At 37.2% G+C, this 144,179-nt stretch overlaps 1 pseudogene; it reads right to left on the reverse strand.

Moving 5' to 3' along the window:
• Positions 1-5,653: 5,653 nt before the first annotated feature.
• On the reverse strand, positions 5,654-118,629 carry LOC129244321 (uncharacterized; annotated as a pseudogene).
• Between the last annotated feature and the right edge of the window lie 25,550 nt (positions 118,630-144,179).

The raw sequence follows: 144,179 nt of genomic DNA on the forward strand, positions 1-144,179 counted from the left end.
TTATTTATTTCTTTATACCTTATTCAAGCGCTTTGGCATAAACAATATTTTTTGTTTTTCTATTTGTTTTTGAGTAAATATAAAATATAAATTGAAAATCAGGAAAAAAGAAGATTGTTTTTAAATTTCAAATCAACGCATATGAATAAACAATCGTCTGTTTTCCTGATCATCCATGATTTTTTCGTTTCAATTTATATGTTTTATTAAGCATTGGAGCTTTTTTAATAGGGGTGTGCGAATCCCATTCGATTCGATATTCGAGTCGAATATCGAATAGTCCGAAATATTCGAATAGTTCGAAATACTCGAATAATTCGAAATATTCGAATAGTTCGGAATTTCCGAATAGTTTGAAATATTCGAATAATTCGAGCGATTTGAATTATCCGAAGAAATAAAATCCTAAACAGGTTATTCTATTATAGTAATTCTACATTGATAAGAGAGGATATTTAACTGATTCTTTTTTCCACCAATGAATAGGAAAAATCGATATCATTTAAAAACCTATATCAAGTTATTTAAAACTACTAATTCTATAAAAATAATGATATCCTAACCGAAGATTAAACAATGAACTTTAAGCCATGTTAATTTTGCTTTTATTAGACCTGAAATCTTCAGAAAAATCGTTTAAAAAAATAAAAAAAAGCATGCACTCAGTTAAATATTCGAATTATCTGAATTATTTAAACTATTCGAATTATTCGAATAGTTCGAACTATTTTAACCATTCGAATAATTCGAATAGTTCGAACTATTCGAATAGTTCAAACCATTCGAATATTTGAGTCGAATCTCGGATCGAATAATTCGGTTCGATTCGCTTCGAATAGTTCGAAATTTCGAATATTCGCACACCCCTATTTTTTAACCATTATCTATTTATATTTTTCAAAAAAAAAACGAAAAAAATTTTTTTTTTCCACGAACACATAATTTCATTCGGATTTCACATTAAATTCTCAAATTTCGTAAGAAATTATTCACTGTTCCAAAATCACCTCCAAAAAAATTCACAAACAATTTTTACATGTTGCACTTACGTTTTTTCCGTATGGCATCCAAATCAGAAAGAAATATTGACACATTGTAACTCACACTGTCAATTTGACAGTTCAGTTCCGCCCCAAGCGTTAAAAAAGTAAGCAACATTATGGCTGGCTGAAAAGAACGCTGTACCCGTTGCCACTGCTCCGAATTACAACCAAACTTTACGAAACCCATTTTAAATACTTACTTAACAATGTGCATAAGTTTGGTTTAATTCGGTGCAAAGACACGGCGGGTCCACGTTTTGGCATATATTTCGAGAACCTAGTCATCAATAGGTATGAAAATTACCCCGTATTAAAGCACTTATCAACAGCTTTCATTTTATACCCATATTGTACATACACAACCAAAGGTTACCCGGGTCCACGTTTTGACCTATATTTCGAGACCCCAGTCACGGAGCGGCATGAAAAATACTCTGTACTAAAGCATGCACCAACAGCTTCAATTTGATATCCATATTGTACAAACACATTCTGGGGTCCACGTTTTGGTCTCTATCTCGAGACCCTAGTCGCGGAGCGTATGGAAATACTCGAACTAAAGCATTCACCAACAGCTTCCATTTGATACCCATATTGTACATACACATCCGAAGGTTACCCGGGTCCACGTTTTGACCTATATCTTGAGACCCTATCTACCAATAGGTATCCAAACTATACGGAAACCATCTTCAATACCTCCTTAACAATGTGTGTAAGTTTGGTTTAATTCGGTGCAAAGACACGGCGGGTCCACGTTTTGGCATATATTTCCAGACCCTAGTCATCAATAGGCATGAAAATTACCCCGTATTAAAGCACTTATCAACAGCTTTCATTTTATACCCATATTGTACATACACAACCAAAGGTTACCCGGGTCCACGTTTTGACCTATATCTCGAGACCCCAGTCACGGAGCGGCATGAAAAATACTCTGTACTAAAGCATGCACCAACAGCTTCAATTTGATATCCATATTGTACAAACACATTCTAGGGTCCACGTTTTGGTCTCTATCTCGAGACCCTAGTCACGGAGCGGCATGAAAGATACTCTGGACTAAAGCATTCACCAACAGCTTCCATTTGATACGCATATTGTACATACACATCCGAAGGTTACCCGGGTCCACGTTTTGACCTATATCTCGAGCCCTATTTCCAAAATAAAATATGATCCATGTTACTCGTAGATGATGTAGCTTTCGAATGGTGAAAGAATTTTTAAAATCGGTCTAGTAGTTTTTGAGCCTATTCATTACAAACAAACAAACAAAGTTTTCCTCTTTATAATATTAGTATAGATAAGGAAAATGTTACTGAATTAAAATAAAAGTTTATTACAACAAAACTTTCTGACAACAATTTCAAATTTACTTGTAATCAGTGATTTGACATACAGCTCAATTTTTATAAACCATCGCAGCCTTCCATTTGACGGTAGTCACCATCAGCCTTCCCGAACTCAAACGAACTCGCTGCCGTTTCCTATTTTTGCTAATCTGCCTCGCTTTGCCGATTAGTCCACTATTTATATTTTTACTTCTCTTACCTACATTCTACTCTTCACCCTCACTTAGCCCTTAGTAGCAGAGGTTCTTGGCTTAGCTCTCAACGCGCTTACCTCGATGACCCGTCTTTTTCTCCCTGCCTGTCTATTCTTCGGCATTGATTTAGCGTTTATAGTCTATAGATTTATGAACAGCTTGCTTCCCTAACTCTGGCTCTAGCCACTCAGTCAGTCAGCTAGATAGCTTGCCCAGTCAATTGGAAACACTGCAATCGCTTTGACAGTAAACCAAATAGATTTGCGCCAGACAGCGCCTTGTCGCCTTGCGTACGGCATTGCGACGACTCCTATGCGTGGTAGAGTTGCATAGATATATTCGTCCAGCATAAGCTTAGCTGGATCAAATTGAAATGGCTCGCGTGCGGTGTTTGAGTTTTGCAGATGATTTTCGTTTGCGTGCTGTTTCACATTGCATTCGGAAAACAAAAGATGCGCAAAATATGAAATGCTTGCAAGCCATTGCATAGCACATAAAATTGAAACAATTGTTGAAACAACAGTAATAACGAGCTGAAGGAGTGGAGTGCGGATAAAATATTAATGCGAGCTGGAGTATGAGGTTGCCAAGCTTCATAAATAGTGACGTTGGTGCCGCGAAAAACAAAATGATAACCAGTTCAGTGGTACTCAATAACCCTGTATAAGTAAAGCCATACCTGTTACCGGCTGTAATCCTAAGCGTCTCATCAAGCGAAACTAACTGCGGGTTACAATCGAGCGCTGAAAGTTGCTGGACATTGCCGGAGAACCTTTAGTAAGGCATGTCGTCTGAGGCCAACTATGATGTTCTGGATATACAAATCGTTAGTCAGACCGATCGGTACGTATTTTGGTGCGGTGTGTTGGCGTATAACATTGGCCAAAATGAGGATTTCTGTGTTAAACGGGCTACAAAGGACAGTGTGCAAAGGCTTTACGAGCTCCATGAGTACAGCGTCTGGATCGGCTCTTAATGCTTTTGTTGTTCTTGCAGCTTTTGAACTTAGTAATCTAAAAGGTGACAATGAAAGCGATTTGTCGATTGCTTTCTTATAGATTATGGCGCGATGATCAGAGTTCCGGACAGAGCGAGTTGTTCAAAAAGTTGTTAGAGTAATACCATTTGTTTTTAGCATCAAATGACAAACTGATACCTGTAATTTCTTTTGGAAAAAAATATGATAGTAGTTTTCCAACAAGAAGACAATGGAGGTATCCAGATGCTCTGTTGGTGAACTCGGTAAAAACTTTCTACACTGACGGCGTCAAGTCTGAAAATGTTAATCCGATAGATTGGCATTTGTATAGTAACTTCGCATTATTTGCAATACTTAGACAAGTTGACTGAATAATTGACGGGTTGTGATGAGGACTTAAAACTAGGATGTAACGGTGGCAGACAAACTACTCTAACTGCTTTAAAGTATTTTAGATAAAATAGTTCTGGAATGTTTTTTGTTTTCTTTATTTTCCATATTAATCATACATCTGTAAGGCCTTTTTGCAGTTCCCAACAGTGAAGTCCGTAAGTGCAAATTGGTTTAATGACCGCCTTGTATAGTAATAGTTTGTGGGATATGCTGAGCTTCAAATTTCTGCCTACTAGCGAATGAAATTGTTGATAATTTTCCTTTATTGTTTTATTTTCCGTTTGATGTAATATTTCCAAGTAAATTTGGATTGCAAATGGATTCCAAGATATTTTGCAGATGCTTCAATTATTCTATTTTTATTGTTGAGCTTAACCGGCACATCAGCAACCTTTGTTCTTGTCGTAAATATTACTTGCACAGATTTGTTCTCATTTATTTTTAAATTCCATTTGTCAGACCACTTCTGTACATTGTTGGTGTAGATTTGCATTGAAGAGGGTCTAGAACGCTGTCTTGAAGAACTCCTGCTGTTGGTGGATGTATATGTGAATATTTATCATTGCATTTAATGTATTGTAGAAGCAACGATCAGTAGGGTAGCTCTTGATAATTAAATAATTTTCCAGCGATAATATTCCCCTGAGTCTATGTAAGATTCTTTTGTGGCAAACTTTGTGAAATGCTTTTGTGACGTCCAAAAATACAACAACGCAGTAGCGTATTTTTCATATCTGAAATTAATTTTTGTGTAAGGCTAAGCTTCGTTCCAAGGGCGAATGAGCTTGAACTTATGTGGACAACGAACTGGCGAACTGTGGTTATTTGGAGCATCAAATTAGACCGGCGCCAATTTTAGGGCAAAGCATAATGGGAACAGTATAACAAAATTTATAAAAAATCGGCATACGTTCGTCAACATTTCGGAAAAAAATTGGTACGCAGTTGTATTGCCCATTTAGTTAAATTATAATAAAATGCAAGTTCGAAGTTGCTTAAAATTATCGTTGATTGTTGATACTTTTTTCCACTGGTGGTGTTGCGCATTTATTTCAAAATGTCAGGCATTCATTATGTGCAGAAAATGCATAACAATGTCAGGCGAAAAATTATGAAAAATTAACGAAATGAAAAAATTAATTAAATTATCAAAAATTAAATATATTAAATGGGCTATAAAGTTGCTTCCCTAAAATTTTTCGATTCTGGATTTTTGTGGTTTTGGTTATAAAATGAAACCTATTTTTATTAAAAATAATTAAAGTTAATTGAAAAAATATATTTAGTCAAAACTGATCTGATCGTGGCAGCCTTATTATTATGTCACTCACTTTGTATGCCTTATGACGTTTTCAGTGGCAACGAATTTTGTGCATTTGATCGGGTAATCGGTGTTGATTTTTATGATTAACCGTTTCACACAACACTCGCTGGACGCTTCTAGCGTTCCTCTCAATTTACCACTATCTTCATCCTCCCTTCTCGCCACCAAGTCCTTCCGCCTCATGCATTGCCATCGGCTACACCACAGCCGCGGGAGACATATGAAATCGCAATGTAATTCCTTGATTCAATCATACTGAGCGCACTCGAATGATTTTCGTTCGTTTCCGTATTGTTTTGTCGTGCAATTGGATTGTTGCTTGCAATGATGCTGCTGCTGTTGCTGTTGCTGCTGTTGAATTGTTTTCAACATTTTTGTTGCTTTAGCTGATGTGCATCATTGTTGCTGGTGTTGTTGTTGTTAGCACATATTTGCCAAGCTTTTATGGTTGTCGCCGGTGATTTCGTTTGTTGACTCTTGCCGTTGTTGCTGTAATGTTCATTGTAGTTATCGTTGTCGCTGTTGTTGCTGTGGTTGTTGTTGAACAGCATTCGATGTTGTCCAAATTCACTTATCATTCGACGCCTCTGCAATTTTCTTTGCGAAGAATTTCATTTCATTCCATTTCGTTTAGCGAATGCGATTCGAATTCGATTTCACATTTTCAATGTTCAATGCAAAAACAATAAAAACAAATGGACGAAGGAGCTGAACAGCAGTAGCTATAGGACAACACAAATACAAACAAACACAAATAGTAAACAGCAAGCGAAAACTGGAAACAAATCGAATGGAAAGTAGTGCACTGGGCTGGGAACTGGTGCTGGAGTGGTGGGCGTGGCAGCATCGGTAAATGCACCAGGGTATATTATTACAAATGTGCCAACTGCCAACTGCCAAGTGTCGAGTGTTTCCATGCTTTTTCCTTTCTGCGTATGTGTCTGTGTGAGTGCCTATGCGCTAAAGTGCGCTGCATGTTTGTGCAGCAGGCTGTTTGTTTGGCAGGCAGCCGTGTATGTGTGTATATGTTTTGCTTGCGGTGTTCGAATATATCCCTTGGGTCCGTTGCTATACCGGCGCTATACTCTCTGTTGCGATATATCACATTTTCAATACGATTAGAAAACGGGCTATGGTGCGGCAGGAGCTGTTCGTTAGCGGTGGCAGATATACACACTTATACACATACATGCATACATGCATGCATGCATAATCAAATACTTTTACGTTTGCCGGGTGTCGGTGTTTATTTTCTGCTGCTATGCAGCTCCGTTTTGTTGCTTCTTGTTTTTATTTTGGGGGTTCGCAGCCAATATAAAAAAAAAAAAAATACTAAAATCGGTGATGATTGGCAAACATGTGTAATAATATCCAGGATTAGAGCAAAAAATTGAGAAATCGAAATAGAAACGAACTATACTTTCAGAAGCTAGACGAAGCATAGAAGGCAGCAACAAAATTCTTTTGTTGGTCAGACAGAAATATATTCGCTTTCCATGTGTGGCACTGATGAAAATATTAGGGCTAAGATATGGGTTATTGCATACGAAGTTACGTGAAAGACTTCACTACGACGAAACCCACTGAGACCATGAATTAACAAATAATAGAAAACGTTTTTTCTAGTAGTGGTCGCCTCTTGTCAGTCAAAGGAAAACCTCCGAGTTTCTGAAAAATTATGGGCTTTCAAGTGTATTTCATTATAAAAACGAGGTTAGTGGGAAAAAGACTTAATAAAAACAAACAAAAAAACCTTTTATTTAAAAACTGCAAAATTTTCTGAAAATATTATTATTTTCTGGGTTTTTTTCCAAAATAACTAACTCAGCGGTGAAAAATTTATAGGTGCAAATTTGTAAAAAAATATGTCTCAATTAAAAAAAATTTTAACAAAAAAAAAACCTTGGAAAAAAATTAAATAAATATTTCTTAGGTGCTATTCGAAAAATAAATTTGCCGCAGAAAATGTGTCACGAAAGAAATTTAAAAATGAAACCGCCAACATTTTTGGGCGCTTTTTTGCAAGTTAAAATTACCTTAAAAATGATTTTTTAAAAACTAGTCTAGTTTTACGAAAAAACTCCAAATTTGTCAAAACGATGATATTCGAAAGGAAACAAAATTATTATCTTTAGGAAAATGGCAAAGCTGATGAAAGCAGAGAACTTTTTCAAGAAAAAAAAAACAAGATACAATCCAATTATTATTTTGAGGAAAGTGGTAAAGCTGAAGTGAAAACGAAAAAAAAAAATTTAGAAAAAGAAAAACCAAAACACAAATTATTATTTTTGGTAAAATGATAAAACTGAAGTGACAATTTAAAAAAAAAAGTAAGAAAACCAATTATTATTTTGAGGAAAATGGTAAAACTGAAGTGATAATAAAAAAAAAAAAAAAATTAGAAAAAGAAAAACCAAAACATAAATTATTATTTTTGGTAAAAATCGGCAAAGCTAAGTGATAATGAAAAACAAAAAAAAAAAAAACAGGGAAACCAAACTAAAATATCAGAGTTTTTCAAGCGTTTTTTATATAAACAACATAAAAAAATCTTAGTTTTAATAAAAGATCAAATTTTATATACATTTATTATACAAAAGAACACTCACGCGTACATTTTTCAATAAGAAATTTACTTTGTTAAATATATTAAATTATATAATTAAAATAATTATATAATTAAAATAATTATATAATTAAAATAAAATAAAAATAAATGTTTAATGTTAACCCTTTTGCATCATACGACGGAAGAGCCCGCGAATAAAAATTCTCTCTTAGCATCAGGAACGGAATAATCCACAATAAACTATTTTTTCTTAAAGTCTGATTAAATAGTAAAAGTGTTGGTAACGCGCATTTGGAACGTTGATGAAAAAGGGTTAAAAAATTATCGAAAAATTATTTTTTTTTGGTACTCAATATGAGGGTACAAACATTTTCTTTACTTAATAGAATATACAAAATTGTCAACTAAAAAATAAAAAAAAAGGAAATTATGCAAAATGTTTCACTTTTGAAATAATTACGCATTGGGGCCATTTACTTCGATTACGCATTTTTAAGGAAAAATACAAAATAAAAGTTAAAAAAAAATAAAAATTTATAACTTTACATATTTTATATTTTATTTATAAATCTATATTTTAAGGACGTATTTACATACGTCCAGTAGCGTAATTTTTCTTTACAAAATTTAGTGTACAAAAAATAACGTGACGCAAAGTAGAATGAAAAAAGTTGCTCCGCGATCTGCATCATTTCTCCTTGAAATGTTGATGGATCTGTAAAAAGTAAAAAAATCCTTGTAAAATAAAGTTGTGGTTATAGTTGTTGAGGCGGATTGTTGGATTTCGAAAATTTTTGCAATTTACGGTGTTTTAAAAAAAGTATGCGTTTTACGTCATAAATGTCACACTTTAATCATGTTTATAAAATTGTTTAATAAAAATATCAAAAATCAAATCTATAGAGAAAACACTTTCGAATATTTAAAAAAAAGCCGCATCAAACTATGATATATAAGGTATCATGCAGACCGTGCCGCAAAAAGGAGTTAAGAGAAAAACGAGTTTAAAGTTTGAGGCACAGGAGCGCGCGGACAGTTCTCTACCCAGTTAATGGGCTGCAGAAGCTATAATATTGAAAATTTTCGCATGAAAATTTCACAGCATATTTTTAAGATACTACATAAACTTTCAAAATATCGAAAAAGTCGATTTTTTGAAAATTCTGGACGTATATAACCTGGACGTAGGTCCCTCCATCTGTGGAACAACATCGAGACGCACACCACAAATAGGAGGAGGAGCTCGGCCAAACACCTAACAGAAGTGTACGCGCCAATTATTTATTTATTTTTTTATAACCACTTACATACAGTTAGAATTAAAATAAAATCGATTTTGTTTGTATTTTATTTTCTTAACGTACATATATTTAAGAATGCGCCACATGCATGAATTCTTACCCTATGTAAAGTGCTTTTCAAACTTTAAACGCGTTTTTCTCAAGACCGTGTTTTCGAAGTCGGTGGACATGATTCTTCAAAAACGGCTAAACCCATCGTCTTGAAATTTCAACAGAACTTTCTCAGATATATTCTCCAGGTATTAATCGAAGAAATAAGAGTTCTGATGATTTTTTCTAGCTTTTTAGGCAATTTTTCGCGAAAATTTGTAGATAATTCGACTTTTTTCCTATGGCCTCTTTTTTATCAAAAATTAAAATTTGGACTATTCCTTCGACTAAACCTAGATTTATCTATCCAGAAAAATAATCTAATTGGTTTTTCGATTTCAGATAATCCAAACCGGAGATATTTTGTCCCCAGCCGAACGCTTTTTTTGGAGGACGCTTGGGAGATCATCTGCAGGAGCCGTGCACTTCAATATTTTCACTAGCTTGACGTGCTATAATTAACTTTAAAGTAGACATTATTTGAATTATTAAAAATTTTTTTTGTTTAATAAAATCGTTCTTTGTAAAAAATTCTCAAAAAATGTGATTTTTCAGCCTTACAAGTGTATATAACCCTTTAACTTCATTGTCTACTAACAAATTAAAAAATATTTGATAAGTAAAGTTATGCGCTTTAGAATATGAAATATGGAATATTTTTACGATAATAGTATCTAATTTAAGCTAATTTTTATTAAATCTTTTTTTTTTTAATTTTTTACGTACATTTTTGGGAATACCAATTTTAATTAAGGAAAACTAAAAATTTTCTAAATATAAATTGCACACACATATTTAACCAATTTCTTATTTACTCTTGTACTTGTTGTTGTATCTTTTCAAAGTATTTGATAATTCCCAAGCCTGTCCGTGGAATTCCCAAAACTACCTCGCCTTCACCTTTGTGCCACAATCTACTTCACCAAACAAGCCAGCCAGCCAAGAAGTCGCCCGCATTCTCAATAGATTTCTGGCTTTTTTTGTCAACTGACGCCGCTGTCATGCCACATTCGTTGTAACTATAACTACAGCATTACTGGTATCGTATTTTGTTGCTGTGGTCGCTCAACATGTTGTTATCGTTTTAAATTTTGCTTTGCTGGCGACTTTGTTATTTCTGTTGCCCGAGCTGCCCATTTCAATACCTAAGAACCGAAGGCGTCCACTTGGCGCTGCACAAGTGAAATGCCTGTCAGCTGTCCTCCGTTTAAATTAAAGTTCGATTTCACCCACTATTCGCTAGCGGCCAACCAGCCGTTGGCATCGATATTTTGGCTGATTTATGTGCCTTGGATACGTCGAGATATGAACGAGTGTGAAACGAGTTGTTTTATATGGAGTTATTGTTGCCAGTGAAATTTACACATTTTTCATTGGGTTTGTAGTTAGGATTTTCAGTCGCATTGCGCATAAATTCATATGCGATGCTTCAATCAAGTTTGTTGTAATATATAACCGGTGAAGAAGAGTAAAGAAATTTGTACGTTAGTTTTAGTGGCAATGAAAGAAGGTTTTAATATTCCAGAATCCTATCTTAGTCCTCATATGATAGCCAAAGGTCGTCAACAACGGGTTTGATTTTTGTATACGAGACAGTGAATTTGACGATTCGATAGCATGAAAAATTTTAGACAAGTTGGTTCTAGCCCGCCAGGGCGGCTTAGTGATAGAAATACTACCTACACCTCCAAGCAGGTGTTTGCTCTTGGTTCGCGGGTGGTATTTTATTTCCCAACTACCCTGTATATCTACCGAACTTAGCCCTATCCTTCACCTGGGGACGCGTTCGATGGGAGATTAGAAACTCTTCTGCAAATAAAGAGTTTAACTATTTTTTAGGGAAATGAAGGGCCTCACTCACTAATCATTTTAGGTCAAACCGAACTCAAGTACAGCTCGCAAGAAAACTATAGTACCACAACATTTTGACCAGTTTAGGCTCTTTTTCATTTGATTTTCTTTTCAAGTTCTTAATTTTTTTTAAATAGAGTCTCATATAAATCAGCGTTTCAAACTTTTGAAAGTATTTATAAAAATTCGAAAAATTTTGTTAAAAATTTTGAACTTTTCAACCAGAATTTCAAAAAAAAGGAGGTACGCAGTTTTATTGCCCATATAATTTTAGTGCAAGTTTGAAGTAGCTCAAAAATTTCGTTGATGTTTGACAATTTTTTGATAATTTTTCTCCATATAACAAAAGTTCGATATTTTTTCAATTCAATTTCAATTGTTTTCAACTAAAGTTCCATATCGCTCGACAAACTCTATTCACTCTATTCACAACATTATCGCCATGAGACTTCAACTGATTCACCTGAAGTACGCAGCAACAACAACATTTCACGAACTATAGTATGTCCCATGGATTTCGAACTCGCACACACACTGCAGTGTTGAAGTGCTGAGCAATCAAACAGTGAAGCTGCCAAAAATTGCCAAATAAGCAACTGTCCTCTTGATAGCTCCACGTTGTCCAATAATGCACTGCCGAGCTTAACAACAGGGGTGTATTGCAGATGACAAGCTATGCGAGAAAACTTAACTGTTTCGGTTGTAGGGGAAAGTGTTGAGTTTGGTGTGTGGTAGCTTCCATAGAAAGTAGGAAATTGCAAGTATGTAGAATTCCCACACCTTATCAAAAAGTAGGGAACCTGCTGTCACGTCAAGCGAATTGTTTACGCAGCAAGCGGCAACAACAAAAGCAACAAGTGGTACTAAGTAGTAATTTGGGAGAGCGGTGGTTACTAGTGTGAGGAGAAGATAGTTTGCGTGAGTGCCTTGAAAATCAGATAATTTGGAGAGCTCTACGTGTGGTTTGTTTGGGCGAGTGGCATTGCAAATACAGCAATAACAAATGATAAGTTAACAGACGAGAAACGCCGCTTTTGTTGGTTTGGAATTTGTGTTGCAAGGGAGCCAAGAAAGGACAGGTGTGAATGCTGCAACATGACGAGTACACAAAGTGAGTGTGAAAAATGTAAGAGGACAGGAGGGCAATGCTGTTGCAACATTAGCTGATTTGTGGCATCAAAGAGCAGATCATGTGCGAGTCTAGGTAGCTTTGTTGTTGTTACATATGAAAGTTGGTTAGATTATGAGGAGAGAGAAAAAAACGTAAATCACTAAACACATTTCACATACACCTTCAAATATTTGCACAGCCACTGCATGCTGTATGCACTCACGAATGCGGCATGCAACATGCACCATTTAAATGGAAAAGCCGCTAAAGCGCTTCAATCATGTTTAACAGCGTATGAATACTTGAGTTGCATGCAACTGAAATGAATTAAGTAGAAGGAGAAGAAAAAATTGAGGCAGAATATCAAAAAGTAGAAGCGGTGTCAGTGGCAGCTTGGAAGCAGTGGGAAGCAGAAGCAATCAGCAGCAAGTTAACGGCTTATAGTGTTGTTGCAGCAGCAGTCGTTGACGTGCTGTCAACATTTGTGTCATCAGCAAGCGGCTGAATGCCACAAACACATCCATACACATACACCAAAGCGTGCAACTTGATGCCACTACTCTTTGTGGCACTGTGTACTTGCACCACTCTTCCGTGTCGCTGCACTCTCTTACTGGCTGGCTGACTGACAGTCAGTGCTTGTGGCACTTTTAATGCAACAAAAATAACTACATTTGTCCTAACTACAGTATGCACATCCCCAACTACATTGCAACATGCCACATGCCACATGCAACGCCAAGCAGTAATGCAATGCGATTTACGCTCATTAAAGTAGCAAAGCTGAATCGCTGGGGGCGGCAGTGTGGTGCAGCAATGAAGTGGGAAGACATATGGCGAGATGGTAGAGATTTTAGAACGCCACGAACAGGTGCAACAAATGATGTTGCCACATAACTTACTTTCAACTTGCCCATTACGAATCCTTAAACCTCCTCAGTGCGCTACTTATTATGCAGCTTTCTCTTGATGGAATTTTTCTTGCTCTCCTCCTCGCATTCTCTGACCCAACCCTCGCCACCGCATACAAATAGTTTTCCTTTTTTATTATTTATTCCATTTTAGTTTGCCTTCTCTCGTCTCCTGCATCATCAGCTCTGCCATGCTGGGATTGCACTAGTAATGCATGCAACAACAAAATCACCAACAAGAAAAAAAGAACTAATGGTATGCGGTATTCTGGCTGCTGCCACCACCAATGCAACCACATTACATCAAATCGCATGGAATGTGTTGATATTATTAAATTCTTATGCAGCTTAGCTGCAGCGGCAGTAGCAAGAAAAAAAGAAAAAAAAAATAAATTGGATATGGGTAAATAAGAAGAAGAGGCATGCAACACAAAACTGTTGAAAATAGTGGAATGTAAATAATATAAATGAGCACGAGGACGGGAGGCTGCAGAGGAGTGAAGTAAGTAAGCAGTGCACATGAATAGGGGAGAGAGGGGAGGGCCAAGAATAGTGGGAGGCCCTTTAAGAAGATGCAGAATCGGCAGTTATGCCAGTGAATATAGAAGTATGCTGTGTTGTTGTTGGAAACACTTCTTTTTCCGAAACTATAATATTTTTTTTATTTTTTGAAAACTTTTATCGCATATCTCACACTGCAAAAACGGAAAAACTTAAAGCATCAGCTGTTAGTTTTTGATTTCCCATAAAATGCACAAAAATGTTTACATCGATCTCGCATTATTCAAAATTTTGACGCGGTGAGCAATACCACCTTTATCAAAAAGTTCCCAGATTAAATTCAGAAAATTCAAAACTCAAGTTAATTCTTCAAAGTACTCCCAATCAACTAGAACGCACTAATGCCAGCGTTGGATTCAGCTCCACAAGTCGCCGGAATGTGGTGAACGAGGAGGTATAAATCGCCAGTGAGACCCATTGTTGAACGTGAACGTGAACCTTGCCGCGGTGCTCTTCGCTTAGGAGTAGGCGTTTTAGGTCACTCAACTCGTTCTTAGCGCCTACGAAATTGATTGTGTTGTCTGACCAAATACAGCTCGGCACGCCTCGTGTGACCTTAAACCACTTGAGGGCTTCTAAGAAATCACCAGTTGAAAGGTCCCTCACCAGACGGACTTATTGCGGTTTTCGGGCTTGAAATAAAATGGACCGCAGTAGTCCACTCCTGTGACGATGAAAGCTCGTGAGGCCTGAATGCGCTCCTTAGGCAAGTCTACCTATGATGTGCTCAAAAAGTTTGGGTTTTTGTATGCTCAAACTGAAAAAGGAAAGTTGAAAAAATCGAAGGAAAACATATCAGATGAATTCGATGGCTGTTGGATGATATGCGTTTCATTTGTGGTTAAAAATTAACGGATAATGATGGGGCTGTGCGACGCTGCGCTTTCATGTTGAACAAATTCACGATTTGTTTTCCCCCAAATCCTTTGTGTTTTGGCGAATCGCTTTATGCCAACGTCTCATAAAACCAAAATAATATACCATATCAAGTGTGTAACCTTCTGGCGAGAATTACCATTGTAATCCATAAAAATCGGGAGCATCGCATTCTTTTTTTACTGAAAACGAGGTGGTGTCTTGGTTTTTGGAGCTCTCCACTCACTCAGCACACTACGTCTCGTCTCCCGTAATTATGTGTTTGATGAAAGTTGGGTCGGACTCAGCCTTGGAAATCATGTCTTTGGCGATATCAATGCGGCCCCTTCTTTGTATGAAATTCAGTTCTTTTGTTCAAATCATTAACTTCAATGTCCCGAACAGATCCATAAGCAGCTCTCCCAGCTCTTTGGTTGTTAATTAGCGGTTATGGATCACTCACTTTGAATATCACTTCATTGTTGTTTTTTGTCAGTTTTCGATTTTGACGGTCTGTCACTACGTTTCCCATCCTCGATGGAGGATTTTAGCGTATTGTTACTGAAATACCCACCGTTTCGAAGGTTTTCCCATCATTGAATCCATTTTTAACGCAAAATTTAATACAAATTCGTTGTTGCTAATTCAAATCAATTTTTAAAATTGTAAAAAATGGGCAACACGCGTACAAGTAGGCTTACTCAACAAGGCGTAAGCTTTACAAATGTCAAGCACTGGAGAATTGGTAGAAATATTAATCACAGGTGTGGCAACCTAGTACGAAAAGGAAACAAAAACAACGAGCTCAAATTAGTGGAGGTGACGCTCTACACCTGGCGCTTGTTTTGTTCCGAGAACTCTTTGTTCAAGGTGGTATTAGATGCCAGATTTGTACTCTGCCTGAAAATATACTGAAAAATCCATCTCGAGTGTTCTTGTACACGAAAGCATTGAAAACTTCTGTGGCCTTTGTAATTTGCACCCATGTTAAAGAATTAATCGCTTCTCTTGGAAAGCCTTTCGTGGAAGTAGGAAAGATGTGTAGGAGGATAAGACTAAACAACATCTTTTCTTTCACGACCTGTCATTATCCAGTCGAAGAACTTGAACTTGCAGATACTTCCTTAATGAGCTTGAGGATGTCAGATCACTGGATATTAGAAAGTTGCCGATATTCACTTCGAGCATTAGTCGGTTTCAGGAGACTGTGGCAATATCAACCCCCCTGAAACATGGCAAGGCTCCCTGAGCCGAAGTGCGTTTCTTTAGCCCAACCCAAACTCATGGTGAAAAGATTTTTAGAGGTGTACTACCTAGCAGACCGATATACGGCTCTGAGCGAGTTTGACAGATATGCCGACGTTGTGTTTTACTAAGCTAAAGCTAAATTTTATGATACACAAAACGAATAACGTAGAATCCAAAGTTCCCCTCAAACATTTTGTTTCACCATACCTATCGAGCAAACCTGGTATCTATCATCCCTGATCCAAAGAAACATCCAGTGTTGCGACCTCTCATCGTTTATTGGCAACTTCTTCGGCTACGGCGGTCGCTCATTTACTCGTAATGAAATGAGAAGAAATATTTCTCAACTTAATTTTATTATTATTATATTATTTTATTTTCGGAACACTTCCTGTTACCATTATGCTTACACTCACTTAATTACACACTCCGCTTGCTCTTCCTCTCCTCAGCTGTCGCCTCGCCATATAATGCTCCTCAAATTCTCTCTCTGCTGCCTCGCGCTGCGCTCGAATAGCATGCAACTAATTCACTGCTGGTGTAGCTTCGAACATTTTTACGAATTCTCTACACTACTCTCCGATTGTCGGCAGCTCACTGTCATTTTTCATTATACTTGATTCCTCATGCGTCGCATGCGTTCAAATTTGTAAATATGGGTAGTTATAAATAACTCTGTGCCCGCTCATACATACATAATTTTGAATTTATTTCATGCCACGATCACCCAAGGATTTTGAGGATTTCATTCAAAGCTTTTGCGCATGATTTACACAAGACGCTGACTGATAGCAATTTCAGTGGCTGGCACTGGCGGGAAGTCTTTTCTACTCACATTTATTTATATACATTACTAAGTAACATGTGCATATATACATGCACATACGTATGTGTATTTGTATTCTCAAGCACACAAGTAGAAATACAAAAACTTTACTTGAAAGTTTTTCGCTTCCACAAATACAGCTTTGCATTGTGCATTATTTTTTAATATGTAATTCACTTTTGTGTATGAGAAGCTTTCTCGCGTGCGTATGTGTGTGTCTGTAAATTATTGTAATATATTTTATCGTATTTTTGGGTAAATCCTATTTATACTTATAATGCGCTTAAAGTTGATGCTAAAAGTAGCATAAATCATAATGCAAGTTGATAAAAAATGTTTCGTATTAGTTTTGTTGCCATTGCTGCTTTTGTTGCTGTGCTATTATGCACCGCTGGGGTGCTATTCAGTCGCGTGAACATCACGCATTTACTCAAACTTATACTAGATATTAAAAAAATTACTAAAATGCAGAGGGTGGAGGAAGGCAGTCACTCCTTTTATTTCTCCTGCGCGATGTATGCTCAAGATACTCTTATGAAATCTTTATTGTCGAGCGTTCTCAGCTTTCTTCCGCTAAGTGCCGAGCCGTGACACATAAGGTGCCTGTATATTGCCTTCTCCTTTGTCACACCGGCCACTTCGGCAATCGTCGCGTAGCGTTCATAGATCTAAATCAGGGTGATCGTCATGATCTTTTGACACTTTAGCGCTTTGTGAGCATTGGCCATGGGAGCTTCATACATCTCCATACAATTCCTTATCACAAGTTTATTGATGTCCTTCTCTAGTTCGGCAGCTCATCTTGTTCTCGGTCTTCCTCTTGCTCTAGTGTTGAACGCCCTGGCTTCTACATTTTTCTTCTACGTATTTTCTGAATATTTTTCATTCAAAATTTTGCAGTTTTGCCTTATCTGTTTCAATTAGGGTCCAGGACTCAGCTCCATTGCATAAAACTGGTCTAATGATGGTTTTGTACAGAGCCAATTTGCTTTGTCTGTTTAGTAGTTCCGATTTGAAGAGGTATGTTAGTGACGCGTACGATCTGTTGGCTGCTTGAATTCTCTCATCGATGGTGAGGCTACTTGAATTGTCTCTACTCAGTTTGAAGCCTAAATAGGCAAAGGATTCAACGATTTCAAAAAAAAGCTCGCCAAATTTTAGTTTGTCTGATTTTGACTTATTTTCTCTGGACATCCTCATATATTTTGTCTTATCTTCGTTGATTTTAAGGCCAATTCTACCAGCTGCAATTTCAATATCCACGAAGGTTTTGGATAGGGCGTGGACGTTTTTTCTGACCATTGGTATGTCGGGCAAAAGAATAATCGCGTATGTGAATAATTGGGTAGGCCTGTTTCAGGTCTTTTAGGTAGGTTCGTTTTGTGTCACTTACTTCATCGATGGCCCAGCATGGCATAAGATTCAAAATCGTTAATGAAAGTGTATTCCCTTGTCTTACACCAGTTTTAATTCTGAAGTATTCAAGTTTATTGTCTTGTATGATAACTCTTGTTACAGTTTATTGCGAAGTCACCATCACTACTCTGATTACTTTGCTTGGGATGTAGAAAAATGAAACATTGTGCTACTGAAAGCTTGCTCAAAATCAATAAACAGCATACGTAGGCTCAATGTGGTGCCCAAAACATTTCTCCATGGACTATTTGAGAGAAAAAATTTGGTATATTCTTGACCTTCCAGGTCGATATCCGCATTAAATCAGGGTTAGATTACTAAAAATAAGGGTTATTTACAAGCAGCTGACAGTCACTGATTTCATTCGGATGCTATCTTTATACTCCCTCTTCTGATGTCCTTTGAAACCAGTTAATTTAAGGCTACTCTCCCTTTGGCCGGACTCTATTGAAGCTGCATGTTTCCAGAGCCTACCGTTGAAGGATCTCGATGACAAAACTTAGTGGCACAATAACCCATGTGACGCTTTGTAAGAGACTTGTAAGTGGCAAGTGACTTAGTTCTCGTCAAGCCCGGGAGAAAATACTCATTCGTTTTCATTCAAAGAATGTGCTATTAGAGTCTACCAATTCTACTACAGAATCTCCTACTTTAGAGATACTCAAGTTGCATGATTTCAAGCATTTAGTTTCGAGGTGGCCGCTGTTCCACATCACAGCTGTCTGATAAGCAAAACAATGCTTCGATTCCTGGTCTGAAAGAGTACACAGTATTGAGTGTAAGGTCTGTCCATAAAAGTTATAAACGTTGTAACAAAGTTAGGGACTTCCAGAAACTAACGAGTATGCAGTTGGATCAATTGTTAATATATCCACATTCGATGATTTTAGAACGCATGCCAAGATCACTAAAAACTACAACTCGGTGATCGGCTCGATTGCCCTTCCTATTTACAGCAACAGTAGATTGATGTTTTAGCACCTTTAACAACTCAAATCCGGTAGCACGCTTTTACGGATATCCCCACTTTTCACGATGTTGGAGCGAATGCCAAAATCTCAAAAAACTTCCATACTTCGGCTATGAACTCGATTAGTTTTTTTTTTCCATTGACGCTGCTGTAAGGTTCGGAGTCTCAGGCTCAGAAAATCTCCACATTAGACAATATTTTAGCGAATGTCGGGATCTTAGAAAGCTCTTATTTCGATCCTCGGGTCGGTTCGGCCTTCTGGCTAAAGTTTTGCATCTCCAAAAGCTCAGACTCGGTAGAGCTTGATTATATGTAGCCACACATTAGTTGAGGCTAGTGCAAATCTGGGTATCTCAAAATTCCTCACACCTTCCATGCCTCGGCTATCAACGCGTTTGGGCTGCCCTTTTCCGTTGCCATTACAGTGAGCTTTTACACCTCCAGGAACTCAGTTTCGGCGAATCTTGGGATCTTAACTCGATTGATTTTTCTGTTTAGGAGTTGGATTAAAGTTAAGAACCCTTAAAAACTCATACTATATCGACTTTAGATGGAGGGCATCTAAAAGCGTCTACTTCGGTTGTCGATTAGATTGAGCTTCCGTTTTACGTAGGAACTGGCGTGAATTTTGGAGCTCCTAGAAACCCTTACTCGGCAGTCGGTCCGGCTATATCTGACTTTTATCAGCGCTAAACTCAAATGTGAGACTTCCATGTTGGGCAACACATTTTTGTTTGCTTGTTTTTTTTTTATTTCTATATAAAATGCCTTTAGTTCAGAGAGAATTCTTCCTGCATTTCGCCAGCAATTCCAGGTAATCTACGAAAGAAACATTTTTTAAATGCTAATGGTTCCATTTTTACAAGCAGGCGCAAAATTGATCACCCTATTGGAATATGTATAATTTTTGGAAATGGCATCCTTTGTTAATCATATTTGACACTTGTGAATTAGACAGAGAAGAAGGGGCCGCCCGCCAATCTATCTAAACGGATTGACGGTATAGAAGAAGATGTGAGCTTATAGGGATCTCGAGTATGGAGGACACAGAGACGAGAACACGAGACAATTGGATTCATATGCTACAGCAGGCGAAGACCCGACCAGGGTTGACCAGCCAACAATGATGATGATGAAGTAGACAGCTGCAGTAGACAAGCAGATAAGCAGTGGAGCGGGTAAATGTCTAAATAAAGATTTTTATAATTTAAAACATTTTTTTTATTTAGTAAAAAAAGTATGCAAAAAAATGGATGATTAATTTTGTGCCACCTTGTATTATAAATTAAATCATGAAAAAAGTTGATGATTAATTTTGCGCCACCTTGTATTATATTTATCTCATTTATATTCTCATGCATTTATATTCTAGGACTCTCTTCTTCCCTTTTTACTAGCTGAAGTGTTCTAAAAGTTTAAAAAAGTACACAACTACGTTTGTAGCCAGTTTGTATACAAAATGCTTGGCAGCAAAATTCATAGCTCACTGTAGTTTATTATTTACTACTTCGCCCTGCAAAACTCGAAAGTGAAAATTTTCATTTCTCTCATCTCCTGCTTCACTCATTTGTGCGCCTGACGGGAGTAAAATATTTTTGTGGCATCCTAAATAAAATATATTTCAATTTTTAAAGTGTAAACTATTTAAGAGCTTATTCCCTAAAGATGTTAACATATGTCAGAGTCGCTCTTCTCCCCTTCAATTTACTTTAGCAAGCGAACTCTCTTCACTCTTTCGCACTCTCACTTACTCCAATTGTCACTAGCGCTTCCCCTCCTTTTTGGCTGCACTGTCTTATAGCGCTTGCTCGTAATCATCATTCATTCGCCTGTTGTTGTTTGGAAAAGTTTTGCCTTAAGCGGCAGCTAGCATTTTGGTGCTGCCCCCTCTTTGCGCTCAGCTTGGTTAGCTTGTTGGTAACTGCATCTATAAATTCTGACTCCCTTACATCATTGCTATACTCTAATGTTCGGCCATATGTTCCTTAGTAGCAAACTCATTCTTTTCACTGCTTCACTTCCCCTGCGCTGCTACTGTTGAGGTCCTTACTTGTTTTACTCGTAAGTTTGTCTGGAATTTGTTATTAAGAAAAATGATGATAATTTTGCTTGCTTCCGTTCGCTCCGCTTTGCTCTGCTCCAAATGGCTAGCAGAGTGTTGGGTTGGTTGGTTGTTTGGCGCTCTGGTGGCCGGCTATAATAGTATTAATAGTTTTTTATTTCACTGCAAGTTCCGACCAGCCTTTTGTTGTTGTTTCTATTATATTAGCGTAACTGTTGTTTGTTTATGTATCAATAATAACTTTTAATTTTGGTTTTATTTATGAATTTTGTTGTTTTGCGCACGTTGCCAGGATAGCGCGTCTTCCTGCCGACTTTGCCTTCCATACTCGCTCACATTTGAATAAGTCTCCTTCCGGGTCTTCCATTCTTAGTTCCTTGCTTGGCAAACAAAGTTTGTGTTGCAAAAGTCAAGTCAATCGTCAACGGAATTCGGATGTGACACATTAACTTAGTCTCCACCGAAGCGACGCCTCCAAGTGGGCAAATGCCTCCAAGTAGATCTGTACGCAGTGTTCATGCCTCAGGCAGCTGCTTAAGGAAGTCGCACGTAGTAGCTGTTGTGTGACATTTTCGATGACAAATGAGCGCATCAGTTCCCCACTACTGAACACTTTTCTGCCTGCCGCTCAGTTACGTCTGCAGCCCTCTTTTTGCATATTGCCAGTGTTCCGTACAGTCCGAAACTCTCTTTAACAAAGTGTTATGCGTTGCTTTTTTCGCCTAGCTTTACCACGCCAAAACTTCTCCAAACATCCACATTTTCAGCCAATATATACAAGCTTACGAGAATATGAGAAATTTTTTGGTAAAAATAATTGAAATTCAGTATGGACTTGATGAAATTCTTCGCATAGCAAAACATAGTACGACAGTACTCGTGCATAGTTGAACACGAAACCCAAACAACAAAAGTAAGAAATCACAAACCAAATATAACAACAAAAATTCCAACCAGTGTACAACATTTCAGTTTACTCATTTTTGTTTGCATTGCGTTTGGGAATTTTATCGCTCGAAATTGTCACTTTGATGTTTTATAAGTGGTTGTTTGCTTAGTGTTGCCGTTTCACTAGTTCAGCTATATATTTCACTTGTTCAGTTGTATCAAAGCACGTATTTCCACTATTCGAGAATATTTAGCTGTATGTTGTGTTGTTTTACTTGCGCAATAAGTTTGTGTTGCCATTGGAGGCCATAAATAAATATTTGCTGGTGATATTTAATTACGAAAACTGAGTAGAGAATTTTTAGAAATTTGATCAGATTTGTTTTTAAAATTAAAATAAATATATTTTTTCAAACAGTTTAATCACTCAAAGTGGTAGTTGGGTTGTTGAGGAAATAGACGTGGAACAGGTTTAAACCTATTGGGTCGTTCAAACAGTTTTGTGGTTCGATAAGGGAGGGCGTTGCTACTAGCCGATTTGAAGTTGTGAAGTTTCATTTCAATCTGTCAATTCATTCTTTACAATCCAGTTAGTATCGACGTCTCGCAGTATTTTCTACAATGGAAAAAATCCAGTTTTGTAGAGTGCTTGAATTTGGATTTTTGGAAGGTATAGGTAGGTGAAAGGGTTAAAGTGCCGGTCTGGCACTCCTCAAGTAGCACTAAAACGCCGTTTTGATACCATTAAGGGAGTTCAAATAGGCAGTTATCCACAGCCTGCCAGAGCTGTTGATATAATGGAGAAGATTGCTGGGATTTAGGTTGGCGCACTGCCTCGGACGGTCGAAGAAAGGAGCACCCAGTGATCTTAATCGTCTAGCTGTCAAGCCCCGACATTCACAGCGAAAGCGCTCAACAGTCTCCTTCTCTGAAAGGTTCCCACAGCTTCTGCAATGGGGGTCAATTGGTAACCCTAGCCGGTAAACACAACTACGAGTTTGGAAATTGAATGGCGAGGAGTCGAAAGTACTATCTGAGTCCTCCGTATATTCTACTGGGGCCAAGTGGGTTTCGAAATAGCACATGAAGAAATGTTTCATCTTTTCGGCGCTTTCCTATGAAATAATTTGTGCAGTCAGGGGGATGCCAATGACCGGGTAAGAGGTCTCTGAGACCTATTCAGTCCCCTTCCTGGCAAGCTCATCAGCAATTTCATTTCCCTCTATGTATCTGTTTCCAGACCTAAAAAATGCATCAAATGATGAGGCCATAACAGTTGAGGGGCATATTTTGAAGCCTTTTCAGATTCAGGGATGGAATTCATAAATTAGAATTTCGTTATAATGAAGTGTATTCATAATCTCAAAACGGAGTGGAAAGAGGAATTGAAAGGTAAAAATGTGAAAGATGAAAGATGATGATCGGGGGCCAGTCGATGTCGCCTCTTTTTGACACTAGACGTCCCGAGAATTTTCGTTGCAGAAATTCAATTTTTGCATTCGCAGTGTGGCATGGCGCATCGTCTTGTTGAAACCAGTAACCATCTAAACCTTTCTCACGTATTTGCGGGCAGACATAACAAGCCAACATCCATCGATATCGGTTTCCATCGACCGTTTCGTTTTCTCGGTAAAAATATGTCCCAATGATGGTTTTGGCACAAATGCCGGCTCAAACAGTTACTTTCCCGTCATGCAATGGCGTTTCATGGATCTCGTGTGGATTCTCAGTTCCCCAAATGCGGCAATTTTGTTTATTCACGCTGCCAGAGAGGTTAAAATGTGTCTCGTCAGTCATTAAAATTTGCTTCCAAAAATTGGGACCGCGTTCCAAGCGACGTGAATGGTCTGTCGGCAATATTCTTTATGTCAATTGCACTTTATACGGAAAGAAATTTAAATCATCCTTTAAAATGCGCCGCACTGTGGTTTCACTGACGCCAAAATTCTGAGCGCGACGACGATACGACACTGTTGCCTTCTGGGCAACGCTCTCCCTCATTGCTTCAACAAGTTCATTGCAACGTCTTGGTCGTTGATGAACGGCATGTTGACGACCCCCTACTCTCCCGTGCTCAAAAAAATACGACACCAAACTACAAATAGTATTGTCAGACGGTGCCTGTTTGCCGCGATACTGTTTGCGATATGCGCGTTGAGTTAGAACAAAAGAATGACTATTTTCGATGTAAAGCGTGTTGTTTCGGTGTAAAGCGATACTGAATTGACGTATCGAAAACATGTATGTTGAAGGTGATCGGTTGGTAAATGAAAAAGTTATTCACCGTTTACAAACCGACATAAAAGATGGCGCACCATGTACATTTCTGTTAGATCCCCAGAAGTGTTAATGAAATGCGCTGAATTAAATAATATTCTTAATCTGAAATTATCTTTGTCTTCTAGAACAGTCCACTGTTTATTATGTAATTATTTTAACCTAATCTTACTTTACTGGCTTTCTTAATTAACAGGAGTTCTGTCCGACGAATTACATATGATTCATATTACCAATTTTGTACCATATCTGATACGCTCATGTATGGGTCGTGACATCCTATACTATTCAAATTATAAACGTAAAAACAATACTTCGAATACTTATGCCTCAATAAAGCTGAGTAATAAACCACGGAAACCTAAATCATTAGAAACAAAATATTCGTAAATTCTTATGACACTAATATCATTTGCTTCATCCGAAATTGACTGAATATCCTAGACGCCTGATTTTTCTCCAAATATTTTTAGTTCAATACGCAAAATATCTTCTAGCCACAGCGGTTCTACTTCATTTTCTGCAATAGCTTCTAAACTGACCGCTGAATTTGTGTCTTTTGTCCTCCTAAATTTGCCATCAAATCATCCTGCGAAATCTGTACTTCATTTGCTATAAAAGTGATGTCTTCTGCTTTGCTTTCTGAGGTATTTGAGTCATATGCCTGACTTTCATGTGGTAAATGTTCATCACTCTCATTAAAAACCTCACTCACTATCGCTATCTTCCGCCATTTTCCGAATTACTTTCGCCATATATTAACAGCCTATTCCCATTTCTACTGAATAGCAAAACTGAACTTAAACGCTAGTAAATTGAGATTGATGTTTCAACTTTTGGTGGCAAAGATTTCTAACGGACACTCTTACTGAACTGTGTTTTGCTATGTTGCCACACGGATTATTATTAGTAGTAAACAGAGAACTCAACACAATCCCGACTCAACCGAGGAGATTTCCCACATAGAAATCCAACTGACCTGGAATACAATATCTACAATAAGAATATTGTAGTTGCTTTTATTATCACAAAACTTTTGATTCATAAAATGTACAGCGTGGAATTCGCTCGAGTACGTTCATAAATCACATATAAACACATTTTTGTTGTTGTTTTTGTACAAATTTGTTTGGAAAATTTTAGAAAATCTTGCATCTGCAATCTGAATCTGGTTGGTTGGTAGAAGTGGTGATTCATCTAGAAACCAACTAAGGCTTCCGCACCATTTGGTGCCACATCCTCTTTACCAACTTGTGTAACTGTTATTTGCAGCATGACCATATCAAGTATGTGCGGTTTAAGGGGGTGGTAGGGTTTAGCGCTAAAAAAAAACACTTTTTTTTGAATTTTTTACAGAAATATGGCTTAAGATACTTTAATAAAATCTGTTGCATGTTATTGTACATCTTTTCAATAAGTTTTTAAAAAATATTAATAATAAAATATTGACAAATAAGCCCATGACAGTTTTTTTGGAGATATGTTTTTCGAGAGGTGCTCTGCGGTGCCAATCGGCATTCGTCGTAGAATCATCTGAAACTAAAAAAGTCGAATTTTTCAGTTAAAGTATGACGTAATGCCCCCCCCCCCCCCATTAATAAAAATTTTTTTTTTTTCATTTTTGTAGTTTTGGTGGCAAAAAAAAACGTAAAACGAGCATTTTTGGCGAAAAATTTCGCCATATTTGTAAGTGAAAAACAACCTTAAAAAAAAAAAAATAAAAAAAAAACAGTGGGGGGGAGGTATTTTTGATTTAGAAAACGTGTGCGAAATTTGAAAAGAATCGGTTGAATAGTTTCGGAGTTGTGATTGGCACCGACTTTTAAGAAGTCGTTTCGGGAAAAACACGTTTGAAAAAATGACTCTGAAAAATTATCAATGCTCCGCATTCGAGGTAGAGTGCTTAAAAAGGCTATAACTTTGAGAGTTCTGCTCCGATCCACTTAAAATTTTGACACAACATTCTTGAAATGATTTACTATAAGATGAGTGAAGAAAAAAAATTTCGATTTTGTGACCCCACGCATGGCGCCCGATCTTTCCATCTACAATCCTCAATTCGAAGGTTTTTTGAGGAGATTGCATTCGGGATTACACTTAGTGATGTGAATACCGATTCTGCAACGGATTATGTAACCTGTTAAGCTTTCATTTAACTGCAGTTAATGAGAAATAGACGCGCAAAGTCAAAGTGTATCTTCAGCTGCCGATAACATTTCAGAGGAGATTTGCAATTTTCACGATGCTCTGCTACTGAAGTAGCAGTAGAAACTTGCAGCCAGCTCGAGGAACCTCCATAGGTTTTTATATACAGGGAAGCCGCCTGACGGGTATTTTGTGGAGTTTGGTACAAAATATAGCAAAGGAGCGTGATAATGGCATATAAACGATAGTTTAATAGGAACCCTTCAGAGTTTGCGATACTGTTTGAGTTTTAATAAATTTGTACAAATTTTTTTTTTAGGTTTTCCGGGACATCAAATAACTTCTAAATTAGTTTGACGAATAAAGTTCTATTTTCTACTTTTTCAAGATACTCCCCCAGTGGAGGTTACTAATATTAGATTTTATTGTTGCCGGTTGATCCTTAAGATTTGTTGCTAAGTTTTTCCTGTGTGCGACCACACACGCCAACAAAGGAAGACGAAATTACTTTACTTTCTCATTCATTGGTGTAGGTACATCCCAATACAAGTATACTCTTGCACAAGTATTTCATACATTTGTGTGTATTTGTGCGCCTAAGTATGTGAATATCAATGTATTTATGCATAAAACTATTACCAACAAACACACACTTAACTGTGCGTATATTAATACTCGTATAAGTTCCCTTTTATAAGATTTAACACTCATACACACATAAATGCATACATATGTACATACATTCCAATATGTGTATATATCCATCCAAGTGTTGGTGTGTACGTGAGTTCATAGCATAAAAAGTTGAGCTTAAATTGAATTTCCCCACCCATGCATGCACCCACACACGCACACACATAACATAAAGTAACGAGCTATAAATGATATTATAACAGCATTTAAAAGTTGTTAAGACGATGCAAGCAAGATTAAGAGCGATGAACTAACAATAAATGAGTAGGTGAAGGAACTTTAATGGGCAGCACGAAAGTGAGGGAAAATAAAAAGAAGACAAACGACAAAAAGTAGTGTAAGTGTAAGCAAACATTAAGCGAGTCAAATGTAAAAAGAAAATACAAAAATACCGAGAAAAGTAGAAGTGGAGGGTACAAGCCATGCAGTGAACGCTGAAGAAAATCAAATAAGAAATGTGGTTGGTTGCAGAAAAGCCGGTTGAGACTGACTTAAAAGCGATACGAGTAACTAAGAAAGTGAAAATAAGCTACGATAAATTGGCAAAGTTGAAACTGAAAACCCAACATTTTAACCGACAACTAAATTATGGTTAGCAGTAGTAAGTAACTAAATATGACATCGAAGGGTGTTTCTGTAGGGTAAGTCGAATTATATTGTATATTAAAATAATGAGAAAAAGGCTAAGGGTTTTTGGTAGTCGGTAGATAGTTTCATTATTTAGCTAAAGAAAAATTATAACGGTCATCTGATCGTAACAGGCATATCTGAGATTCGTGTTTCTGGAGCACTACAGCTTTTGTGAACACTCGAGGTATTCGAGCATTTGAGCTGCAGTCAAAGTTGTATCGTCGATTTAGGTAAATCACTTATTAGTCCGGGGCATTTATAAGTATTAAATTGCCTTGCGATGCAAAATCACTTTCGGCTAGTTCAGGTTTCAGCTCACAAAAGCATTAATGGAAACTAGTGGGATTTCGATAGCTGCACCAGAAAAATACTTCTTCTTGGCGGTGGCAAGGCATGTCATTAAAGGAGAGATTAGGAAAGAATAGAAACGCTCTAGAAAACCTGTATTAGCAAAACAGGGTATAACGCCAAAAATTTTAAATACCTTGCTCTCATTATAGACTTCCTTATACACCCATGTAGGCTGTGCTTTCCATTTCTATCACGATATATTTGCTTATAATGGCTAAGTGCGTGGACCGAATTTAAAAATTATAACACGCAAATGTAGTCTCTATATCAGCTTTTTGATTTATATTACTTTTTATAAATTAAAATTAAGAATTAATAGCAATATTTAACGTTAAAAATTCATCTTTTTGCATAAGCTTGAAAAAATTCCCTATTACAGACGCTTATTTCACTTAAATACAAACACAGAAAAGTAAGAAAATCACTTATAAACATTCTTTATTACATTAAGATTTGATGTAAAGCTATTTTTACTAAATAATACTCCAAATTCTATTAAAATTCTATTATTACAAATGTTCTTCTAATCCTTTGTAATACCGGGCAGAATAAATTTGAGGAGCGAACTGTCAAACGAACGATGAAAGAGAGAAGAACAAAGCGAAATAAGAAAAACCCAGTCAACCAAAGGGGAACAATTCTTTTATTATTATTTTTATTATTTATAGGGGCGGTTTTTTCATTTCAAATATACATATATATTACAAAAACAAATATTTTTACAAATACTGAAAATTTGGAATAAAAATCGCGCGATTTTTAGTCCAAATTTTCGCCTGCGGCGCTTTTTTGGTTTGAAATATACATATATATTACAAAAACAAATCTTTTGACAAAAAAAAATTTTATAATTAGTGAAATAATGCAAAATCGGACAATTTTTGGCCTAAATTTTCGGCATCGGCACTCATAACTTTTACGATAAAACAACGTTTTCATAAGTGCTATGAATTATAAAACCTAAGTTAAATGCTTGCTGGGTTGACGACTGCTGTATACTCTTCTCTTCAACTGTATTTCAGTACAAATTGCTAATGCGGTCGGAAAAAACCTAATTTTGAAACTTCTCCTGGGGGTTCTATAGGTTCTATCGCTTTTCTGACTCGGCTCTAGTGGCAGCCATATATACCTAAGGCACGAATCCGATGCCAATTCTAGAAGACGAAAAGTCATCTTGGCTCTGTATGGCCGTCGATAGTTACATCCACAATAACTAATTGTGCAAGTACCATTGGATTGGGATGCAGAATTATGAATTCAAGAAGGTGCAATAGAGTTTCGAAGCGAAGTATATATCTCAAAATATGTTTCCTATATAAAGGGTGGATACGATATGTGAGGACATACCCAAAACCATTACTTTTCTTTCTGCTCTTTTTCACATACCGCGACTGGTGCGCTCGAGGCTAAAATAGTTCTTAGTTTGGTCGTTTAGTGTAATGATTTTGAATATTCCCTTGATGTACAAATGCAGCTCAGGAGAAAATCTTTTCATCAAACACTTCCCAGAATATATCAATACTTTAGTGGGCAATATTACGTGTCATCTGCTAAAAGCAAAATACTTTCAGACCATCCTTGTCTAATTTCACATAACACAAACCATTCAGCTGTCTTCATATTTCGCAGTGATAAGCTAGTTTTCTTAGTTCTGTAGGATTAGATTTGGTCACGGCAACATACAGGACATAAACGGAAAGTCAGAATATGTTATTCCACAAGTAAACTTTGGCCTGGTCTTGTAACAGAACGGAATGGTTGGCAGATGGGTTTAGAATTCGATTACCATGCAAGCAATTTCTTTACAGATGGAGTAAGGAAGAAGTAGGAGTGGCTGTCTTCTGCCCGCAGTTTGATCTCCAAAGGTCTTTCAGGCTTCCTAATCACTGTAGCATGTTTCAAGCTGAGATCTATGCCGGCCAAAGCAGCTGAATTAGCGTATGAATATAGTATACTCCGCTCCACACTCGTCGACAAGCTGCTATTAGACGAGGAAGTAACTCTGGAAGCACAGTCTATATGGGACTTTTCGACCTCCCACAGGATTACCAAAATAATGACACAACACAAAAACAACCAACTTTATTTTATCACTCGCAAGGAAGGAAAGTAAAATATTGGTTGGAGTATTGACGGGAGATTTTCTCACTTCATATCACGAAGTTAAAATGGGATTAATTCAGAACGACGCTTGTAACTTATGCGAAGGGAAAGGGGTTTTAAACCCTCGTTTGTCACTGTTCTGCTCTAAGCAGAACTTGTTACAATTGCCTGAGATCGGTTTACTTTTCATCTCTGAAAGGTATTGCTGATACAAATTTAAATACTTATGTCGCCAAGACATGTATCACGAACTATGTTTAACACAACCCCAACAGCACTGGTGGTCTATGTGAGATCCATTCAGATCAGTCAGATATACCTAACTTAACCTAAACTCGTAGATTAGTGATGTTTGAAATGTCAGAGCTTTGATCACTTATAAACCTGCTAAGGCCAAAGGGAACTTCGTTACGGTTGACGATTTAGATCCTTGCTAACAGAGTCGGTGTGACTTAGCGAAACAATCCGAAATGCTATTCTGCCAAGGGGCTGTAGCTATAGAGTGCCTATTATTCATCTCTCAAAAGTTGAAATTGAAATTGATTAGGTTGAGCCAAGGAGCACCAACAGATTTGGTGGCTCCTAAAACACTCAGGCTAAAAAGCCCATTGTATTTAGAGCTCTGGAAAGAGGGTAGATAGTCAAGTAGGGAAGGAGAAAAGTTAGTATGGTATTTGTATATTATTACAAAAACAAAAAATTAAAAAAAAATTCATAGGAAATTATCATAAAAATTTAAGATAGCAACTGTAGACCAAATAATTTCCCGTAGCTGAATAGACTTATGCGTAACTGCCTTTCACTAGAACAAAGTAGACATGAAACGCCAAATGATAGGAGAGCTTTTTCTCGCCAGGCAATGGCAAATCTTCGAGAGTCTGCCATGAATTATTTTTTTATTTAAAAAATGACGCTAAAGTTGACTCTCCCGAAAAATTGGACCTGCGCGGTGTTGTCTATTTTGGCTCTTCTATTTATCTGAAACACAAAAACCAAAAATATTATTAATCAGTACGACTGTAGCTAGCTATGTCCCGTACTGGAATAAAAAAAGTTGACAAAATGCCGTGGTTTTGAATTTGGCACCCTAAAGTCGTTTTTTTGTTTTAGTTTTTTAATCAAGAAAAGTATGAAATAATTGAAATAATAATATGATTCTAGTACGATGGTGATAGCCATTATTAAAGCGTTTGGCGTTTCGATTGAATATTTGTTTTTTTTTTGGCAACACCAGGCGAAAAAAGTAATTTTGAGTTTAAAGTTTTAAGAATGGCCGCGTAAGGAATCTGACTCCACCTGCTAAAATGGCTGTAAAACCGAAAATATTGGGAAGATCATTCGAAAAATTGGCTATACTTTCAAAATATCAAAAAAAAAATCGATTTTTTGAAAATTCTAGACCACCGGTGCCCCTTAAACTGAAACTTTGAAAGTTTGATGAAAGTTTGTCGAATTTTTACAAATTTTCTACACAGTTCGAAACTAGTTGTTGTTGTACGATTTATATTTTTATAAAAAAATAATTTAAATTACAAAATAAATAAAAGCATAGTATAAACTTGTGAAAATGTGGTGTATACTTTATTTTGGCACTGACGGCATATTTTGTCCAAAATTTCTGGCTAAAAAATATTTAAATTTAATTTTTTTTTAGTTCGAAAGACGTTTTGAAATTGGAAAAGCATTTATAAATATTTGATGAAACTATAATTAATTTAAATTATATTGCAACAACAACAGCATGCTTGTCTTGAATTGAGAGCTACTTGAACTCTTCTTTATAATTTGTCCATAAAATTTTTCCTTAATTTGTAAATTTACTCCGAGTTTTTGCATTATGAAATGCCCCGCAACACGAGTATTGTAGTAAAAGGCAATTTGACATTTCAAATTAACGGTTTCGAGACAGATTTTTTTCCATTGATAAATATGCCTCCTAAAAAGTCTTCAAAAACTTTAAGTGAACCTTATTTTTGCTCAGCCCTTAATTGTTTGAGTTGCTGTTATTTTAAAATTTTTTTTTAGGAGTTAGGGGTAGTCAGAACTAAAAAAAATGTTTGTTTTCTATTTTATTAAAGTATAATACCTTAAAAATATTGTGTGAAAATTTGAAGTGAATCGGACAAATACTTTTCGAGTTATTCAACAATTAACAATGGGCGCTCGGGCGCTCCGGTTCGATAGCAAAACTTGAAATGCGTTTTTTTCAGAACTATGATTTTTTGAACTGGTAATCACTGTAACTTAAAAACCGCTTGGTAGATTTCAAAAAAATGTATACTGCTTTTGAAAAACATAAAAAACTCGTGCCTGATCGAAGAAGTTTTATTTTTCAGAAATTTCGATTTTTTTTAGATTTAATTGTCGGTTTTTCTCGAAAATCTGAAAAATATTTCCTGAGGCCACCGTATTGTTAATTTTGAAAACAAAAAGCTTCGATCAGGCATAAGATTATCTATTAATAAAACTAATTTCTCTTGCCCGATTTATTTTAGATGAATCTCCAAGGACTTATGATGATCACCGCAAGGGACTTCTGGAGAAACGGACTCCACACAAACAGCGATAACTTTTACGATTATTAATTTTTTTGGTTTTGAAATTTTGCTAAACTCAAGTCGAAACATGAGGTATTAATGCCATGTTTTTATTTTTGTAAACAAAGCTATTGACTAGCTTAAAAAAAAGTTATTGAAAATCATCATTTTTCGGCCTCGGACTACCCCTAACCCTTAACTATTTTTTTTAATATAATATTTTAAATATTGTATTTATTTATATTTATCCATATTTACCAAATATTTAAATATATATAATATAAAAAAATCAATATATTGCCAGGCATATTTTAAATGAAATGTTTATAGTTAATTTCTTTTACTATAAAAGCACACAGCTGCGTAAGTAGATTCGCATTCACCTTTCTTCATTTCTTCATTAGACCATAGAAATTTGTGTGCCTATTCATCTCCATATTGCATTTTATTTGCTTGCTTTATTGTGCATGAAATTGAAATTCAAAATATCTATCTTTCTTAAAACCCATAGAAATCACTTATGTATTGTGTTATGCTATGCCATGTGCTAGCTGGCCAGTTAATAAAAGTAATTGCTTGGAAATGGCTTTACTATACTTGAACTACATTCAATTACATAAATGTATTAAAACCTGGGAATAGATAAATTTTCAAAGTGGATACATACTCGTGCGCATTCAAAAGTAGTCTTATTTTGCAATACAGCAGATCTCGCACAAAGCAGATACAAATATACTCCAAGGGGAATAAATATAATTAAAGCAGTCATAGTTGCTTTTGTGTTAAAATTCTTAAATCATTTGTTATGGTTTATTCAAATGGAAGTCAGAATGTTTTGCAAGTAGAAGTCAGGCAAAAAGCTCGTCGTGAGTAGGTAAAGTTGAGCCATCTGGATCCAACTACACAGTGATTTGCTTAGAATGAATGCCGCTAAAGCAAGGCAATTCTGTGTCTGCAATATAAATGCGTGACTTATGCCACTCACCGCCTTAAACTTTAAATGACCTTAATGCCATTATTTCGAAGCTAGGAGCCTGTTTTGCTACCTGGTTGCCAGAAAAAATCGCAAGATACCAAAAACCTTCGAGAAAGGCGCTAACAGGATAATTACATAAACTTATTCCGAAACTTCTCGGTATAGAGGTTTACTGAATAAGCACAGTATTTAAGAAGTATTTTGTGTTAGAAGAAATACAAAAAAACCAAAATACAATTTTTAGAAAATAAATCCACAAAACTCGTTTAAAGTCTCCTATGTCTCAAGTTTACCCAACTAGCCCCATACTGTGAATAGGCTTTCCATAGATGATATTGCCTTTAAAAATTTTATCAACAGAATCAAAGCAATGATATATACGTTTTCCTAAAACTTATCTTCCAGAAAAAGTCAAAAGTAGCAACAAAAATCTCACAATTTTTATTTCATTGATACAATTTTGAAACATTTTTATGCATAACTTTTAAGCTTAAACTTTTCTATTACATCGTGCGACAGTAAAAATTATCCAGGAAAAATTTCATATGCCGCATACTTGGCTTTTTTATTGTGCATATTATTTCAAATTTTTAAAAGACATTAAGGTTTCAGGGACTAAATTAAAAAAAACAAAAAAACTTTAAAAACTTTAATTCACTCTATGAAACGCGTAGAGGATATAACCAGCCATTAAAGAAACTTTTTTTATTTTTAATATAAGTTTTCTTCTTTTTGCTGTTTTGTAGGAACTTGAACCTTTAAATTAGTTAAACTTTCCTAGTATGAAATAAATTATAAGCAATAAATACAATTACATTTTTTTATTTCTTAAAGCAAAAAGTTAACAAAAATTTTTTTTAAAGCTAGATAAGAGATAAAAAGTTGGTTATAAGACTTTGCTTTGAATAATTCATATGGGGATTAGATGCCTGAACGTGCGTCATTGCATTTAACAAAGAATCTCCTGTCTTAAATGTAATTCTTAATCCTTTATTGCACAAATTGATAAAGCGTTGAAAAAAAAAAATGTTTCACGATGAAAATAGCTTCACTGAATTATCAATAAGACATAGTAAAAGAAAAATAATGAAAAAGTTTTGTATTTGATTCACATGACATTTATTTCTTCAATCTGATATCCGACATACTATAAATAATAATAATGGTTAATAAATCTATTATTTTATTACTATTGATTGGCTGTTTGTGTACTGCGACCTGAATAGATCTATTGTGCAGCCATGTAGCCTACGCGAACAGTTTTAGGATAATAATAAATCTGCTAGGCTTAATTTCTGACAGGAGGTTTGGATCTATAGCCACATTTCCCAGGTAATTTAGACTGCGTCGTGCCACTGCTGGGCAGTCGCATAGAACGTGTTCTGCTGTTTCTTGTGTCTCTTTGCAGAGCCTACAGGAATCGTTTTCTAACACACCTATATTTTTCATGTGAGAATTAAGTTTACAGTGTTTTGTTAGTAGTTCAGTGTAAAGTTGTATATCCTTTCTGCTTAGGTTAAGGATTGTTTCTGCCTTTAGCCGTTCTGGATCTATGAGTCTTTTCGATTTGCCGCATGCCCGATTGGTCTCTCTAGTAATCAATTAGGCCTCGTTGTTCCTGCTCAGGCAGAAATGCACTTTTGAAGCTGTTATTTATCCCGCAGAAAGGTTCAGGACCTATGAAGAGAGTGTTTGCCCCCCTTTTCGCTAAAGAGTCCGCAATTTCATTCCCTTCACGCCCCTCATGTCCCGGAACCCACATCAAGGTTACAAAGTTCCTTGATACTAGGGTGTTGAGGATTTTAAAATATTCCCACACCAACCTTGATTGGAATGAGAAGCTATCTAGCGATTTTAGAGTCAGAGACATTCTCTGGCATACAGCTCTAAAAAGCCTGGAAAATGGAAGTGGTTTTCCCATTGCAAGTGCATTTTTGAAATGTGGTCCAACAATTCCAGCCCCAGTACTACCGTCTTCCATTTTGGACACATCACACATGGACCACACCTGTGCGCCCTGTTTTAAGAATATTTCATTGTTCCTTCACGCTGAGCGGTCACTAATGACCACTTTGAATTTCTTCGAGAGTTCTAGTTTCCCTGCCATCTTGTCGTGAACTGTCAGGCACGGAGAGTTCATGATTGAACCCAGAATCCTTACATGTCCTGCAAGATTGCCTTCTTTGAGATGGAATAGATTAGGAAGCTTTAGAGCTGCACTGAATGCCATCTCTTTGGCTACAATATATAGTCGAGTGAGTCCAGTGACCATTCTTAAAGCCGCTGTGAGGCATGTTTGCATTGCTCCCGTAATGCTCAGACAGGCTATTCTGCATACCTTGTTAAGTGTTATCTGAGTCTTGGTTTGGTCTACTTTTGGCCACCATACCAGAGAGGCTTAGGTGATCATTCACACTATTATTGCCTTATAAGACCATACCATCATCTTTGGCCGCAGACCCCATGTTTTACCGTAAAGCCTTTGACATACGTATATTGCTCTCAAGGCTTTGTTTGTGATGTACGATAAGTGATTTTGCCAGGTCAAGGTTTTATCAACGACTACTCTCAGATATTTCATAGTCGGCATTCCGTAGTTTAAGGATCCTTATACTTAATTTCCTTTACCACACAAGTTTTGTTCGGATTTAACGAAAGTCCTTTCTCCCGACACCAGTTTTGTGTAATTTCGAGAGCTAGTTGCTTGCGATCAGTTATAGTAGAGTCAAATTTGCCTCTAACCATGATGACTAAATCGGCAGCAAAGCCCTGAACTTCTTATCCGAGGTCGTCGAAAGTCTGTAGGAGCTCGTCAGTGATCAATAGCCAAGGGAGCGGCGATGTATAATAAAGTAATAATAAATCTAAATGAACGCAATCAGGAAAAACGCGACGCCAAACAATGGTCATTTGACTTCAACTCTTGCACGAGCTGTAGTTTACACGCACGAAAGCCAAGATCCTTCGGTAAAATTTTTCATGTAGTCGAAGCACAAAGGCCAACAAGTAGAGATTGACGACGAATCGACATTTCGTTGTCTTCTTCAACACTTCGCTCTGTGAACTTCGCGAACAGATTTTTTTTTCACAGTAAATTTCTACAATATCAAAGCGCTGTTCTGGCGTTAAATGATTCATGTTGACTTGTTAAACCTTACTGAACAGAAAGGTCAACACAGCTTGGCATTTTCAGCTGTGAAACCATAGTTATCGATATCGATAGTTCTCATGCTGCTAAAAAAACACCCAGCACATATAATATACATATATGACTGGCTCAGCTGCTCCTCCTATTTGTGGTGTGCGTCTTGATGTATTTTCACAAAGTGGAGTGACCTATAGTTTTATGCCGCTTCCGAGCGCTCAGGGGACCCTTTTTCCATGGCAGAAATACACTCGGAGTATTGCCATTGTCGGTCAAGGGACGCCCTAGTTTATACGTATACTTATATTGACATTGATTGCATTGATTGCAAAGCCTACTACTTGTAGTTGCTAGTTTGATATTAAAAATTTGGGTTTCATAGGTATACACTTACTTACTTACTTACTTCTGTGGCGCTACAACTGTGTGTCGGTTTTGGCCGAACCCTGACAGCTCCTACAGCACGAAGATGTGGTCTTCCTCGTCTTCTTTTTTGGGTACCGTGTCATAGATTTGCTTTGATGGAGCGTCTTCGTGAATACGGGAGATAAGGCCAAGCCAGCATAGCCGCTGTATTTTTACACGCTTAACTATGTCCATGCCCCTATACGTTGGTCTAACGTATACGATACTCCTCACCAACGAAGAGGCAATCAAAGGAAATCTTACGGAGATTTTTTCTTTCTTTCCCATCTTCATCTTTATCTTTTCTTCGAAAACTTTCTCATCTCATCTTATCTTTACCTTAAAATCGACGAAGAGATGATGTCTGTCGAATGATTTTTCGCCAAGATTTGGTGTATTGTGAAGATCTAATCAATGGTCTAGTCCATTTCGGAAGCCGCACTGTTAAGGCCCAATCAGTTTGTTGACAATGGCCTTCATTACCTAGGCATACACTGGGTATAGTTAAATTTACCAGCAAAACAACTTATTTTTTAAAGTGGAAATCAACAAATTTAGTTTTACATACAAATAGGTGCACCTGTATATGAGTGTGAAGGCGGCCCTTTGGTATAAGAAGTGCTAAAACAGCTGCCGCTGTGAACTATAAACGCTGCCCAACTAAATGTGCCGCCCAGCTGTTGTCCGGCCAGCTAACAGATCACTGGCATACATACTCAATGTATTTAATTCCACGGCTCAGCCAATTTAAGTTGCAAAAACAGTCTGCACTATAAAAATGTCAGTGTAGCAGGTCGAGATTTATGTCGTCGTCGTCGTCGTCGACACCGTGCACACAAACACACACACCTACTATCACTTACATATAAATGAAAATGGTCATATATAAGCTTGTTCTCTTACTTTTAAGAACAATTTATTACCAAGGCTTTAGTATATCTGTAGTAAGCCATATCACACTGCTTGGAGTCAAGCAAGCCCATAAAAGTATGCTTCTAAATATGGTCGTACTATGATTATATTCACTTTTCGCGCCACGCCGCGCCGGCAATAAAACTGGCTCTGAGTAAGCGCGCATATTGCAACGAAATAATGAAGAAATTTAATTACTACAATAGCAACAACTGAAATTACGTGTATATGTATGTATTTTTATGTATGCATGGAGTGGTGACAAAGTAGCTTTTAAGCAGTAGTCGACAGACACTGTGGTCCTTAAGCCAAAGCGCAACTGTTTGCTACAACTTCGCCGCCTGCGATTTTTATTAGCACTTCTTTCGTACTAATTAATTTTTTTTTGCCAACAACACTAATTACATATATTAATTTAAAAGCATGTGAAGTGTAACAATTTGTGTATGTGTGTGCGTTGAGCAATAGCGGTATGAGCCGACATAAAATGACGCTCACAACATAGTAGTTGTCTGCTGCCTGTGTCAGTGTCTTATTCTGCCATTTGGTGCCTTTATTTTAACATTTAGCTGCCCGCGCCTGCTACTCCGCCTTATCTTAAGCCAGTTTACTCCTTTTTTTGTTGCATTTTTTTACTTATGTCGCTCTGACTGCTTTTTTATTTATAGTCTTACTGCTTACTTCCCTCATTACTCTTCTATTTCTGCGCGCTGGCACAATTAAAATTATCGCTGTGTTAAAGTGACAGCCATGAAATTAAATACGATGTAGTGCCACTTTCACATAAATAAATTTACTCAACATTATAAAAGAGGGAGTGGCGAAATTTTATTGCGAAAGAGATAAAGTTCAGGCGGCATTTGGAAATACTCTAGTCAGCGGCCGTATTTAATTATTAATCCAGTAGCGTTAAGTACTTTTTACAGTATATTTTTTTATGTGTAGGGATAAAATATTATAATTAAATTGCTTGGTTATAAATTACAATGGAGTACATCTTAAAAGTAGGTTATAGAAATTTTAATATTTCAGTATTAACTGCACTTGCAGTAGTTGTACGGTGTGCCGGTAAAGAAGCTTTATTATTTTATGTATTAAGTGCTTCATTTAAGATTTAGCTTAGTCTTGCTTTGAGTGCTGTACACAAAATGTTAAGTATTGCATAAAAGTCACTTACGAAAATCTTCAAAAATCCAAAAACAACAACAACTACATATGCCTATGAAAGATATGCTTCGGCCTAAGACCCTCAAGTCCTTTCCGGACATTGCCCATCCACGCGGTGAAGCTCTGTATTTTTTGCAGCAACTGTCTGAAGTGTGTGGTGGAATCATCTCAGCACCTTCTCCTCAGCGGTCAAGCTTTCGCTGGGCCAGGATTTAGGGATCTTGGCTCTCACTCATCAGTAATATGAAGCGGTTAGCACAACCATACATTCAGTAATGGTTCGGTCGTCCCTCTAATCAGCAATCATGACACACTCCTCCCTATTCTTTCTTTCCTGTATTCCTCCCTCTTATCCTCACATTATTATCACAAGTAACGAAATTTTTATTTCTTGTTCAAGTGGTCCTACGCTTGGGCAACCATATAACCTAATCTATGGACCCAATACAGCATTCGGTGTATCTACATACCCACAAATGTATGTATATAAAACTTTACAAATTTGCAACAATCAAGTCGACTTACTTTGTATCTGCTCCATGTAGTTATTTGATACTTCAAAACAAAGTAAAAATAATAAAAACTTTTAATTCCTTAACGCCATCAAATATTTACTTCTGAGAATTAACTGTTCTCTCTGCCCCCTCGAGAAACCATTTCTAAATTGAAATTTATTGGACACTTACCGCAAAAGTAATCATTTAATTGTCGCAAATTAGTGTAAAATGTTCCACTTGACAATTGCGCCATGACAACTCAGATGGGGGAAGAGAGGGCAACCAATTAAATCGATTTGCCTGTCACTCGTTTTAATGTAACGACACTTTGAACTTTGACCTCTCAATGCACTTCACTCCAATCGTCAATCTCCATCCCACAGAGGGGAGGGAGCGGCACTTAGCATTCAAGTAAATGAGTTTTTTCCTCAGCATCCCATTACTGTTGCCATACAATATGCTGCTGATAATGATATCTTAGTGCGCCAAGGAATGAGGCGGATGTGTAAACATGTGCATGTGAATATGGAGTGTACTTAGGAGTAGCTGTTGGTGTTAATGCTGAGCATACTCGATTACAATAATTACGATAATGATATCCCAACATACCCAAACACACTTGCGTGAAGGTTGAATGCAAAGGCATATGGATATATATGTATGTATAAGGAAGTGTGCATGAGGAGAGGACCGAAATGAGAAATTGAGAAACCTTAAAGCCATCATTGAACGTCTTTATTATATTAAAAAATTTAAGTATTGTAGTTTCGAGACGATTTTTATGGCAACCACTTATGAAATACATTAAAGAAAACTAGTTCAGAACTAGTCCTCAATGTACTAGTTGTGAATTGGTTTATGATAAAGTAACGAAAATTAATTAGTTATGAACTGCATAAAAGAAAGAGTACTTTTCATACTACTTTTCAGGAAACTAGTTGTGAACTAGTTAGTTATAGCCATACTAAATTCAATCTGTTTTGAATTGTATTAAATAAAACTAGCTCAGAACTAGTTCTCAAGGTACTAGTTGTGATTTGGCTTATGATAAAGTAAAAATAAATAAATAATTTATGAACTGCATTAAAGAAAAAGTACTTTTCATACAACTTTCCAAGAGACAGAAACTAGTTGTTAAGTAGCTAATTATAGCCAACTGCATTAAAGGACACTAGTTCAGAACTAGTCCGAGTGAATTGTTTTATTGTGAACTGGATAAGACCAAAATAATTTTTCAGTATTACTTTTCAGGGGACTAGTTCCGAATTGGTTAAATATGTGAACTGTGCCTAAGATAAATATCATAGTTAGCAATTGTTTGAAAGTCGATACTTCCAGATAGAATTCGGAATACAATTCGCAAAGAGAAGCGTCGCTGTCTTCCCCAGACGTGAACAGATTCCCATACTTCAATCTTGGTACTGATCGTGGTCAGCTCGTTCAGGCCCTTCCTACATTCAATTGCTACTTTCAAGAGGATACTGTAGAGACTTAATGCAAGTTTGACTGTTAGAGTAAATTTCAAACCATGGAAGAATATTTGAGCCAAGGAGCGGTTGTTGTTGTTGTAGCAGCATAAGCATTCCCCATACATGCACACGGAATGCCGCTGGAGTGACAGTCCTTGGCCGGATATAAATCTGAGTCGTTCCGGTAACGTAGAAACGAATGTCATGGGAACGTCTTTACCGCTGTTAGTCAGGACTGAAAAATGGTGGTTAGGTAGTTGTAATTTTAGTGAAGGTCTAGTGAGATGACAGAGTACCATCTGGAGAGTTCTGATATGTTTTTTCTATTTGTGCGTCTCAGAGAGTTTTGTGAAAGACTTGCAGGGGAAATTAAAGGTGGGCCTAGTGCAGTCAAAAATTTTGTAAGTTTTCATGTCCAAATCCGAGGTCCTTATACTCCAGAGTCTCCTTTGATTTGACTTTGTCGCGTTGCAAATTAATCAGAGTTTCCCATAGAGGTTCACTGGCAAAATGTTTGACAAAAGCACAAGAATTTTTGTGGTATTAAAAGGAAACCCCTCGATAACCTTGTGGAAACTTTTTGCTTCTGTGAAGGTCAGTGGTTTTCTTAGTAGCCGTCGAATTATTTCCATTTTTTCTTAACAGATTGTCTTAGGGGGTATGACAATGGATCTATATTCAATGCAAACTTAAGCGTGCTTCTTCCTGGAGTGTACACATCTGCCTAAACCTACCTAAACTCACTAATGTGCTCCTTTATTTATCTGCGATGTTTTTTCACAAAAACACTTCACATTCTGCAACCGTCAGATACGAACGATTGACACTTTGGCACGCTTGCACTTGAATAATAGTTTACGCTGCTTGATCCACTGTTGATGAGTAAATATATTTATGAGCGCAAATATGCCCGAGTGTAGGTGCGACCGCGCCGTTTCGGGAAGTGCGTGTTAGTTGCAGATGGCTGCGTGTTTTTGCACGAGTCTTCAAGTGCTCATACTCGTATGCACACTCGTGTGCTGCTTGAGGCGTTCAAGTGAATTGAGTGATGAGTATGAGGTGAGAAATGGAGTTGTTAAGAGTGAAGGCAAGTGACTAGGGAACAAGAGAAGTGGCCCAAGCTGTGAACGATAACTAACAAGTGCCGAGTGCAGTGTGTGTCAAAAGCTCGTTTGCGTGTGTGTTTGTGTGTACACATGTGTATGTTACGATGCATGTTTGTGTGCGAATTTTTTTCTGTTGCCACACATAAGTGTTTTGCTGTGCATCCTTGTTGCACTTCTCATTATATTCATGCGCCACACAAACACTCGAGTGTCACTTGCAACAACATCGGCAACAAATACACACAAGTTGCACTCCAGTAGTGGAAGTGTGAGGCATGGCGGTGGTACAATTGAAGCTGTCAACAGCAGGTTGTCGTGCTATGTGACTCATTTCACTCACTACACTCGCTGTACTCAACCTGAACAACATCATCGACGAGCAGGCTTCGGCGGTGAAGAAGTGTATGCCGGTGAAGCTCTGCGGGGAAATGAAATCGAATGGATTGATGAGTGTATGTTCAACAACAATGAAAAGATGCAGCGTAGGGAATGTTGAAGACAAGTTAAAGAAAGTCTGGTTATGAAAAAAAGCCTGAGGGGGCTTAAAGAGGAGCGTAAAGGGCAGGCGGATGCAGACGATGATGCATCTTTACTGCTATGCATTAGTAGTGGTGAAGGTGGAAGAGGGTGAACTACCAGAAAAGGGGCACATGTGCACTAAGCTATAGATTCATGCCTCCCATTCGATTTCTTGTTCATTCTTGCCAGCTGCTGCATTTTCGCTTACAATTCATCATTCAATCACGCACGTTTTTTGTTTGCTCGCTGTTTTGTTCGTGCCGCAAAGTATACCTACTGCGCGTGGCTTGCCACGGAGCAAGTAAGGCATAGGGTAAAGTAATACCGTGAAAAGTAGAACCGGGGTACCACAATATCAGCCATCGATATAAAAGTACAGTTGATTGACTCCCAACTAGCCATAAATTGCCTATAAGCCGCTATATAAAGCTAAACTTAGTGAAAAGGAAAGGTAGAAATTCCGTTGGCTACCTGTAGTATGTTCTTTTATAGACGTGGCTCTAGTTAGCTCAGTGAACGCTAGGCGATAATATGGCATGCAATGTTATAATGCCGCCATTCGGGAGTGGGTAGGTAGGAAACAGTTTTCTCAAATAGAGGTTGCCCTTCGGCAGGCCACAAAAAAGCTGCTCATAAAAACTATTGTATTTGCCCTCCGGAGTCGGCTTAAAACTGAAGGTCCCTCTATTTGTGCAACAACACCAAGCTCGGTCAAACACCTAACAGAAAAGTACGCGCCAATTATTTACTTATTTTAATATTATAGCAACGAGTAGATCAAAAACACTCGATGGAGCTTCTAAAGTTAAGAAAGTTCAAAGCGAGAAACTTTTTCAAATTGAGTAATTCGTAAACTCCCAAAACGATAGAGTTTATTTGACCGGCCGTTCATACGAGACTTTGAACCATCGATTGGCCACCAGCAGGCAGCACTCGCCGCAGTTAATGGTTTGGACCACTGTAACCGCAGATGGGCGGCTCCAACGGTTTTCATCGAGCCTGGCGTGATAGATGAAGATAAAAGCGAAATATTATAGGGGAAAGTATTCTGGAGGTTGCTTTGTGGGCAGGCAAACATTTCGGTGGCAGACTGTGGACGTTTCAACAGAACTCGGCACCATCTCACAAAGCTCGAGTAAACCAAGAATGGATAAAAAATAACGTTCCGAACTTCATAACGTCCCCACAATGGTTCTCAAGTTCACCAGACGTGACGATGGACTATTCTCTTTGGGTCCGAAATAAAAGATTCACCAGTCTCGTGGCGTTAAAAAAAGCCATTGCCCGCGAGTGGGTCAAAATACCTGCGGGTCACATTCTGTCTCAAGGCCGTAGTCAGGCAGTAGTAAAATGATTCTTAATTTTGTATTATTTTCACACAGTTTTTGCTTCCAATTGAATTTTCCAAACTAAATTTATGGCCTTTTAATTGGTTACACTTCGAGTGCCGTACCCTGTATAGCAACGGTTATGGATTTTGCGAGGTATATTGATGTTGCTTTTGTCGCTATGACTTGGGTTTTGAATGGTTCTGGTTGGGAAGTTGCAGAACTTTTTGTTCCTTGCTCATTTTGTCCACTTCGTGTGAAGAGCTTTTGGTTTAACATCAACGAACTCATTTTATCTCGTTCTACTGCGACTCTCGTAGCTTTAGCTTGGAGGCCAGATTGAATTCCACCGAATCGTCCACTTGATATGGAACGAGCGGCTACTCAAGGCTTCACGAGCATTTTCAGCTCCTTGAGTATTTACTAAAGTAAATGAAATACCAAAATGCCGACTGATGAGTTCTCAGAAGGCCATTGCGTCATTGATTACTCGAAGTAAACGTTTTGATTCTGAGCTTATTTGGTTATGGCCCTAATCTGACTTGAACTTATTTCATTCCATTTGATGGCCACAACATTCCACTGCTTATCACGACAACGGTCATCGCATGATTTTAATTAATCCTTCCTCTTAGTTTTTTTCTACCCATCACCGCACACTTTTTTCTCTTACCACTTTATTTACTTTATCAGTCCAGCCGCTTGCTCTTTCATTATTTTCTTCGTAACTGTGCAACGAGCTGCCTACTTCCGCTAACATCATTTCCTTTGCCTTGCACCTCAACTCGCACTCAATCAACTCCTTTAGTATTCCTCTTTTTCAGGTACTCATAGCTGTGCGTCTTTTCTTCCCTTTTGCATGCCTTTTTTGCATCGCTTTCTTCCTTCCGTTTACCTTTCCCTGCTGTCCCTCGTTTTTGCCTTTGGCAATTAGATTTTCATTAAACTGACCTCTGCCGTCTCTACTTCTTCTCCTTCCTACATACCTACTTTGTATTCTCCTCCACATTCTGGTCTTTACCCACTGCTCCTCTGTGCTTTTTTCCTGCTTTTTATCTTGTTTTTTTTCCTTATTCTTATGCATTCTCGCCCTTTATTGATTTCATCATCACCATCATTGCACTGCATCAATGCATTGGTATTTATGAATTCATGCAGCGCGTGTTGCATGCTGCGTGCCATGGCATGTGGCAGCTAGCTGTTCTTCGTAGTCGGTGTGCATTCATTTATCGCTTTGATGAATTGCCTTTTTCGTAATGAATTAATTAGCGCATGAGCTATTGGAAATTCTCAGTCCAATCATCTTCGTTTTCTCGCTTGCTGTGATTTTTTTCTCCCTGAGTTCAATGATTTCTCAATTAAAGTTTATTTTTAATAGCAAACTTTTTAATTATTTTGGAGCACAAACTTAGTTCAGTATTCGATTCTGGTTATGCTTTCGTTTATTTCAGAAATTGCATTTAGCAGACGAAGAGCAGCACGCGCGTGGATGGTTGCATTGTCTGAAGCAAAAGCTACTTTTCGAAATATTAACTAGATCCGAAAGAAATGGAGTATGCCTGGAGGAGAAATTGCATGACCGATGAGCTAGTCAGAAAGGGTATTAATTTTCTATTTCTTGAGAACAGAGGCAACATTGGAGTCCCTATGACGACTTGCAATTTAAGGATAAAAAATATCACTCTCTAGGAGGCCAATAGATCATGGAGAGAAGAATATGCGTGTGTTACAAGAGATGCTAATTTGCCGACAAATAAATAAGAAAAGTTTAAGAGAGTTGCTTAATCTCTTAAGAGAGAACATCTCGAAGTTCGTGGCTTGTGTCACCGGTCATTGGCTGTTAGGTAGGCACTCGTCTAGGCTAGGAATATTTTCGCATGAATACTGCAGAAGTTGTAGAGGAGGAAGAAACAGTAGAACACTTCCTTTGTAATTGTCCCGCCTTAGCTAGGAGTAGAGCAAAGTTGATGGGAAAATATCATTTTCCCTCTCATACGGAACTATCCGGTGTTGGAATAAAACCTATCCTACGCTTCATAAGATAGTCCCACTGGCTCCATGAAAACTAACAGTAAGGTTGCCGTGCTACACAGTGGTGCCATAACGGACGTTCTTGGTCTAAGTGAGTTTGGCTACACTAAGCCGACTGCCACAAAAATCTAACCTAACCTTGTTTGGACGAGAGGCTCAGTAAGTCAGTAATGTGGTTCGATAGTTCAGGTATATGGTGAGTAGAGCTATAAGTAGTTTTTGGTTAACTTTGCTGAAGACTAGGTAAGATTTCCCATCTACGATCAATCATTAGTAGTGTAGAGTTAAACATAGGGCTACAAATCATCCAATTATTAAAAATGGACTTCATGAAAGACTGTATAGGCTGGACCTGTAAGTATGTTTCCCTAATAAAAGATAACGAATGCGAGCTCAACTTTCCGACTAAGAGACCAACTTTTTCACCATCAGGAAAGTGGCAATGCTCAATCATCACGGCTGAAAAAACAAGGGAGTATATTCTAAGTATGTATAATTAGTAGTAATAAGTACATATTACTAGCCACACTAGATATTAGAAATGCTTTCAACAGTGTAAGCTGGGACGACGCACAGTGCGGCCGATTCCCAAAAAGCTGGCCAAAAGTCGAAAAAAAAGTTTAAGATCAAATTCGTAATCAGCGACCCCGAAAACATATAAATTAACATGTATCTTGATTATGTTCTAGAATATATGGTACGCTATTTCACGTGAGGGGGTGGCCAATAGGGGTGGAAGGGGGTGGATTTTGAAAATTTTAAGATCAAATTCGTAATCAGCGACCCCGACAACCCCCGAGTAAGAAATTTTGAATCAATTACTTAATTTTTTGAGTTTTGGCCAGCTTTTCGGGAATCGGCCGCACTGTGCGACGTAATTGAAGCCTTAAAGGTAACATTCAAGATCCCAAATAAACTATTGAAGATTATTTGTAGTTATCTCAGCAATCGCGTGCTCTTATACGAAACGCGAGAAGGGTGTAAGACTAAACAAATAACAGCAGGTGCGGCCCAAGGATCAAAACTCGGACCTGAACTCTGGAATATAAGCTACGATGAAATCCTTCGAATAGAGATGCCTGAAGATGTGCATTTAGTGGGATACGCCGATGGCATTGCAGCTGTAATAATCGCCCGAAACACCGACGAAGCCAGAAAGAAGTTAAATCAGATGATGATCCGAGTTCAGACATGGCTAGAAGACCATGGATTAAAGCTGGGCACAGAGAAAACAGAGCTAATCCTTCTAACGAACAGACGTATCCCATTGGAAGTAGACATAAAAGTACTTGATGCCATTTTATAGACAAAAAGAGTGGTCAAGTACCTAAGAGTGCAATTAGACACAAGGCTAACCTACTGGGCGCATATAAACCATGCTGCCACAAGAGCTGCCAAGGTAAGCGGCATGTTAAGTAAGCTCATGGCAAACCTTGGAGGTCGAACGCAGAACAAGCGAAAACTTTTGATGGACACGACGAACTCGATTCTCTTATACGGATGCGAAATATGGGCAGATTCGCTAAGGGTGCAATGCCGGCGGAAAATTCTGCAATCTGTGCAACGTACCTGTGCTCTCAGAGTGGCTTCGTCATACAGCGGAACCATCCCTATAGATATTCTGGCACAAGAGCGTAAAGGGAGATGGGAAGCAAAAAACACAGGAATCCCAGTACCACGCTTCTCCGATATTAGAGTTCAAACACTTTGGCAGGCAAGATGAAACTCTGAACGGTATGGTAGATGGACAGCGAGACTAATACCCGATCTAAAAAAGTGGGTAGAAAGAAAGCACGGTGAGGTTAACTATTACCTCACACAATTTTTGTCCGGACACGGGTCCTTTCGCAAGTATTTGTGGCGAATGGGAAAAGTGAGTCAACCAAACTGCATATATGGAGATACTGAGTATGATGATGCGGAGCACACCTTCTTTACATGCGAGAGGTGGAACGTAGAGAGAACAGGTCTGCAGCGAGCTATTGGTGTATTTACACCTGAAGAAATTATCGCGAAAATGATGATAGACGAAGAAAAATGGAACGCCGTCGCAAATTTTGTGGAGGATATTAGCAAGGAAAGAAGCGCGAAATGGAAAGCTATGCTGAGGAGCATTGAGCATAAGTTTCTCAAAACAGGCGACCCTGGACGCAGGGTGAGTAAGTAAGTGCCCTTCTTAGGACGCCGTCTTGGCCCTCTACCTCGAAGCAATGTGGAAGCAGTCCCGGGGTGGAGGGAAAAATCTAAGAGAAGAGCAGGGATATTTTTAGTGGAATTACCACACACGTAGTAGCGACGGTTACTATATGGTGCGAAGGCATTTGTAACCCAACCTCACAACCAAAAAAAAAAGTATGTATAATATATGTGTATGGAGCTCTGAGTGTATATATACTGACTGCCAAATTGGTCTCTCTGTAGATAAAATGAAGCTACATTTACTTAAATATAATTGGCGCTTACATATTTTCTACAAGGCTCCCCGTCTAGGGAAGAGTGGAACACCAGCGCAAATGCCTACATGCCGACTCGCAAAAATGGTGTACAGATGGATCCGAAGCACTCTAGGCGCAGAAGGAGCAGAAATAGTGGGGCCAAGGCACACAAATCTTTAACACTGAGTACAGATACTAAAGATACTACTACAGAGCTTTTCACCATAATGAAATCAGTTGAGATCGTATCCAAAAGAGGGTTCGAAAAAGTAAAGATTAAAATACTTTCGGATAGTTAATCAGATTTCAAAGACTTAAATAGCTTTACGTTTAATTCAAAAGCCCTTATAGAAGGTAATAATGCACTCCAAGAACTGGCGATTCTCAATCAGATTTTCCTGACTTGGGTACCAGAAGATGAGGAGCACGAAGGAAACGAGAAGGCAGACTGGTATGCCAAAACGGCCATTGAATAAAAACAACCTAAAACAGGAAACCAAAAAATTTATCGAAATAAAAACTAAGGAATACTTACTGGAATGGCTCAAAAGGCTTGAACTACTCCACAAAGTTCCTGAACTTTATTACCAACAGAGCAAAACCCACTCTAACCCCAGACATAAAGAGCCTCAGATTACTCTGTGAATCATTTATCATACCGGCCACTTTACCTGAAATAAACATTTTGAACTATCTAGTTTATGCAGATTTTGCTGTAATGAAGAGGAGTCCATGTGAAGTATTAGCTCATAGGAGACACAGAATCCTGAGCTAGTGCCTGCTAGAAGTTGCTGACTCACATATGCTCCCTTCTAAGCAGCTGGTTCGACTCCTCGCAATACTAAATAATTAAAATGGAACATTTTGGGGCACACAACATATGTTGTTGTTGTTGTAGCAGTATACTGAAGTGTTGTGTAAATTATCGGTTGTCTTCGTCTAGCTCATTTAATGTAGGAAACTTGCTGTTTCGCAGGTTGGGTCCAGAGGGAGAGGAGTGTTAGATGAGTGGGTTTGATGAGGTATGTGAAAAGGTGGTTTCGTGCGGGGTGCCTTCACATGCTGGACATATCGCACCCTAAATACAAAACGGTCACAACTCAAAATTTTCCACACTCGAGCTGGGCTTGTTTACAGTAGCACAGAAAACAAACTATGTGACATATCACGCTGAAATTTGCCATGTAAGCTTATAACTGTCCTACCAAAAAACAAAAAAATTTATTTTTGCCATATGTTATCCGCGGACCGTTTTATTGATAAGGTCTTGATATGTTTAGTATGTCGGGGTCTATTGTGAGAAAATATATCAATCTGGTCGCAGTGCATAAACGCCTTAACCAGAACCATTGCCATTACCATTTTACCCTTTCCAGGTGCTTGGTCAAGCTCTTCCTCTTATTAGTGGTGGACGTCTTGATGTTTATGTGATACAGTTTCACGCCAACTCTGAACTGCAGATGGTATTTTATGGGAAGATTTTTCATAACAGGCTTTTCTGCCGAGAAGCGATCGCCAACGAAGAAAACTTTTTCTATCAATTGGTGTTTCGAGGCCGAGATTTTAAACCTGTGCACTTTCGAATGGCAGTCAAATATCAAACCACTTGGCTAGTAGATAGCCCGGGGTATTGAGTGCCAGGAAAGTGAGCCACAAAAATTTATCTTATATATCTACATGGCCAATAAATGGAGAAGCCCTGCATGATACCAACAATCTCTTCTTTCTCGAAACAACAAAAGCCCACAGTAATAAAAATAAGCCTTACCTACTGCACGCCATTTCGCAGTTGTTGCCTGAGCGAAAGCGTGTGAGATGCCCTGCATTCGCTGTGCAAAATCAGATATCCAAGCAGTGACAGATTCCCACCTTCACACGAATAAAATAGTGGCGACGATATCTTCTCAGCATCTCACCGGTCCAGTAGCAGAGGTAAGACTAGTCTCGCTACTGCTCTCGATGCTGCTCTTGGAGGTGATCAATGTAATAATTCAGTGCAAACCTTAGCACATATTTTTAAAGTCCACTCCCTACATATCCTTTAAGGGGGGAGCATGGATCAATTTTTTTTTTCGTTTTAAGCGATTCCTAATATATTTCAGAATATTCACACAAAGTTACAGAGCCTAATTCTCAATATTTCCGTAGATACAAAGCCAAAGGTAGGCGAGCGTTAGGTAGTTACGCTGTGACCGGACAGCTATAGTACAAACTTTATCTTCTTTTTTCGACTTTTCATTTTTATGATTTCTTTGAATTGGCGTACATGAAAGAAAAAAAAACTAATGAACCCTTTGAAATGAATCATAGCTTGTTCCCTTCAGTATTAAATTCTCTTCTATTTGAACTAACAAAATAGATTAAAAAAATTTTTCAAGATTTTTATACCAAGTTGAAGTGAATTTTTTTTTATAGAAAGGCATTTTTTTCTTTAAAACCTCCAAAAAGTTGAAATTTTGGAATTTCGCTCAGTTTGCTTAGTTCATCTAGCAATTTTTGCTTTAGATAATAATTACGAGCTGTATCTTGTACGCCAGTTGGAAACACCAGCGTTGTAGCGCTCTACTAATTTCTATGTTAAACATTTTTTTCAACTTATTTTAACCAGTATAAAAATTTTTTAGACTTTTTAAATGTTCATTAAAAGATAGAAAAAACTTTGCAGTGCTAAACTAATTTTTTTCTTTAAAAAAAATCGCAAAGAGATGCGATTTTTAGACCTCATAAACCAGGCTCCCCCCTTAAGCATCTCGAACTTTAAGTGAATTCAAACATCTTTCCAGCGAAACAATGCTTGAATATGGAAATCCATTTAGTAAAATATTTGCCCCACAAACTCCTATTTTTTCTATACTCTTTTTGATTGTCTTACCTAAAAAAATTTGCAAAAAAATATAAATCTACTTAAACGGCAATTTAATTTGAGTAAAATCTAGTAACCCGGACGATTTTCAGAGTATTTACAATATTGCATATTTTACTGCATATTTTACAGACGCTTAATGCGCAAAAAATGCGCACATTTTACATACAAATTTCATCATTTCAGCATTTTTGGCAAATTTAATCATTTTCCACACGCCTGCGCGCAGCTAAAACGCAGCGTTGCTTACAAAATAAATCCAGCCAACGTGTCTATGGCACACATCATCTCACACAGCTGACAGACATGCTTACTTATACACTGAAACACCAACTCGTGTGTTTGGCAACATCAGCGGCATGCCACTTACCAATCCGCTCATAGTTAATATGTTTGTGGCACGCTTGAGTTGCGCTGCGTTTCGTTGCAACAATTTGTGGCTGTTGCATTTCGTTGTAATTAAATATTAAATGTAATGTAATTCGGTGCGTGTGTGTAAACAAAATTACGTGGCATTCAATATGATGGCGCGAACAAAATGAATGAGTTTGCATGGGTGGGTTGATTGTGGAGTTTGCTATAAGCCCTTTAATGTATGCTACGATTTTTGTGCAACAACTGAGCTGGATGGTTTTTCTAGCGGATTTGGAATAATTTATTTCGTTTTCGAATGCACTAATAATCATGTAGTTTATAATTTTTGGTAAAAAAATTTAGTTGAACAGTTGGCGAGGACACTAAAATGAAATAAAATTATTTTTAATAAATAGTTGTGAGCTATGTGAAATTTTTTTTATTTATTGACATAATTGGCACTTATGCGCTCGTATACAAATGTGAGTAAAACTATTTCTTATAAAAAAATGTATAATATATTACTAAATATGTTAAAACACATTACGATCTTAAAAGATTACTAAAAATGCTGGTGTTAATTCACTAATCCTATTTATAAGATTTCTTTTAAAACATCTGAAAATTTCGAAGTATCCAAAACCCAGTAGGAGACCATATTTTTAACTAGAGAGCAAAACCAGCTGAATATAAAATGCAAAGTGCTTACATGATAAATAATTTATTTTGAAAATATGTGTTTGATAAAAATTTAAATATTAAAATTTAATGTTAACTATTTACCGCATATGGGCCTATATATGGTATTACGATTCGATTCAATTTAATTTCCAAATTATGTGTTATAAAATAATTCAAACTATTTTAATCCATTAAATATATATTTAGGAATAATAAAATGCAAAAGAATTGCCAATGATTTTATGATATTGCGAAATAACTTCACTTTTCTGCAAATGGGTGATAAAGCAGAATTAAAAGTGCGAGTTATACATTTCCAATGGTAATGGTAATGTTTATATGGGTCAGGCTAAGGCCCTTATGCACTGCGACCATCTATGATCTATTGTGCGCCCCTAAGTGCTTAATTTTAATTATTTAGTAATCCGAGGAATCTCCTTAGGAGGGAGCATTTGTAAGTCTTCTTCATCTAGTAGGTATGAGCCCAGCATTCTGTGTCTCCTGCATCCTAATGCTTCACAATTGGTGATTAGTAGTAGTAGTATTTATTGCAAATAAAAGTTAAATATACAACATTTTATTTATAATTCCTTATTCCAGTATAAAAAAAAATAATAAAAATATTTAAAATAATTTAACGATAATGGCATGAGCCGTCTGTCGATTTTTTGACAAAAAAAAGAATAATTTTTTCGCTTTTCGACTGTTTTCTATACTTTACAACTACAAGGGTTTTCCAAACAGAGGTGCTATTTTGATATTGAAAGAAAAATGCTATTTTTTTTAAATAAATGATCGGATGTTTATTTCATTTTAAAGAGGAAGGTATGCCGTTAATAGTGAAAAATAACATCAGGCAAATGGGCACCACGACCACGCTTACAGGACAATACCCTTTTCATGAAATTTTCCATAACCGAATTGCAAAGTGGCTACCCTATGTCCTCGATAGCCTCATCCATCCATTCCATCTTTGCGGTCTCGAATCGACCCTGGGCTGTTGGTGTAGACCTTATCTTTCACGCGGCCCCAAAGAAAAAGTCGCAAGGTGCTAAATCACAAGATGATGATAACGCGGTCTGGAAACTTTTCCCGTAAAAGATAAATGTTTTTGATGCTTGTGTGGCACGTAGCGCCGTCTTGCTGAAAATAAACGTTGTCCAGATCAATACCATCCAATTCCGGCCATAAAAAATCGTTAATCATCTCTCCTGTTTAACACCTAACACCTGTTATTGGAAAACCCTTAGCTTTTATACCTGATTCCGTAAAAAAGAACTAAAACATAAAACGTTTTCATTGTTTTTCTTTTACTATGTTTTTTTTTTGGATAAATAAATATAGCTTTTTCCACCTTGAAACAATTTTGTTCAACACTTTATTAATTCATGCACTAAAGGGTTTATATATTCTTTTTTAAAATTTGTATTAAAATTATAAATATATCATCATCACCATCATCATCATCATCTTGGCATTACAGTCCGTGGTGGACCATTGCCTTCTCTACAACACGTCTCCATTCTCCTCGACTGTCCGCTTTCGCTCTATATTGTGAGATTCTCATCTTTTATCAATCATCTTCTACGTCTTGCAACTTTTGTCTTCTTGGCCGGCATCTCCTTCTTGCTCCTTCGGGATTTGCTTGAAATAGTTTCTTGGTCGTTCTTTCGCTGCTCATTCTTAAAACGTGTCTATACCTCCGTAATCTTTGGGGCTTTATAAACCGCGTTACATTTCCTCTCGCGATTCAAACAGTAAGCTTGTGGTTATACCGTATACGGTATGTACCGTCTTCTAATCGTATAGGACCGAATATTCCTCTAAGAATTTTTCTTTCGAATCGCATCAGTAAATTCACTTCTTTAACTTTAAGGATCCATGTTTCACAGCCGTAGGTGCGAACCGGTCTTTTTATAGTTTTGTACATCTGGAATTTTTGTTCCTTTGATATCAGTGAAGATTTCATAAGTCTGATATGGCCAAAGTATGCTCTGTGAGGTGCCTGAATACGGTCTTGTATAGATAAATGTGTCTTTATTTATGTTGAGTACTAAGCCTAAGTATTTAAACTCTGGCATGAACTCAAAAACATAACTTCCGATTCTGATGTGACTTTCATGAACGGATCGTGTCATGTAGTTCGTCTTTTTTCATTTATATTGAGGCCCGATAGTCTTGTAGCTTGCAATAAAATTATATCTATATATTAATCTATATATTAATACGGAGAGCAAATTTTTGTCGTACCTTTTTTTAATATTTATAGTCAGAGAAAAAAGTTGAAACATATACCAATGGATAGCATATGCGGAGACGGTTTGCACAATGTATTAAAAACAATACATAAGTGAATAGATTCAGGTAAAATTAATAATTAAATTCGAAGGTATTAAGGTAAGCCGGTGCGTATGAGTACTGCGCAGAGGTAGAGTGCAACTTGCTGAGATGCTACGTATACGACAAGGCAGATTTACATGAGCATAAATTAATATTTGTTATGATATCCCTGATTTCATTTTAGAATTATAATGCAAATTCTGCGCGTATTAAGAGACTTACCCGCGCATTAAGAGATTTCAATGAGATTTCGAGTTCTGAAGAGAGGAGGTTTTTGAATTTTTAGATTCACTTTTTTAATTTATTTATTTAACTATCTTTAATAAGAGAGATCTGTAAAAAACTTTACTATATTTTAGACTTGAAATAAACGAAACAAAATGAAGTGAAATAAAAATGTAGACAGTTTATTATAAGAGCTTTAGAATTTAAAATGATAATACAAAACCGAAATAGGTATTATTGAAAGTAGTATTTCTTTTTCTTATATTCTGGTTGATAATTTCATGGTGTTTGTTTGTTTGGGGATGTTATGCGGCCTGCGTCCGCCACGCAAATGATATACACAAATATAGGATCGCTTTATACAGGTAAAATGGGATATTTTTCACATAATTTTACTACATCTATTCACATACATATATCATGTAAAAAGTTTCAACATAGCTATCCATTTATATTTATATTTTTTTATGACTATAAATACTAAAAAAAGGAATGACTAAATTTTGCTCTCCGTATTTATATAACTTCGAATAACGTCGAAATTTCGACGTACGGGCGATCCTAGTTTTTATTAAATTAAGTTTCCCTATTTTTGAATTGCCGTACTTGGACCAGATTTGAAAATCAAATTGATGCAGTTTCAAAATTCTGCCTGGATACGGTTTCAAAATTCTATCCCATATAATTTCCGGTTTCATGGGTATATCCTTGCACATTTCAAATAAAAATAAAAAAATATGTCCACTCAAATAAATAAGACTCATTTAAACTAATCGAAAAAATAAATAAAATTATTAAATGCATTAAAAAGTGAAGTACGAATATTTAATGAATCCTTGGACTCACTTCCCCACATCCTGTTAAGATACAATGGTTTTACATTCAAAAATATGCATTACCTGTGAATACAAATGTGCTTACAAACTCCACATTTGCATGTTGTATATATGTAACGGGTGTTTTTTAAGCGCTTAGAAATGTGTGCAAAGATATCTGACAAGACCGTTGCAGAAGTAAAAAATTTCATGACTGATATTTTTAATTTTTTTATAATATATATAAAATTTTTTATTTTTTTTCAGAATTTATGAATTACTTTATGACTTCACGAAATAAACGACAGGACCTTCTTGAAAAGCAATGCGGAGCTGAATAGTGTTTTTACATGCTTATTTCCATGAGCGTATATAAAAGGTGGCGCAAAGTTAATCATCCAATTTTGTTTTTGAATAATATTTTTTTTATATATTGTACACCCTTTTTTGGGTATTTGGCCGAGCTCTTCCTCCAATTTGTGGCCTGCGTCTTCATGTTACTCCACAAATGGAGGTGCCTACAGTTTCAAGCCAACTCCAAACAGCAGATATTTTTTTTGTGAAGCTTTTCATCGCAGAAATGCTTTTTTTTACCAAATAAAAAAGCAAAAAATTATTTTGAGATCTTTATTTCGACATTTTACTTGACTATTTATATACTGCAAGTGTCAAGTATGACTGACGTACGACGCCATTTGCAGAAATGAATAATCTTCTGATGGGGTGATTAATTTTGCGCCACCTTGTATTCCTATTCTTTGGAGAAGATAGTTCGTGCGATGTTAGAAAAAAATTATTGGTGTACTTTTGTCCCTTACATTCTGAGAGTTATTGGAGGTTTGCACTTCGCCCTCATAGTCTTTTGTGCCCTCTACACATCAGAGTACTTCTTCCAAATCCAGTTCCTTTAATAAATTAAAAATAGAGCTAGTTTGGGCTGAGCGTACGTGTTTTGCTTCTGACCTCTCAAATGGCGTAGATGTCGCTACCTTCTCCGCCTTATAGCACTGTATTCAAGTAGAAGGTTCATTGGAGTCTCCTGGGATTTGTCACAGAAACGACAAGAGTCCGTGGACCACATCCCGATCATGTGCAGATGAATGCGCACTCTGCAAAGGACTGTGAGATGGCACATGAGCAGTTCAAGTTTCTTCTTGCGGGAGTTATGAATGTTTTAAACCTTTTTTCCCTTATCGCTCACTGTTTTTGTCAGAGCGACACAAATTTTCCCCTACTGAAATTTTTCGAGGAATATTTGCGTGACACGCTGTAACCCTCCATCGACCCTTCAAACTTACTATTTTTCAGATTTCTGAAAGTGACCGTCAAAAGTACCCACAGGAGTTCGAAATATTTAGTTGAAATGTTCCATAAAAATATGCGCCATTATATTTTTATATAGACTCTTAGAGACACTATTTATGCTTAACGTTATTTTATACGATCTTTTTTCAAATAGTTAAGATCAACTTGAGAGAAAATGAGGAAAATTTTAATATACTATAAAAAATTTTGACGTTCAGCAACAAAACGGAAGTTAGTCTAATATTCTACTGCTATTCCCCCTTCATAATTAGCATACCATCCTTTTGTCTTTCGAAAAGAATTGTTGAGTGCTGTAACGCGGAGCCTTTTGGAGTGGCTCTTATGAGAAGAGCTTGCTGATGCGCTGCGGCTGCACAGCCCTGTTTTGCTTTCATAGTCCAGCCGGTGATATATACGCAGTATACCCTTTAAGCTCATAATTTGAAAAGCCCTTTGCGGGATGCAGCGATCTGCTCGGCAAATTAAGAGAAAAACAGAAGTACAACTTGCTGCATACTTTCAGGTGGGAATAAATTTAAGCGAAGGTTATTTGAACAACATTAAATGAAGAAAAATTTGGAAGTCAATAAAATCTAAATTTTGATTATTTAAGTAATTTGCTTGTGTTTTTTTTAAGTTCCACTTTGTACCATGGAACTTTTCTGGTCGAATTAAGAGGCGAATTAGGGTCACTAAATGCTTCAGCGAGACATAAATGAGGCTAACTTACAATGACAGTGGCAGCCACTTCAACTTTTCACGTACTCGATAGGAACACCCATTATATTATATTAAGTCTACTCCATTCGCTTTTGTTTCACATATTCCTTGCTTTTCCATTTATGCATGTGTATGTTTAATATGCGTATGCGATTCCCCACTTGCTCCTCACTTCGCCTTTATGCGCCGCTTTCGTATCTTCATCCGGTAATAGAGTTCCTTCTAAGCACTCGTAAATATACCAAAGTGATTCTATAGCACCAGGTTACTTTCCACTCCTTATCCTTCTTCTCCTTCCGCATTCTCCTAGCAGCTAAATCCTATTTGTGTGTGTGTGTGTGCGTATGCGTGTAGGGGCGCATGTTCTTCCTTTATGCATTTATATGCGCTGTGTGTTCCCTCTTATTCTTCTGCTTATTGTTGTTGTTGTTGTCGTCGTTTCCGTGAGTTGTGTTGTCGCACAACTTTTTAATAAAATTCAATTTCGCATGCAAATTTCCTTTTAGATTCATCCATAAGGAAGTTGTTCACGAAGAATGTTTTCATAGCTCTACTCCACGTATAGCAAAAAGTGGTGTGTGCTAAAACACGAGCTGGTGCTGTGCGCTTGCATTAGGCAAAGTTAAAACAGAGGAAACTATAAACTGCGCAAGGTTCTGGGTGTTGCCAGCTGTGCCAGGTAGACATTTTTAGATTTAAAGAAAATATTATGGCAAATACAATAAAGTGCTCCAGCGCTGCAACTTCATCAATAAAATAATTTCTTAATAAATACATTGCGCTATGCAGGAAAAGACTTTCCACGCTCGGATGCGCCTTTCTGGACAGCATTCAAAAGGTCTCAAAAATAGGGTTGTCGAAATTAACAAAACTCATTAAATCCACAAGCTGGTTCAGAGAAGACTCAGGAGTGTAAAGGACGATCTGCATTGGTATCACAGTGGGACTATTCAGACCTAAGTGTGTTGGATGATAGCCGCTCAACTTAACTCAACCTAATCTAAGGAGATAAAAATGAAGGGTTCACCGCTAAACACTTTTGGTCACATACATATGTGCATATTTAGTTGTTTTTGTGATTTTAATTACTTTAAATAAAATTTAACGAATTTCCACACAAACTCATTCCCTATACACCTCGCGTAATTATTACTTACTGACAAATTTTGACTTTATAGTTATTTATTTTTTAACTTCGATTATTTTTCTTACAAAAATATTTTCAACATTTTTTTCCTAGACAAATGCTTTATTTTACAAAAATAAAAACTTAGCATTAATAGATCATATTTCGACTTGACGTTAGCAAAATTTCAAAAAAAAAATTAATAATTGTAAAAGTTATCGCTGTTTGTGTGGAACCCGTTTTTTCAAGTTCTTGGAGATTCATCCTGTGCCTGATCGAAGTTTTTTTGTTTTGATTTCAAAATTAACAATATGGCGGCCTCAGGAAATATTTGTCAGATGTTCGAGAAAAAAACCGACAGTTAATTATTTAAAAACATCGAAATTTTTGTAAAAAAAAATCCTTCGATCAGGCACGAGTTTTTTATGTTTTTCAAAAGCAGTGTAAATTTTATTGATTTATCTACCAAGTGGTTTTTAAGTTAGAGTGATCACCAGTTCAAAAAACATAGTTTTGAGAAAAACGCATTTGAAGTTTTGCTATCGAACCGGAGCGCCCGAGCGCCCTTTGTTAATTGTTGAATAACTCGAAAAGTATTTGTCCGATTCACTTCAAAGAATCACACAATATTTTTAAGATATTATACTTTAAGAAAATGCAAAAAAATCCTATGTTTTGAAAATTCCGACTATCCCTAACTCTTTGAATTCTTCAACCAGAATTTTAGAAAAAAATTTGGTTACGTAGTTAAGTAGCCCATTAAATGTTGATATAATAAGGTGCAAATTTGAAGTCGCTCCAAATTTTCTTTTATTTTTAGCACGACATTTTTTTGCTCTAGTTTTCGCGTTAGTTTTTTTCTTGCTTTGTCTTTAGAGATTAGCACTTATGGCGAATATCAGGACAGTCATTTGTGAGATAGGCCAAGTAAAGCTCAAGAAGGTCGTAGAAAATTGGTTTTCGTCAGTTTTATGCCACCTTCGTATGCCAGATACTACCTTGATCAAAGAGTTTCAGGAACAACTACCAGGTGATGGTCTAAGTCAACTGACTTCAGTTCTGTTTCTTATTTCGCGTTAGGTTGCCACATCTATGATTAACATTCCTATCAAAATTTAATCGCTATTGCTTGACATTGACAGTTTTAAAAATGGATTCATTAGTGTGATAACATTAAAAAAGTTGGGAAACTGTTTTGGCAATGATACTCTCAAGAAAGAAATCAGAGTCCATCAGAAGAAATCATGAGTGCATCGAGGTAGACGAACGTGGCAGACCGTCGACATCGAAAACTGATGAAAATACTAATAAAGTGAAAGAAAAGTTGATCAATTGAGGTTAATGATTTGGTTTGAGCCGTTTTGCTGCAAAGTTGGTCGCAAAAGAACTAAATTTCATGGAAAGAAGGGACCATTATTGATATCGCCAAAGGCATGATTTCCCAGGCTGAGTCCGACCCAACCTTCATCAAACGCATCATTACTAGAGACGAGTCCTGGGTTAATGAATACGGCATGCAATCCAGACATCAGGCGAGTGAGTGGAAAGTTCTAAATGAGAGAATGAACTAAGACCAAAAAACCACGTAATTTTCAGTTAAGCGATGCTGATAATTTTTATGGGTTACAACGGTATTTTACACTATGATTTTTTGCCAGAAGGTCTGACAGTTGATAAGGTCTATTATATGCGCGTTTTAAGATGTTCACGTGAAGCGATTCACTAAAAAAGAAAGGATTTTTGGAAAAACATCTCGTGAATTTGCTCACCATGAAAATGCAGCGTCGCACAGTGCCATCATTATCCGAAATTTTGACCAAGAACGAAACGAATATCATCCAACAGCCATCGAATTCATCTGATATGGCTTTCCGTATATTTTTCTGTTTGATCGGGTCAAAAAAAAAAACTATACTGCGGGGAACGCATTTTTACAACCGAAAGGAGTAAAGGAAAACTCGAAGGCAGCTCTAATGGCTGTACCGAAAATAGAGTTCGAGAATTGGTTTGATAAGTGGATCAAACACTGGCATGTGTCTGCCGCGGCGAGTTACAAATATGTTAGCATGGCTGGATAGCGCCCACCATATGCCGCTCCTTTCCCATATCGAAAGAAATAAGGACCGAAGATGCCACCAACGCTATATAAACTTCGAGAACAGATTTATTTATTTAGTTCTTTTATTTTTTTTAAGTATATTCCCACAAGGTGGAATGGTTGTTCTGCCGTTAAATGACTCATGAGGTCTTGCTAAGCCCTACTAAACAGAAATGTCAACACAGTTTGCTCTTCCTAGCTGTCGAGCCATAGTCATCGATATCGATGTTTCTCATGCAACTAAAAAAACACCCGATATCTATATATAACGTAAAATGTATATAACTAATTACGGTATAGATGAACCACATCGATCCTTAGCGCTTTTGAAATATTGACCCAGCTTTTTAATATACCATCAAGAAAAATATATATATATATTGTAAATATATCATCTTTAAAAAAAAGACTCCAGTTGACACTGTTTACACAGACTGTTCAAAAGCATTTGATAAGGTTAATCACAGGGATTTAATTTCCAAATTGAATGCTATAGGATTCCATTCCAGTCTTTTAAAATGGATTAAATCTCATCTCTCCTCTCGGAAATGGGTCGTTAATGTTGATGGAGTGTCATCTATTTCTTTTATTGCGTCCTCTGGTGTACCCCAGGGAAGTGCAATTCATACCCTACTTTTTATACTTTTTGTTAATGACATTTCTAGTTGTTTTAATAACGCAAATTTTCTTTTGCATGCCAATGATTTAAAGATATACACGGGGATAGTAAGTACAGTGGACTCTTTAAACCCTCAATCTGATTTAGATAACGTTGTTTCTTGGTGCAAACGAAATAAGTCAGGTTTAAATATAAGCAAGTGTTTTTATATTTCTTATTCTAAATTTTGTTCTCTCATACCCACTTCCTACCACATTTGTGTTTCTAGTTTATCCAATCGAAGTGAAATTATTGATCTTGGTGTGGTATTTAATTAAATTACACCATCTCAACTAATTATTCCATATTTGCGTTTATTCGACGTTTTAGTTCGGAGTTTGTATACGTCTCTGGTGTGTTCGAAGTTCGAATACGCCGTCTTTATTTGGAGACCATATTAGGTATGCTTGTCATATTAGTAGGCTTGAACGTGTCCAGAAAGCTTTTGTGCGTTATGTTTTGCGCCCTTTAAATTTCACTGATCAAATTTCATCCTATAAAAGTCGGCATTTGCTCATAAATATAAAATCACTAAATATTAAAAGGACTGTTCTCTCCATTACTTTCCTTTTCGATTTAATAAATGGAGTTATTGACTCCCCCATTGCTACTCGAGAAAGTCAATTTCAATATTCCTCAGCAAAGTTTACGGAATCATAGTTTTTTCTGGTAAGGGATGGTAAGAATTAATTATGCTTCCAACGCTCCGATTTCTAGAACTCTGGGAGAATTTAATTCGCTTTCAAATCATACTGGCCTGGATTTCTCTTCCGCAAAGAACCACTTCAAATTGGTACTAAATGAATTGTTGCACTAAATTCTTAATATTATCTAATAATCTTCCTCTGTAAATTATAAGAAAAGTTATCATTTTCTTTCACTAATTACAATTGTAACTCGTTAATTATAAGTTAAATTTTACTTTGATAAATTTATTTAGCATTAATCTGTTTTCATTGTCTGTAAGAAATACTGTATTTTTTAGACTATTAATTGAACAAATAAATAAATAAATAATGATGTTTTATTCCGTAGCTAATTCTTTTTAGATCTCTGTGCTTAAGAAGCCCCTGCCTTTCACAGCGTCTAAACAAAACGGTAACGTACTTTATGCGCACTGCGCTCCTCGGTGGGAGGGTAGTCGTTGGGTTTAATAAATAAAAAAATAAAATAAAATACCAGCAAGTTTGCCATTGCTTGCAGGCTTTTTTTTTTTGTCGGGACAACTAGCAAGTGCAGCACTCAGACATTAATTGAGTCCATTGTACTACACTTGGATTCCCTTTTAATTTTCTTTAAATCTACCCAATCTCCGAAGAAATCTGAGTAGATCTTGTGGTGCCAAAGAGCCAAGATGGTCGCTTCTTAACACATCAGCGCCAAAGACCTGAAACCTGAGGGGGGGCAGACACACAGGAAGTGGTCCGCCGTCTCATCCTCCTCTTCACAAGCTGGGCAGAGTACACTGTCTGAGATGCCCAACCTTTCCATGTGCTTTGCCCACAGAAAGTGGCCCGTCATCAGTCCAACCAGCCGTCTACACTCCCCTCTGCCTAATGACAGAAGGGTTTGCGACAGTCAATCGGACATGATAGGTAACATCAGTTTTGTCCATCTGCAGCCTCTCTCAGCCTGCCAAGCTCGCTTGTGGGTGGTAGTTACCCATTTGCTAACCGTGGCCGTGATGGCCGCAGAGGGGAGTGGCAAAGAGGGCTCTGGGCCAAAGAAGTTAGCCTCAGAGCCCATCTTAGCTAAGGAGTCAGAGATCTCGTTACCCGCGATACCCACGTGTCCCGGGACCCATGTTAGCATCAGGCTATTATGTCTACCGACATAGTTCAGCCTGGATTTACAGGACTTCACTACCCCTGATGTGGTTGGAGGGCTGTCTAAGGCCATAAACGCAGCTTGGCTGTCGCTGCAGACACATATAGATCTGCCTCTCCATCGTTTTTCCACAACAAAGTTCATCGCTTCTTGAACTGCATACACCTCCGCTTGAAACACAGATGCATGCATTCCAAGAGCAAAGTGCAGTTTTGTCCCGCTGGATTCCACGTAGACCCCAGAGCCAGAGTCATGATCGGTCTTGGAGCCATCCGTAAAAATGCGAAAACAGTGTTTACCGGGCTCATTTTCTGAGTCTCCCCACAACTGAGCCTCTGGTAGCACTACACTCTATCTCTTTTCAAGTACGACTCTTGATGGCATGGAGTCAAGGGGCATGGAGAGAATCGTTGGATCGATGTCCATGCCTTCTCTGTGTTCCAATGCCGGACAAGGGCCGTACCAGTTCCCACTGTGTTTCAGTCTGCAGATGGCCTTCAAGGCCTCTCTTTGGATGAAAGCATCATATGGTGGTAAACCAATCAGAGCATCTAGTGCCGGGCCTGAAGTAGTCGGAAAAGCTCCGGTACAACAGATGGCCACAGTGCATTGTAATCTCGATAAGGTCCTCCTGACTCCCACTACAGAGAGTCTACTCATCCAGACCACTGATGCATAGGTGATAATGGGTCTTATCATAGCCGTGTAGATCCATAGGACCTTGCTAGGAGAGAGACCCCACGTTTTCCCAAAGCCACCTTTGCACTGCCAGAAAGCTGTCAGTGCTTTGGATGTCTTTGTTTCAACGTGTGATTTCCATAGGAGCTTACTATCGAGGATTACTCCAAGATATTTAATTTCCTTGGATAGCTGGATTGTGACTCCTTTTAGCTTTGGCAGAACGAGTCCATCAAGCTTCCTCTTTCTGGTAAAGAGGACAATATCAGTCTTGGCGGGATTTGCCGATAGCCCATTCGCACAGCACCAAGTGTCAATCCGATCCAGAGTTTTCTGCACTTTCCTGCAGATGTTCATAAGCGAAGGGCCTGTTACCAAACAAGCAACATCGTCCGCATATGCTTGTGCGTAGACTCCCGAATCGTGTAAGGTGGTGAGTAGAGGATCGATTACCATGCACCAGAGCTATGGAGACAGCACACCGCCTTGGGGGCAGCCTCTATTAACCCCAGATGACACCAGCAGATCTTCCTCTGCTCGCACCGAAACGATTCTTTGGGCCAGCATCGAACGAATCCAATTTACTAGCACCCGGCTTGTAGGCTTACTATTGTTTTTTTTTTAATCATAGTGTCAGATATTATATATAAGTACATACAGGCTTTTTCGAAGTAATCAAGCGATCCCCCGCCCATTGGTTGATACTCTCACTGCACGTCTGGTTGGCTGCCGAATTGGTTATCTTCCTTTCATCACTTCACTTTTTCAAGTGCTGCTTATGCTGTTCTAGTCAACCATTTCCAGTCAACAGTACCGAATTGTTGTAAAAGTAAGTAATTTTTGTTTTAGAATTTTATACCAAAAATGTTGTCCTTCATAGTTTTTATTTCGAACTTAGCGTCTAATACGGGATTTGGCACCATCGCTTACTAGTTATTGCGCTTTTATTTTAATTTTTTTTATTTTTTGTCTTTTTTTTCGTGCTTTTTTGGGAAGCGTTTTTTGAAGTTTCATACATTTCGCCAAATAGTTCACTGCCATTACTTACTTATTGTACTTTACTAGTTGCATACTTAGTAGAGTTGTAGAGATGCTTACTTTTTATGCATTTCATGGCTGTGCTTAAAATGTGACTACTATAACACTTCAGCATCACTATTGTTGTTGTTGCATTTTTGTGACAGTGAGATGATGCTGCGTGCTTTTTTCCCCTTCTTCTCTTTTTTGTACTTTAGTAGCCTTAGCAGTCACATCAACATTATTTGTTTGCCACAATGCGAGACGGAAGTGTTTTATGTAGTGCCAAAAAATGTTTGAGCCACTCAACGGCAGCAGCCGCAGCAGGAGCAATAACAACACACAGCTGCACATGAACAGATTTGAGCATGCGAAAAGTACGCGCGTACATACCAAAAATGTACGCGCCTGCACACACACCCATGCAACTGTGCAGGGTCTTCCAAGTTTGAGGTTTTTCAAATGGGAGTTTGACATATATTTTGAATTAGAATTTAATATCCAAGAACTTACTGCCGTGCATATAAATAAAAGAAATAGTTCTTTTTTTTAGAAAATATCCGGCGAGGCCCCACCGTAGAAAGCTCATTCTATTGTCCCACTGGCTGGATGACATCCATTGAACTTCAGCGCATACCAAGATAAATGAATTACAATTTAAATACATACAATTTTCATCAAACACGCAGTGGAAACAGTTGCCAATTCTCTCAAGACTGAAACCTGCAAAAAAAGGGTTTGACTTTGGTGGAAAGAAGAAGAATAGGGGCCAATGATAGCTTCGGACTAAAATCCAACATTGCCTTTTTTGGACCCCAGAAGTATCTGATGAATCTCCCGTGGACTTTCGTCGTTCCAAATCTGATAAATTTACTTATTTAACTATAGATGAGCTCCTTCATTGAAGCCGATTCTCCTCCAAATTTCAGCGCTCCGAGCGTTTGGCGAACAGAGAGCTGATTTTGATTTAAAAAATTTAGTAATATCGACGTAGAAGTAGGTAGAACGTTAGTTTGAGCAAGTAATTTTTTTTAGCTCCGGCGAAATTCTAGGAAAAGCCAATACAAATTAAAACAAAGGTCACTAAAGTCTCACTTAGAGCCATACGAAGATCGCTTAAGAATTCCGTGCAAAACTAAAAAAAAAATACTCAATTACTTGGTGTAAATCTTTTTTATTTTCCGACATAGTCTCTTTTTAGGCTTGTACACTTCGTCGAACCCTTTTTCCAGTTTGTTGGTCCCTTCTGAATAAGAGGATTTTCCCAAATCTGAAAAATAGCTTCTCGTTTCTACAATCGCCTCCTCGTTTGTAATAAAATCTTTTTCCCACCTGCCATTTCCTCAAATTCGGTAACAAAAGGTAGTCCGAGGAATCCGTGCGAGCCCAGTCTGTAGATTAGAGGGGATGTGAAACGAGTTGGAATCTTATTTCCATTAATTTTGTAACCACAACTGCTGAGGTGGGAGCTGGTGCATTGTCGTGCTGAAAAATCACTCGACTTACGCGAATCAAATGAATGCCAAGCACAAAGAAGTTGACCGATTTGGTTGAAGCTGTGTGTGTTTCAAAAACTTGCAATCCATTTATTCTCCCGGTCTCGGTAGTCTAGCGGCAGGCTTATTACCTCCCCTGTCATAAATCAAATAGATTAACGAAACCTATGCAAAACAAGTCTTGTCGAGGCCGTATGCTCCCAAGAGGAGGGAACAAAAAAAACAAAGTGTGTGCAAAATATTTAAAAATTGATATAAAATATACAAAATATTAAAAAGTTAGCTTCCGTAAAGTTTTCTGCGCACTCACCTTAATACGTCCGATTTTTTGTCTTCGGTAACCCTCCATAAAATTGTCGGTTTGAAATTTTTCCGAGCATTTTAACCCTCTATCAGCCTTTTTTAATGAACTTCGATTGTACTTGTTTTGAGAAAGTGTTTGAAATGCCCATTTAGTTAGGAGGCAGAGGATTAAATATATTACAAACAATTTTCCTATTAAATTCGACTATAGAAATGTGAGGATAAAAGTTATATTTGAAGTCGTTTTATATAAAGGGTGGTTCAATTTTAAGGGCCGATATTGAATGTGAACCACACCTAAACGTCAAGTTTTTTCGGCATTTCATTTGACATTTTTCAATTTCAGATTAACTCAATTTGAATTATGGAAAGATACATCATCGAGCAACGCGCTAAAGTTATTCAGGCTTATTATAAAAACGGGCGTTCACATCAAAATGCATATCGCGCACTTCGTGATTTTTTCGGTCAATTTAATCGTCCAAATGTGCGTACAATCGGAAAAATTGTGCAAAAGTTTGAGCAAATCGGGTCTGTAGGAGATGTGAGAACACCAGTGTATGCTCATACAGCTCGTACTGTTCGCGATAGTGTGGTTGAAGAGCCGTCCACCTCAACCGTCGTCTTGCCCAACAATTGCACCTCTCACTCTCGTCGTTGATGAACGCGGTGCAAGGTTCAAGGTGCAATTGACTCAATAACTAAATCCGCTTGACCATTTCAAGCGTCGTCAATGGTCAGAATGGTGGTAGGAAATGGCAACAGTGAATGAACAATTTTCGAAAAAACTCATCTTCAGTGATGAGGCACATTTTCACCTCAGTGGATTCGTCAATAAGCAGAATTGCCGCATTTGGACGAATGATAATCCAAGAGTGATTGGCAAAAAACCAATGCACCCAGAAAGAGTGACTGTTTGGTGCGGTTTATGGGCCGACGGCATCATTGGGCCGTATTTTTTTCTAAATGAGGCCGGTCAGGCAGTTACTGTGAATAGTGTTCGCTATCGTGAGATGATAACGAACTTTTTATGGCCCGAATTGGAAGATATGGATGTGGACGATATGTGGTTTCAACAGGACGGTGCCACTTGTTACACAGCTAACGAAACAGTGGCTCTTTTGCGCGAAAAATTTGATTGCCGAATAATCTCACGTCGCAGCGATGTCAACTGGCCGCCAAGATCATGTGATTTGACACCCTTGAACTTCTTTCTTTGAGGTTATTTGAAAGAAAAGTTGTACGTCGATAGGCCAGCAACAATTCAAGAGCTAAAGGATGAGATAATTCGGCACATTAACGGCTTAGAACCTCAATTATGCCTCAGCGTCATCGAAAATTTGGATCATCGGATGGAAGTTTGCCGCCGAGGCCGCGGCGGCCATTTGGCCGATATTTGGTTGCATACGTAACTGAGCCATACCAGTATTATCATAATGAAGAGAAATGATAATAATTTCCTACAAAAATTGTATTTTATTCAAAACCAACACCGGCTCTTAAAACTTAACCACCCTTTATAATAATAAAATAAAAAGTGTTGATAATGTTAATTCAACTGCTGTGAACGCCATTTAATTCACAAATTATACTAATCTTCGTTAGATTCATCATTTTCGCAGTAGAAATTACCTATTTTTAAATGGTTCATAAGCGAAATTGCATTCTTCTTGGTAAGTTGTGGGTTTTTTCTTCTCAAAATTCATGAAGAGTGCAGCCATTGAACTGTAACAGCTGTGAAAATAAACCCCTAATCCGGTAGTATAAGCTACTACTGCCTTTCTTACATACGTTCAGGATTTTCAAAAAAAGCGATTTTTTTTTAATTATTATTTTTTATACAATAATTTTAGGCGTATTTTTGAGAAAATCGATAATGGAAGTAATGTAATTATTCGTATTGTTAATAAATTAGTGAAACCTCATTTAAAACAAATACTTTTCCTTGAATGCCCCTATACTTATGCATTCGTGCGTCCTTGGTGCCTTTCTGCATTTGTCAGCACATTTTTCTAGTTTATACTTTTTTATTACTGTTGGGTTACTTTCGGGACTCTGCAACTTCATTTTTACGAAATATATGTAACCAACTTTGTAGGCACGCAGAGATTTCAGTTGGCTTACGAGTAGTTGACTGCCCGTTTGTTTGTGTGTTTGTTAGCAACTTTTGTTGAAATAGTTGCCGTGCTTTGAGTTTATTGCAGTCAAGGCGGCAGCTGTTCAACGCAGCTTTATTTTTTTTTTGTATGCTTCTTCTTTTACTGCTAACATTGTTATTATTATTTCTCTCGTTATTTATGTACTTGTAGTTGCCTGCGTATGCATGTTTATCTCTTCCGACTCCAGCCTGGCATGACCGGCAATAACTTTCATACGAAATAACGACCACTGTCACAATTTAATCTAATTTCAACTTTTAGCATAGAAAGTTTTGTCAGACTTCAGTTTACTACGCTTTGATTTCTCACTTTGCTACGCCTTGGCAGCTGGTTAATGGATTTTGAGGCAAAAGGATGAGCTTGAGCGCGAGCCTGCTTGGTTTCTTGAATTCATTCTTGGCGCAGAAATGAAAAAAATGCGGTTGGCATTTAAATGGATAAAATAAAAGATAGTTTTCTTCTTGCAGAAAATGCAGTAAGTGCTGGTTTGTCTATTAATGTGCGCCAACGATGGAATAATAAAAATTCTGTTTTCATTTTATGATACCTGAGTGGCTCAGTTTTGTTTAGCTTTTTTCGAACATGTGTGAGTATGGAATAACTTCGGGTAAAGAAAGGTTGATTTTATTCACTTTCTTATTTTATTCATGGGCAGTAATAAAATCTCATCAAATTGACTAGAGTTGATTACGAAACACCAATACACAGGTGATATTTTCGCAGGAATAACGCGCATAGATCTTAAAGGGGTAAAGTCACGTTAGATATTAATAAAAATAAATTTTTTGCTTAAAAGATCCCCTAATGTTACAAAACTGATAAATATTACTGGTAACTGATTACTGGTCCAAGTTTTACTTCAACAAAGAACCACTTCAAACTATTACCAAATGAATTGTTGAGCTAAATTCTTAGTACTATCACGTTAGTCCATAAGTTCGTGCGTTTTTCTAAATTAATAAAAAAGATGTTTAAAGTATTAATTAATCAATAATATATTTTTCTTAATTATTTACAATGTCCCAACGTTTAGGCAAATTTTTAATTCCCTGCTCAAAAAATTGTTTGTCCTTGGAGCCAAAATACGCTTCGATATCCCTTTTTTTAGCTTCTTTTGAGGAGTAGTTCTTGTTACTCATATGGGATTGAAGTCCACGGAAAAGGTGATAATCACAAGGTGCAATATCCGTAGAGTATGGTGGATGCGGTATTAGCTCCCATCCGAGCTCGTTCAGCTTGCCTAATGTTTGCCTTGCGGTGTGAAATCTTACGTTGTCGTGAGAAAAACAAACCTTTGCGTCTATTCACTAAAGACGGCCGATTTTTGTTAAGTGCCTCATTCAGGTTTCATAGCTGATGGGAGTAATAATCAGCAGTTGTCGTCTGGTTTGGTTCCAGAAGTTCATAATAAACAATAGCGGCCATATCCCACCAAATAGACAGGAGAATCTTCTTGGGGTGAAGACCATCTCTAGGGATCGGTTCTGGTGTTTCATCTTTATCTAACCATTGGTGTTTGGTAACAGGATTATTGTAAAGGACCCATTTTTCATCACTAGTAACAATACGGTTCAAAAAGCTTTCATTTTCAAGCCGTTGTAGCAGCTGAGAACACACATTCACTCTCTGCTGAAGGTTGGTGACGGAAAGTCTATGCGGAACCAATTTTCCCAGCTTTAAAACCTTTCCCAACTGAACCAGGTGCCTGTGAACTGTTCCGTGCGATGAATTTAACCTCTATCTATCGCCTGTCAAATTTGGCTCAGTTTCCACGAGTTCGAGCAAGGCGTCGGAGTTTAAGACTTCAGGACGACCAGCGCGCGGGGCATCCTCCACGTTGCAGTTAGCACTTCGGAATTTTGAAAACCACTTTTTCGCAGTCCTTACACTCACGATATCCTCTCCGTGAACAGTGTTTATTTCTGCAGCAGCAGTTGTTGTATTTTTACCAATTTTATAAAAAAAAATACACAATATGCCTTTTATACGCGATTCCATTTGATTTTTTAACAACACGTGCTTCTATCCACGATTAAAATCACTTGTTGAATGTGCAATATATCAAAGAGAATATAAATAGTTCCGCTATAATCCGCGAATAATTTTTTGTATGCAAAAATCGTACAAAAGTGAAATTCTGGGTAAAATACGCACGAACTTATGGACTGATCTGATAACACTGGTCGACAAAAAATGATTATTTTTCTGATTCAAGCATCGGACCCGGCCTATCTTATAGATTTTTCATCGCTGAATACGAATCTGACCTTAAAAAGTTTCCATCACGTCAAGATTTTGAAAAAAATTAGTTCAAAAAGTCAAAAAAACGTGTTTTTGACCATTTTTGACCAAATGTAGTGGATGAACCTGAGGTGATGGAAGCTTCTACCTAGCCTTAAACTGAAGCCTGAACCTTCAGTTATAAGATCCAAATCGAAAATATCCTGAATCAATTGTAAATTTTGATCTAGCACAATTTTTTTAACTGCTCGCGCACGATTTTCATAGGTGCAGCCATGCAGGCTAGTTAGCCTTATCATAGTGGTGCGCTGACTTGTACCTTTTACCTATCATGTTTTTAGTTATTGGGTTTGCTTAGCACGATTCGGAAGTTGTAATTTCAAAATTGAAAGTGTCGGATTCAAGATGGCGAAAATAAAAATTTAATAAAATCAAATAAAAATTTGATTTTGCAGCTTGTCTTAGAATTAAAGGAAAGGCAAAAATTGTATGTAGAATTTCGTTTATCTAGAAATTTAGTTGTTACAGTTAGAAATATTTCTAGCTATTAGCTATATTTCTACCAAAGACACATATTTCTAACTGTTACACCTTAATTTCAAGCTAATCGCAATTCAGCTATACGGTTAGCTGGGTCAGCTAAAAATTTCTTTCAATGTTTGGTTTTATGATGCGTTGAAGACAAATATGACATCATAATTTAAAAAGGCAAAACCAATATGGTGATCTAAATTACTTTTTACTTAACGAACAACTATTGAAAGATGAATTTATATAGTTATATTAGAATAGTTTTTGACAGTAGTAATAAAGTTTTATAATCTGACATTAGCTGGTTAACCAATATTTTAGTGCATAATAAATTTATTAAATTCACGACCCCAGAATGTGCCACGAGGAGGCTGTCAGTATTTTACACTCCACTTTTGTTTTTTTTTGTTCTTTTTTATTTTAAAAAATTTTTTTTGTTTGTTTTTTTTCCTTTTTGTTTTTTTTTGTTTATTAATATTCTCGCATTTGTGGTAATTTTTTGTTATTCCTTAGAAAGGAATTTCTTCCTTCTTTGTTTGAATTTTTTGAATCCACAATTTGTTCTTCAAATACAAGTTTCACGGATGCTTCTTATCTTTGTAAGTTTTCTCAAGGTTTTAAGGAATAAGAAGAAACACACAAAGGATAAAGAATTTAGTTTTGAGTACTTTCATTTTCTAAAATTTGATTTTTATTCGGCAGACTTGGGAAGGTTAATCTTTGTGACTTTCTAGAGTAATTGCAATCATCATCTTTTAATAAGCCCCAGCAGTAATCAGCAAGCATGCTAGGATTCCATTTTCCTTGATATCTTTTCTCCATAGTTTTTATATCTTGATGAAATCTCTCACCATGCTCATCGCTAACGTCTCCACAATTTTGTGGGAAAAAATCCAAATGCGAGTCAAGAAAATGTATCTTCAAGGACATGTTGCAGCCCAAGCGTTCATAGTTTTTCAACATATTTGCAACTAACGTTTTGTACTTGTCAGATCGTCTGCTACCCAGAAAATTCGCGCATACTTCCTTGACTGATATCCAGGCAGCTTTTTCCTTAGCAGTGAGCTTTTTTTGAAATTCTTCATCTTTTAACACTTGGCGAATTTCTGGACCAACAAAAATGCCCTCTTTCAACTTAGCATCACTCAGATATTTAAATTTTTCTTTTAAATGTAGAAATCCTTTACCAGTTTTATCCATGGCTTTTACAAAATTTTTCATCAGGCCAAGTTTGATATGAAGTGGTGGTAAAATGATGTCATTTGAATCAACAAGAGGTTTACTTGAGACATTTTTGGCTCCTGGAATAAATTCCTTTCTCTTAGGCCACGCTTTAACTTTGTAATGCTTATCTCTTGCTCTACTGTCCCATTCGCAAAGAAAACAGCAGAACTTCGTATATCCAGTTTGCAAGCCAAGTACAATTGCTACAACTTTTAAGTCTGCACAAATTTGCCATTTGTTGTTTGAATAGTTAATACAATCTAGAAGCACTTTCATATTTTCATATGTCTCTTTCATTTTAGCAGCGTGAGCAACAGGGACAGATGGATATAAATTTCCATTAAACAGAAGAACTGCCTTTAAACTGTCTTTGGATGCATCTATGAATAAACGCCATTCACATGGCTTATGTTCTCTTCCTAATTCCATCATAAGGCCGTCAACATCATTACAGTAGACAAGTTCACCACTCATAGAGAAATACGATTCCAAATTTCTCTGTCGCTTTCTAACGTGAGTTATAAAAGTTCCGGGTTCAAGCATGTTCCATTCTTTTAGCCGAGAACCAAGTAACTCACTCTGAAGTTTTGATAATTTCAGATCTCTAAATAAATCATTTAGTTTTGACTGATTTATAAGAATTGGTTGATCAGAAATGGTATCAAAACACCCAGAATCGGACATTTCTTCTGGTTCTTTACAACCATCCACTGATTGTAAATAAGTACATTTATCTGTCACTAAATCGTCTTCTTGAGCAAGTTTTGGTAGTTTTGGTACAGGTAAGAGTTCACTGTGATTTTGCGGGTAAGTCACTGAAGATACATTTGGATATTCGATTTTACATTTATTCTTCCCAGAATAACCAGAAGTATTTATACTACAAAAGTAACAATTAGTAAAATGATCTATTGGTTCTTTCCATATCATTGGAGTACCAAAAGACATGGAAGGACGCTGTCCTCGTCTCCATAAAAACAAATTTGATGTACAATGATTACAGCAAAAGTTTGGAGTCCAACTTTTATCAAAATTTATTATTTTTAAACTAAAATAATATTCATATGACTCTTTAGTAGCAGGAGTTAATGTGCGTCTCTGCTTTCTTGTCATAAACTGTCCACAAATGTAACAGAATAAATTTGGATCCGTTTTACAAACTCTAGGCATAGTAAAACCTGAGGAATCAGTTAAAGTATAAAAACCAAAAAACTTATATATTTGAAAAATATCTGATGTAGGTAAAGGTCAGATTCTAATATTAAGAAATTGAGATGTAGTCCTGAAAAAAACTGATGATAAAGAAACTTCGAAGATATTGATTGACCAATTTATGTTGAAGTGTCAATTAAAAATGAACTTTTTATCACAAAAGATATGTAAAGTGCAGTTCTGATAACATATATAAGTTAATTATTTTAATAAAACACCAATTTATTTTTGATGTAATTTTTATTTATTTCCCTTGCTAATGCAAGGGCAGCCGGTCTCAGCGGAAGAGTTATAACAACTAACTAACTCGGTGACTGCACCTGAATACCTAACTTTGAAATTTAGCTATTGCATGTGGACAACGCGTGACTTGAAGTTGCTGATAGAGCGTCTGCCGTATGTTGGTGATATCGGCTTACACTCGCTGCTTGAACGTGGGATCGCTGCCTAACTGCCTGCATTGCTTGCTCTGCGGATATGGTGGATATTGTTACATTTATTGTTGCGACTACTTTGTTATTAGAGCCGCAACATGGGTTGTTGCTGGTGTTGTTGTCATGTGCCAAAATTATTATGTGTTAACTTATATCTAATAATTCCGAATCGTGCTAAGCAAACCCAATAACTAAAAACATGATAGGTAAAAGGTACAAGTCAGCGCACCACTATGATAAGGCTAACTAGCCTGCATGGCTGCACCTATGAAAATCGTGCGCGAGCAGTTAAAAAAATTGTGCTAGATCAAAATTTACAATTGATTCAGGATATTTTCGATTTGGATCTTATAACTGAAGGTTCAGGCTTCAGTTTAAGGCTAGGTAGAAGCTTCCATCACCTCAGGTTCATCCACTACATTTGGTCAAAAATGGTCAAAAACACGTTTTTTTGACTTTTTGAACTAATTTTTTTCAAAATCTTGACGTGATGGAAACTTTTTAAGGTCAGATTCGTATTCAGCGATGAAAAATCTATAAGATAGGCCGGGTCCGATGCTTGAATCATTTTCAGTGTCGGCCTGTGTAATTAATATTGACGCAAAACTGACCTGGAAGGACCATGTAATCCAAAAAAGGAACGAAGTGAAAAACAGATTCAGCCAATTGTATTGGCTACTAAACAAGGACTTAAAACTGTTAGTATATCACAAACTACTAATATACAAGACCATCATAATACCCATCTGGAGATACGGCATGGAACTATGGGGGACAGCATGCAAATCAAATATACAAATAATACAACGACTTCAATCAAAAATCTTAAGGACTATCGTAAATGCACCCTGGTATATAACAAATGAAGACTTACACCGCGACCTCAAACTTGATCCCATAAAAGATGTAATCCAGAAATACGGCACGAAACACACACAAAAATTACAACCCATTCGAACAAAGATATACAAAAAATATTGCACATGGATCTGACGCAGAAATTAAGACTAAAACGAATCATGCCAACAGCATTAGCAGATAATTACAAAAACTATTTTGACAAACTAAAACTAAGTATTTTACTCTTCCTAATATATTAAATGTAAGCTATGTAAATATTCATTGAAAATGTTATTTAAATGCTGATTTGAAGTAACAATTAATCTCCCACCAAAGCTATAAAAATTACTAAGTGCCCATTTCTTTCATTCATTACAATGAAACTAGTAATTATAAGTTCAATTTATTTTTGATTTAATTATTTAGCATTCATTTGTTTTTCATGTTCTGTAAGAAATACTGCATTTTTTAAACTAAATGAATAATTACAGTGAATAAATAAATAATTTCGAGGTTGTAAAAGACTTCGTGTATTTAGAAACCAGCATTAACACCGACAACAATGTCAGCCTTGAAACCCAACGCAAATCTCTCTTGCCGACAAGTGCTACTTGGACTAAGTAGGCAACTGAGCAGTAGAGGACTTTACTCGACGAACAAAACTAACACTCTACAAGGATCTCATCTTGATCGTTCTAACGTATGGCGCAGAAGCTTAGACGATGACAACATCCGATGAAGCGACGCTTGGAGTGTTCGAGAGAAAGATTCTGCGTAAGATTTTTGGACCTTTGCACGTTGGCAGTGGCGAATATTGCAGGCGATGGAACGATGAACTGTATGAGCTTTACGACGACATAGACATAGCGCAGCGAATAAAGATTCAGCGGCTACGCTGGCTGGGTCATGTCGTCCGAATGGATACAAACACTCCGGCTCTGAAAGTATTTGATGCGGTACCAGCTGGTGGTAGCAGAGGAAGAGGAAGGCCTCCTCTGCGTTGGAAAGATCAAGTGGAGAAGGACTTGGCTTCACTTGGTCTGTCCAACTGGCGCCGGTTAGCACGAGAAAGAAACGACTGGCGCGCTTTGTTAAACTCGGCCAAAATCGCGTAAGCGGTTATCGCACCAATTAAGAAGAAGAAATAAATAAACTGAAAAATTTGAGTATCAAAGACTTAGGTGCGAAAAATTCCTAAATACTTCTATTTTGAATTTTGGTATAGCTCCTCTCTTTTATGAACACTAATTTTTTACGCGTTTTTCTCAAGTAAACTAAACTCATAACTCCAACAAATCTTGACTAATTGACTGGATATTTCCAACGTACATATTTGAATATTCGGCCGCCGTAGCCGAATGGGTTGGTGCGTGACTACCATTCGGAATTCACAGAGAGAACGTCGGTTCGAATCTCGGTGAAACACCAAAATTAAGAAAAACATTTTTCTAATAGCGATCGCCCTTCGGCAGGCAATGGCAAACCTCCTAGTGTATTTCTGCCATGAAAAAGCTCCTCATAAAAAATATATACCGTTCGGAGTCGGCTTGAAAGACGCACGCCACAAATAGGAGGAGGAGCTCGGCCAAACACCCAAAAAGGGTGTACGCGCCAATATATATATATATTGATATATGTATGGTATATATATTTGAATATTCACAACAATATTCTGCATGAAATTTCTCATGGTTTTTTACAAACAGGTTGGATGATTGCCCAAGGGTAATAGGGCTCAGTGGGGTGAGAGTTCTAAGTTTTTCAATTATTTGATAGACAATTTTGCTCTTTTTGAAATGAAAACTTCTTCCATCGGATTTGAGATTTTGAAGACGAAATATATTACAATATTATTATCATTATTATTCCTATTAATTTAAAATTTTCTATACAAGTTTTCGTTTTATTTCCATACTTCGTTTTGTTTCCATATATGTTTTATGTGCTCTGCTAAATCTGTGTATTTTTTCAATGTATTTGCTATGTATGTTGGTATCACTTGGTATGCTCATTACAAGTAATTGGGTGGTATTGTCTTTTTTATTGATTATTGTAATATCTGGTCTATTGCACTCTAATGTTTTGTCAGAGTAAATAGTTCTATTCCAGTAGATTTTGTATGTATCATTGTCCCCTATTGTGTCTGGCGTGTATTTATAGTATGGTAGAGTGTTTTCTTGAATATTTCAGTATTTATTATTATTATTGTATTATTATTATTATTATTATTATTATTATTATTACAATATTATTATTATTATTTGCTATCACACCGGCTGAGGGTGCAAAGTGCCACTGGGGTCGACTTGCAGCTTCTGACTTTAACTGCGGCGAGTCGTCTGATATCGTGAATTTGTCATACAGGCGTCATCTCCTTGCTCATTTCGGCCGCCCTCTGCGGCGAGAGCTTTGCGGACTACAGTGTAGGAACATTCTATGGATGTCAGTCGCAGGCTTACGAATTGTATAGCTTATCCATTTCCACTTCCATTCGCGTATTTCAATCTCATCTGGACTTTGTTTGCTTCGAGCAAGGAGAAATCCAGTTATCTGGCCACCATATGCGCAGTCTAGGTTGTTGTTGTAGCAGCATAAACATTCCCTGGATGATTGATGCTGGAGTGACAGTCCTTGGCCGGATATAAATCCGGGTCGTTTCGGTAAGGTAGAACCGACTGTCGTGGAAACGACGCAGTCTAGGTCTTAAACAGTGGTTTATAAAAGTTTGGAGTTTTTTTGTTGCTACGGATCACGTTTCGCAGTCATACAGCAGTACATACTCCACATTCGCGTTGAAAATCCTTAGCTTTCGTTATTCTGTACTCAAAGTCAGTATTGGCACAGTCGTCACCTTTTTAATGTTAATACGTAACCCAGCATAATCTGCGTAGGTAGCCATATGGTGTAGTCTGCGAAGATGAAGTATGATATTAGGAAAAACAAATATCATTCCTGGGTAATATTAGACAAAGGAGAGGCATAGCAAACATCAGAGAGTTGTGGAATGTGGCATGAGTAAGAGAACAACGAAAACACAAATAATATTTTTAAAAAATTTTAAATTGTAAATTGTATTGGAATTGTAATGAAACTTGAATTGTACGATCGCTTAGGTTCGAAAACGAACATGCAAATAAAGAAGAAGAAGAAACCGTTTTTTTTTTTTAAATGCATCGAATTCACTGATTCTTCTTATTTTATCTGCTTTCTCTTTAGCGCTCTAGAAATCCTATGAAACTCATTAAATGCAACTGTAGAAACGCTCGAACTTTTTCCTATGGCAGACGAATTGGTTTTTTGTTTTTTTTTTATTATAAAGCTTTATTTTGTGTTATGAGTGTTATGTACAATGCTTCATTTGCTTACCTATTTTATTTTTTAGCAAAGCATCCTTTCCAGTGAAATCGCTATATCAAAAAATTTATACTGCAAATGTGGCAGATAGCTTGTATTATTTTTTTTTATCATACATTTCTATATTTTCCTATGACAAATATAGGTACAGATAAATTAGCCCACCTGTATAAAAAAACTAAAATCGCAAAAAAATTTTGGTAAAAATCGATATATCAAAAAATACGATATATACTGCTATAGATATATAGCAAATAAATAAATAAATTATTAATTAATATATAAACAAACAAAAAAATTATTCACCCAAAATTAAAAAATTACACGTGGAGGCGGTCCAGCTTTAAAGAAACACGCTTTGTCGAAGAAAGGCTGTGCATTCGCCATATTTTAAAAAAAAGGTGGTGCGAAATAAATCATCCAATTTTGTTTTTGAATAATATTTTTTTTACTGAATGAAAAAAAAAAATATTAATATAGGAGTGATGGAAATCTTTACCCTTTACGCGCTCCAGTGCTTGTCTATTTGTATACTGCAGCTGGTGTCAAAAATGATTGAAGTACGACTCCACTAGCAAAAATTATAAATCTTCTGATAGAGTGATTAATTTTGTGCCACCTTAAATGAAAAAAGTGCAAAAATATAGCATATTTTTTATGTACAATAAAGGACTTTTTCAACATTTTTATTTATAACTCTTCTGATAGGGTGATTAATTATGCGTCACCTTAAATGAAAAAAATTAAAAAACTATAGCATATTTTTTATGTACAATAAAGGATCTTTTCAAAATTTTTATTTATAAATCTTCTGATAGAGTGATTTATTTTGTGCCACCTTAAATTACATCGAAAAAAATATTGTGTATTATTTAATGTATTGTATGTACAATAAAAGAAGTTTTCAAAATTTTTATTTATTTCATTATGCCGCTGAAGAAATTATTCTTCTGTTTTACTAATATAATTTCTATTATTAGCTAAAAAAGAAAATACGGTACAATCCTAAAAATTAATATATGTAAAATAAAAGTTTTTTCAGGCTCAGCACAAAATATTCTATATTTATATTTTAATATTATAAATAACTAAATAAAAGTTTCATAATGAATTAAGTTGGGCAATCCCACTCAACAATTTTGCAAATATATGCTATTTCTATTAAATATCTCTCGTTATGGACATCAAATTGTGATATTTAAAAAAGTTGTTGAATAATTTAAAATAGGTGGCAACCTCATACGAATACCTATACTTGTGGTGATACCTATTTTAATCTGTTCCGATAAGCTTAGAAAGTAAAACACTATCAAAATTGTATCCAAACCGTTACCATCTCCGAGTAATTCCATAGTAAAAATATTTACCTAAAGCGTGGAAGAAGCCACTATTCTAGTCACTGTGGCCAGTGTATACCACTTCTGGCGATATTCAGCTGGGTGAGGTATTTACCGCAACCTTTGTGTCCGTAGATCTTCGCTTCAGTTGGAGCAGCTATCGCTGAGTTCATACGTTCTAGGTATTTTGCACCTTTGAATCGGAATATAGTCGGTGCTTAAGGTTTTGCGTATACCTTTACAATACAAATAGCAGCGTTCCGCCAGCAGCGGGTATCAAATGTTGCTCAGCTGTCTACTTACTACCTAAGGACATTTAGTCACGTACACCTAAGCTTGAAGAATCGTCTTACCAGAGAAAAAACGTAAAAAAATTATAACACGAGCTCGCTTTGAAAATCACAAACGGGTCTTCAATTTCTACGGTAAATGGCGTGTATCTAACTTTTCCCTCTTTTTTATTTTTATTTCACTTTATCTTCCTCTTTAAACTTCCGCCGGTTTTTTTCGTTGATTCTCTCATTTCCTAAGTTGCCCTACTCTGCACGCCTCACATTTCACATTTAACAGCGCACACATTCCATTTCCTTTTTTCAGTTATCAGCTGTCGGCAGTCGCTCGGTCGCTCCGTTTTCTTGGTCATCAGCACGTCTGCGAGTATTTGCCAGCCTAATGACCGCATTTGAATTGCTGCTGATGGCAGCGTTGATTATTACGATTATAATGTTGCTCTGTACACATTTGTTTATTTCGCTAAAACTTTATTTGTTGTTTGCTGCTGGTGATGATGGCGCTACTTTGTTGCCCGCTTTATTATTATTGTGTAGCGCATGCAAATGAGTAACTGTACAATATGGCTCTGCTGTGGCTCAGGCTACACGCAGTTCAAGCATTAGTTCTGCCATTTTTCATCCCATATCTCATTTCTCGTTAGTTTTTTTTTTTGGCGCGTATGACCGACCAGCTGCTTATTGTTCTTAATTTCAGTGCTTAGCGCAGTCAAGGCAACATCTTTGTGAGGCGTCATTAATAAAGCGGCATTAGACAAGAAATTCTTTGCTCCCTTTGTTGCTGGAATATCTCCACCTCTCAGCTTTTGACGGATTTTTTTGTATTATTAAATTCCACGGCTATTGTTCACTTGACGGGCATTGTAAATATCAGCAAAAATATTTGCGTGTTTCTGGAGCAGCTCAAGCATTCTGGCTAACTGACTGGAATGCTATCTGCGCGCTGGTCTTTTTTCTCTTTTTTTTTTGTTTGGAGGCAAATTATTCTTTTGAAAGCAGCTAAGTAATTGATGATAAGTAAATTGATGACCTAAAACTAAATTGAGTGACAGTAACAGGGTTGCCGCTAAGACTTATAAGATTTTGCGATGTTTTTCTGAGAAGGTCTTTTTATTACAGGGAGGACGTCGGAGGTTTTTCCTTTTGCTTAAATACAAAAGTTATGGAATGATCAAGTTGCTTGAAGTATAGTCAATCTTAATTCTTAGGCGGCAGTAGCTATCACAGAGCAAAAGCTTGAAAAGCTCTTCGAAGTTTGAATTATTTTTTCAACCAGATTTACTGTCGCGAATCACCACTTATTAGAGGCGAAAACATTCAGTTGCCTCGTGATATCAGCGTTATCTTGGCACCATGATATTCTGGATACCCCCGAAACTTAATCTTCTTTTCTGAGCCTGCTGCTAGCTGAGATTGATGCCGACGCCTAATGATTTCATGGCTTTAAGCAGAGCACTGTAAATTGTTACCACAGCAACTCTAGAGTTTTAATTTTTTATTTCAATCTCTGTTGGACGAGTATAACAACCGAAAATATTCAAAATTTTTACAGTCGGTCGCTATTTGCATAGTAGTTTACAGTGATTTCCATACAGTTTTGAGCGAAAATGAACACATTTTATTGACCTTTTCAGTCTGATTTTTCTTCGGCGGTTGCAATTTGTTTGTAACAGGTGGCGCTAAAGTAATCCTCCTATAAGAAAATGCTATAAATTTTGCGATTGGCCCCTAATGTCAGTTCTGTTTTGACATTTGTGTAGTAAACACATGCGAAATACACGTTAATAAACATTGTTACGCTACACTGCTCCAGAACGCGGAATAGTGCTGACTATTTATTTGACCAATAATCGGTTGGTGACTTTGGCACAACGTGAATTTCGTCGCAGATTTCCTCGCCGTCCAACGCCTACTGGTGAAACACTGCGACGTTTAGCCGCTGGCCTCGAAGAGACTGGCACAACACGAGATGCTGCCAGGCGTGGCAGACCCCAGAGTAGCCGTTCTGCAGAGAATATTGCTGCTGTAGCCGAGGATGTCATGGAAGCGCCGTCGACATCGACCAGACGACATGCCACGCAAATGGGTATCAGTCGACGGTCTTTACAGCGAATTTTGGTACAAGATTTGTAGATGTCTCCGTACAAAGTCCAGATGGTGCATCAGCTGTTAGCTGCTGACCGCCAATCGCGTCTAACATACGCTCAAGCCATCCCTAATCACCACCAAGAGGAAGATGAGTTTTCATCAAAAATAATCATGAGTGGTGAGGCCCACTTCTATCTTAGCGGGTACGTAAATAAGCAAAATTTACGCTTCTGGGGCGCTGAAAATCCGCGTGTAACCCACGAAGAGCCATTACACATGCTCAAAGTCACTGTATGGTGTGCTGTTTTCGCTGGAGGAGTCATCGGACCTTTTTTCTTCGCAGACGTCGCGGGCCAAACGGTTACTGTGAATGGTGAGCGCTACAGAGCAATGATCAACGAGTTCTTTTTGCCGCAACTTGATGAATTGGGATTGGAAAACATGTGGTTCCAACAGGACGGTGCAACGGCACACACTGCACGTGCCACAACCGATATGCGGAAGGATGCATTTTCCGGGCACCTAATCTCCCGTTTTGGCGATTTGCACTGGCCAGCAAGATCGCCTGATTTGACCGCTCCAGACTTCTTTTTGTGGGGCTTTTTAAAGTCGCGGATTTATGTCAACAAGCCTCAGACTCTTGCAGCTCTTAAAGACAATATCCGTCAAGAATGTGAGAACCTTCCGCTGGAGGTTTTGGCCAAAGTGATGGAAAATGCCATGAAAAGGGCTCAAATGGCAATAAACTGTGGCGGCGGACATTTACATGACATCATATTCTCGACTTGATGTAAAAAAAATTAAAAGACCAAGTAAAAATAATCCATAAGAAGAATCAAAGTTTTTCATTTTTTTTTTAAATTACAGCCAAAAAACATCGGAAGGTTACTTTTGCACCACCTTGTATTAGAATTAAAATAGGTGCAACAAACAAGGTTCGGGCCGTAGTTCGGGCCGTAGTTAGTTTGCTTGTGGGCAAGAATTATAAATCTTCTGTCATGGTGATTAATTCTGCGTCACCTGTATGACTTTATCACCTCTTGAAGGCGAAATTCTGTCGACATCCACGGAAATGGATTCCTGTCTAGAGGATCAGGGGGCTGCCCTAAGAAGGGCTAATCACCTATTTATCTTAAATTTAATTTCTTGCACTCTGGAATATTAAGATTTGTATACGCGCCATAAATCCATTCTTAATTATTTTAGCATTAAAATCTTTTAGCAGTATAACAAATGGACATCGAGAACGTTTTAGGAAGCGATATTCGATGTTTAAAGTGAAACACCTTTAGTCCTCCGATGGTCCTTGTCGCTAGTGCCTTTTAATTGTAATATTACTATTTATCGCTACACTGCTTGTAAATAAATAAATAAATGATTTGGTTTTTTTAACATTTTTCCAAATTTTCATTTCGGTATTTTTTACTGATTCCCCTTACATATTTGAATGTAACTCGAAAAGGAATGGGGACTACTGTTCATAGTCTCGGCTATTACTAAAAGAAGAAGACAAAAATCAGAGAAGGTTTGTTTTTCAAAATTGATAAAAAAAATTTTTCCAAAAATTTTTAATTAAAAATACAACATTTTTTTCCACAAAATATATTTTATCCTAAGATTAAAAAATAATAATAAACCAAAATTTTCTGTATTACATAAATCTTTAAATTATTATTTTTTTCCAAAATTTTTGATTTGATAAAAAATATTTTCCCAAAAACGTTTAACTAAAAAATACAACACTTTTTTCCACAAAATAGATTTTATCCTAATATTAAAAAAAATTATAAAAACGTTAAAAACTGAAGATATTTTACTTTAAAAATTCAAACCAAAATTTTGTGTATTACATAAATCCTCTAATTATTAATTTTTTTTCTAAAATGTTTTCAGTTTGCTTTTCTTTTGATAACTATTCAAGCCGTTAAATGCATAGATTTTTGGAATAATTGATGCCAGAGTCCAAAATACTTGGATATCGTGAATGGAAATCGTTCATCCAATTTTATTGGTGTCCAAAATATATTTTACTTGCATGGAGGGAAATTGCTCAACATAAAATTTACTTGGTAAATGACTTGAGATCGAGATATTTGGAAATAGAAATTTCAAATCGCCATGAAGCAATAAATAAAGGATGTAAGATGCCTAATTTTCACTTTGTTTCAGCCATCTTAAGCTATTTAAAACATCACGAAAAACCTCTTGGGAAACCTACTTTCTATTTTACAACAAATTCTAAAGAAAAAGTACTTGAAATCATAGAAAAGAACACTTTTTTAAGAAAAGTTAGCAGTCAATACTGTTTTTGTTGTGCCACAAAATATGAGAAAAACCGACGGTTCAATTTGTTCATGTCCCCACAGCTAAAATGAAAAGAATAGTTTGGATAATATCGTGCGGCACTTCATTAAAACCAGGCGAAAATATTGAGTGTATCGCTTCTCGTCCGAAAGGACGAAATTGACTAGTGACGCTCTTCAAAAGCCTATCGAAATTTTTCATTGCTGGAATGAGCACGAGATGGCATATCGTTTGGTTGACTTTCACGAAAGTAAGCAGCTACTACGCCAGCCAAGCGTCAATCAGTGTTCTGGACACGATGATGGTGCACTCGAAACTGGTTGGGGAATGCCTGACTTCACTTTGAATTGCATCCGAATTCTTTGATATAAGGCTCATCGAATACCTCATCATAGCGACATTGTAGAAAACACCGAGGCCAATGAGCTGACTAGATAGAGGACCTGTGAGGTAAATTCCTAGCAAATGAGAGGATTAGGATCCCATTGATTACCAGCGGTCTACTCCTGGAGAGGTGGGCTTCGCGTCAACTCAGCGAGCGCTGGGCCTGTACACTAACTTGTAAGATCGCGAAATCTTTCTGGCCTTGTGTGTATAGGAAGCGCTCGAGAGATCTGCTGAAGTAAACAAAATCTCAGCCTTAGAATTTCATGGGCGCCCTTAGAGGGTATTGTACGCGAGGTATGCATATTATGAGACTCGGTATTACTTCGAGTCGTTTTTGTGTCCCCTGTATGGGGGATGAGGTGGAACCATCTCAGCACTTTCTCTTGATCTACCCTACTTTCGCGGTTGATATAGCGGAACTTGGTATTAAAAACCTGATGAACGTCATTAGCAGCACGTAGCGGTTAACACCACCGTAACTCTGTCATCGTACGATCGTCATCACCAAATACACAAACCCCCTCTCCTTCTCCTTGCTTCCATCCTATTACTTTTATTTGCAATGGCATCGCAAAGGTCGAATTTGGTTTTCGTACAAGTGTGGCCTCTCTCTGGGCAACTATTGCAATCTAACCCAACCTAATCTAACCACCCAAAATATTACATAAAATTATTCTTTGGTTTACATCGACCTTTTTTTAAATTTTTTACTTCCCTTTTAGAAAGCGGATCAACTTATGAACCTTTTCCACTGTTTATCTATTCTCTTTTTACTGGCTTTTTACGCTCTTAGGTGTGGTTACCGCCTGCGCCCGCGTGTTGCGATTCAAATCTAAAAAAATACTCTGGATGGCTAAGAGTTTATGTGGGTCAAAGCGAAACTTACAGTTTTTAGTCCAATTCAAAACGTTTTAAATTAAAAATATTTTTCCTTGTTTTTTGTACTTAAGTCTTATATAAATTTTGGACTTGATCTCTAGAAAATAATTAAGGGGACAGATACCTGTAAACGGCCATATTTTCCCTGATTTTCATTAAAATTAATTAAAAAGAAGAAGTCAATATATTTTTTTCAAAATTGGCATACAGTTTATTTATACATTAAAATAATATAAACAATTTTTTTTTTATTTCAATCATTTAAAATGGCGACCTTCCAGGAAGGTCGAAGCGGGGCTTCTGAATCGGCGGACATTGTAGCATCGGCGTCAGTGACCTGAATGCAAAAAGCCAAACATGCCAATGGGGAAAAAAATTCGCGGCATAAAAAAAATTAATTTTGGGGCGAATTTTCCTACTAGTTTTGCTTCGAAAAAATTATTGGCATTGGATGCATTTTTCAAAACAAAATTTTAATTTTATTTGTTTGATAGATATTTTGTATGGATATAGAGAAGGAGGTAAATGGAATCGCAATGGAATAGGTCAAGTTACATTTACACGTGAAAAATGACGAAACATTTATCAAATTCATGAAAGATATGTTCAATTTCGATTGTGCATCAGACGTTAATAAGTCAACAACACTAAGAGGCACCATCATCGATTTGCCTTTTTCAAGACACTTTACACTCGAAACACTCCCTTTCATTTCCTACTTTTCCTATCATCGTCCTATTCTCAACAGAGAAATGGTTCATTACTATGCACACAGGAAGAAGGCATATGCAAATACAAATATGTGAATTTATATACCTACATATGCGCATATACATACATATATATGCTCACTCAAGTAGGACAGAGCCAGATGTCGAACGTTGCCGAATGCGGGGGCCGATTGTGCTCTTTGTCGTTCGTTCCGCGCTCTCGCTTGCAGTGCAAGCAAGGGAACGACGCATGAGCAAGATAACGACGAATGGACAAGATAACGACACATTTTTTCGTGCGTGCAGCCGGCTAAATCGAATTATAAGACGTTATCACGTCAAAACGCGTCTAAAGTTTGAATACAACGTACGCTCGAACGCAAAGAATAGAGTCGTCACACCTAATTTTCATTTATGAAAAAAAAATGTTTTTTCGAAATTTCACAGGTATCTGTCCCCTTAAATTTTACTTTTATGTAAAATTATTTCCAAATCAACAACGGTTTACAACAATAAATTTTACTAAAAAAATATAATATATATATTTATGTAACATATAAAAACAACTCAGCAAGCTAACGGAAAAGGGCAATATGACAGCATACCCCTACAACTATGAAAAAGCGTAAAAATTATACGTTTTTAACCGGTAATGGTGGGCAAAGAATTCCATTGTTGGAGAAAAGCGAAGTGGTCTGTAGGTTAATTTAACCGATTTTTGTTTTTTAATCGATTTTTGTGTTTTCTGCACATTTAAGAACGTAAATGCTTTCGTAATCGTGTGTACAAATTTCGAGAAAATCGGAGGAAAACTGAAGGAGTTGTAGAAGTCTGACTGAAAGAATTTCGATAGGTCAAATTGGAACTAGTGAGGCTTTGGGCTCATTTACCGCTTTTTGTTTTTTAATCGATTTTTGTGCATTTTGCATATTTAAAAAGGTAAACGCTTCCATAATCTTGTGTAAAAATTTCAAGCAAATCAGGTTGACTGAAAGAATTTACCCACGCCAACTTGGCTCTAGCGGCTGCCACCAAAAGTAAGGCTACATACAAGTATTTGTATGATAAAGATAAGAGCACCACTGTGGTATTTCACAGGCTTTACTTTCGCACCCTTACCTTATAGTTTCCTTTGTACTTTCACGCTTGTGAATATTTTTTTTCTTTCTATTTATTCCCTTATATTTTTAATTATTCCTGTGGGCATCTTAAAGCAGCAACAACAGCAAAGGCAAGAGCAGCAGTCACAAACCACATGCCACAGAGCGACGAACGACTGTTGATGCGTGATGAAATGCGAGCATTGCTGCACAGCTACACACACGAACGAACGCGTGCACTGACAGATGTTCCATGAGGATGGTTGCTTTTTGTAGTAACAATAAGTTGTGCGTTGCCAGATGGTGCGAATTTAAGTCGGACTGCACACTCATACATACACTGTATACTTATACAAAAGGCTGAACATTGCCTGTGGAATTGTTGTTGTCATATTGTGGTACAGACGGCGGAGAAAATCAAGCACACTGCTGGCATAATGTGAAGCGTGCGCTGCATGAGGCATTCGTAAAAATGAATTCGCCTACGGCTTACTTGGTAATACCGAAATTATGGTATGAATATCCGTTATATGGCATTTTTTCACAATTTCTTTGTTTGCAATCATCCGTGTAGCAAAATTAAAATGCAAATATTCTACTTGCATGTGTACTCAGACATCTGTAGATATGTATAAATGTGTAGTTTCGCACTACACTCTCTTGCATGCGGCCAGCGGTAGACTGCAGCTTCGCTAGCCCAAATTGCTACAACAATGCGCAAAAAATACGAGTGCTTGTAATTTTTGCTTTCCTCGCGTGCTGCAAGCAAGCATGAAACGGATAATATGGCGGCGATGAACTTTAATTGCTGGGCTTTAATGAGTTGCATTTCGCAAGCAAATGCATTCGTGTACACTAATAAGTCTACATTAATCGCTGAAAGTGTGGAATATTCGTATATCCTGCAGGCTTAATTCAAGTGCAAAGGATGCCGAAGGATTACTTTATTTTGGTTTCATTTGTTTTTCTTTTCCGGCTGAGCGATGCGTGAAGTCATTATTTGAAGTGTTTTAAGCGTTATTACACGGGAAAACTTAAAAAAAAATGTATCTGCTCATCGTCATTCATAGCCTTACAATGTTTGATCGATCTTGAGCTTTTGCTTCGTAATTACGAATTCCCAAATATTTGAGGTCGTTTTCCACTGCATCTATTCATTGGCTCGTCAGTCGGCCTTTGGCCTTCATGCCCATTACAGGGAAGCCCCTGTCATGGCTTCCTTCACGGTTCAGTTACCAGGCTTTCGGGTAACGTGACCTAGCCATCTTTAACAAATCGCACAGCTGGCTTGTGCGAGTCGAGTAAGATCGTTCAATTCCGAGTTATACCGGTTTCTATATGTATCCGTCATAAATTCTTATTGGACCAAAAATCCTTCTCAAAATTTTTCTCTCAAAGTTAGCGGGTTACTTCAACCCACAAGCGAACTTGGCAGGCTGAGAGACGCAGATGGACAAAACTGATGTTGCCTGTCATATCCAACCGACTGTGGCAGATCCTCCTGTCATTTAGTAGAAGGGACTGTAAGCAACTGGTTGGACTGATGACGGGCCACTTTCTATGAGCGAAGCAAATGGAATGGGGTAAGCATCTCAGACAGTGCACTCTGACCAACATGTGGTGAGAAGGATGAGACGGCGTTCTGTGCATCTGTCCGGCCTTCGCTCGAATCAGACTGGAGGTCATTATCACTGATTTGTTAAGAAGCGACCACCTTGGCTCCTTAGCCCCACAAGATCTACTCAGATTTCTTCGGAAGTCAGGTAGATTTAAAGGAAATTAAAAAGGGAACCCAAGGGCATGGACTTAATGTTGGGTGAGTGCTATATTTGCTAGTTGTCCCGACAAAAAAAAAAGCAGTGGGCATAATAAGCTTTATTAGTGACGTTGATGCGATGCCTGACTGCAGAAGTTAATTTCCCACTAAATGTGAACATAACTCACAGATATTTACAATATGGCCCTGCTCCGTAGATAGGTTCGCACATGAAAATTTTGTATCTGCATAAGCCGCCTCGATTTCTACAATTAATTAGAAAAATTTAAATATTTCTCGTTTGCAAAAAGGAAAAGCTAAAATCGCTTAATGCTATAAAAATCTTGTGTATGCGACCCGTAAAGGGTTTCGCGACTTTAGCACACACAACATAGATACAGGGATGGTTCAGTTGCAAGAAAGCAGATATAACCAGTGAGAAAGTGCCAAGCTTTATATACCGGCGCACATTTTAATAAAATTTAATTTCGGTCGGCGGCTAATTTCAGTGAAAAAATATATTTAGGTGTTTATCACAATTTTTGAGAAGTCCGTCCATAAATTGGACGGATTTCTTGAAGAGTCAGGGAATACTCAAATTAGGGCTTACGGAAAAGGAATGCTTCATTTTTTGAGAAAAAAATGTTTTTTTTGTGTTTTTTTATATTATATTTTTTTTTTATTGTAACTAGTTAATATAAGTACCTCAAGAACAATTTGTTCACGGTTTTACGTTAAACAAATGAGTTATGATGCTCTGCACGCCCTTGCAGAGAAGGTCGCTGCTGCCTGAGGTGATGCGGCTTTTTACACTTCAGCCTTCTTTTCCACTCATTCCGATCGGTGAGAGCCGAAGCTTCGCTATTAACATGGCGTGAGAGCCTCTTCAGGTGCGATATGGCATACTTTTGGATTGCCGCAGCAACTGGCTCAATACCATGATCACGTTCGAGATCGCTATTGCGTACGTACCAAGGCGCGTTAACAGCACCTCTCAAGGCTTTGTTTTCAAATCTTTGTACTTGCAGGTATTGCTGGTATGCATGTGCTTAAGCAACCTCATAGTTGGATTCCACACGTCCCTATTGGTTTGAAGGAATGGTTATATAGCAGTACTTTATTGTATGTGGATCAAGCAGATCGCTTGCCCATAAGCCAGTTAATATTTCCGTATTATATTTCCTTTCATTCCTTTCATTCATTCATTCAGATTTGAAGTTAGCGCCCAAAATCATACCCAGATATTTAGCGGTGTTGTGGTGTGGGATTTGTACTCCGTTAAGTACAAAGTAAAGAGAGGTATCCGATTTTGTTGTAGGTAAAGTCGATATGTGAGTCTGGTAGCGGCAGGCTGAACGCCTACCCTGCGAGAAAGCAAAATAGATTAAGGAAACCAACGCAAGACTGAGTCTTGTCGCGGCCCTATGCTCCCGTGTGGAGTGAACAAGGAAAGAAAATAGGTCGATATGTACCGATTTTGTTTCATTTAACCTTATGCCCCATCCAGTTGTCCAATCACAGATGTTGTTGAGGTGACATTTGCCGTTTTTCAATTGGTTCAAACTGCTTTTACCAACCGACAAAATTGCCATTTCATCGCCAAACGTCACCCTGGCGCATTGCTGATTGATGGGTAAGACGCAAGTTGGGAAACAAGCGCGACCTCAACTTGACAGAGAGCAAAAAGAAAAAAGTATAATAATTTCAAAAAATTAATTCTCTATTTTATGAGAAAAAAATTAAATTCCTGCAGTAGTGCTACTTTAATTAATATAAGCAATAATCTCTCGGTTTTAGCGAATTTTTACTTCAATCAATTTTATTTTATTTATTTGCACAACTTTCACTCCCACCTGTTTTGCATATAGATTACCTTGCTTTCCGAACTTGGAACGTCTTAAAAAGTTCTGTTTTAAATTTATTTGTAGTAAATTTTCGCTGCCCAATTCAACTCGCTTAATATCTCACTGCGCGGTCCAATCGCCAAGGTAACAGCTTTTGTAAAGAAACTTTTACTGAGATAAAGCAAATAGATTTTTTTATTTCGCATATTTCAACTTCGCTGCGTTATTTACTTTTGCTTTTGTGCATAATTACAAGTGTTTATCCGTTCCTTGGCACGGCCCCTAATGGTTTGTAGTTTTAATTTTTTTTTTGCGTTTTTTTTTTTTTGGCTTTGTTTTTCGCGTTGCCTTTTTATTGTTCCTGGGAGACTCATTTTTGGCGAGTGCTCGTATTATTTTCGAAGCAAAAAAGGGGAGAAAAATTACTAGTATAGTTAAAGCAAACTAGAAGAGGAAGGAATGAAATGAGAAAAAAGTGATTGTGAAGTTTATTAAAACGGTAAAATTCAGAAAGCGCGCAGTTAACTTAATAAATATAATTTATATGAGCAGAAGCTAAGAAGAAGTAAAATACTTGTGCCGTAAAATTAAGATGTACTGGAACGTTGAAAATTTGTAAACAAAGGAAGTTCACGAAGGCGTAAAGGGGTGAAAACTAAAGTAATAAAATGAGAAAAAACGTGCACGTTTTTTAAAAATTTGTAAGCACTAATTGAAATATTGCAACAGCGCCTAGTGCTTGCTCAAACTTTTTGATGTCTTAAGTGCTTACCTTTCGTGCGAAGGGAGAGAGAAAAAAGTACTTAAGGAAAGCTGGGCAAAGTATGATGGGTAGCTTTAAAAACTCTAAGGGTTATTTTTAAGGAGGATATGAACAAAATTAAAAAATTTTAAAATTTCTCCATCCACTTAATCTATTTTTTGAAGCTAATAATATGGAGTTGGATAGTTGGGCACATCAAGCAAAGTCAAGTTTTCGTGTATCAGATCTTTCTAACGAAGAGAAGGACGATGCGACCAAAGATTCCTTCTGTAACGATCCAATGAGCGTTGCCCCCGTCACGACTTAAAAATCGTGCTTTTCGACTTCAACGCCAGGGTGGGCAAGAAGGGAATTTTTGGTCCCACAGTCGGAAAAATTTAGGCTGCGCAGCGAAACATCCGGTAACGGACAGAGGCTGGTTGACTTCTCCGGAGCCCGAAACTTGGTAGTCTACAGCATCAGATTCCAGCATAGAAAAATACACTTAGCTACGTGGCTGTCTCCTGATCGAAAAACTCGAAACCAGATCGATCATGTTGTGAGAGATGGAAGACACACTTCTAGTGTATTAGATGTATGTACGATCCGAGGATCCAACATCGACTCGGATAATTACCTTGTTGCATCCAAGCTGCGCTCACGCCTCTTTGCAGCAAAAAACGTAGATCTACCGACGCAAAGAATGTTCAACATCGAAAAGCTGCAATCTCAACAAACAGCCAGAAAATTCGCCCCTCGACTCTCACTCCTGCTCTTAGAGAGTACTGCCCAACAAACGGCATGCAACGGAGCAACATTTCTCGTTCTCCATGTACCGCCGCCGAAGAAAAAATCGGATGCCCGTAAAACAGTTGGTACGACGAGGAATGACATGCTGCCTCAGAAAGAAAAGATGCTGCCTATAGAGTCACGCTGCGATCGGGCGGAAGAGAGATGTATTATCCGAAAGAAGAAACGAGAGGCCAAAATTCGTGAGCGCCAGGAGCTTGAGATGCTGGTCAACAGGAACAATGCCCGAAAATTCTACCAGAAAGGCCGGGGCGTTTTCTTATAAGAACAAAGACGGCGAACTGGTGACTGACATCGAGAGCAATCTTAAATTATGGAGGGAACACTTCTCGAACCTGTTAAACAGTGATAGCTGCGCATGTCACCGAGAATGTGAAGATCCCGATACCCCAATCGTCGACGACGGAATTGTCGTTCCGCTACCCGACCATGACGAGGTGAGAATAACCATAACGCGGCTAAAGAACAACAAAGCCGCGGGCGCCGACGGACTGCCGGCTGAGCTATTCAAACATGGCGGCGAGGAGCTGGTAAGGTGCATGCATCAGCTTCTATGCAAAATATGGTCGTATGAAAGCATGCCTGCCGGTTGGAATTTAAGTGTGCTCTGCCCAATCCATAAGAAGGGCGATCCTGCAATCTGTGCCAATTACCGCGGGATTAGCCTTCTAAATATAGCCTATAAGGCCACCAACCAAATGATTATTCCTTAGCAGAGTGAAAAATTGGCAATTCACAAGACATCCAGAATAGGCCAAGTTTTGTAAAACACATATGAAAGGAGAATCGGCAAACACCATATTTTTGTAGATTTTCAAGCCGCATTCGCCAGCATGAAAAAGAGTTTCCTATATGCCGCGATGCCTAAATGTGGTATCCCTACGAAACTAATACGGCTATGCAAAATGACGCTGCTCAATACCAGCAGCGCAGAATTGCGAAGAACCTCTCCGTTTGATTACAAACGAAGTTTCAGACAGGGTGACTCATTGTAGTGTGACAACAGGTTACCGTTAGAGCTGAGGACAAAACGAATTGCCTTCTGTCACCAAACAAACAGTCGACGCTCTCGCGCATCGGTACACACCGCACTGTTGGCAGCTCCGATTTCAAGGTTGTAAAAGACTGGGTTCATTAAAGAACTGGCATTAACGCCGATAATAATGTCAGCCGGGAAATTCAACGAAGATTCTCTCTTGCCAACAAGTGCTACTTTGGACTAAGTAGGCAATGGTGTAGTAAAGCCCTCTCTACACGAACAAATCCCACACTTAATAAGGCTCTCAGCATTCCCGTCCTATAGCATCGCCTTGAATCGTGGACGATGACAACATCCGATGAAGCGTCGCTTGGAGTGTTTGAGAGAAAGATTCTGCGCAAGATTTTTGGGCCTTTGCACTTTGGCAACGGCAAATATCGCAGGCGATGGAACGATGAGCTGTATGAGCTTTACATAGTGCACCGAATAAAGATCCAGCGGCTACGTTGGCTGGGTCATGTCGTCCGAATGGATACAAGCGGCTCTGAAAGTATTCGATGCGGCACCAGCTGGTGGTAGCAGAGAAAGAGGCAGGTCTCTTCTACGTTAGAAAGATCTTCTTCTTCTTCTTCTTAATTGGCACTATAACTGCTAACGTGGTTTTGGCCGTGTTTAACAAAGCGAGCCAGTCGTTTCTTTCTCGTGCAAGTTCGAGAACTGTTCCCTTCATATCTTAAGTATGCTCTGTACGTTAGTCACCAGATCGTTTGTTCTTACAGGAAAACGTAAATTTTTCTGATCAGCCAGCATCTCAAGCTGTTCTCATATATGTTTTAAAAAAATATCAAACAGTTTTATATATTAAAAAAAAATTAATTTAGACAATTGGCCCACTTGGACTCTGGGCACCGCACCTAACTCAAACAGCGAAATACTCCAAAGATTCCAATCGAAAACTCTCAAAACGATCACAAATGCCCAAATTCACCGTGATTTCAAAGTTCCCACACTAGCTGAAGAAATCAGAAAGCATGCCTCATCACTCAATATAAGACTTCAATCGCACCAGAACCCGCTTATTACAGGAATTACCGCCAATCCCATTTCCTTTAACAGATTGAAGAAGAAATCAATAATAGATCTCATGTGGTAAAAAGCAAAAATTGAGAAATGGTCGCACTACTGGGTTAAGTATCTTAGTTTTAAGTATAAATATTGTTAATTGTTAAAGAAAAACTCAACAGAAAAAAATTAAATTTCATTCTCCACTAATTTTTTTATCTTTAAATATTACAGAAAAAAGTAAAATTTTAAAAATAGCAAAAAATAAAAAAATGTATTAAAATAAAAAAAAATTATCAAAATAAAATATTGTATAAAAAAAAGTTTAAAAAATCTATGCCATAATTTTCAATCTATACTATAAAGGTGAATGTCTGTACGTTGTCCGCGCATCACTACGAAACGACAACACCAAATGACGTAAAAATTTTTATACATTCACATTTTCACCCAATGAAGGTTATAGGCATGTTTTTTATGATGGAACTCCCTTCCCACAGCCCCCAGGCCGCGCCACCACTCTCATTCGTCACTAATAATCGAATATTTGCTTAAATTTAATCTAAAAAATCTTAATTTTTCCTATTTCCCACTATTTATAGCACACTCCGGAGTTCATAGTCCGCATAAGCTGTTCAACTATGACCCAAATGCAAAGTTCAAAAACGGTTTGAGATAGAAAATTAATAAAAATAATTTTTCTTGATATTTTTCTGATTGGTTGTTTTGATTTTATTCAACGTGGCATAGCAACGGATGCCGGGTATTGTAATACTATGGTTATTATATTAATAAAAAAATATTTTCTATAAAATTATTGTTTGTAATTCTTTTATATACATATCCTAAATCCCTAAATCCCTCCCTTGAATAAATCTCAAAATTACATAATTCATTCAATCTTTATTTATATTTATTATATCAAACTTATAAATAAGCAATTTTTCAAGCTAATTCGAATCGCTCTAGGTTAGGTTAGGTTGGAATGGTTGCCCAAGGAATGAGCACACTTGGACGAAGATAAACGGATTCGTCCTTTGTAATGCCATTATGAAGGAGGTAAGGTGAAAGAGAAAAACCGATGGGATGCAAGGAGTGAGCGGAGAGAGGTGGTGGTGGGATGGTTAGGATGGTGGGTTTAGAGTGTGTGGATTACGAACGATGACTGTGCTGCGTTTGCGTCAACCGCTTTGTGCTGCTAATGAAATTCATGAGATTTTTAATATCAAGAAGGAAAAGCCAAGATGACTGGATCTTAACCCCGCTAGAGAAGGGCAGCTAAGGAGAAGGTGCTGAGATGATTTTATCTCATCCTCCGTACATCCAGCGCAAAAAGGACTCGTGGTAATTCCAAGTGTCACAGCATGCATTCCTCGCGCATAGTGTCCTGTGAGAAAAACGTCGAGATTCAAGAGCTGATATTTTGTCAGTCTCAGAAGCTCGCCCGAGCGCCTCCGGTCCACACGTGGCCAGATGGATTTCGCAACCTTAAAAGCTTGTGTACTTGCCCAACGCTCGCTCAGTTCGCACGAAGCCCATCTTTCCAGGAACGAGAGGTAGTCAGGGGGATCCCAATTCTCTCCCTACGCCGGGAAATTACCTCACATGTCCCTTGTCTGGCCAGCTCATCCGCCTTACAGTTTCCCGCATCTCTAAATCGCTCTAAAGCAGCTTCAATTTGCACTACATCGGCAATACTGGTTACTGGCTTATTGCAAATTGAAACTTCTTCACCTTTCTATCCTTCATTTCATCTTGAATTGCTACTTTCTTCAGTTCTCGGTTTTTAATTTTATGTGTCGTCGGAGTAAAAAATATTAATTCTAACAATGCGCTCAATCAGCTTGCCTATAATTTTACTCACCTCACGCTATTTGCTCTCCATCTCAGGGCAGCCTGAATATGTATAAATATACGTAAGTCATAGCCGCATTAATGCTGAAGGGCATACATTAAATATATAAAACTTTATTTAATTAAGATATTCTGCCTCCGCCAACCAAGTTCGTCTGAGTTTCCACGCTTCCGTCTCGCATTCAGCAAAACCACAACCAATATTACATTCTTTCATTATTAATTTCTGTCACCTTTGGCCATTTGACCACCTGTTTGTGGTTATCATACTCGCGCGCCTACAAACACACTACGAGTTACACACGTACGTACCTACGCACACACACATACGTATATAATAGTGTTTGTAAACAACAGGCAATCAGTGTTTATAGTATTTTCACAGCTGGCTGCCAACTAATAGGTTCAATAACGCCTACAAACATTGACTGTGACAACAAAAACTGCAACAGCAACAACAACTAGCAATTACAGTACACAGTACATAAAAACAGCAGGCGCAGCAACAACAACTACAAGGGAGTATAGCAAAATTAAACACTCGGCACATTATCAGTTGTGAAAACAATGAAATCACTACAACAATAACAAAGCACACGCACACACACACGGGAAAGCAGTTACACTCAGCCACAGCCATAACACTTTGAGATAACGGTTCAGTCGTTGCATGCCAATAGCCGTTAGCCATAAACACTATAAACGGCGGCAGCGGCAGCAGCAGCGACAGCAGAAGCAGTTGTTGCCAATCAGCACGTCACACGGCAAATGTCGCCCAACCCCCAAAAATCGACACTCGAGGCAACGCAGCAATTAAGTGCTGCTCTGTTCAACGTGTTATTCAATATTGCCTGTAATATTAAGTATTATTTGTACGAGTATGCGTGTGTGTGCGTTTTTATGTGTAAATTGTTTCACCTTCCTGCCACAGGAGGCGTCAATGGGAGTCATAGAAAGTAATTTGAGTGCTATGCGTGGTCTGTCGAAAATTGGCAACGCCGCATGCCAGATGGTTTTGAATAGTGTCATTTATTTAGATTTCGTTTAGGGCCTCTAACAAAGCATCCATAAAATGCAGCTGCGTCCATTTAATGACTCCAATACTAAATTGCACGCCACTAAATAGCTAGAGAGTAAATTTTATGAGATTTGGAGATGGCTTAATGAGGTGCCTGTGAACTCCATAAAGATGGCGCAATTCAAAAACGTAATGCAAATATTGAGGGGAATCTAAATATTTCGCATAGCCAAAAACCAGTGCTCCACTTCATTATACGACACTAATTCAGAGCCCGTTAATTTGTTGCCCACCCAAAGCTGCAGTAGGCTAATAGAGCGAGGTCTCTTCTTAATGGGCTATGTGGACAAATGTTAGTATGTATTGTAGAAAGAGTAACATTCATACCCAGGCGGAGAAGAGCTCTCAGCAATTCGCCAAGAACTAGAGCGTAATTAAATTAACTTAAATTAGCTTGGACAAGGTGCTCTTAAAAAGAGGTCATTGGGTAACAACAGAGACACAAATAGGCCTTGTAGTGACAGGGTAAGTTTTTCTTAGTCCTCTCACTACATGAGATCTCAAACCATCTTGTCTATTGGCGTATTCAATCAGCTACTCCCGAGAGATTTTGTCTAAACAATTCAGAGGATCAAAGTTGTTGCTCCCAGAAATCTGAAACATAATTTTCAAAGTGCTGGATAGGATTTTAAAGTTCTGGATGAACTCTAACTCCGCCTCATATATTCGGCTTGTACATGCATTGTTATATAGGACTTTGAATTTGCCAAGCATATGACCAGTACCATTGCTCTGTCATTACTCCCGTGAGACGCTGATAACTTCTGTAGATTTCCTGTTCTTCGTTCATCGCATGCCGTTCAGAATAAACGCGATAGTCCACAGGTGTCCAAACTAGTCCATCTTATGTAAGTGCCTGCCATAGCCTTCTCGTTAATGCTATAGATTAGGTTAGATTTTCGCGATTGCTCACTAGATGATGCGCCCAGACTCATCGGCTATTGTGATAGGAGTCTTTACTGATCTCTCCTAAAACCAATGTGAGCTGCTCATTAGCATTGGATTATCTTTGACATCTAGAGTTCTCAGATCTTCCAACTTGTTACAATTGTACACCTAAAGTGATGAGTCTTCATCTGGATAGAGTAGGACAGTTCTACAGATGGTGCAAGATCGTATCTTTCTCTTCTTAACTTAGACAGCTTCTGCAGAAGCCATGTCTCTGCATGCCTAACCTCTGAGCATAACTGCCTATAAGAGTATTGGGAGCCGGCTAGAAATATGGGACTATTTTGCAGATGGGTTCAGTATGAGAAATTTTGTTTACTAATATTTTATCTTATCTTAATTTTATCAAGATTAAGTAGCTTTCATGTCGGTAAGAGGATACCTCTATCCTCTATATACTCGTTAAGCAGTTTGCAGTCGAATCTCGCTAGTTCGTCAGCTCTACAGTTCTTCTTGATGTCGGAACGACAGGGAACCTGTATTGCATTTGAGCGTAATGGCTCAGTCGTCTCATAAAGAGGTTGAAGGTTGTTGTTTGCACTGTAAGAGATTTCATCGCCGCCTGGCTGTTAGTGAATATATAAATATCATCTCAAGGCATCGCTTCACACTGTCCTAATTTTACGGCCTCGATTATTGAGTGCCCTTGATTATGCTTGTACGTTCTTTTTCCAAAGTCGTGACCGTTTCGCTAGCTACTGAATCTATTAAATGCTTTTATTAGTAGAGAAGATTGACGCTGTGGTATCAAGAATATTGTACGGTTCCTCGGCATTTTGACTCAAGATCCTTAATCGCTTTTATACTGTTTTTAAAGAATACAAGTTTAGGTTCTCAGTTTTGTCATCATATCAATTCCATTGATCTCAGTTTGAAGAATGCTGTAACGTGCAAGAAGTCTGTAAACTATTCTCAACAAGAATTGCTGGGAGAGGACGCCAAATTCCGTTCCATTTTTCGCATTTTTTGAACTGCTTTGAAGATTGCAAGCTCGACACAGTCTGAAAATAAATACAAAAAGCTTTGGAAATTTCCCCAAATGGGTCTAGCACATTCACCCATAGTTGAAATCACTGTGTTCCCAAAATTTCTGTTGCACCATAAAATGATTGCTCAACAAAAACTTACTCAAGGAAATCGAACAGGAAATCCCAAATTGATGCAAACTTAAGGCATTTTCGTTGAATTTACTGCAGCCTCCGTTTTTGCCACATAATTTTGCTTTTACATTCACACTCATTTCAGGGAATCAATCCCTTTGAAAAATTAAATTAGCACAAAGTGCAACAGTTTAACGTTGAGTTGATGCAGCTCGTCATTTGTTGTTGCTGCTGCAGCCGTTGCTATTCCTGCTTAATTTTGTTGTCCAAAGGCAGCCACAATAACCGCAAATTTGCACGCACTAAAGCATAAGCAAACATACTAGCGGACACACGCGCACACCTACCAATTTGCGTATCCATATGCCACAATATTCAAGCAAGTAATGTTGCATGCAGCAAAGCCCACCTGCACAAGGTTGTTGGTATTACCTTGCCTGCAGCTGCATGCCTTCATGCCTGGTTGTGCACCAGCTGCCTGTGGCAAGTAAATACATACATGTTGCATGCAACAAAATAGCGCTAAAGTTATGACAGAGCAGTGGGGAGGAGAAAGCATGGAAAATACTTGCGGCAAGCGAGCGTTAATATGCGTGTTGCAACAGCTGCTGCTCCGCTAGAGTGCCACACATTAAAGTGCGTTGTTGTAGTTTTCTCCCTTTGTTTTTTTTCTGTTTTGCGTGTTTACTGCACTTTTACCTTTATTGTTGCCACGGCATTACTGATTTGTTTCCGTTGTGAGCTTTGCCGTCCTCCTCCTTCAACGCCTCGTTGCCCTCCTCGCCGTTCTCGTCGTTATCGCTCTCGCCATCAACGTCATCGTCATCATACCCAACGGAAAATCCATCATCAATTCATGTTACGTATACGCCATGTGTTACCCGACCAACAGCGCTGTCGGTTTTGGTGAGCAGAGCCGGGCGGATTTATTGTTGCGTGGCATTGTCGATTTATGATTCACAAATTGCAATTTTCACAGTTACATGTTACCTAGCTTTGTTGTTGCTGTTATTGTTCTTTCGATTTGGATTTGTTGTTGCGCTTTTATTAATGTCCTCGTCGTTTCGTTTGTTTGCTTGCTTGTTGCCTTGGTGACGACTTGTGGATACATTGGCACAAGTGTGTGTATGCATGTATGTGTGTGTCTGTGCCGCTTGGCTTTACATTGCATTGCATCATTTTAGCGCATGATTTAGTGACGCTGCGGCATGCCACGCATAATGATGACATTTTTCTGGAAAGCAATTGTTGTAACACCTTCCTCTCGGTGCGTTCGCTTACGCTGGCGGTGCAAACTGTTGCTTAAGTTAAGTTGTCGGGTCTAAGGTGGGTCGAAGGTAAGCGCTAAGGTGATTGTGTTTATAGGTGTGCCTTAATGTTTTTCTTTTTCAATTTTTATGTGTGGGCTGTGTTTAAAATTTGAGATATTTTCAAAGAAATATATTAAAATTTACTAGCTCTTCTTAATCATTACTTAAATTATTCACGCTAGTGGAGCAACCCCGTATCAATAAAGACATAACTTACACAGAAAAATCAAATTTGTTTTTTCGGGGTATTAGATCAAGACTTGATGTCCTTTGCCAAGCGACCTGTAATAAAGTTTTGCGCAAAAAAGTTATATGCTAAATAGGTGAAAGGGTGGGTAACGACCACATTTTTTCCACTATCTCCACACAGTATAACAAAACAAAGTCTCACAGACAGATATATAAGAAAACGAGCCTATGGCATGAAGCTGGCTACATGCCATGTTTGGGGCGACGTTGTTCTGAGCTTTCCTGAAGTACCGCATAAAGTAGTCCCGGCGAGGGAGTCTACTCAGAAGATGAAGAGGGATTGTATTATTGGCCACACCACTCGATGCAGTAGATGAGTATCTGTTTTAGCCCCTATAAATAAAGCCAATAATTTTTTTTAAATTACTTTACTCTTGTCTTTTCAAATTAGAATTTTTTAAGAATAGAACCAAATTTTCGAAACTGTAAACAAAATTGCAATTTTGACAAAATATATAACATATAAATAATATATAATATAAACATTTATAATACAATATGGCGCAAAATTAATCACCCTGCGGTGGAATTATACTTTTTGCAAAGGGCATCGTACGCCAATCATATTTGGCACTTGTCAACTGGATAGCTGAAACATACAAACAGACAAGCAATGAAGGGCGTAAAGATTAAAGATTTCCATCGATCAAAATAATTTCGTTTTTTTAGGAAAGAATTTATTCAAAAACAAAAATGGATGATTAATTTTGTGCCACCATGTTTAACTGGTGTGTACATCTTCATAAAATGGTTGCCTGCACTTCTGTTGCGCTCGAACATCTGCTATAGCCAGCGGAGGGGCGATAACTATTAGAAAAAAATATTTGTAGTCCGATTTTTTCTCGACAGTGGGTTTTGAAACCAGAGCAACGAAATGCTAATCACTCAGATACACTCGACGAAGCTTTCAAGTGAAATTATGAGACAGCTGTTAAATAGAATTTTACTCGCTCCTTTGATTTTGGGGATATTTTTGACTAGCATATACGCGGCCGCCGTAACAAAATGGGTTGGTGCGTGAGTGACTACTATGCGAAATTACGTAAGCTCAAATCTCAGTGTATAAGCCCCCAAAATGATAGGAAACGGGTTTTTTAATGGCGGCCGCCTCTCGGCAAATGGCAAACCTCCCAGTGTAATTCTGCAATGAAAAAGCTCCTCGGAAAAAATCCATTTGCCGTTTGGAATCGGCTTAAAACTGTAGGTCCCTTCATTCGTGGAACAACTACATGACACAGACCGCAAATAGGAGGAATAACTCGACCAAACACTCAAAACGGATGTAAGTGCCTTTCGAACACAGGAAAGTTTGCTTTGTCGCTCTATGGCTCTTAGCTTCGCTAACTTGAAAATAGATATCCGTCAAAAGTTTTTTGATTAATAAAAGGCGAAAGCCTCTACTATCAGGAATACTTTGGTAAATATACAAATATATTTATGTGATGTATTTTAGTGGCTTTTCCCCTTCACTCGCCTTTTTTTCCTTGTTTACTCCTCTCGGGAGTATAGGGCCTCGACAAAACTCTTCCATCGTATACGGTTCTGTGCTGTTGTTTTTGCACCGTCCCATTTGATGTCGGCATCTGCTGGCCCGCGCATTATCTACCTTCTCCAAGTGTTTTTTGGTTGACGCAACTGTACTCCCTTGCGGGTTCCAGTCCAGTGCCATTCTCGTGATGATATCTGGTGGCTTTTAAGCGTCTGAGCCACCTATCGGCACTTTCTGCGTTTGATTTGCCTAAGAATGGGTTTCTCGTTCGTTAATCTCCACAGTGCGCCGGTACTGATGGTGCTTGGCCAGTATATTCTGCAGATGATGCGGAGGCATTTGTTGAGCAAGTTGTTGCAGTCTCTGAGTGATGGTGTTTTTGGCCAGGCATGTTTCGCTTCCGTACAACAATACGGACATCACGCATGAGCCGAATATTCGTAGTTTAATGTGCCTAAAGATTTGTAGCTCACTCGCCTTAGTGTTTAATTCAACTGCATCACAAAATTAAAGCGAAAATAATCTTTCTTTCTTTTTATACATTTGCTAGTTAGCACTGTGCGAGTATACCATATTCTGGCTTTCCTTTACGTACATACATTCATACGTACATATGTGTGTATATTTATGTGCAATTACTTCGATTAGACTTCATATATCAACGCCTCTCCGCACAATCATTGTGCACCCAGCACATCCATCTTATTAGCCGCTCGTTTGCCACAATCAGCGCTCAGCGTACAAATGACTGCACTAAATCGTCACTGGTGGCCATTCATACTGCTACCCCCCTGCTCATGCCCCTTGGCCCTCTAACCACAAACTTGTCAAAGCAGTTTTGCACTCGAATGGACGACCGAATGGTCATAGATCAGCGCTAACAGCCGCAAAGTGTTGCTAATTGGGCCACAGTGGCAAGGTATTTCACTACAAAGCATGAAGACACAAACACACACATACACACATGTATATGTATATATAGTGAATGGCACGAGTGAACCAAGCAGCATATATGCGGATGTTCATAGCAAACTTAGAAATTAGCCAGCGAGGTAGAGGAATTTCAATGTTAATAAATATATTTGCTTGTATGCGTGTGTGTGTGTGTGCATGTATGTATGTATTTGACCCTAAATATCTGCATGTAGCTGCAACAAACTTTCAACCCTATGTCGCCACTTATTCGCAAACTTGTCCCGCATATAAACACTCGCACACTGACACACACACACCCATACATGCATGCAAACGTGAATAGTGTTGCTGTAACCACTTTCACGCGCATCTGTATGTGTCTATGCACTGCGGTAAAGAGCAAAAGTTTGGCAACTGCAACTAACGTTCCTCACATTAGCACAAATTTGGACACACACACACTTTCATGCATACAACAAACACGCGGCAATGTTGTAGCGGTTAAAGTGGCAAGCAACAACTTGGCAACATTTGGTGACACCCAATTAGGCGGCTTAAATGTTTAAATGCGCGCTGGTATAGGTGAGTCCCGTAAATGTTGCACGACATGTGTGTATAATTGTAGCATGCAGCGCGTATGTGTGAGTGTGTGTGTTGCACAGATTCATTATACAAACACGAAATTTTTTTAATTAGCACTCGCTGTCGATTTCATTCGCCATTCGTTATATTGCATGACACATGCCACATGCCGTATGCAGCATGCAACAGACCAGTTTACAACTCATTCACTATTTCTTTTTTTTGGGCCGCATGAAATATGAGCACTGAGTTGGTTTTTGCGACAAACGAAAGTTTATCAAACGCCTATAACCATGCCACATTGACATTATTGCTAAAGAGTAGTGTTGCATATACAAGCATACACGCATACCTTCATATATATATACTCATACATATGCGTGGGAGTTGTATATTTTGTTAGCACTGCGTGAACCCGTGAACTGAGTGCTGCTTCGCAGTTGAGTCGCAGTGGACATTTTGTGGCCTCTGTGGTTGTCACGCGTTTGCCTTCCGTGTTATGCACTTTGAGCGTGCCACAATCGTTTGCCACGCGCTATATGTTTAGCTCATCCCTCATTCATTCGTATAAAGCCTGTCAGCTCTGCGTGTGCCCGCAAGCTTTAACAATTACACTAATGCTACGATTACACGCAACTAAGAGACATAAGCACCCAAACTTTTCAATTTAAATAAATATTTATTGGCAATTTTTCGAGAGTATTTGCTAATAACTGCAAAAGTTTGAAATGCTTATATTTTAGGTTATAGGCTGTAATGGCCATCATTTATACCTATCATGGCAGACGGTGGAGCAGATGAAGATGTCAACTGCAGGCAAAGGGCGGCGTCCCGGCGAATGCAAGCAGTATGGGCGAGTTTGCAAATCTCCAGGCGATCTAAATTGCGAATATTCAGCTCATGTGTAAAGTCAGTATTGTTGTTACGCCATCACACAGAGTCTACAATCTTTCGTCAGCAAATACCTCCGCACCAACTGCAGATGATTCTGGCCGATCACCACCAGCAACTACGCACAATGGAGATCAACGACTAAGTAGCCCCTCTTATGGCAAATCAAATGAAGAAAGTGGAGATGGAGAGGTTTCACGCTTAACAAACCACCAGATATCATCACGATAATAGCGCTGGACTGGAACCCGAAAGGGTGTAGAAGGCGTGGTCGGCCAAAGAATACTTAGAGAAGGTCAATCTTGCGCGGGCTAGCAGATGCCGACATCAAATGGAACGGCGCAAAAACAGTGCCGTTTATGATGGAAGAGTCTAGTCGAAGCCCTATGCTCTCAAGCAGAGTGAATAACAAAAACACAAACAAAAAACAAAAAAAAATAACAAAAAATACCTGAAAAATATTTCAGTGCCCAGTGAAATATTTCTCTTATGGCAAAAGGCAAATCTATAAGTTAATAGTAAAAAAATGTATTTGAAACTGTCACAGTAGTACAATAACTGATCAATGCTGAGTTGAATGGAAAGTTGCGTATTGCCAGCACTCACAAAGTATATTCCACAATATTAGAATAACGATATGTGCCGATAATTATGAAAGTAGTCTAGGTGAATATTAAAAAAAATCTGTTTATCAGCCATTTCACACAATATTATTTTAAGCAAAATTTATTCAATGTTCTTTTTATCCAATGTAATTGGTTATGATTTCAACATTCCATTCAATTATTTTTAATTGTGAAAGTGGACTAAGTCAAAAATTAAAAGAAACTATATAAACATAACTTGAAAATGGCACGGGTCCTTTTTGACGCTTTTCTGAAGTACATAATAAGCCCATAAATGGCAATCAAATAATAACAATCATTCTTTTCTACCAAACGAACAAGATTTTGGGTTGATAGAAATGAAATATGCAAAAAGGAAACTTCTTATACAAGGAAAATGTAGAAGGTGGAATACATTTTCGATAAAATATCCCAGCCAGATTTTATTTCAATAAAATCACCGAAAGAGTCAATAACAAAAAGAGAAAAAAATTATGTGGGCGAATATCTCTCTTGGCTGCAAAAACAATAGAGGTGATTTTTGAAAATTGAACCTTTCATATGAAGAGTGTACCAACATAACACACAAAAATTTAGCTAGGAGCAACGCCTTCTCTTATCGAACCACGAAACTTATTGAACATCAAAATATGTTGTAAAAATAAATGAAAAATCTGATAGCGAATGCAAATGACAATTATTTCTATCAAAAATTCCGTAGCGAATCATATGAAATAAAGAAAAATGTAAAGACTTTTATCGGCAAACAAATTTTCATTACTTTAACATACAAAATTAAGATTAAGAGAAGAAATGCGGAGCAACGAAAATGTTAATTTCCTCAAACCATTTTAACACGAAAAGCTAGTGCTGTTGTTGTTCGTTTCCCTTCCTGGGGCAGAGTGTTTCAATGAATCTTCTGTATCTCACTCTAATCGTGAGTGTGCATCGTGCTTCGGCTGACTCCTTTTCGATTGCTCTTCTCCACGTATTTGCTAGATCTCCACGACGTTTGCTACCCTGTGGGTTCCATGTAGCAGCTTGTCTCTTGCTATATATCTTTTGGGCTGCCTTAATGTATATCCTATCCCTTTTCCATTTTGTGGTTTTAATTTCGTTAGCCACAACTTCTTGCTGAGTCCAGTTCCATAACAATTCGTTGGAAGCGCCGTTTGAATCTTTTATTTTAAGCAGCTAGGCGCTTCTTTTGAAAGACCCTTAATATGCATACGGAATAGTATCGGGGAAGTATTCTGGAGGATACTTTGAAGCCGTGGTCAGACAAACAACATTTTGGTGGCAAACCATGGAAGTTTCAACACTCACAAAATTCGAGTGAACCAAGAATGGCTAAAAAACCATGTTCCGAACTTCAGACGCGAATCCGATGGATTATTCTCCTTGACCCGTTTTGAAGAGCAAGTTCCGAACCAGTCTCAAGGAGTTTAGTGGGTCAAAATATCTGGAAGTCACATTCGGGTTGCTTGCAATTCGTTTCTGGACCGTCTCAAGGCCATAGTCAAGGCAAAATGTGGTAATATCGAGCAAAATTAAGTTGATTCTTAATTTTGTGTTATTTTCACACATTTTTTACTTTAAATTGATAAAAGTAATATAATTTTTCAAACTAAATTTATGACCTTTTCATTTGGTTACACTTCGAATGCCGGGCGCTGTATATCCAGCAGAGCCCTTGATAGTTCAATGATAAGAGTCTCTTATTTTTGGTACTTCCATTGTTGAGGGCAAAAGAAATTGTTTGGTTCCCCATCCAGTAGCTTCTGATGGCGTTCCCGTGAAGTAAACAAAAGCCTTGGAAACCGTCGATTATTTTCGTTTCATAGAATCCGCGGTAGAAAACCTACGAATACGAATGCCTATTACGAATACGAAAAAATTGTAATCGTGGGTTCATGTGAACAGGAAAAAGTGTTGCCAAATTCAAATGTCAAATTTTAATATTTTGACAACAGCTCACTTCAATGTAAAGAAGACAATTTGGCAAATAATCTTTAAGTTTTTTGTCAAGTTAGCTGAATTTTCATATTAAAATGTATTCGTTGACATCTGCGGTTGTGTTAATGGAGGAAAAGAGAAGTAAAGTAGGTAGATGAGATGGCAAGAGTACCCCAGGTAGACTTCAAGTAGCACTTACGTGCCGTTTTGATGCCATAATGTGGACCACTACCTGTAAAAAGATTTAACGAGGAGAAAACCGTCTACATCCTGCTGTTGATGTAGTGGAGGAGAGAAAACGGATCTAGGCTGGAGAATTTCTTCAAGTCATCCCCAAAGGGTAGGTACGCTAAGGAATCTCAAGCGCATAGCCTTCACCTCAAATGGCCAGCCCTGAAATGAAATATAACAACATACACGCAAAGGCTCGAAATATTGTAGAAAGAATAATTGTCATCATCCACTTACAATGATGCAGCTTAAAATATTAGACAATCTATATGTAGAGCACTGGTATAAAGTTTCTTCTTAGTGACAAATAAAAAAAAATTATACAATAATACAAAACATTTGTAGTTTTCAATAAAATATGTGTCTTAATTTTTTTTTTTTCTTGACAACGCTTCGAGGCCCTTATTTTCTACTTCTAACACTTTTTGTTTTATTTCATTTTTGGCCGCATTCAAGCACTCCATGTTTCTATGGTGTCTACGCATTTCTTCCAGGTCGGCTGCTTTCAGGTCGCACATTTTTTCAAGTGCCGAACACATTCGCTGCATAGTCGAAGCGAGATTGTCTAGCTTCATATTTTACTGTTCAAAATGTTACAGACTCTTTGTTTGGAAGTCCTTTTGAAGCGCGAGCTGCTCTTTAATAAGATCTGCAGTACTTGTATCGACTCGCTTTTGGACAGTTGGTGTACGTCTCGTGAAAGAAGGACTGCAGTTATCCGACAGCATGGATACGTCCGGATCAGGTCCATTTTTCTCTGCTTCGACAGTATCGCGTAGTCCCACACTTACTGTGCCTGTGATAAGGTGCGTGCTGGTCTCTAAAGCGGTCAGTCTGATGACTTCTTCTTCCATTTCATTAAAGTGGTGCTGCTTATATCGGCCACCGCCAGTTGTTGTTTGACCCCTCTTGTTTTTGGACAATTTTCGCTTTATAAGTATAAGCCTTCCAATCTAACCACACCTGAAATAAAAATATTTTGTGCAAACGGATAATGTACTTATATAAAGCCCTTTATTACCTTTTGCCAGCTTGATACATCTTTGGTTGGTGGGCCTATACTGTTAAGCCGCTTCACAACATTTTGCCAAAACTCGGCTACCTCTTCCTTTGAGCATTAGGAGAACCCCTGAGCAATACCGAGCTTCTCCTTTCTTAGCTCCAACAAAGTGGCATACTGCTGCCGTCTTGTTACAACTGTGTACCTGTAAAAAACAAATAAAATTACATATACATACTTAAAAAATTGCTTTTTGTTTATAGTTTAGTTAATATAGGATTTACATTTTACAGCTTTCTTATTTGTTTCCTTTTAAATTTTCTTTTTATTACACGTTCTAATTTTTTTCCCTTAGTCAAACGTTGTCGTAGAAAAATTGTACGAAACTGTAAGATTTGACGTTACGAGTGTATTCAGTGAATGCTACTCTACGAATTTCGAATGTGCGTTCGGAGCTATTCGAATCGTATGATTACAATTTCTTAGTTTCTATGAAAAACAGTCTACGACGGATTCTATGATAGGGCTGAACATTGAGTTGCTATAGTTTTTTCGCGTATATGAAAAAGCAGGAAGCTATACAATTACGAATCGGCAGGTGAATTTCTAAGTAAAGCTCAAAGAGCAGACGTTTTTTACCATTGTTCTGTCTGCTTATTCCCGCTTATGTCTTTTAGTGGAGTTTGACTTGCTGTGTGTCACCACAATTGGCAATTTTTTGACCTAATGTTCCTTTTATTTCTAAAATTTTAGTAATGGTGAAGAATAATTGATGAATTTGGTTAATGTAAGATAATAGAAAATATTTCAAAGTTTTACATCAAAAAACGTTACTAAACTCGATTGAGTAATTCTTCGTTTGTTGCAGCTGGAAACTAGTTGTGTGACTTCTTATTCACCCTTCAAATTTCACCCTATAGACACGCCTGCTTTGTGAGCTCATGCAAGTTATGTCCTGCTAGTAGCAGTTTGTTTGAAAATAAAGAAAGCTCTAAGCAAATCAGAACATTCACACTCACGCGTAAACACAAAGAGAACCACTATTTTATTGAAATCGGTTCATTTGCTGACTCACGCGGAAGCAGCTGGCAGCCCCAGCACTCAGAATCGGGTGCGGTAGGCTAAGAATGTGTCCGCCTTAAACTAAATATTATTGCAACCTCAACATATAAAGAATAAAGAAGAATAAGAACCAAAAACTGATACAATTAACGAACTTCTGCACAACTGATTACATGATGATTCTTTTTTAATATTTTCCTTTTTATATAAAGTTGATGAACAATAAATTTGTATAGAAGAAGCCTTCGAAAACATAGAAAGAGCAGCAAAAAAATATGGACTTAGAACTAAATGAAGACAAAAATGAAGCAATTTTTTTAATTTTATCGAACTTTTTCATACACAATGTCATATACTCAAAATCGGTGGCTATGGTTTCGAAGAGTGAAGAATTAAGTATCCAGGAGTAAACATTAATCGTGACAATAAAACTTCTACAGAAAGTAGTCACACAATTCTTATGGCGAACAGCTGCTATTTTACTTTGTTCCAACACCTAAAAAGCCATCTTCTAGGCAGGAGATAAAAGAACTATATCGAAGATTTCGCTGCATCGCTCAATTAGTATTCCCACCATACCATACGTAAGTGAAATTCGTTCACTCAGGGATGCGGACAAACAGAAGCTGCTGATCATTGAGAGCAGAGTTTTGCGAAAAAAGGCAAACAGCGGAAACGCTACAATCATAAACTCGAACAACTGTTCGCGCACCCGTCTGTGGGAACCACAATAATTACACAGTCCTGCGAGGGTGAGTTTCTAGAATGGCTGTACTTGTTTCTTCTTGTTTTTTATGCGCTGAAAACAAATCTGACCTTCAAAATGCTCCATCACGTGAGGATTTTTGGTAAATGAAGCCTAAAAGGTCAAAAAATGGCCATTTTAGCCATTTTTGATAATTTTTTTTTGGGATAGAAAATTTTTTTTTTTTCAATTTTCGACGAAAAGGTCGCATAGTACAACTCTTTAGCTTTAAACCCCATTTTTTTAAATTATTGTACGATTTTTTAAAAAAAAGTTACGACATTTTGAAATTAACAGTTTCAGTTACGCCAATAGGCGTTATACCCAACGTATACGTAACTGAAACTGTTAATTTCAAAATGTCATAACTTTTTTTTAAAAAAATCGTACAATAATTTAAAAAAATGGGTTTTAAAGCTAAAAAGTTGTACTATGCGACCTTTTCGTCGAAAATTGAAAAAAAAATGTTCTATCCCAAAAAAAAATTATCAAAAATGGCTAAAATGGCCATTTTTTGACCTTTTAGGCTTCATTTACCAAAAATCCTGACGTGATGGAGCATTTTGAAGGTCAGATTCGTTTTCAGCGCATAAAAAACTACAAGAAACAAGTACAGCCATTCTAGAAACTGAAAAAAGTTAAATTTCGCAGGCCTGTGTTATCAATAGATTGATATGGACAGGCCATATATTAAGGGGTAATACCGGTTACTCGGGTAAGGAAAGCTGAAATCACTTTATATGCCTGTAAACGTATGCTTGGAAGAAGATGGGGTCTTCAACCTAAGCATACATTATGGTTGTATAAGGCGGTAATACGACCTATTTTGTCGTATGGTTCGGTAGTTTGGTGGAAAGTTCGAGGGAGAGATTACAATACCAAATTACTCGGCAGAATACAAAGATCAACCTGTGCAATAACGGTCGGTGCTATCAGATCATGTCCTAGGGATACTCTCAATGTACTGATACAAGTTATTCCAATAGACCTACATATGTTTTAAGAAGAGGGCAACCATGAGTGCATTTAGGTTGAACGAAGTGGGTCGCTGGTAAGAAAAAACTTATGGTCATGCCAGTCTACTATTGCGACAAACTCAGTTAACCTCGGTGAGGACTGACTACATCCTCCCGACAGTAACATTCAATAGGAATTTTGCCACTCTCTTTCCATCTAAGGAAGAATGGAATAAGGGATTCTCTCTAAACAACTTCGGCACTACAGTCTATGCAGATGACAGTAAAATGGACTGTGGTGTTGGAGCTGGTATATATTTTCTCACATACTTAAAATTGCGAAAGCTGTACGTCTCCCCAATACCAGCAGTGTCTTCCAAGCGGAAGTACTGGCAATTAGGCAAGCCGGTAGGCTACTAATCGCAGATTTCTCTTTTAAGAACAATATCGCTATTCTTTTGGATAGCCAAGCACTGATATTCAGTTACTACAAACTCTATGATGGTGGAACAAAATAGGAATAGCCTCACCACCTTGAGTGTAAATCATAAAGTTACCTTAATCTGGGTGCCGGGACATCGGAATATTGAAGGTAATGAAAAAGCAGATGAACTGGAAAGAGAGGGATCTGTCATTAGGTGCAGTCAAGAATATAATTTCCTAAAAATTCCTCCGAATTGCGGATTGTAGATGGAAAGACCAGACGAAATGCAAAAACGAAAGCAGAACGTTATGGCCTACCTACAACTTCAAGCAATCGTCGACATTAATAAGCATAAAACGACGGGACGTCTGGAGACTAACGGCAGTCATAACTGGTTTTTGGTATATTGGAGAACAAGTAGCCGAAATGGGTATCCCTCATAATACATACTGTCACAGTTGTAAACAACTGGAGAAAGGGGAAACAATCTTCCATTTCCTCTGTGAATGCCCTGCACTATGGAAGGAGAGAATATTAACCCTCGGCAGGCCGCTGTTCGAGAATCTCGAACAACTGTCTGGCTTAGACATCAACAACCTAATAAGCTTCTTAAACACCACAGACTGGATATAGTCATGCCATAAATAAATGGTACTCAAGTTGGTAACAAGAATGTGGCAACAAAATCGTGCAGAACCGCTAGTTGGATTTTGGAAGAATCACCACTCAAACCAAACAACCAACCAGCCAACCAACCAATTACTCATCCCAACAAATACTCTTTGGTATGTGCCACAGGCCACAGAAGAAGGGACCGGCCGCCGCTCAGATGAATTGACGGTATAGATGAAGACGGAGGTTTTTTTTATGTTTTCGGCCATAGGGGACGCGTTCAAGAAACCAAACCAATTGGAGGCATAAGCTGCGGCAAGAAAAGCGCCGGCTAGAATTGTCCAGCCAAGAATTATGACACTTTGAAACTCTATTACATAAGATGTAGCGGCGGCTGTCCTAGCCGAATGGGTTGGTGCATGATTACCATTCCGAAGTGCGTAGGTTCGAATCTCCGTGCATGAAACAGCTAAATGATAGACACATTTTTTTCTCATAGTGGACGGCAAACATTCATGTGTATTTCTGCAATGAAAAAAATCCCCCTAAAAAACATTTGTCATTCGGAGGTGACTTAAAACTGTAGGTTCTTCAATTTGTGAAACAACAACAAGATGCACGCTACAAATCGGAGGAGGAGCTCGACCAAAAACCTAATATAAGTGTACAAGCCATTTATTTATTTTTTATTATATAAGATGTAGGGATAAGGCACTATAAAGTATAGAAATTTTCACAAGTTTTGCCGCATTTTCAGTTTAAAACTATAATTGTTGTAAAACCACAAATTTATTTTTCAGGTCAGCAGTGCAATCTCACTTTTTAACACATTGCATTAAGGCAGCTACAAGTCAACTGCTTAGCTCTGTTTCCACCAGTCACTCCACTCACTACTCGCCACACTCCCTTTATTCGCTTTAATTGGAGTACAATTTACAGTCACACGCTTGGCTGCGTGTCAACGAAGTATCTATGCACCTCAACACTCGTCGATGCCCGCAACACTTGCAACAGTGTCAGCAGCAAGCTGCAGCATAATGCGATTCGTAGCCGCCACCACCACTTGTGGCAGGAAACGCAAAGTGCGACCAACGGCAGCGGAGTGGAGCGAGAAAAGAGTCAAATTGTAGAGCACTTTTTCAATTTAATGAGGTGCTTATTTTAAATTTACACTCACTTGCGCTGGCGAGTACGCAGACGGAAAGCGGTGACGAAGAGCGAACTGCAGGAGGAACAAACACAGAGAAATAAAGATACTGGTGCTAGGTGCTGTAGAGTAAGCAACCGGATGCAATGACGCAAGCCAACTGCAGGCAACTGTGCTACTGGTGCTGGTGTGCGAGCATTGGCTGAGCTGAAGGAAACTTCAATAGCTGTGCTTGTGGCCTGAAAAGCCGGATGCTGTTCAAGTACTTTTTTTCAAAACTCACACACCAAGCATTTGTGTGCACCTTTCTGTTGGCTGTCAAATGTATGTATGTGTGTATGTGCAACAACTGAGGTGCGGTGGTAAAAAAATGTTTGCGGTAAAACAGTTTGCGCAAAGGATAATGACAGGACATTGCAATACACAGTAGTGAGTGAGCAACGAAGGACACAGTCACTGGATACGGACAGACGACTCTTGAAGGATCTCAACGAACGAATTTGGTTTCAACTGTCATTTTGATGTGCACACATAACCGCAAAGGCGTGTTTTGTGTGTGACAGAATATTTTACAGGGTGGGCAAGAGATGTGCGGCGTTAAGTAGTGATGAGTGATGCTGAAATTGTTGCGCATACGTAGAAGCTATTCAAGGCTTTTGCAACTCTCATTAAAATTTGAAATATAATACTTGTACATAAATCTTTATTAGAGAATTAATAGCAATTAAAAAGAAGCACATACAAAAATAACTGAAAATTGTGTTACGTCAACTGAACGCGGCATTTCAGGCTAGCATCGTCCGGATTACAATACCGGGTCATATTTTGACCGCCACCCTTCTTAAAACTTGGCTGTTAATGCAGGAGAAAACGAAAAATCGAATAGTTATTTTAAAATATTTACGGACAACAAAGGTTTTAACGAGTTTTTTATCAAATACAGTGTAACTTCTCCTAACGGGCTCCTCTATAAGCCTTGCAACTCCCTTGAGCGGAAATTTTTTTATATACCAAATTGTATGTCTTCTCCTGGACGGATTAAAGCTGACTGACGGTGAATGTCCGCACAGGAGAGGCTAATTTTTTTGTTTGTGAAATTTAGTGACTACTAGCGTTGTCCAGCTATGTTTCTATGGCTCCAATTTCTTGCTCGCAATTGCAGGAAAATTTATATCCATGCACACTCTCCATCATCATCATTCATAGTCTTAAAATGCGAGCTGCGTTAAAGCTTTCTTTCTTCTCCTTTAAAGGAGCGGATCTCGAGTTTTTGCTTCTTACTTAAGAATTTCCAAATGGTTTCCAACAGCATTTATCCATGTATTCATCGGTCTGCACTTGGCCTTCACGCCCATTAGCCTCCTTGTCAAGGCTTTCTTCACGGTACAGTCAGCAGGCATGAGGGTCACGTGACTTGGCCATCTTAAGCGCTGTGCTTTAAAAGATCGCACAGCTGCCTTGTGCGAGTCAAGTAAGTTCGTTTCTTCATCCATTCTTATTCGGCCAAACATTTTTCTGAAAACTTTTCTCTCCATGTAAGCAATCTGTGCGCAGTCAGAAACCTCCAGAGGCCACGGACTTGTGAGACGTATATTAAAATTTGTCGGATAAGAATTTTGTTTATAGCTAACTTTGTGTACGGGAATAAGTTTCCGACCTTTCTTAGCCAAAGTTACGAATTATTTAAACAATTAAAGAATACATGATATTATGTGAAGTATGTTTCATTGGAAGGTACAATTTTACTCCATCTTTCAAGCAGCATACGGATTTCTTTGACGAAAAATTCGATTTCTTTTGACTTAATACATTCATTGAGCCAGTTTGCGATGCCCCCGTAAGAAGTCAACTGCTCTCCAATAAGGACTGAGTGCATTGGAACAGATGGTAATCCGAAGTTGCAATGTCTGGGCAGTAAGGCGGGTGGGGCAAGATTTCCCTATTCAGTGCCTCTAAATATTTCTGGACTGATTTAGCAACATGTGGCCTGGAGTTGTCATACAGCAAAATCACTTTGTCATGTCTACCGTCACCGTCCCATTCCGGCCGCTTTTCTTTGAGAGCTCGAATACAAACGCATTAGCTACTGCACAAGATAACCTTTCAAGTATGAATATTTTGTTTCCTTTGCTGACGATGGATCAGGTCCATCACACCTGGCAGGCTCCAATATTTTCGACGCTTAAGTTCATCATAATAGATCCATTTTTCATCGCCAGTGACGATGATATGGCATGGTAGGTAGGTAGGTAGGGTGGTTGTCGTAAGACACACTTAGACCTTCGGCAGGTCCATTGTGATACCAATGGAGCTTCTCCTTACTCTACGTGTTCCCTTTCAAACCATCCGGTTGCTTTAATAAACGAGCAGAGCTTCGTTAGTTTTAGATGGGCTATATCCGCTACATCGGTTAGAAATGCTGTATCGAGGGTGCGCAGCCTTCTCCTAGCTAGGCTTTCACACTCACATAAAAGGTGTCTGACTGTTTCCTCTTCTTCTGTATTTAGACAGCTTCTACAGAAATCGAAGTAAGGTAGTCCTAACCTTCTAGCGTGGCTGCCTATTAAACAATGACCTCATTTTTCTTATAGATTCTCTGTTGAATCTTAGCAAGATCTTCGATCGACCGCTGTTCCAGTTCGGCCATGTCTGTCTGCTTAGTTCGCATGTTGTGAGGTTTTGCCAGATTGTATTTACCTTTTCGATGGTTTCCCTGTCTATAAGTAATTTACAAGTGGCTATAGGCATGGGTATCATTCGAGATCGAGGGTTGTACCGGCTCTTGCAAGTTCATCCGCCTTACAGTTTCTTGGAATGTCCCTGTGGCCTGGTACCTAGATAAGGTGCACCTTGTAGCACTTAGATACGTCATCTAGTAGTTTAAAACATTCTAGAACTGTTTTTGACGAGTGCGTTTTTGATTCCAGCGCTTTTATTGCTGCTTGACTGTCCGAGTAAATGAAGACTTCATTTGTGGATAATACTCTCGTTTTTATTTCTTTAAGCCCCTCTTTTATGGCAGTGACTTCCGCCTGAAATACACTGCAATGATCAGGTAAGCGAAATGATTGGCATACTTCGAGTTTGTCGGAGTAGACCCCTCCACCTACTTTGTTATCCAGTTTTGAGCCATCTGTGTAGATGTTTAAGTCATTTATCTTAACAATGAGCCCGTTATTCCATTCCTCTTTGGAAGGAAATACTGTGACAAAGGATTTATTAAAATTGATGTCCGTTGTGTTGGGAATGCAGGGGAATTGTTCTAAAATTGAGGAGTGTTCTCTTTGGTTCGTTCTGAGTAGGCCGATTTCTCTTAGTCTGAGAGTTGCTTTGGCAGCTGTTTGCTTACCGTACTGCTCTATTGGTAAAATGTTAAGCATAATATTTAGTGCATCTGTGGGTTTGGTTCTGAGGGCCCTGCAGATGCAAAGACTGGCCTCTCTTTGTACGTGTGCCATGGTTCTTTTAATGTACAATTTATCTAAAGCTGGCCACCATACTAATATGCCGTATGTTAGGATAGGTCTGACAATTGCCGTGTAAAGCCAGTATACGATAGATGGGGAGAGACCCCAACTTAGTCCTATCAGCTGTTTACAAGAGTATAGTGCTATTGTCGCCCTTTTTACTCTATCTTCGACATTTGCCTTCCATGTTAGCTTTCGGTCTAGTATTAGATCTAAGTAGCGGGCCTCATCACTAAATGACAGTGCCGTTCCGTCTAGAGTCGGAGGAGTTATATTTGGCAATTTGTGTTTCCTAGTAAATAGGATGAGTTCAGTTTTATTGGGGTTGACGCTTAGCCCATTTGCTTTTGACCAGCTTTCAACCATATTTAGTAAATCCTGCATGACTTCTATGAGTGTATTGGGGAATTTCCCCCTTACTACCATTGCAACATCGTCCGTATATGATGTGGCATACAGTTACCTGTTTACTGATTTGTGGACCACTCCAATCGTGTGCAAACGTTGACTGACGGTAGATCTGTCAACATCTAACTCTTTAGACATATCATGAAGGGTTCGACATGCGTCTTCATCCAATAATTGTTGTAGTTCAGTATCTTCGAATTTCTTCGGTGGCCCTCTGTTATCTTTAACACTCACGTCGCAATTGCCACTTTGGAAGCGTCGAAACCACTATTTACAAGTTGTATTTGATGGAGCGTGATTACCGTAAATATTGATCAATATACGGCACGTTTCAGCTGCACTTTTCTTTAAAAGGTAAAAATAAAGCATGCCTTCCCGCAAATGCTGTTTTTTCGGGACGAACGTAGACATTTTTGACGTCAGATAAACAAGAATCTTTACGCTTCAAACTAATGTCAACTGCTGCGATCGAGACCTTACATATACACTTTCAAATCGCCAGTATATTACTAGAGCGAACACAAAAAAATATATCAGCAACGACACCTCTCTTACGAGGGCGGAAACTTATGCCCATACCCAATAGCTTTAGTCAAGAGTCGGGACTTGAGCAAACTAAGCGGGGCCCGAAAGAGGTCGCTTCATTGGTGAAGTTGATGTGATGCCTGACTGCAGGTATTGAATCACTTCAGTGATTTACTTCACTTCACCAAGGCAATTCAACTCCTGCAGTCAGGGATCGCGTCAACTTTCCATACAAAACAAAAAATCGGTACTGTTTCTTCATCGGAATTACAAAATTTATTGAATTTTAAGACTTTTTTCAAAATACATATATCGGGAATGTTTTAAGATATACTTGTGTGGCACCGATTTGGAAAAACCTCCAAAAATGAGTTAAAAATTAGAATTACAATTAGTTTTTCCAAGAAAATTTGTCAGATAATAGAGCACTTTTAACTGTAAATTTAAAAGATTTGCGTACAACTGTTTTGGAATTTTGTCAATGGAATCAAAATCAGGAGAGTTTTGATGATATTTTTATTCTTTTCTTGAAGATAGTTTTAGGGAAAACTGAAATAACTCAGCCAAATCTTAACCAATTGGTGACTTCTAGGATGTTATTGTAATTGTTTCTCAACCTTTTCATATCTTGGAAAATTTACCCATTCATGTCCTTTTTTTCTTTTAACTATCAACAAACACCTCTATTCCTTTAATATTATATATTTTTTAAACGTTTTTATGCAGGCCTTTTATGTTTCAATTCTTCCATCATTTGAGGTGGTTTCTTGCAAATTTTTTTAGAAAATAATTTTATTTACGTTGTTATTTATTGCACTTTCTGTGAATGAAATGTAATGTAAAAAGAAACGAGCCGTCGGCCAACCCTTCACTAATCAACATCCTGTATTAAACACATCCGTGTGCGTAAGAGAGTTTTCAGCTTTGCGTGAAATCCGCTGAAAGTCATCTATGTTTTTCCACACATACCTACGGGTACATAATTCTCTTTATGCTATACCGACTTTTCTTTCTTTGAAAGCTCGTTGCCGCGCTTTATTCTGTTCCTTCAAGCGCTTTGTTTACCTTTTATGTGTTTGCTTACTGGGATTGCGCTTTGTGCCACAATTTCCTCATTCGTGCATGGCTTTGGCTTTGCCGGCTCACTGTTTTGTTCATTTGTTTGTTGTTTTTTTTCCTTGTATTTTTGTTTGCTTATTCATCATTCATTTATTTATTTTGCCTTGGCGCGACAAAACCAAATAATTACAAATTAAAAAAGGAGAGAAAAAATATAAAAAAATAAAAATGCACTCGAGGCTTCTGTAATCAGGTCCATTCCATGTAATTAAATAAATTACGCAAATATTAGCCTGGCGTACCGAAAAACGCAGTAGGGAACGTTAGTAAGAGAAGAAGCGACAAAGCGACAAAGCGAAAACGAGTAAAGGAGGCTGGAAGCAAAGGTAGCGAAGCGGAAGTGAAATTTATAGATAGATTTGATTAAATTAAGAACGTGAAAATTTTGCGAAAAGATTTAGGTGTGAAGCCTTTAAAAATACAGCTGGTGCAAAAATTGAAGCCGAACGACCTACCGCAACGCAGAATTTTTGGTGAATGGGCTCATGCCAAAATTGGACTAAGCGGATGGACCATTTGAAGCGCATCGCGGTCAACATTTGCATGAAATAATCAAACATTAAATTATATGGACTGTACTATCGATTTAAATAAAAATTTCATGCATTTCTCTGAATTTTACGTGTGTTTTTTTGAAAAACGTTCCTATAGATCTTAAAAAATCACCCTTTACTTCCAAAACATGTAGTGGCACAAAAGGTATTGTTGGTTCAAATTACAACCATTGGGTACACTATAAATACAAAATTAGTATTACTTTTATAAATCTATATGTAGCAAAGTGTCTGAAAACATGCTTTGCAAAAATTTTAATTTTATTATGTATTTAGGTGGAATAAGCACTCAGTAAAAATATGTGTTCAAGAAAATGTTTGCTTATAACGATAAACCCATAGAAATGGGTGTCTTTAGGTCTGAAGCTAACAAATTGTAGATATTCTTGTCAATTTCGGCAGAATATCAGGATTTCACTTCTCAGCACAACTTACAAACTACTTGCGAATTTTGTCAATAAAAGACGTTTTAACTACGAAGACCGAAAAAGTTCTCCCAGAATACCAAACCAGTTTTGTTCCAGAAACATCGACGGCAGACCAAATATTCGCTCTGAAGCAGTCAATGGAAAAGAGCGATGAATTATGCTATTCTTTGACTTTAAACAAGCTTTTGACAGCATAAACAGCATAAATTTACCCGTAATATTTGAGTGCTGTTGAATCTCACAAAAAATAGCGCTCATGGTTATGATGACTCCACGCAATACAAATCAAAAGTATTGATACGAAACAACAACAGCTAATAAAAAGAGCTTTATCAAAGCCTGAGGATGGCTAGGTCATATCACGTGAATGAACCCTACGAAAGGCCAACGAAAAACAATTGAAGTTAAGCATTTACGACGAGAGCAACATGTAGACCCAGATGAAGAGGGATTGACGAACTGGCGGATGAATGAGGAAACTCAAAGTAAATAACTGGAAGAAACAACCACAGATTGGGTCAAATGGAAACATTTTATTCAACAGGACAAAGCCCACACCGAGCTGTAGTGCCAAATAATGATGATGATGATGATAGCTTTGCAAACTATGTTTGGAACATAGTTACGCTATTAAATTTTTCTTTATTTGAAACTGAAGAATCTCCACAGTGCTAAGGTTTTCGAACTCATTAAGGAGATAGGCCTAGTCAGAGGCCCGAACAAATTATGATATTCAATAATTAAAAAAAATTAATAATTCTAAAAGTTATCGCGGTTTGTGTGGAGCCTGTTTCTGTAGAAGTCGCTTGAGGTGATCATCAGAAGTCCTTGGAGATTGATCTAAAATCAATAGATAACCTTGTGTCTGATAGCAGCTTTTTTTAAAATTAACAATATGGCGTCCTCAGGAAATATTTTTCAGATTGTCGAGGAAAAAACCGACAATTAATTGTTCAAAAAAATTGAAATTTTTGAAAAAAAGCAGTATACATTTTATTGAAATCTTCCAAGCGGTTTTTAAGTTACAGTCATTACCAGTTGAAAAAACATTATTTTGAGAAAAACGCATTTAAAGTTTTGCTACTTGCTCTCGAACGAATTGCGCCCGAGAGCTCTTTGTTAATTGTTGAATAACTCGAAAAGTATTTGTCGGATTCACTTCAAATTTGCTCGACATCTGCCTATAAGACCGTGACTAAAGTTAATAAAATGATGATTTTATTCTGAATTTCGTTTCTGTGGTGATTTTTTGGGAACTAATTTTCAAACCAGTTTTATTAACTATCGGAAGGAAAGTCTAGGAAGAATTCGTGGTGATTGAAGTAGCGTGTACAGAGAAACTGTGCAGAGAAAATCTAATATTTCTTAATTTATTAACAGCTAAACGGTACGAGTATACGATTTTTCCATTACATATTGGCCATTTATATCAAGCCGTCAAGAATCTAAATTTTTACATGTTTTATTTTAAAACAACATTCACGAACGTGCCTTTTGACAGACCCTTCATAAATTGCAAAATTTTAACACTTCAATTAAGAATCAAAATGTCAACACTTTATTCTCACAGTCCGAAATTTTAGCTCTCTAAATCAGAGCTTATGATTGAGGACTTAAATGCGATGTGCATTTCAAATCAGGTAATACAAATTAAAATTTTCGAATTTAAATTTCAACTTGAGACAGTAAAAAGCATGAAAGAAAAACTTTATATACACGTGAACTATGGATTTTATATAGCAAGTCAGCATACTAAGTTTTTTTAGTTTTCTCTTTTAAGGATTTTAAAATTGCAAAGCTTTAAGGTTGGATATCAAATGAAAGACATTCCTCTTCTATCATCAGGGATTGTTTTTTGAGATTTTTTTACCTAACTTTATTTACGTAGTCATTTATTGCATTTACTGTTAGTGTTAAAATGAAATGCGATTTAAAAAGAAACCAGCCGTTGACCAACCCTTCACTAATCAACATCCTGTATCAAACACATCCTTGTACGTAGGAGAGTTTTGAGCTTTGCGTGCAATCCGCTGAAAGTCACATATGTTTTTCCACATACCTACCCGTACAAAATTCTCTTTATGCTAAAAAATTAAAAAAACAATAATTTATTATTATTTGTTTATTAATTAATTATTTTTTGCTAATTTTTTATCAAGAAAAATGTAGTACAATAATGTTCTTTGCAAAATGTATCCTCTAATATGATGAAAATTTTCTAATGAATTATCTGAAAAAAAAAAAAATTAGTGCCAAGGTAAATAGATTTATTAATACATACCTCCACATCATTTTCTTGCTGATTTATAAAAAGGTACAAAATAATTGCAGTTTCCTCCTGTGAAATAAAGTATACGCAATGGCCACCCCTATTTTGGTTTCCACTTTGAAGACTTAACGTCCTTTAAAAATTTAACTTAATGAGAAAATGTTAAACTGCGTATGCAGTATAATAGTATAAGGTCAGATATCTAGTTTCATGTGCATATGACATTTTTCGTGGATAAAATGAGCAATTAATTTTTGTCGCACGGTGTAGGAATAATAGTTATAATTGAAAACTAAAACTCTTTAAATAGGAAAATCAAATCGCGTAAAGCACCTACAAATTTATACAAAAGACAAAAACTATAAACATAAATTAAAAAGACGTTTCAGGCTCACACAAACCTCAGTTCCACTTTCAAAAGCCCCGCAATTTGTTTTTTTTTTTTTGTTGTTGTTTATGTAAAGTACCCTGAAACTGTCACAAGATACTTATTTTGTAATGATATTAGATGTAAAAACTGCCAAATAAAAAATTAAGCCTGTGCATCGTCAAAAGAAAAACTGTGCCATCCAGCAGCCGGTTCGCGCTCTATTGAGTTGCACAGTGCTTATGAGTGATATGTTGGCCGAGTGTGCACTTAAAAACCACAATTGTGGCAGCATTGATTTTTGTTGCGCATATTTTTCATGCATTAATTTGTTAACGTTGACGAGAAAATTATACCATGACTGCACTGACATCCACCACAACTGCAGCGTAAGTAAATTCGAAGCACATAAAAAGTCGTAAAAAAAATTTTTTTTTTATTTTATTTTTTATTAAAGTGTGAATTTTTTGCGCGCTGTGTGACAATAGTATTCCGTTTTTTTTTTTATCAATTGCGCAAAAAAATTTTTTTCTCGGCTACACATAAAGTTACTGCAGTCTCAATTTCCTAAAGGTAAATTATACGCAAAAAATTTAAAGAAATTGAGACACAATGTAACAGTAAAATAGTATAAAAAGCGGAATTTTTAAATTAATTTAAATGACTGTACTTCGCTTATTTTTTTTGTTTTGTATTAGTAAATGGAAAATGTGTGTGTGCTTGGGAATTTATGTCTGATATCAACTTAAGAGTTTTTTTGATGTATTTTAATTAGAATGATAGAACTTTGGTCTGTCCGAAATGTATTTCAATATTTTAGATTAGGTCACAGCGCCTGTTGATAGACCACCAAACAATGCTCTAATTAATTTTTCATACTTTTATTAAAATTATTTATTTCAATTATTTGAAAATAAACAAATAAATTTTTTTAATATTATCGCATTTAACAGGATTATTTAACAGGTTAATTTTTGTGTGCCGAATTTCGCAAACTTACACTGGCCCCCACGCATATCCTGCAATCGAATAATTTCCAGTTCTCATATTCTATTGGTAATCACTGGGATAGAGTCCTTTAGTAGGCATTTCGCATTCTTGTTGCTCTTTAGTCCACTACTGCTATACGTGTTTCCTTAAAGTCGCTTTCTTTTTCTTTCCGCTTCTATAAAACGCCAAACTCCCTCATAGAATTTTCGGTTATTTTCCCTGCCGATCAGCATCTCAAGATGAGGGTGCAGGAAAAAAGTGTTTCTATGTATCAGTTAAATAAGATATTCTGCTCCATTTTCGGTAAATAATAAATTAAATTGTATTTTTTGCCCGGTTTGATAAATACACATCTAATAAAGTTAGGCCCATATCACCAATTGTTGTTTCTTGGTAGTATTCGCTTGCTTAAAGCCCAGTTTCAATGAATTCATGCCTACTGCACCCTATTACCAGCAACTTTTATGCAAAAATAATCATTTTTGTCTATTCCTCTTTCTAGTCAGACAACTATTTTCATTAGAAACTTCCGGAAATGCTTAAAACACGATACGAAAGTTGTATCTTGATTTGACATTCAGCTTCTCTACTAATATTTTCTATTAATAAATGAAAAAGTTAAGTGCTAAATCATGTGTGGCCTCCAGTATGAACCTCTATTTTACCGACTTCGTATGTTTTTTTAATATTTTCTCATTACATTTACATTTTTTTACATTTACTTTTTAATGATTTCAACTTTTGCTTTTTTTTGGTATTTGAATTTTGCTGTAACATTTTTTATATTTGTTTATTCCTAACTATTTATTGTGCGCGCTTTCTGCTTTTGCATTTGTCGAACCACAATTACATGGAAATGCCATTTTTCCGCTTAAAATCTCTGCTCATTGACAATCATTTGCATAAATATTGACATTGTATTCGTTGTTGTAATGAATTGCAATTTATTGTATTTTTTCTATCAGCGCGCAATCTACCACGGAAAGCACTGTTATTGTTGTAAGACATACAAATTAATTTCAATATAATTGACAAATAATGTGGTCGCGGAACATTATGCAAATGGCAAAGGCGCACGCACACACACACACATCCACAGTCACATTTGTATTGTTTATATAACAATAATGCTAAGTGTGACATTTTGTCATGCATCAATAGCTAGGCACGCGCACATACGCACAATCAATTGCCAATAAAGGGCCTTTCGGCATGGGTTTTCTATCCCTCGCAACAAATATCGGAAAATAATTTAAAATGTAACATATGGGCTGAAGAGTCCCGGGTCTAACACATAGATGGCACTAGTTTTATTGCATTCCCTATTTTGCAGCCGCCGTAGCCGAATGGGTTGGTGCGTGACTACCATTCGGAATTCACAGAGAGAACGTAGGTTCAAATCTCGGTGAAACACGAAAATTAAAAAAAAAAAAAGAAAAACATTTTTCTGATAGCGGTCACCCTTCGGCAGGCAATGGCCAACCTTCTAGTGTATTTCTGCCATGAAAAAGCTCCTCATAAAAATATCTGCCGTTCGGAGTCGGCTTAAAACTGTAGGTCCCTCCATTTGTGGAACAACATCAAGACGCACACCACAAATAGGAGGAGGAGCTCGGCCAAACACCCAAAAAGGGTGTACGCACCAAGACTGACGCTACTTTTGTTATTTTCAAAATAATGGATCAAAAGGAATTTCGTGTTTTAATTTTGTACTGCTTCTTAATGGAAATAAATGGCGTTCAAGCAAAGTGATGGCTTGAAAAGTATTATGGGGACACCACTCCATCAAAAGCAACAAAAAAATGATGGTTTACTGACTCTCGTCTCTACGACACACCGCAGTGAACGCCCTAATGAGGCGGTAATACCAGAATACATAAAAAAATCCACAAAATCATTTTGAATGATCGAAAAGTGAAGTTGCGTGAGTTAGCTGACGTCGTCAAAATATCAAAAGCATATGCTGGCTTTATATTGCATGAGCATTTAACTATGAGAAAGATCTGTTCAAAGCGTTTGCTCATCATTTTGTTTCATCAAGACAACGCACCGTGTCAGAAGTCAATCAAAACAAAGCAAAACTACATGAATTGAACTTCGAATTGCTCCCAGAGTATTCACCAGATTTGGCTCTCAGCGACTACTGGCTGTTCGCAGACCTAAAAAAATGATCCCCTGTAGGAAATTTCGCTCGAATTAATAGGTTATCGCTGAAACTGAGGCCGATTTTGAGGTAAAAGATAAATCGTTCTACAAAAGTGATATTGAAATGTTAGAGCGGCGTTGGAATGATTGCGCTGCTATTGATGGAATTTACCTAGATTAATAAAGCTAATTTGGAACGATAAAAAATTTAAGAAATAAAAAATGATGTTTTCTTAACTCGTCTTCAGATAACTTTATAACTATAACTTTAACCCTATCTCTATCTCCATCTCTATTCTTATCTCTATCTCTATCTCTTCTCTATCACTATCTCTATCTCTGTCTCTACCTCTATCTATATCTATCTCTATCTCTAGCCCTATCGCTTTCTCTATCTCTTCTCTATCTCTATTTCCATCTCCATCTCTCTGTCTCCATCTCCATCTCTATCTCCATCTCTACCTTAATCTCTATCTTTATCTTTATTTTTCCCTCACCTTTACTTTTATTTGTATCTTCATCTTTACCTTTATATACCCTATTGCAATTCCCTTTACCTACTATTACTACTATAAAAATCACATTGTTAAAGAGCCTAAAAACGCCACCTACAAAAAAAGTGCAACCTATATGCCCACTGAAAAAAAATGTTATGAGCCTACAGAAAGCTTATGTGTTTTACTTGAAATACACAGCAGCAAAAAAATTATAATTAAAATTGAAATTAGCTGTTTTTTCATTCACCCCCAGCCTTACAATTCACAACTTTGTGTTTAACTGAGTAAAGTTGTGTGTTATTTTACGTTATATTTTTTATATTTTTTCTTTATATTCCATCAATCATCAATTGTTTAGTTCACTATTTTTCCATTTTCATTATTTTTTTTTTTAAGAAAATTTAAAAAAAGTCCAACATGCAATTTAATACTTGCGCGGTTAATGTCAATTACGTTAATTGAAAATAACTAACTGACAAATGACAGTTGATGGATGGTTGGCAGGCTGGCTGTAGGCTCCCTTCTACCTTCGTGTGTATCGGCTGCAAGGCAAAAATAATTATTTATTCATATTTGGTTTGTGTTGTTATGTGAAACCGCCGCCAAAGTACCGAATTCAATACATTTGTGGTCAGTTTATTAATAGAAAATATTATATTATATGTGAGAATTTTGTTTATTGTATAATGACGGCAGATAATTGCAAATAATGCCATGAAATGTCTCAAATTAGAGGGAAAATGTGGCATATAAGCGGCATTAATATTTTTTGACTGACATCATTTAAAAATAAATATTATTTGATTCTATTCAAAAGTAATGAAAGAAAAGTGGCTTCTCGATTTTACGCGCATTATGGCATTCAATAGAACTTAACAGAGAAAACTGCAAGTCTGAAAGGCATTTGATTTTTATAAGAAGTTTTGCCATGCCTAAGAGTTATACTATTAACTGGGTAGAAAATTTACTCTTGAATAATAACAAATTTTTTCTTCAATTTAATGCTTTTGTTCACACTGGATAAAAAATTATGACGCATTCGATGTATGAGACGTTTTAGGCGTCCCTTCAAGTGGTAGCGAACATTTAACCTATTAAATCTGTATAGTTCCTGTACAATAATTCCCTACTTTCTCTCCTTGTTGATGTGAATGTCGAAAATTTTAGAGGAGTGGAAGGAAGGCTCATGGCAAATGTGAAGCCCAACTATTTTAGCAAGAGTAAACTTCACCTATCTATGTAGCTGTCATCTGTCATCTGTCAATTGTCATATTTCACGGGTATGACAACAAACAGTTATGACATTTAAGTGCTTTCCGTCACCTGTCAATTTTTACAAGACAAGTCATGGTTTAGCGCAAGGCAGTGTTCAAAGAATTTACATAATCTTCCTTGTTTCACTCCTCTTGTGCGCAAAGGGCCTCTACAAAGCTTTTCCGTCTGACCAGGTTCCGGGCAGTTATTTTTGCAGTGCCTCACGTTATATTGCCTGCTGCAAGTTCGTGAAGTGTTGATCTTCTCCAAATGTTTTTTTTTTGGGTAACCGGGACTTCAGCTACCTTGCGGATTCCATTCTGGCGCCACTCTTATTATGCTGTCGGTCGAGATAAATAAAAAATTAAAAATAAATTAAAATAAGTGCCTCATTTTTTTGGCCATCGAACAAATTTAGAGGGTAGTATAAACCTTTTTGGACCATTCTAAGATGCCTACGGACTCCTATATCGTAATTTTAAATATTCGAGCCACTTTTCTCACTAATCAGTATCAGCACATATCGCGCTTAGTAATTTGTCCCAAACACAAACCAAGCAAATATCGCACGCTGCTCTTCTTTCGACCTTCATCAGAAAAGAGAAGAGAGTAGAATTTATGAAAATTAGTCTTATGGGATACAACCCAGCAAGATAACCTATTTTTCTGCTGAGCTCATTATTATTTTCCGCACACTTCTTTTGCTTACTTTTCTACCACCGTCATATTTACACCACAAATTATTCATTCCCTACGATGTCGTATTAATTCAAAGATTTGCCTTACTTTTTTACTTGCACCGAAATTCTCTTCACCCCACTGCCGCTAGCGACATTTTCGCCGATGTCAGCAAATATGTTTTATCTATTCGACCTAACTAACCAACTAATCTGCATCGCTGACCAAAGCCCCAAAGCACAAATCACATACAAATGCGCAATTGAGATGAAGGACAGATGTAACAAAAAAAAAAAACAATAAGAAAAAAAAAAGAAAAATTGGTGAAAGCAGTATAGAAGAAAGCGCAAGAAAAGCATAGCAGGGGAATAGCTGAAAAAAATGAATGATAAAAAACCAAATGTTGTTTTTTTATTTTTGCTTACTACTACGCCCTGATTTGCCTTTGTCGGATACATCCGGCTAACAGCTGCTGCTGCAATAATTTGGTTACATATTTGTTCTGGCATTTTCTCTGCTTATTTTTCTATTTGCTGTGGTTTGTCATCCTTTACCGCGCCGTTCATATTGTCGCTTGCTTACATTTTAATAAACTTACTTGTTTGCTCACTCGCGTCTTCGCGTTGACTTCATAAATAATTTATTTAATAGCGCTAGGATACTTATGCTGCCAAATGTAGCACAGCAGTAGCAGTGTGAGCAGGCAGCTGCCAGCCCTACTGCCAATTTCATCAACTTCTTTGCAGTAGCAACAAAACCGTCACTAAATAGACAAAAATTTGTTGTTTGTTGTTCATATGAATGACGGCCTGTTTCTGCCAGATGTATTCATGGCTTTGACTAGCAGCAGCAGCAACTCACTCACACACTCGTTTGTATTGCATGCGCGCCATCACACCATCACTTCTTCAATTACTTTTACACAGCCAAGCGCATTCATTTGTCGCTTCATTCTTCTCCCTGTCTACTCTATAAATGTATGTATGTGTGTGTGTACTTGTATTTTGCTTTCTTGCATTTGTTGCCTGCCCTCTCTTGTTGCTCTTACGCTTCATTGCTTTGGCTCAGCTCTGACAAATTGTGTAAGCGCTTGGCCTCACTGTCACGCAATCATAGTTTCGTCTATTCTCTTCTCTTTCAAATTTTCCCCCCTCATCATTCCTTCATCAACAGCCTGTTTTTTTCACGCTTCGCTGTCATCATTGCTCTTCGTAATTTTTGCAATGAATTGAATTAATTTTTTCTGCATGTTAGTGCTCGCAGTCCTGACTTTCGTATGGCACGTATTTGCCCATCTTCTTCTGCTTGTAAATACTGCACGAACTTCATTTTGGTTTTCACTCTGCCTTTCGAGGCTGAGAATGATTTTTTATTTTTTTTTTTGTTTTTTTTTTTTAATACTTTCTTGGCAAAGCTCGTGTATTTGTCACGTGACATTGTGATTTGTTAGAGGGCATTTGAATAATGTAAATAAAAACTGGAATAGGAAATATTTTTTTATAATAGAAAATATGCTGAACAATATTATTGAATTTATCGTGTGGCGAAACTTTTCTCTTTGAAATTTGCACTACAGCTGGAAAATATATTTTATTCACAAAATGGTAATTCTGGATAGGTTAGGTAACTTCCAAAGAAAATTTTTCTAAACACATGGAAAATAATCTCTATCAAGGAATTAGGGCCCAAAAATAAGTTTTCCAAAGCTCAAACTCTTGTAAATAATTTATTTCTCACTTCATCTCTTTACGGGATTCGATGCATACACCTTACCAGCGTCTCGCCAATGTCATTGAACAAGACAGCTATCACAGCTTTATTGCCCTTCATCCAGGCTATTGATAACAGTGAGTAAAAAAAGAGAGTTTTTTTTACAATATTCGCATTGTTTTCCATTTCACTCTTTTACTGTAGGTTAGCCAGGTTGTTTGTCTAAGACAAGACACTCGGCCCATTGTGATACCTGCAACTAATTTTCATCCCCTAAATAAGTTGCTTCAACCACTTAGATTAGTTTAAGAAGGTAACTCATCACTCCAGTGAGACATTTTAAAAATTTCCCACGCGATAGCCTTATAAGTTAAGAAGGGTATGTTGATCGTACCGTACGTCCAGTAGTTGGTATATGGTTTCAGGCCCCATTTTTTGCCAAATGTCCTCTTACAGATAAAGTTGGCATTACAAGGTTTCTTCATCCTTTCCTCGGTGTTCCTTTTCCAAGAAAGCTTTCAGTCTAGAATTATTCCAAGATATTTGGCTTCGTTCGATAAAATTAGTTTTTACGTTAGTTTTTTATAATAATAGACGTACAACAATAAACGCAAGAAATTTTAAAGATTCGTACACCAACATCAAAAAAATGCATATAATAAAAAAAAGATGAAACTTTTTATCTAGAATTTATTTTTTTATATTCCACTTAATTCTAGTGCAACAAAAGGCAACTTTGAAGTTCTGGAAGACACTCGTTAATTCTTAATATTTTTTTGTTGACGCTCTAGTACATAACACCTTGGTTAAAAAGTTCGCGAAATATATTCAGTAAAATCTTCCATTACAACGCTTGAAAGAAAAAAACGCCAGAAAAAAAAATCTGAGTAAAAGATTAGAAATCCTGATGAAAATTTCAGGATTTTTTTTTTAATTTTGGCAAAGTGTGACGCTTGGATTTATATGATTTTAATTATACGAAATACTATTATACTCCTATGTATTGTAAAGTTACAAAAAAAAAAGGAAATCCATTGAAATTCAAAAAAAACAGTTATTGAGAATTGTAAAAAAAGAAAAATAACTGAGCGAAAAGCTTTTCAATTGGATCATGATCATTTCTGTGACTTCCATTTTTGTTACCATTCAGTAGGTTGAAGAACTATTTCCTTCATAACACTGCGTTACAAAAACGAACTTTTTTTCTGTCCTATGAACCAAATATGCTTTTTCGGAAAGGGGGAAAAAAATAAAAATACACGTGTATCGGCGATTTTCATGTACGCGCCAGAATTTTTCTTTTTTGTATAAAATATAGAGCTCGTAGTCCGCCGGTGTGAAAAACTTTGGATCAATTTTTAACCCTTGTTCCGTGATCCAATCGCGCTGAATTTCTGCAGGCAGACTCGTGGAAATGTTTTTATTATGTAAAATTAAAAAAACAAAAAATTATCAATACTCAGATTTTCTTGAATTTTTTTTTTTCTAAAATTTTTTCTAAATTTTCGGCATAACTTGAAGGGACTCCAAATTTTTAAACAACTTATTAACCTTTAATTTATTGTTTCATACAACACACTCTGTGCCGTTTGTGTGTTTGTTACAGTTCCGGAAGTTCCGATCATCTGACAGTTGCGCTAGTAGGAGACGTATACTTTGACAATTGGTTTAAGTTCTGTTGCGCAAAAACGTCTTTCTGTATATTTCATCTTACGAAAAATGCAGTGCCCGACTCGAAATAACTTTTGTTACGTTTGGGGCTTATTCGCACCAAGTAAAAATTTTAAAAATATTACGAAAACAGTGGTTAATCCGTTTCAGAAAATATTCAAGACTGCTGCTCCTTACTTGCTCCTTGAACTGTACTACTTTTGCGTAACTTTTACTCAAACTAAAGGGTGCCAATACTTTTGCCGCAAAAAAATTCGCTACGCTAATGCAGAATCGGTTATTCCAGCGGTTCTGTACTCACCAGAAGATCGTATAGCGGCTTCAATGGAGATTTTTTATGATGTTCCCGAATTAAGGGATGGAGAACCAACAGTAGCACCAACAATGCTATCAACATTTCTTGCATCGAATACGAGATGCGGGGAACCAGAAGTATCGGAATTTGTACCAACACCCAGTGAACTTGGGACTGCAGTGCCGTATTTAGTAACGCAAGCCGATTTCAATTTCCTTGTACGAGAAGGAAATTTGTCAAAGAGAACAGCCGAACTCTTTGCATCACGCTTTAAGCAGTGGAATATAGTGGCGGCTGATTTTAAAATAACAGCCGCTCGTGATCGACGTAGCAGTATTCCATATGGCGATTTTTTTAAATTGCACGAAGATAGGGAAAAAAACCTGGCTTATTGTTGTGATATTGATTTGATGTTTGAAAAAATTGGTTACCCTCATATTTCAGAGGAGTGGCGACTTTTCATCGATGCATCGGTCAACAGCCTTAAAGTAGTGCTGCTTCATATCGGTAACAAACATCCAGCTGTCCCGATCGCATATGCCACCAACCTCAAAGAAACATATGAAGGCATGGAATTAATATTACAGCTGATAAACTACCAAGAGCATAATTGGAAAATACACTATCTGTGTGCCCAATTTCATTCAAATCCGTTAAGCTAATCCTGAGATCGTGTGGCTATACAGATATGCAACAAAAATTGCTCGCTTAAAGTTATAAAATACAAAACAAAAAATTGTGACGTGTACATGAAAATCGCCGATACACGTGTATTTTTATTTTTTATCCCCTTTCCGAAAAAGTATATTTGGTTCATAGGACAGAATGTGTGTAACGCGGTGTAATTGAAGAGGCTCTGTACTCTCTAAGTTTTCGTGCGACTTTCGGTCTCTATACTGTTTTTTTTTTCAAATAGGACACGTTCACCTTCCTATGTAGAACCGAAGTGTCGTTCATTGGCCACCCCAGTGTTAAAACTGCCAAGCATGATTTTTATTTTATGGCAGGCTAGTTTTCATAAGTGCGCTTTAAGAGTCCATAGAAGCGTTATTAGGTCTCACACTTCTCTTCTGCTGGTGGAGTGGGTGTAAATGAGCGGGATGTTTCAGAATCTTGTTTCAATATCGATTGTGGCGAAAGGCTCTTCTTCCGAAGTGAACGAAAGTATTTCTTTGAAACCAAATTTTTGACCCTTACATGATTAATGTATCGGAGGTCTAATAGTCTTTCTCCATTGTTTTGTTCATCGCATCCCGTGTGCGACTCTAATATAAGATATTTGTCGTTCAATAAATAATCTCGCACGTCAGGTACATTTACTCACATCGCAGTCCTTAAAACATTTAACGTAGTCGTTATCAACAGAGGAGTGTCGCATATGATACTTTGAAGTACTTTCATTGGAAGTGGTTTTTAGTGTAAGAAGGACTCAAAGCACAAGCAGATTTTGGGGTTACTGAAAGTCAAACATTCGCTCTCAGTCGTTCGCAACTATCGGCAGTGTGTTGTGGAAACTAGTGAACAGACGCTGCATACTTTAGATGACCTTACAGACAAGTGCTTCGAAGTGTTGCAATTAGGATTTTTTTTCATATTTTAGCTTGATATTTAACCGTTGGTTGGTTGCCACTCAGACAAGCTTTGAATGTAGTCGGAAGTTGTAATCTTCTTGAGCTGTATGCAAAATTATTGCTACTGACCTCTTATAGCTGAAATAACATTCAAAAACTTTCCTCACTTGCAACATTCAAAACTTTCCTCACTTGCATTCAAAAACTTTACTCACAATGCACCATCTGCATTAAGTAACTAGTTTTCACAATTAATTTTTCATGAAAATATATGTAGTTCATTCTTTAACAAAAACCACATAAATTTAAGTTTTATTTAATTACTTTTTAATTTTATACTTCTTAATCAAAATTTGTAGACAACATTTTGTGTACAGTTTAATAGCCCATTGAATGTTTGCATAACAAAGTTCAAGTAAAAATAGCTCACGTAGCAGAGGTCTCGGCATTTTTTTTCATATGACGAGGGGTTGGTTTTCTTTTCACATAGAAGAAAACACCCAACACCGTCAGTAAAAAACAAAAATTGCTAACACGTAATTTTTTCAGCACCTCAAACTCGTACTTTATTATACAAAATTCAATTTTGGTGAACACTTGCATACCCAAAAATTTTCTAAAAATCTGCTTAAATATTTTTAAATATAAATTGTGTAATTTTGATGAACGCTTTTTGAATTTTCCATTTTAAGTTTCGAACTTCTGTTTATAAAATTTTTGCGAGAGAATGAGCTTTCATAAAAAATTATTAAAATTAAATAAGAAACAAATAAATGGTTTAAATTTGTCAGTGAGTCCCTGTGCTTGAATATACAGTAGGGAGCAAAAGTGTTTCCATAGTTAACATTATCAACTTTGTGGGCCAATAAAATGAAAACGAATGAAGCAAATCAAAAAAACTTTTTGTTCTAATAATATGTCTTTAAACCTCAACAAATTGCCGTATATGATAAAAACAAAACAGAATCAGTAAAATATTCAAACAAAAAAAACCAAAACAACTCCCATGTGTACAATTTTACACTTTCCGTTATTCTTACTGTTGTTTGATTTCTTAATTCCCTTTTCAGCAATAGATATGCAGTTTTACCGTTATATGTTTTGTTTGTTCATTCTTCGCTTATATGATCCAGAAAATCACGTGTTTCTTATTATTCGAAGCAGATATGTTGATTTTAGCAATTAGTCTATAAAGCACCGCGAAAAAATGAAGAAGCTTTCGTCTGATGTCGAAAATAGTATTATTAGTCTAACTGAAAGTGGCTGTTCGACTCGTGCTATTGCAGATCAGCTTAAGATTTTCCATTCAGCGGTGTCCAAGGTCCAAAAAAGACGAAATGTTGTACCCAAAAACATTATTAAAGGCGGTAAACGCTTTTTAAAAGACTCTGACGCCAGACTAATTATGTCTAAAATGAGATCTGATAAGTTCCTAACACCAAAGAAGGCATCTATGGACATAGGAAAAGACGTGAGTCGGTGGACAGCTAGAAGAGCACTGGCTAAGATTGGATATGTGGCAAGTGTGAAAAAAAATAAACCAGCTCTATCCGAGAAGAATGTCAAGGCTCGATTGAAATTTGCCCGGGAACACAGAAACTGGACTCTAGATGACTGGAAACGTGTTATCTGGTCAGATGAATCCAAGTTCAACCGTTTTAAGTCGGATGGCAAGCAATACTATTGGCATAGGCCCGGCGACAAGCTTCAAAAACACATGTAAGCAAACGGTCAATGTCAAAGTGTGGGGATGCTTTACTTGGTGGCACATTGGACCATTACAAAAAATTTATGGTATAATGTTAAAAGAAGACTACCTCAATATTTTGCAAACCCAACTATCAAATTTTCTGGACAAGTGTGCATATCCCGAAGAGGAAATTACTTTTCAACAAGATGGGGACCCGAAAGCCAAAATTTTAAGTTGATGGAGTGGCCAGCTCAAAGTCCCGACCTCAATCCGTTTGAGAACCTGTGGTCAATCGTGAAGCGATGGCTCGGGCAATATCAATCAGCGCCATCCAACCTAGACGATCTTTGGAAGCGTGTAGAACTGGAGTGGAACCGAATTCCAAAAAAAACCATAGAGAAGTTGGCCGAGAGTATGCCAAACCGAATAAAAGGTGTAATAGCTAATAAGGGTCTGTGGACAAAATATTAATTTTATATCATATTTCATTTCATTTCATTTTGTTCACTAAAGGTGCAAAATTGTACACATGCGAGTTGTTTTGGTTTTTTTTGTTTGAATATTTTGCTGATTCTGTTTTGTTTTTATCATATACGGCAATTTGTTAAGAATTAAAGACATATTATTGGAACAAAAGTTTTTTTTGATTTGCTTCATTCGTTTGCATTTTATTGGCCCACAAAGTTGAGAATGTCAACTATGGAAACACTTTTGCTCCCTACTGTATGCTTTTCTACCAGGTGGCGCAAAATTAATCATCCAATTTTGTTTTTGAATAACTTGTTCCTAAATAAAAACAAATTATTCTGAGTGATTTAATTTTAAGTGATGTTGAATGATAACCTTAATTTATTTTAAGGGGTTAGGGGTAGTTAGAGGCCCCAAAAAATTATGATTTTCAATATTTTTTGTTTTTGTTAGTCAGTTGCTTTATTTTACAAATATAAAAACATAGCATTAATACATCATGTTTCGACTTGACTTTGGTAAAATTTCAAACAATAAAATTAATAATTGTAAAAGTTATCGCTGTTTGTGTGGAGCCAGTTCGTCCAGAAGTCCCTTGCGGTGATCATCATAAGTCCTTGGAGATTCCTCTAAAATCAATCGGGCAAGAGAAATTAGTTTTATTAATAGATAATCTTGTGCCTGAACGAAGCCTTTTCTTCAAAATTAACAATATGGCGGCCTCAGGAAATATTTTGCAGATTTTCGAGAAAATAATTGTCAAAAAAAATTCGAAATTTTTGTTAATAAAAATCCTTCGATCAGGCACGAGTTTTTTATGTTTTTCAAAAGCAGTACATATAAATTGTAGTGAAATCTACCAAGCGGTTTTTAAGTTATAGTGATCACCAGTTCATCTATTCCTGGGCCATATAATAGTTCTTCAGCTGTCATAGCAGCTTCCAAAATATCGATTTGTTGTGGCCTCTGTAGCATTCTACCTTCTCGAGTGTTATCGTAAGCGCGGTTATCTGCCACTTTCATTCGTGCAGCATCCAGCTACTTGCTCTCGCACGCTCTGCAGCGCCCGAGCGCACTTTGTTAATTGTTGAATAACTCGAAAAGTATTTGTCAGATTTACTCGAAATTTTCGCACAATATTTTTAAGATACTATACCATACTTAAGGGGGTATTCTGGTCTAGAGCCCTACTTTTTGGGTATTTTTCAAACTAGGATAAAAGAAAAATTAAAAACATTTTTACTATCCATTTTTTTATATAATATTTATTGATGTTTAAGGTATATAAAAAAAATTAAAAAAAAAAAAAAAAGTCTAAAATTCATCCAGTGACAGGTCGGTGAAGTAGGGGTTGCTAGTCAAACAGTGCTCCCTGGTTGACATGATTCCAACCCTTGTAGTGATCTAAATCGAACAAACAAAGAAAATTCTTAATTAGTAAAGATGTCGCTACATCTTGAGCCTCGGCCGAAAAAAAAAAATAAAAATTCACAAAATGGCGCCTACTTGAAAAAAAAAATTTTTTTTTACCCCTGTTTTTTGACCTTTACGAATTTTTTAAAAATACTTCTAATTAAAATTTTTCAAAATCCAATGCTCCAGTGATAAAGAGATGTATGAAAAAGATTCTCACCAAATTTCAAAGGGATCGGTCAGATAGAACTTCAGATATCGTGTCAACCACCTCAACAAAAGGAGTTTTGAGAAAAACGCGTTTGAATTTCGCCGTCCGCTCAAACCAGTCTAGCTGTCGCGTCACTAAAATAGTTGTAATTTCGAAAATAATTCGAATTTTGCAAAATCCTTTTAGGGAGATATTTTTGAATACCTAGACTATCGAATTTTGAAAAAAAAAAATTTTCGATTTTTTCAAATTTCTAGACTAGAATACCCCCTTAAAAAAAATGCAAAAAAAAATTCAATTTTTTGAAAATTCTGACTACCCCTAACCCCTTAACGCTCCATTGCCTATATGTTTGCAAATTTCAGCTGTCTAGTTCACAATTTGCCAAAATTATAAATTTTGCTATAGAATTATAATATTAATTATGCGCCACCTTATGTAACCATAAAAAATAACTCACTGGCACATTTAATTTGATATTCGCTTAGAATTTTTCCACTTTTTCTCAGGGCAGAACTTTTCTCACAGTTCATTTTATTACTTTCAAATGTTCAATGAACCTCCCCAAGGCTCATTGAAAATACTTTCAAACATTTTTCTCACTCTCTCGTACTCTCCCTCTCTCTCTTTCACTTCGTCTTTCCACAATCTTCCACTATTCACTGTTTCTACTTATTTATTGATGCCTTGAAATGCTCATTGAGCAGCGAACTAAACTGATTCTATGAGCCTATTGGCCTATTTTGCAAATATTGACCAACTTAGAGCCTATTCAAGCTCAAATTATGACAACACGAAAGCACTTTGACAGATTTAATTTGCGGACATAAAGTGTGAAGGAAACGTAAAGTCTTTAGGAACGGACGTCTACGATGCATAAGTATGTGTGAAAGTGTGCTTACTTGCGTGCGGTGCTCTATGAGGGCGTGTGTGTGTGTGTGAAAGGGGCAGGCTAGCGAAGGCACAACTTTTTAATAGCAAAATCTGCACTAACAAGGCTTATAGAGTTTTAAGTAAGTTTGTATGTATGTACGTATGAATGCCTGTTCATAGATACGTCCAGCATTTATTACTTGCTTAAGTGCAGCATAATGGTCGCTATGTGCAGAGTGAAACTATAATGTTTATCCTGTCTTTGCATTGTAATAACTTTTCCTTGAAGTTGAATGGTGCTAAATATACTTAGCTGAGTTCGATGTAGGTGAGAGGAGAGAGAAGAGCAGGAGCTGTGTGCTATTGTGTGGAAAGAAAAAAACTTTGCTCAAATACAGTCGCTAACCAATGAATTGTGAATGTTGCTAAAGGTTGGTAAATGCGATTTCTAATTATTCACAAAAACTCTAAGTGAAGTACGAAAATATTTTGTATTTTATTTATTTGTTTGTAAAAAATGTGTGCTGTTAATTTGCAATTTATACTACAAATGGCGGAAAACTAAGCATCCAATGCTGTGTTTGAATAAATTTTTTTACTAAATAAATAAAAAAATACTATTTTGAGAGACTGTCCAGTTCACAAGTGTACGGCTCTATTTGCAAAAATTTTACATCTTGCGATACGGTGATTAATTTGCGCCACCTTGCATATCAAAAGTCTAGTACTTATTTATGATTGCCTTTATTTCTTGTATTACTATTTATTTTTTTATTTATTTTTTTTTTTATTTCTTTTTTTGACTGCTTTGTTTTTACGTTGGTATCATTTGGATGGAGTTTACTATATTATATTACAACTTCTTTTAGTCAGCGTTTTTTTTTTGTTCCTACCACCAAGCTTAGGCTTTAAAACTTATCGTTAATATAAGATCAACAATTTTTATTAGCAATAAAAGAACTGCCGGTCTATGGCTATACAGAGAAATATAATCAATTCAAAGAGTCCACGAGCCTTGAAACTTAAAAAACACTCGATTGATTTGAATTTGTATCTTTAGAAATTTTACCTCTTTGAACACTATAAAATAAAATGCAAAATTAAATTCAAAGAAAGCAATTATAGTTAAATGCCTTCTAAGTAAGACCTGAATTCTTGGCTCTAGGTCCAACATGACTGATAAGGATTTATATTTTGGTATATTCTTTCTTAACTGAGCGCAGTAGAAGGTCACGAAGGTGGCACGAATCGTCAATAGCAGGATAGAAGATATGCGATACTGACATCCCATCGTACCGGAAAGGGAGTTGAGGTGATAGCTTTCGAGTACTTTCGCTAAAAAAAAACCAAACAAATTTCCAGGATTGCTAAAACTTTTCTAGAAACTACTTATTTCAACAGTACTCCGCAATTGCTTACAATGCATGATTGCCCTAGACTATGCTCCAAAGCAACCTTTCCCTACCACTAATTTCCATATTTGTGACCGCATTCAGGTCGCGACTGTAATTGGAATTATTACGTGTAGAATGTTATGGGAGCAAAGGTTATAGTGGAGCCTAATGATACTCAAAACGCTCTGAAAACGACTATCATAAAAGTGATGCCCAAACAAGCAAAGAAAAGTTGACTCGTGCATTTAAGCGCTTCAGGTTCCGACCGGAGGCAAATTATTGCAACTGATGGAATATTTAATTTGGAATGTGGAATATTTGTACTTCCATTGTAAAATTAATCATCCAATTTTGTTTTTAAACAACTTTTTTACTAACTAAAAAAAAAAACAATTATTGTATTTTGAGAGATGGATATCTTTATTTTGACCCTCTCCCCGTTCCATTGCTTATCTATTTGTACTCTACAGTTGTTTAGTTCACAAGTGTCAAATAGGATTGACTTGCGTCGCAAGAATGATGTGTGCAATTACAGACCAATCTCGAAGTTTTCTATTATATCAAAACTTTTCGAATGAATTGTAAAAGATAAGATGTACTTCGCGACTAAGAGTTTAATCTCGCCCAATCAGCATGGTTTTTTAATGGATAGGTGTACAGTTTCCAACCTAGCTGCGTTTGGGGAATTTTGTTTTTCAACTTTTGCTGATGGTTTTCAAGTGGACTGTGTTTACACGGACTTTTCTAAGGCTTTCGATAGAGTTTCTCATGCAATTCTATTGCACAAATTAGCCTCATTTGGTTTTCATTCCATATTCTATCAATGGCTGAAATCTTATTTATCCAATAGACGATGTGTGGTAATGATTGAGCGTGAATGCTCGGTACCTTTCATTGCTTCTTCAGGCGTGCCACAAGGCAGTATTTTAGGTCCTCTTCTCTTCGTTCTGTTTATTAACGACATTAGTAACTGTTTTTCTTTTGCAAATTTTCTTTTATACGCTGATGACCTGAAAATATTTTCTGCTATTAGGAAAACTGAGGATATTCCTATGTTGCAAGCGGATATTAATGCACTAGTTCGCTGGTGCAGTAACTCTGGGATCTCCCTAAACATCAAGAAATGTTTTCATGTCACTTTTGCCAAAACTCAAATTATTCTAAAATCATCCTATAACATCGCTGATACTCTTCTTTAACCGGTTCATGAATTCAAAGATCTAGGTGTGATCTTTGACTCCCAATTTTCATTTAATAGTCACATTAATTTGGTTGTATCCTCCTCTTACTCAATTTTAGGCTTTATACGGCGTAATAGCTTGAAATTCTCGGGCCTTTACACTCTCAAATTACTTTTTACTTCCTTTGTTTGCTCTAGATTAGAGTATGCAACATTTATCTGGAGGCCTTGCCACCAATTTGCATTTGAGAGACTTTTCGATGTCAAAGAATGAATTATATGAGTTCCTAAACTCTTTTTTTCAATTTATTAATTTAATTATTTGTATTAATTTAAGCTTACACTAGTTCAAAGTAGTCTGTAAAAACCTGATTTTAGACTCTTAAATAAATATATAAATAAGTAAATAAATTTGCAAAAATTATAAATCTTCCGATAGGGTGATTAATTATGTGCCAGCTTGTGCATACCGACTTGTGCGTGAAAATATTATTGTTTCATAGCATATTTACAATAGTTTTGCTTTCAAGTTCAATATTCTGAAAGTAACCCGACGAAATTATTATAAAATTATAAAATTACTTTTAGCATTAAAAATCGTGAAATGGTAAGTTTTTTTTATTGTTATTATTTTTCACTAGAATTATTCGTACTCACGCAATTAATACAGCCTTTTGTTCACATAATACGCATCTCCAGCTCTTATCAATTTTGAATCAAAGAAAATGTGGTTATATGACCTGCACCGCAGCGAGAGATGTACATAGAAGTTCTGTTTAACTCTCCTTTTCTTGTTACACACAATCTATCTTCTATCAATCACTATCTTTAGCGACAATCATAACAAAGAGCACTTAAAGAATAAAATAAGGGGAATTAAATTTCTTTATGCTAAAACTGTATTTAGGATTTTTGAACCAGAATTTTCAAAAAAAAATTGTTGGCTCCAATAGTTGATGTCACTTGTTTTCGTTAAATCAAAGGATCAAAAGTGACATAACGTATTTATGAGTAGTAAATAACTCCTAGACGGCACCTTTTCTTATGTCATCTTTGACGTTTGTTAAGTGGGCAGATGTTCAATTTTGCGCTATAGGACAACGCGTTAAAATTATTGAAACTTATTGTGAAAATGATCTTTGCGAACAACAATTCGCAAATTTGGTTTGTTTGATAGAAATAATCAAACGAATGAGTCGAGAATTCATTGTTACGGCCCATATTTTTAATAAAAATAGTAAAACCTGGAATGCAAATTTCAACATGTCTTATTTTAACCTTTTCAACTGCTGTGGGGTAATTTCGTATTTTTCACCATCCACCCACGAAGCAAGTAATTCTCTTGAAAACGATATAAACGACTTTATATCCGAAATTTCTAATTTCCTCCAGAATTGTTGCATATCTAACGCTTTGCTTCTGCAAGGCCTTCAGAACTGTTGCAACATTTTAAGTATTTTCATATATTCCCAAATATTCTGTCTCTGAAATTCCTGCATTTCTATGAATTTTCGCGATTTTTACTATAGAAAACTACAAAATTCCGAAAACTTTAGCCATAGTCTAAAATGCGACTTCTAATTTGGTTGACTATTAATGCAGTTAATTTTTGTTTTTCGTTTTTTATCAAATGATAACAACTCTTTTTACCTATCGCCACAAAATTAATAATTTTACTTTTACAATATACTCGAATACTTACTTTTTGCAGGATACATCTAATAAGAAAAATATTTCCTAGGCTACTTTTTGATAGTTTTTTATTAATAAAATACTTTTCAAATACTTAAAACTGCCTGATATTTATTTTATATTTCCAACATAGAGTTTTGCTAAAAAATATTCGGAACCACCGCTCATTTAGTAAGCTTTTAATGTCTACTGTATCTACATATTGAGCGAATCAACCACTTTTAAGCCATTTTAGCGCATTTAGTCAAAAATTTGTATGCGTATACCGAAAATCAAAAACACAAGAAACAGTCATGGGTTATAAATACATAGCCAAGACCTGTATCAAAAGGCCCGACAACAAAAATAAAAAAAAATTCTTACAAATAAAAGAACAACAAATTAGATACCCTACATTCAGCTATAATAACACAAGTAACAGCAAGGGTAACACCTTTAATGGTTTTCCAAAACCAAGCCAAATACCCCAAAAGTATCTTAAAGTACAACAAAAGTCGTCCAGAAGCGCATTTGAGTAGGTTCACAAGTATGCTTGCTGCATTTTCTTGCTTTTGTGTATAGCCCTCCAGCTTTATTTCATGGCTTATCACACCTTCCCATTTCACTTTATTCTCTGAGATTCCACCAACTCATCGACACTTTGCCTTTTGCAATGAAAACTTTTTGGTAATTCTTTTCTGTTCCATATTCCTTC

This window comes from Anastrepha obliqua, chromosome 4 (genome assembly GCF_027943255.1).
Source record: "Anastrepha obliqua isolate idAnaObli1 chromosome 4, idAnaObli1_1.0, whole genome shotgun sequence".
Classification (NCBI taxonomy): domain Eukaryota; kingdom Metazoa; phylum Arthropoda; class Insecta; order Diptera; family Tephritidae; genus Anastrepha; species Anastrepha obliqua.